The 141,388-nt window shown below is 45.4% G+C and overlaps 2 protein-coding genes across 6 annotated transcripts; one reads left to right on the top strand and one right to left on the bottom strand.

Moving 5' to 3' along the window:
- Positions 1-28,244: 28,244 nt before the first annotated feature.
- Positions 28,245-86,674, top strand: SLC37A2 (solute carrier family 37 member 2). Of its 4 annotated transcripts, XR_004693978.2 has the most exons (20): positions 28,247-28,609; positions 44,676-44,757; positions 46,551-46,638; positions 48,285-48,363; positions 50,385-50,520; positions 58,838-58,914; positions 60,458-60,624; positions 63,449-63,486; positions 64,369-64,536; positions 65,446-65,536; positions 66,578-66,640; positions 69,205-69,290; positions 70,678-70,726; positions 71,871-71,944; positions 73,558-73,636; positions 75,839-75,936; positions 77,908-77,972; positions 80,530-80,583; positions 83,432-83,478; positions 85,513-86,674. XR_004693978.2 is itself a non-coding variant. In XM_035139149.2 (19 exons), the coding sequence occupies exons 1-18, from the start codon at positions 28,551-28,553 to the stop codon at positions 83,451-83,453; spliced, it is 1,521 nt and encodes a 506-aa protein (XP_034995040.1). In that variant the 5' UTR covers positions 28,245-28,550; the 3' UTR covers positions 83,454-83,478; positions 85,513-86,674. The 4 variants fall into 4 exon arrangements, 3 of the variants coding, with proteins under 3 accessions (XP_034995040.1, XP_034995041.1, XP_060124600.1); XM_035139149.2 differs by lacking the exon at positions 80,530-80,583 and having other exon boundaries at positions 28,245-28,609; XM_035139150.2 differs by lacking the exons at positions 80,530-80,583; positions 83,432-83,478 and having other exon boundaries at positions 28,245-28,609.
- A 29,616-nt stretch (positions 86,675-116,290) lies between these two features.
- On the bottom strand, positions 116,291-134,382 carry TMEM218 (transmembrane protein 218). Of its 2 annotated transcripts, XM_060283104.1 has the most exons (5): positions 134,307-134,370; positions 133,799-133,871; positions 132,292-132,402; positions 129,920-130,022; positions 116,291-118,212 (listed from the first exon to the last, which is right to left on the bottom strand). In XM_060283104.1, the coding sequence occupies exons 3-5, from the start codon at positions 132,399-132,401 to the stop codon at positions 118,075-118,077; spliced, it is 351 nt and encodes a 116-aa protein (XP_060139087.1). In that variant the 5' UTR covers position 132,402; positions 133,799-133,871; positions 134,307-134,370; the 3' UTR covers positions 116,291-118,074. The 2 variants fall into 2 exon arrangements, with proteins under 2 accessions (XP_060139087.1, XP_034996090.1); XM_035140199.2 differs by lacking the exon at positions 133,799-133,871 and having other exon boundaries at positions 134,307-134,382.
- Between the last annotated feature and the right edge of the window lie 7,006 nt (positions 134,383-141,388).

The raw sequence follows: 141,388 nt of genomic DNA on the forward strand, positions 1-141,388 counted from the left end.
GCAAAAAATATTGTTATGAGATGCCAGGTTGTTTTAATTCATTGCCTTCCCAGCTGTAAAGATTAGTATTTATAACAAGGAGCATTCTTTACCTTGCAGGATGATAGTACTCTGGTGTTGACCCAAAAATATTTCCATTCCCCCCCCCTTGGTGTCTACTATCGGCTGTCCCTTTCAGTCCCTTCTCTGCTGTGACACAACAACCACAAATGCAGTGATATGTGAGGAGTAGAGTGTGATTGTTGTTTGGGGGGGGTTGTAATTTTTCCATAATATGTGAATGACTAAGAATAGGGGTTTTTTCAGGTGCCATACAACCTGCTAGTCTACCCCCAGAATTAGAGTGTATGTGTTTGGTACCCCCTTGCAGTATGTCCAGTTTGAATTCCAGACTTGTTCTATTCAGTGTGGTAGTTAAGTGCCTCCCATAACTACTCTGAACACATCTACAATAGGTGTGTGGTGGTTGTCTTCGGGGGGGGACTTATTTGTTGTCAGCTGGTTGCAGAAAGACAGCCATTAGATTAGGTCATCGATTATGCTTTACAGAAGTAATGTATTTTAGAAAGATGGGTTTGTTTGTTTGTTTATATTGTCACTTGTATTTTATATTGTTATACTTTATAGTGTCATCTTGATCACAAAATCAAACTGCAGTGCCATTTTTCTAAACTTAAACTATGCCCATGATGTGGGTGAAGCCTAGACATGCAAGTAATAGCAGTAAATCTGTTTGGTTCAAACTATTACAATTCTCTTGCATCGTTACTTAGCCCTTTCCTTTTGGTATCTATGATCTGAGTTATCTTGGATAAGAAAGAAAATGGGTGAAAGATGGAACCTTCCATTTACTACATCTTTTTAATATTCTCATCAGTAATATGAAATAGATTGTGGTGTCTGAGACGGACCCAACCTGGCTGAGAGTTGCCGTGGCTGATGTGTTGGGGTCAGAAAAGAATATGAGTGTACAATCCTATGATTATGATTAAATGGTCGGAGCCTGGCCAACTTCGTCAACAGAGTGGGGGAAAGGAGATTTTGTAGTCCTGCAGATATTGGGACACATCAGCCCCAGCCAGCATCACCAAACTGCCAGGGATCTGGGCAATACAGTGGTCCCTCGACTTACGAAATTTCGAGTTACGAATGAAAAAAAATGGCCGCACGCTTACATTTTTTTCGACATCCGAAAGGAAAACCGTTGCGGTTTAGATGGGGTTTTCTCAACTTACGAATTTTTCCGTTTCCAATGCATTCCTATGGGAAACTGTTTTTTTCGACTTACAAACTTTTCGACCTACGAATGTGCATTCGGAACAGATTAAATTCGTAAGTTGAGGGACCACTGTATACTTCAACAGCATTTGGAAGACCACAGGTTCCCCGTTCCTGTTTTGCCTACGGCACTTCAGGATCTAGCTGAATCCAAAGTCTGGATTCAGATATGGCCATCCTTAACCTTGGCCCATGGTAAATACTTAGATTCTGGTCGAGTATTTCTTGATAGCTACGCTAAAGTGATAGGTATAGGAAAATCAAAGTTACCCTGAGGACACGGGGACCATGTCGGTTAAACCAGGTGAAGACTATCGGATAGATGTACTAAAAAGACGACATGGCACATAGGATGTACCTGCATAGCGCAATGAGCCCTCTAATAACCTGCACTGCCAGCAAATATGGGTTCATAAATGTTTAGGATTGAGGTATATGGAAAGTTCATGCTACAGGGTGTGGGATTTATTGCCCGAGCGTGGGTTTTTCCAAGAAATTAGCCTCTCCCCTGTCTCAACTTACCTGAGATAACTTTGCTGGGTGGGGCCTGTGTTTTTCTCCATCTGTGTAGATGTTCACGTGATTTGCACGTAGTTGACACTAGTAAAAGTTAGACCTTAAACTGCTGGTGAGAATTCTCCAATTCTGCAGCAAATCCAACAAAAAGGCCCATTTCTTCTACATTTGTTTTCTTTTTGGTGCGGAGGCGATGGTTTTGCACCCTACAGCTCTCGTTGGATCGTCCTCTGTGTCTGTTGCAACCAACCACAATAAAAGTGGTTCAGAGAAATGGCAAAAAGTGCTGGTGGGACCAATTTAGGTTTACGTTTTTGAAGTATTTGTAGATGGCGGCAGCTGCGACCAGCAGGGCATTTGCACAACTTATCCTAGTGATTTGACTTGCGGTGAATCTTGAAGGGCACAGATTTGACTATAATTGTGCATAATTCTAGTTACATCTAGATTGGAGTTCTGTTGCTTACTTTACTCCTGAAAAGTGTTCAGAAACCTCTGCCCTGTGAGCTCTGACCAAAGACAGAGGGCAGGGGTTTGGCACATGTTGTTTATATCTGTTTTTGTCCATTTCCAGGCCCAACTTAACCCCATTTTAAAGCTTTTCATCCAGTAGGAAGAGCTTGTCAAAACAATTCAATGTAGGTCCAACTCAATTTTCCCTTCCAGGAGTGCCAACTTGAATAAAATATTGTGGGGGCCCAAGTATGCCCCGCCCTGCATAATCGATCACATGATGTAGTACACACCATTTGAACAGGAATGCCCACCAGCTTTGTGGGGGGTGGCCCCCTCAAACATTTTTTGGGGGGGGCTGGAGCCCCCACAGCCCCATGGAGTTGGCTCCTATGTCCCCTTCCCCTTGTTACATTAAAATGTGTTTTCAAGTTAGCAAGCTGGTATATATTTTAAATATATATATATGCAGGAAACAGACAAAAGTATATATGGTAAACAGCTGCAGGAGGACATGAGCTGGGAACAAATAGAGTAGACTATTAAAACATTGGGGAGTGAATCATTCCAAGCCACAACTAGGGGACAGAAACTACAGTCGTACCTTGGATCCCGAACGCCCTGGAACTCGGACGTTTTGGCTCCCGAACGCCACAAACCCTGATTGTTCTTTGGGAACCCAAACATCCGATGGGGCTTCCGCAGCTTCTGATTGGCTGCAGGAGCTGTGATTTGGTTTTTGAACGTTTTGGAAGTCGAACAGACAGATTCCGTTCGACCTCCAAGGTCCAACTGTATTGCTATGAAACTCACATTACATTGGAAGCTGTTGAATTTGTCACAAAAAACCAAAGAAGTGTTCAGCTACTATAGAGCTTGGGGAAGCAAAGCATCTGCTTTGCATTCCGAAGGTCCCAGATTCAATCCTCAGCATCTCCAGGTCGGACTGGTAATACTTCTGAATGAAATCCAGGAGAGACAATACCAATCATTGCAGACAATACCGAACTGTCTGAACCCAGGCAGCTTCCTGTGATCTTAAAACTTCAGGGACCGTCTCTCAGACACATAAGTTTTGACATTCAAGCATATAGTACCACTGTTGTTTAATTTCCCTCTGCTACATCTGTAGGTCTGGGTTCTTATTTTGAAACAGTGAATTAAAAAGTTAAAGGACTGGGCTGAGACCTGAGGCCAAAAAAAAAGAAAAAAGGGGATAACTGCTAAAGCAAACATGAGTTTTGCGGTGGCTTTATGACTAACAGATTTATTGCGACAAACATTTACAAACTAGCACCCGCTTTCTCTGATTAAGCGATGGTTTTGATTTAGTTATGGGGAGAAATGGGGGGGGAGTGGAGCAATAAATTAATCCTATATAATAAAGTACAAGTGTCTCCGCGTCCAGTCCCTGTGTCCGTGGGATTGCGCTACTGCGCATGTGCCCCATGGCTCCGTTGGAACGCAGAGACACTTGGACGCCGTAGCCGCAGCTGCTGCAGCCGCCGCAACAGCTACGCCACCCGACGACGATGAGGAGGAGCCCGATGCCGGAGCCCAATGCCGCCATCTTGGTCCGTCGTCGCCTCCTCACAACCCTCCCTGGCCCGTGAGAGGAGCAGCGGGGCCGCGGCCTTCCCTCCCTCTCTGCACTCGGCCGTGGGGCACGATGGGAGAGCGAGTTTGTTTACTTGCGTTTCTGGTGCGCCCCTCGGCCGAGCGCAGAGAGGGAGGGAAGGCCGCGGCCCCACCGCTCCTCTCACATATGTTCTAGCACCTGTTTATTTAACGGGCTCAATGACACTAGTTAATTAATAAATTAATACTTTTAAATCGTATTTTATGCACAAGGCAGAAAGATGAAGGCCTTGCATGGAGAAGCAGAGATCACCAAGGATAAGTGGTCATCTGGCAGGCTCTGGGGGAAAGCGAAGTCTTTCCAGTATCCTCTCTCAAATGCTGCTTCTAATAGTTTTAGCAAGCACCAAGGGGCAGCCGGGAAGCTGTGTCAGCAGGATCTAACAAGTTTTTTTTTTTTAATGCCTTCCTGTAACTGGGTTGAACTTGATGCATTTGGCCACCCTAAGTTTCCACTGTAGGAAAGAAAGGTGAAGTGGAAATGGGATTACGGAGATAAATATGATAGCTACCACAAATTATTGGCCTCGTCATAATTCTAGTTGAACACTCATCTTTTAATCTCCCTGTCGTTGGTACAAAACAGTAACCTCCTTTCCCCATATATGCCCACTAGACCTCAGTCTGCAGAGCTGGCAGAATTACAGGTGCCGACATAATACTCATTCCACACTTGTAGAAATCGTTCTTTCAGTGTGGCAGCAACACTTTGGAACTCCCTGCCTATTGAGACCAGGCAGTTGCCTGCTTAAACCATTTTTGTTTAAGTTACATATGTTTCATTTCTTTTTAGCTACTGTTGATTTTAATCATCGTTTGAACATGTTTAAATGCCCGTCTTTAACTGTTTATATCAATTATGTTAACCTTTTTATAAGTCTGAAAACACCTAATGGGTTTTTGCACAACCAAGCAGTATATAAATATTAAATAAAAAGAATCCCACTTTTCTCAATGGTGGTTTTCTCCTTGCTTAAAAATGGGAGAAGGGGGGAAAGCTCGCTCTTTCGTTAACTAGCTATGCTCAGAGGGACTTTCCAAGGCACCATTATTAAGAGTCCAGAGGGGTGGTATAGATTCTTTGACACTAATCAAGATGCAATATTTTCTCGTAGCACTTTCTTAAGTTTGATTTTCTGTCGCTCTGCTCCCGTGTGTTCTGCCCGACGCTAACCAACAAATCATTTATCTCTTTAATAGGGCTGTGGGTGCCATTTATTAGCCGATAACTCTTGAGCGATTTGCGTCAGCAAGAGCAACAAATGGCTAATAAAGTGCGTAAGACGTGCAGAGAGGAAACGTCTTTTAAAAAATGAGGGGGCTTTGCTACCTGGGCAAGTCACTCTCCCCCACAATCACAAGATAACAAAGAAATGAACTTTAGTTCCCAGCTGGAGCACTGGAGCAGGTTTTAAAGAGAGGTACTGACAAGGTCACCCGTGTTACAATTCCCAGAGTTTTTCTGCATAGAACTAGGGGTGTTTGAGAGAGGCTCGGGGTTTATCAACAGTTCCTCTTGTCCTGCTTCTTTCCCCCAGGAAAAGCCACTCCGCAGAGCTCAGTCGGAGCAAACACCCATTGGGTTTTCTGCAGACTGTCGTTTGTTCCGATTCAGCCATGAGCAGTGGGTTTTCCCCGGAGAAGTGGCGGGATGAAAGAAAACCTCTCAGACCCATGCCTAGAAATCATGGGGCAAATGGAAGAAATTGCATGTCAAACACAAGTGTGGATGAGCCCTTTTGTCAGTATTGTCTACACCAGGGGTAGTCAACCTTTTTATACCTACCGCCCACTAATGCATCTATCTTGATGGTAAAATTTCCTTACCGCCCACCAGCGCTCGATGGAAGGAAGATTCAGCTTGTGCCGTAGAACCCCCTACCGCCCACCTAGAATCCTGAAATGCCCACTAGTGGGTGTTAGGGACCAGGTTGACAACCCCTGGTCTACACTGACTGGCCCTCTAGGATTTCAGACATGGATCTCTCCCATCCCTGCCTGGAGATGCCGGGGATTGAACCTGGGGCATTCTGCATGCAAAACAGATGCTCTGCCACTGAGCTATGGCCCTCCCCCCCCCCCTTTCTGAGCCCCAGGTCTATTCTGTTGGACCCCAGATCTCCAGCATTCTCCCTCCCCTTTTAATTTTCTTTTAAACCATGATTATTATCACTATGGCATTCTGGAAAGCTCAGTGCTAGATGGATCCCAGCCACCAACCATCTTTAATGTGCTCAGGGAGCTAACGTTGTAATATCTACATATAAATTAGTGTATGCAAGTCTTTTTAAGTGCTTACCGTAGAAGCACCTCTGCTGAAAATGAATTTCAAACATAATAAAAGTATTGCTGCTAAGCAGAGGTTGAATGGCCGTCTGTCATGGATGATTTAGCTGAGATTCCTGCATTGCAGGGGGTTGGACTAGATGGCCCTTGGAGTCCCTTTCCAACTCCATGATTCTGTGATTCTATGTTTCATCTTAACGGGCCCTTTTGGGGAAGATCTTGCTCACATTTAGCCACTCCGTCAAAACTCATTGTGATAATTGTTGATTGTTTTAATGGTGGGTTGCTTTTGTTCTTGTGGTTCTTGCCACTTTGAGCAGCTTCTCCTCAGGGGGGGGGGAGGAGAAGGATATGAGTTTTTTTAAAATAAATAAACAAATAACTTTTGTTTATTTGTGTTTGTTTTATACCAGTCATCCGAGCAGCCACCAGGAGGCATCGCTTAACAAGAGTAAAATGGCAAAGAGAAGGGTTGCTTCGCTTTAAGCTGCCACTGTTCTTTGAATCTCACCAGAAGAAAACTAAATGTTTTTCTTTCTTTTTTTAATTTCACAACTTCCAGGAGAAATGAAGCCACTAGTCTTATCTATGGAGTTCCAAGTTACGTTTTAGCAAATCTTTGACTTCTCTAGTTCACCATTTCTTCATGCGAGGAATATGAACTGGGTGTGGCCTGGATTTGGTTGCATTGTTTTGCTGGGCTTGGAAGAACCTGTTACCGTCCAGGTGTTTCTGTACCATATTCCCCGTCATCCAGACCCTGATCACTAGTGACCATGCTGGCTGGGCTGATGAGGAAGGAGTTGGGAAATCAAGAACATAGGGACCACATTCACAACACAACTTGCCTGTTTGCTCAGCTGGTCAGATCATGGCGCTAATAATGCCAAGATCGCGAGTTTGATCCCTGTATGAGTGCATATTCCTGCATTGCAGGGCGTGAGACTAGAGGGGTCAGCAAACTTTTTCAGCAGGGGGCCAGTCCACTGTCCCTCAGATCTTGTGGGGGGTCGGACTATATTTGGAGGGGGGGGGATGAAAGAATTTCTATGCCCCACAAATAACCCAGAGAGGCATTTTAAATAAAAGAACATATTCTGCTCGTGTAAAAACACGCTGATTCCCAGACTGTCCGCGGGCCGGATTTAGACGGTGATTGGGCCGGATCTGGCCCCCAGGCCTTAGTTTGCCTACCCATGGACTAGACGCTCCTCGCAGTCCCTTCCAACTCTATGATTTTATGATTCTATCAAGGGCACCATTGGGGGGGAGGGAGCAGGGGTACAGGGCCTTCCAAAATTTTCAAGGAGGGGGCAGGGCCTGCTTTAAATTCCATGGTAGCTGTGCCCCCGGGGAGGGGGTGCACAACGTGCACAACTGACATCAGCATGCTGTAGGGCGTGCGCAATCACGGGGGGCAAATCAGTGCGCTTGCATTCTATCATTTAAAGTGCTATGATACTACTTGAAACTGTCATGACTTCCCCCAAAGATCTCTGGGAGCTGTAGTTTCTTTAGGATGCTGAGAGATGTTGGAGACCCCCCAATTCCTCTTGCAGAGCTACAATTCCCAGAATTCCCTGGGAAGAGGGATTGATGCATTCTGGGCATTGTAGCTCTGTGGGGGGAGGGGGCTCCTAACAACTCTTGACACCCATAACAAATTGTGGCCACAAGCATTCTTTGGGGGATGCCATGACTGTTGGAAGCGCTGTGATACCAATTTAATGTGTGGTGTTACTGGGGGCCACAGATAGTTATTTTATTTTTTATGGTTATTTTTAATAAGGATGGGGAGGATATTAATGAACCGCCTTTCACAGAAGTGTCAAGGTGATTGTCAGTCATACAATAGAAACAAATGTATGTTTCCGAGCAATGGAAACAAACACCCATGAAAAGTTTATTGGAACAAGAGTATCTTCAATTGTTTCTGGAAAGTACAAATAGTGGATGTCACCACTATATGATGTCATGAGGGTAGAATCATAGAATCATAGAGTTGGAAGAGACCACAAGGGCCATCCAGTCCAACCCCCTGCCAAGCAGGAAACACCATCAAAGCATTCCTGACAGATCGAACTGTCAAACTTACTCTTCAACAACCATACTGGGTAGCCAATATGGTTGCCAGGCAATCATTGCCCAACACATATTGTTGGACTTCAACGTCCATCATCTCAGGCCATTGGCCATGCTGGTTCAGGCTAATGGGTGGTGGAGCTGCGCAGCAAAAATAAAAATAAGAATGCCTTAATCCAGGACCAGAGGTGCCTGTAAAAATCCACTGCCTCCCTGAGCTCAGCAGCAGTGGCAGGGGAAACAGGAATAGTCCAGGATCAAATCAGAAACCAGAGTGTCTTTTGTCATTCTGGGACTCTCCTTGGAAAATCAGGAGACTTGGAGGGTATGCTTTATTCTGCTTGTAGTGGCTGCCAAATTTCTTTTACCACATTGCGCCAGCGTTGATGCAGCATGTGGAGTATTCTGGGGCAGCGAGGCGGGTATTGGCTACCGGGACTAGCTTTCCAATTCAGCTCCTGCTGCTGGAGGAAAGCAAGGTAATTGCACAATGTTCTTCTATTAATTTATAAGGCACTTAACAACGGGGGTTCAGAATACCTCAGGAACCACCTGATCCCTCAAGTCCCTGCTCGATCGCTGAGATATTTGAGAGAGTCGCTGTTATTGGCCTCCAATGGCTGGGGTGTATGGTTTCTATTCACAAGGAGTCATGTATTGCTGGCTCAAATTTCATACCCTCCAACATTCCACATGGGAAAAGAACATTCATTTGTGGCATTCCCCTCCAGCAGAGGTCAAACAGGCCTTGTGCACCACCATAATGCAGCCACCAGGAGGCATCGCTTAACAAGAGCCACATGGGAAAAAGAGCGTTGCAAAAAAACCAAAACACCTCTCCTCTAGTACCAGAAGCTCCTGTGAAGATCCATCCTACGAATGCAATTCGCAGTCCACGGAACTCACCAAACTTGACACTCCAGCATGCCCACTTAAGAGCATAAGGTCTCTGCCTCTCAGCATCTGCCCACCTGACTTCCAAAGAGGCATCATGCCAAACCCTACTTTCCAGATCTGGCCAGTGACCGCATTATTTGAGCCAGTCTAAAACATGGGAAGAAACGAAACCGAATCATGAGTCGCTGGGAAAGAATGAAGGATGGACAGACAGCTGCTGGGTAATGGCTGAAGAGAACTGACTAGGGATTGCCTGCCTAACAGCAGACAAAGGATACCCAGATGGAACAGACTGAAAAATTAAGGTTTGGCTCTAGCGTCCCAAAGAAGCTGTATTGTATTGACTACCAAAATCAATACATACCAGGGGGATGTGGAGCAAAATATTGCATCCCCCCATGACCCACTCTCAACCCAGTCACTTTTTTTTCCTTTTCCTTTTCCTTTCCTTTCCTTTTATTTATACAGTTTTATTATTAAGGATTTTTTCATTTGCAAAGGTATGTGCAATGTCTCTTGTATTTTTCCAGCGCCGTCTTAAGCGCCCCTGTCGCCATGGTGCGCCGGATCTCTCCGGCGCCCTTCCGCCCCGTTTCCCAACGCGGTGGGCGGGTGGGCGCGGCGCTGCTGAGCGGCGGGTGGGCGGGCAGACACAGCGCGATCTCTCCGGCGCCCTCCCGCCCCGTTTCCCAGCGCGGTGGGCAGGTGGGTGCCGCGCACAGCTGCGCAGCGGACCGGCGGACCAGCCGGCCAGCGGGCGGGCGCAGCTCGCGGCGCCCTCCTGGTGGGCCGGCGCCATGGTGCCCTGCGCCACCGGGGGTCTATGATGAGCCGGCCCTGTATTTTTCCATGTATCACAACTTTTGGCTCCCGTGAGAGCTAGTAAATTCTGAGTTACAGAAAGCATGGGGTTGTTAAGATAATACACAAGTACTCTTACTTTACAGAGTAAACATTGTTGCAATGGGATGTTTCTATAATACAACAGCTCTTTAAATTTTCAAGGCCTTTGTCCCTGAGGAGCCCCTGAGGGCAGCTATTTACCCATCCATTGCCTCTGTTTTCCTTCTTATATATTTCTTCCTTTTAGGGAAATATCATTGCTGCAAATCCTGCTGAAATCCTGCTACATGCTTCTGTGCATCAATGCATGAGGTGGCCAAAGTATTGGAGCCTCAGCTTCAGGATCTGTCCTTCCAGTGAGCACTCAGAAACTTCAAATACTGCACTGCAGCCTAAAAATAAGGCACTTTCCATTCATAAAGATAAAGGGACCCCTGACCGTTAGGTCCAGTCACGGACGACTCTGGGGTTGCGTGCTCATCTTGCTCTATAGGCCAAGGGAGCTGGCTTACAGCTTCCGGGTCATGTGGCCAGCATGACTAAGCCGCTTCTGGCGAACCAGAGCAGCGCACGGAAACACCGTTTACCTTCCCGCCGGAGCGGTCCCTATTTATCTACTAGCATTTTGACGTACTTTTGAAGTGCTAGGTGGGCAGGAGCTGGGACCGAACAATGGGAGCTCACCCCATCACGGGATTTCAAACCGCCAACCTTCTGATCGTCAAGCCCTAGGATCTGTGGTTTAGACCACAGCACCACCCATGTTCCTTTTCTATTCATAGATATATATATATAAGCCATTTCAACTGCACACCTATGACAGGAATATTGTGCCTAGTTTTGGAACAGTCTTCTCCAGATGTTGTGCTCTCCAGATGTTGTTGGACCACAGCACCTATGACTGGGACTAATAGGTGTTGTAGTCAAAAGCATCTGGAGGGCACCAGGTTGGGGGAAGCTGTCCCCACAGACAAATCATGGGTGGGGTTTGCTTGAATGTCTCCAGAAATTATGAAAGGGCAAAATCAACCATCTTCTGAAATACACGGACTAGAGCAGAATATTTCTTTATAATGTACATAGTGAGAGCTAAGCCAATATTCTCAACTTTCAGAACAGGTCTTTTAAAGGAGCTGTTGGACAGTTCCTAGGAGACAGAAAACATTTCTAAGACTTTCTCTAAATGAAGCTTTTGTAGGCAAAGTCTGAAGTTTGGGAGTTTGAATGTTGTCCCTTTCTAAACAATGCAATGTAGCTGAAATACTTGGAGCAATAAGGCTGCAATCTGGGGAGTAACGTCCACTGGATTTATTTTTAAGTTGACCTGCTTAAAAATACTAGACTGGTTTGAATTTTCTGTTGTCCGTTTGGACAATCAGTCCAGCAGTTGTTAAATCACCAACTAAAACTAGAATTGTTTCAGCAACAGAATTTGGCAGTTTCCCAGATGTCTTTTAGTTTCCAGTTGGTGACTGTAGATACACATGTTTTTGCCCCTTCTAATTGAGACATGGGGTGGAAAATTACTTTTACAATCTAACAAGCTGTAAATTCTGCAGAACATTTACAGCACTCTGCTTCCAAATCGTGCTGGCTTATGATTCTTTAAGACAGATGTACCCAGATCTCATATGAATGGAGACTCTGCCTTTTTCGTATGCAGGTCCTTGCACAATGATCTCCAAGTAGTTAAGGCCCACGTCTGATTCCCAGTCTGGAAAATGGGACCTACTTTCACATGTTCACTTTTTATTTATAGCACTGATAAGGGACACTGTTAATCATAAAATGGCAATTCACAAAGCAATGTGCATTGTGTCGCCTTAGAATTACTACTGTGTAAAAACTAGTGGTTTTTATGATTGTTCTTAACTGAGAAGCTATTGACCACAGTGGACACTTCTGCATTCTAGTCCCCAGCATAGTTCTATTCTGGGAGAGGTTTAGGGCGGACTAGAAAGCAAATAGAGTGTCCCTATTCCGTAGAGACATAGCAAGGTGGAGCTTACAGTTGGCCAGAAATAGATTTCTTACTGGACAAGGGTTACTTTGCAGCAATCGTGCAAACTGATAAAATGAAGGGCCCCTTTTGGACTGTTTTCCTGGAAAGGAAAATGAATAAACTTGAGGTGCCTGGGCTTGAAGATTGGGAAAATGCCACCTAGCCAATTGAGGAACAGTTGGATATTACCATGGAATATAGCTGGATACCATTTTGGAATAAACACTTTTAGTATTTTGAATAACTCTTACATACATGATTCACAGATGGAGAATTTGAAGCCTTTCTTTTTTCTCTTCTCTCTTTTTTATTATTATCTATATTTCTTGTGTTTTCTCTTTCCATTTACTTTACTTTTGCCTATGTTTTGCTTTGCTTTTTGAGATCCTGTATTCTGGCTTAAGGAGGGTGCATACAGGAAGAGGATAAGTGGAAGGTGAAAGACATATCTCCCAGGATGGGAGGCTGGGAGAAGAAAGGGAAGCTCCCAAATGAGAGCTGGAAGGGTCCACATCCTTTTGTGGAAGATAAGGGTTAAGATCTACCTCTGGTAGAGGACTTTGCATCCCCCCCTTTCCCTTCTCCCCCTTTATGTTATTTCCTTTTTTCATTTTCATTTAGCTTAATTTGTTTTCATTGTATTCTGTGCTGAAAAGTTTCAATAAAAATAAATTTAGAAACTGACAAAATGAGTATCTCATCAGAACGCACCCTAATCCAGACACACGTGTAGTGCTCCTTTGGTCTGGTCAGCAGAAGCTAGAATCAAACATAGTGGCAGCAGTTTTGCTGCAACCCACATGGCGTGGCCTTGCAACCCATTGCTGGGCCTTGCAACCCACCCACTGGTTGAAGACCTACGTTCTAGAGAAGTGCATAAAAAAGTAGCTATGCTGGGACAGAGTTGCAGCATAGGACCTTTCTGTTGGGGTGCTTTGGCAGCAATGCACATAGGCGTGCTATTGGTACAGGAAAATTGGCATGCCAAGCGTCACCCTGGCAAATGCTCCTGCAGTCCAATAAAGACAACTTTATGTTCTATGTTTATTTTCTTGTTTAAAGAAACAACATGGCCATAAAATTTTATTGTTGCTTAACGATGTGTCTGAATGTTCTCAGTGGCTTGAGATATGAGAATTAAATTGTTTTCTGTATAAACCTAACCGGAATTACGATTGCCAGAAGAAATATCAACAACCTCAGATATGCTGATGACACAACCTTGATGGCAGAAAGTGAGGAGGAATTAAAGAACCTTTTAATGAGGGTGAAAGAGGAGAGCGCAAAATATGGTCTGAAGCTCAACAACTAATATCGTGGCCACTGGTCCCACCACCTCCTGGCAAATAGAAGGGGAAGAAATGGCGGCAGCGAGAGATTTTACTTTCTTGGGTTCCATGATCTCTGCAGGTGGTGACAGCAGTCATGAAATTAAAAGACGCCTGCTTCTTGGGAGAAAAGCAATGACAAACCTAGACAGCATCTTAAAAAGCAGAGACATCACTTTGCCGACAAAGGTCCATATAGTTAAAGCTGTGGTTTTCCCAGTAGTGATGTATGGAAGTGAGAGCTGGACCATAAAGAAGGCTGATCGCTGAAGAATTGATGCTTTTGAATTGTGGTGCTGGAGGAGACTCTTGAGAGTCCCATGGACTGCAAGAAGATCAAACCTCTCCATTCTGAAGGAAATCAGCCCTGAGAGCTCACTGGAAGGACAGATCGTGAAGCTGAGGCTCCAATACTTTGGCCACCTCATGAGAAGAGAAGACTCCCTGGAAAAGACCCTGACGTTGGGAAAGATGGAGGGCACAAGGAGAAGGGGACGTCAGAGGACAAGATGGTTGGACAGTGTTCTCGAAGCTACCAACATGAGTTTGACCAAACTGCGGGAGGCAGTGCAAGACAGGAGTGCCTGGCGTGCTCTGGTCCATGGGGTCACGAAGAGTCGGACACGACTAAATGACTAAAGAACATAAACCTAACTGCACTGACTGAAGCTGGCACCTCTCTGGAACACCATGAAATTACATACATATACTGTATTTCTATTGCTGATTTCACTTACATTTTGATAAATGTTAGGTCAACTTGGTTTATTTTGTTTTATTGATTCATAAAAAATATTTCATGTTGTTTCGTGTAAATGGCTTGGGGGTGTTTTATTATTAACTGGTACGTATATAAATCCTACTGTATAGGTTAAGTCCAGTCAAAGACGACTCTGGGGTTGCGGCACTCATCTCGCTTTCAGGCCGAGGGAGATGGCGTTTGTCCACAGACAGCTTTCCGGGTCATGTGGCCAGCATGACTAAACCACTACTGGCACAACGGAAACCAGAGTGCATGGAAATGCCATTTACCTTCCTGCCACAGCAGTACCGATTTATCTACTTGCACTGGTGTGCTTTGGAACTGCTAGGTTGGCAGGAGCTGGGACAGAGCAACGGGAGCAGGGATTTGAACTGTCGACCTTCTGATCGGCAAGCCCCAAGAGGTTCAGTGGTTTAGACCACAGCACCACCCGTGTCCCTATAAAATAAAGTTTTTAATTGTTACAATAATTCCAGGTTGGGGTGGGGGAGAAAAAAAAACACCATATCCTTAAGCAAGTTTCAGAAAGTATAGCCTCTGTATGATCCAATCACCCACGGGCTTCTAGAGATATTTGCTAAGACAGTAAGGACCATTGGCTATGCTGGGATTACTCCCCATCATCCCTGACCATTAGCTGGTGGGAGTTGGGGCCCTACAGATGTCACTGGGCTCCCAAGTTCTTCATCCCTCCTCTGTTGAGGGTACGTTTGGGGTCCTGTAGTGCACATCTACTTCCAGAGGCAGGGTTCCCTGCTGTGCTTGCAGCACCTCCTGCCATGTTCCCTGTCTTTCTATAACAAATGTCGTTTCTCTCCATGCCTTTGTGGGTTTCAATCCACCCTGATGCCATCTTTCATCCTCCATTAATTTCCCTGAAAAAAGATCTCGGTTTCACAAAGCCCATGTTGTTCCCATGCAAGCACATTACGGGAAAAGGAAACATGTTGGTTGGCATCCAGCTAAGTCACGCTCGGAGTAAATCTATTGAAATCAAGTTACTTAAATTCACTGACCGGAGTAAACAGATATTGCCAGTCTTATTTGGTGTGCTTATCGTTCATTCCTATTGCAATGAAGCTGTCCTGGCTTCCTTGTTGTTGAACATGGAATGTTGGAAGTCTGCACCTCTATCAATGAAATTATAGCTCCTATCTTATCAAATAGACTTTTTTCCCCCTTCTATTGGTGCCTTAAAGTGCAGTTGTAAGCATGATACTGAACTCTACAGCTATGGAACCAACCTTTAGCGTACTGAATCACACCCTGCTTGCTGTTCTATTTGATTATTATTATTCTAAGGTTTTGCTCTGTAACCACCACTTCCGGAATTCCAGCGTAACTTGAAGAATTTCGCAAGGTCGTTCAGGAATTGGGAACACGAGCTGTCTCCTACAGCTTTTACTTACATCATTTTTTATTTCCCCCCATTCCCAATACATGTCCGAAGGTGCATTTGTGTTCATTAGTAAAACGATGTCCAAAAAGCAATCTTGATTGCACACGTGATTGCAAAAAATATTTTTGTATTTCTATTTTGAGCGGAGAGGTGGGTTTAATTGGGTGGCAGTGGTTTTGTTTTATGTTGTTTTGCTGGCTACCTGCTTTGGAAAAGTGGAGGTGCAGATAATTTTTTAAAAAATAAATGAGTAAAAAGAAGAAATAAATTGCCATTGTTTTCAGACAGCACTGGAATGATGTGCATTTGTGTTCATTGAGTTTTTAAAAATCACACAGAAAGAATCTTGATGCAGTCAACAAGTTTATTTTTTGGTGCAATATTATCAACTAACACAAATGCAAATTAATGTACCACAACAAATAATCAAAAAAATGATTTTCAGTTATGTACATTTCAATAGTTTTACGATCATTCTAACATTTCACAACACAACTTCCTTCCTCCTCTTTCTGTGGTTCCTTAAATTTATTTTTACGTTTCCTGCATATTCTAAATTAACTTAACTTATTATTTTATTCATCTTCTTTAAATATATACACTTGTGAAACTTCAGGTTATTACAATAATCCTGCCAGTGTCCTTATCTGTTTACAGTTTGTTTGTTAATATTCAATAAACCATTTCAATTTTTTAGACACAACAAATATTTCTGATTCCATCATAAAATTGTTATATGAGATCAATATTTTTGTTTTTGAAGTGTGTAGTTTATGTGCACAGCAGTAACAGAAAAGGTATGAGTAAATGGAAGCAACTAAATGGATTGCAAACTCCACTGTGTTCTGTACAGAAACTGAACAATAGGAGCTTTCTAAGAAAAAGAGGGAAACAACCTCAGCAACAAATCCAAGAAATGGGGAGTAAATACCAATGTAAATGCCAATATGAATCGGAGCTTTCCTTCCAATGATCCACCCCACCCCACTGTACTTACTTACTTACTTTAAAAAAAAATCACTATTCCCCCAATTTCTAATTGCCAATGCAATCTGTTTGCAGCCTGTGTGTGTTTTCTACAAGAGGCTCTCAAAAAGGCTATCCAGGAGCGAGGAAGCCTCTTACGAGTACACCATGATAGGAAGAATTGGTGCAGAATGACTAAAATGCAGGCAGCCTTATATATTTATAATGTTATTTTATTCCATTCCATTACTGAGGCAACAAAACTATTTTTTTCTTTGTGCTTGTCCACACCCCAGTGCTTTTAAATGCATCAACCAATACTCTGGAAGATGGGAACACTTTTTCTTCTTATTGAACGTTTGGGCATAATATGTTCTGCACAGATTTCCTTACATCTTCACAAATATAAGGGCTGGTGATTCTCGTTCTCTTTCCTGGAAACTCAGGGAAGGGACCTCAAACATCCTTGAGGGGCCTCCTGTGCTAAGAAAGCGCCCTTTTGTCAGGGCCACCCCAGAAAACTAGTTTAGATTAAGTGAGGGCCATTATTAGCAAGCCAGCATGGTGTGTAGTGGTTTGTGTTAGGACCTGACAGACCTGGATTCAAATCCTCACTCGGCTATGAAGTTCACTGTCAAGTATTCGGCCAGCTGCCACCGCTTTCAGCCTTACAGAATTGTAAGGGGTTGGGGAGAGAACAGTGTTTATCACTCTGATCTACCTACAGGGAGGGGTTAGATGAAAATAGTTATTTGATGTGCAAACGGTTCTGGCCCTCCATCTCCAGCACCTACATTTTGTTAAGTTAGATTTGTAAGCACTACTTTAAGGGCCGGGACTATCTTTATGTCCTTGTGGAGCACAGCTGAAGACAGGAAGGAGACTTCAAGCCATGCCTGGGAGGGGCCTCTGTTGGTGGAGGCGATACGGCAATGTTCCTATTGCTTAACAACCCTTTGCTCTGTAATTGAACTCTGCTCTTTGCCCCATCGTTACTTAATAGGGTTCTTTTTTTATGAGTATTCTTATCAAAAGCTTTGGGGAGTAAACTAGGGGCATGTTAAAGAAGAGCCCTGCAAGGCAAAGGCCTATCAGGTCCAGTTTCCTCTTCCCACAGGGGCCAACCAAATGCCACAAGCAGGACATGCATGAAATAGCAACTAGTATTCAGAGGGAACCTCTCCATTCTTAAGGAAATCAGCCCTGAGTGCTCACTGGAAGGACAGATCCTGAAGCTGAGGCTCCAATACTTTGGCCACCTCATGAGAAGAGAAGACTCCCTGGAAAAGACCCTGATGTTGGGAAAGATGGAGGGCACTGGGAGAAGGGGACGACAGAGGACGAGATGGTTGGACAGTGTTCTCGAAGCTACGAACATGAGTTTGACCAAACTGCGGGAGGCAGTGCAAGACAGGAGTGCCTGGCGTGCTATGGTCCATGGGGTCACAAAGAGTCGGACACGACTAAACGACTAAACAACAACAAATTCAGAGGAAGACGGTCTTGGTTGCTGGAAAATATATATATAGCTATCATTCATGATAGCCATCAATAGCCCTATGCTCTACGGATATCTCTAATCCATTTTTAAGCCATCCCTGACTTAAAAGGAAGTCATAAAAAGGCTGTGACAACAGGGCCGGGCTCTGGGGGTTAGTAGTGGACCCCCTACTTGGGTGCGGACCTCATCAGATGCCCACCCTGATGCTGGCTTTTCCTCCAGCTCTCAACTTGTTTCAGTCCACGTTTGGTTCTCACCTTGTCATCAAGCTCTTGCCTCTCCTATCTCGCCAAGAAGATGCTAAGCATATACAGTACTGTAGCCAGAGTTAGAGGCAGGGCTTTTTTTCAGCCGGAACTCAGTTCCGGCACCTCTCAGGTGGGCTCCATTGCCATTCTAAGAGAACGAGGGAGATGCTCGTGGTGAGTTCCAGCACCTCTTTCTCTAGAAAAAAATAGCTCCGGTTAGAGGTAGGAGAGCATCATGTCCTTAGATGCTCTTGAATGACCTCTTGGTAATCTATATACTGACTTAAATGTCTATGTACATTTAGTGAACTCTTAACTGTTATTTATTGATTTTTAGTGTTCTGCTGCAGTGGTGTTATATATCTTACTTTGCATTGTTATCATAAGAACTGTATTTAGCCTTTGATTTTTGTGTGAACCGCTCTGAGCGCAGATTTACTTGTGCGAAATGTGGCACATAAATAAAAGGACAGTGGCAATGTCCTAGCCTCCTTCCACGCTCCCATGGGACTCTGCCTGAAAAATTCATTTGCTAGGTTCATCTTGCCAGATTTTTTGTACAGTAATCTATATTTTCTAATTGTCTTTTTCTGTTTTAACAATAACAGGAGATAGGGTCTGCCCCAGGCCCACGCCCTTGGGCGGGTTGGGACCCAGGACACACAAAGGAATGCAATGCCACCACACCTGTGGGGCATGACCTGTTTTTGTTTTTTTGTGAAGACATGCACACTTTTTCTTTTCCCACAGTTTTTTTGTTCCACCTGTAGTTTGGAGCGATACCAGAATCAGCAGAGAAGCTTGGGTCAAAAATACACCCTGTGGTTCTACGAAACAGCTTTTAATGGTGGTTACATAACTTTAACCCTGTGCGAGAAGTTTCCTTCCAACCCAGCCCATTTGATTGAGCAACTCCAGCACTTAAATAATAATAATAATCCTACTATGTTATGGCAGTACTACTTAAGGCAGTGCTGATAAAAGGCAGCTACCAGTTCTGCTGGACACGAGCTAGTTCCTATCCCAAAGGCATTAGAGTCGCCTTCAAATGCATGTTGTTAAGCCAGCCTATGATGAAAGAGCAAGACTTGCATTAGCTAGCATGCTAGTTCAGTCTTCTCCTTTACATACATGATGTCAGGGACGGGGCAGAGGAGGAAAGGTGGAGACCACCTCCCCAGCCTGACCCTTCCAGAGAAGAAGACAGTTCAGAATTACAACAAGGGTTTGAGGGAGATCACAGCTCAGAGGAAGTAATGGGAGAGGAGAAAGAGGCAGAGCCGGAGCAGCTGGCTGACACGTTATCACTAGAAAGCATTCCAGACCCACCATCTCCCAGAACCCAGCAAGCCTTAAAAGTAGGAGAGCAAAGGGCTCAGAAGCAAAGGGCCCTCAGTCCCAGCAGTAGAAGGAATGATGAATGAGGAAGTGGAAGAGAAGGGGAGGGAGATTTACGGTAGTGTGGCAACGCCATTATTCTAAGGTGCTGCATTCCCAAGCCTCTCTCTGTAAATACTGAATACAGTCATACCTTGGTTTAAGTATGCCTCGGTTTGAGTATTTTCAGTTTAAGTACTACGCGGACCTGTCTGGAACAGATTAATCCACTTTCCATTACTTTCAATGGGAAAGTTAGCTTCAGGTTAAGTACGCTTCAGGTTAAGTACAGACTTCTGGAACCAATTGTGTTTGTAAACCGAGGTACCACTGTAAAAACAGTTGGTAAGAAGGACTTTTCCCTGTCTTATCTTTTCCTGGCAACCTGCCGTGGGGGTTGGTTCCTCAACCACCTAACACATGCCATGGCTTGGAGGGTGTCACAGAGTTGGAGGGGTCCTTGTCTGTCTGTCTGTCTGTCTGTCTGTCTGTCTGTCTGTCTGTCTCTCTCTCTCTCTCTCTCTCTCTCTCACACACACACACACACACACACACACACTGCTTGATGCAGGCAACCTGAAGCAAGAGGACTCCCAACAGTTTGTTGTCCTGCGTGTGCTTTAAAACTTCCAGTGAGGGACAGCCTGCTCCCTCTCCAGCTCATTGCTTCCATTGCAGAACTGCTTACAGATCGCTGTATATGCTTTTGCTTTATAAGTACCGTATTATTGTATCAACCTCTGACAAGCAATTGAATGATCTTTTAAAATGCAACAGACATGCACACATCAAAATGTATGGATACCTGTATTTTAAATCCACAGGAAGTGCTTGTATGTTATACCTACCACCGAAGAGGACACAGACATAATCATAGGAATCGGTGGATCTTTCAGTTTTGGTCCTCTTGGTTTTTCATTTTTCCTATTTTAAATAGAGATCTCCGCATTTCTGCAGCAGTTTCCAGGTTCTTGTTGCTTTGAAGAAATTAGTCAACATTCCAGAATGACTTTCTCCTAATAAACACATTTGTAATGCAATTTTATGTACAGTATTGTTGCAAGCAATTTCCCCCAACTGAATGCATTCTCCTACGTTATGCATTCTCCTAAGTCTTCATGGCAGACTTAGAACATCGTTTCCTAGACTCCTACCCACTCAAACCTCTCTTGTACCTACGATACATTGACGATATCTTTATTATCTGGACACATGGACAACAGACCCTGGAAACCTTCCACCAGACATTCAATGACTTTCACCCCACCATCAACCTAACAATGAACCAATCTATGCAAGAAATACATTTTTTGGACACTACTATAAAAATACAGGATGGACGTATAGACACCACCTTATACAGAAAACCAACTGACCGACAAACATATCTACATGCTTCTAGCTACCATCCCAAACATACCAAACAATCCATCGTATACAGCCAGGCCCTACGTTACAACCGTATCTGTTCCAACTCTACAGACGGAGAATCTCACCTAAGAGATCTACAGCAAACCTTTTTAGAACTAAAATATCCACCTGATGAAGTTAAACAACAGATCAACAGAGCCAGACTGATACCTAGGGAGAACCTGCTGCAAGACAGACCCAAAAAAGAAAATAACAGAACACCACTAGTCATCACATACAGCTCCCAAGTTAAAACAGTACAACGCATCATCAGAGATCTACAGCCTCTCCTGGACAATGACAGCTCCCTTTCTCAAGCTCTGGGAGGAAGACCTTTCATTGCCTACAGACAGCCACCCAATCTTAAACAACTCCTCACCCACAATAATACAACCACCAGACTTAACATGGACACTGGTACCAGAGCCTGCAATAAACCCAGATGCCAACTTTGCTGCCACATACACCCGGACAACATCATTACTGGCCCCAACAACATCCAACATACCATCTCAGGACTATTTAATTGCTCATCTTCTAACATTGTGTATGCCATCAAATGCCAACGGTGCCCTTCAGCTCTCTATATTGGACAAACAGGCCAAACCCTACGCCAAAGGATAAATGGACATAAATCTGACATCAGGAACCATAAGACTGAAAAACCAGTAGGAGAACACTTCAATCTCCCAGGACATTCTATACAAGATCTCAAAGCAGCTGTTTTATTACAGAGAAATTTCAGGAACAGACTGGAAAGGGAAGTTGCTGAATTGGAAATCATTACCAAGCTTAAAACCATGGAAACACCTGGGATGAATAGAGATATCGGATTCTTATCTCATTATGCATGATCAAGCTTTCTTTAGCACCTCAGCCCAGGACTAATTGCAGCCATCAGCAGCCATTAACACCCATCTACAGGTTTACCACTCCCAACAGCCCATCTCCCATTCCCACCCACCCCCACCACCCTCTGTATATATATAGGGTCTGACACTTCTGTTTCTAGTGTATCTGAAGAAGTGTGCATGCACACGAAAGCTCATACCAAAATATAAACTTAGTTGGTCTTTAAGGTGCTACTGAAGGAATTTTTTTATTTTCCTACGTTAGCTTTGCTAGTACATGCACGGCCCAAAACAGGATTTGTACCCCTACAAAGAGAAAACCGTACCCCCAATTTCTGTTTTAAAAAATCCATAAAATCAGCATATATGTGTACAAATATATAAATAATTACCATAATTTAAATATAAATTCAATACATCTCCCCATAGCAGGGAAGACAGCATGTGAGATGTGTGCATGCTCTGTCTGCTGAGCAACTACTGCTAACAACTGATGAGCCACTTGCAAGGTTCCTGCTTTCCCTTTTTGTGGGACCCAGGTGGCGCTGTGGTTAAATCACAGAGCCTAGGGCTTGCTGATCAGAAGGTCGGCGGTTCGAATCCCTGTGACGGGGTGAGCTCCCGTTGCTCGGTCCCAGCTCCTGCCAACCTAGCAGTTCGAAAGCACGTCAAAATGCAAGTAGATAAATAGGAACCGCTACAGCGGGAAGGTAAACGGTGTTTCCATGTGCTGCTCTGGTTTGCCAGCAGCGGCTTTGTCATGCTGGCCACATGACCTGGAAGCTATACGCCGGCTCCCTCGGCCAATAATGCGAGATGAGCGCGCAACCCCAGAGTCGGTCACGACTGGACCTAATGGTCAGGGGTCCCATTACCATTACCATTATTAAACCAGGCTTGGTCCTCTAGACAGCCCACAAACACAGGACACCTTCCAGTCTGGGACAGACTTCTGCAAAGCAGGACGTGTGTGTGTGTAAGGATCAGGTGTGTTTAAGGTAAACTAGTGACCATTCACAGCCACAGTACTGTACTTGAGTTCCTAACTTTGCTGTGCTGCATTACCTTGCACAGCAATCCCAGTCGCAACCAGTTTTCTTTCCCACAGTGCAAAGGTGGGGAACCTCTGTACTTCCATACACCTGAGACCAACCAAAGAAGAGCTGATTTCAGCATCTGATAAAGCAGGGATGTGTCGGGCAGGGGGGGAGAAAGCACCGTTTTGCATATAATCTGCATGTGCTAATTTACATATATGGTGACAAACTGAGAAATGCTATAATTTAAATTGACATTCATCTCAACATAGGGGTGAAGGCCATGAGTAGGTTGCCTCTGTGCCTCCCCTATCTACTATCCGCCGGTGAGCAACTTCAGGGCCCCTGCTGATCCTTTCAATGGTTCTGTATCTTTAAACGAGACTTAGATCAGGCAGCCATTCAACAACAACAACAACAACAACAAAAACAACATCAACAACAATTTATTATTTATACCTGCCCATCTGGCTGGGTTTCCCCAGCCACTCTGGGCAGTTCCCAACAGAATATTAAAAACTTGATGTTCATTAAAAACTTCCCTAAACAGGGCTGCCTCCAGATGTCCTCTAAAAATCAGATAGTTGCTTATTTCCTTGACATCTGATGGGAAGGCGTTCCACAGGGCGGGTGCCACTACCGAGAAGGCCCTCTGCCTGGTTTCCTGTAGTTTCACTTCTCACAGTGAGGGAACTGCCAGAAGGCCCTCGGCGCTGGACCTCAGTGTCCAGGCAGAACAATGGGGAATGGAGACGCTCCTTCAGGTATACTGGGCCGAGGCTATTTAGGGCTTTAAAGGTCAGCACCAGCACTTTGAATTGTGCTCAGAAACGTACTGGGAGCCAATGTACTGGTCTTTCAGGACCAGTGTTATATGGTTTCGGCGGCCACTCCCAGTCACCAGTCTAGCTGCCGCATTCTGAATTAGTAGTTTCCGGGTCACCTTCAAAGGTAGCCCCACGTAGAGTGCATTGCAGTAGTCCAAGCGGGACCATTCTCCAACACTCTTCAAACAATGCTATCTATAAAGTCGGGTGCCAGCAGACATGCCAGATCTCTTCCACTGTCTTCACCAGCCATACTAATTATCAAAATGGGGTACTACCATTCGAAACACGGATATTTGTTTGGTGATCTCTGGGCAGCAGCACAGACTTCTTGCAGCTGCAGGTCCTCCGAGGTGGCCACGGAGCAAGTGTCAACAACTGTCCTTTATTCCCACCTTCCTACAGAACAGGACAAATATTTGCAGGTAGCTTATCGAGAACAGAATAGAGAGCACCCGTTTTATCTTTGGATAATGGTATCAAGATTCAAATGGAATGTCTATTGGTATAACAGAGAACAAGTCAGGACACTGGAAGAAGCATGTGAATTAAGGATATAAATACTGGAAAAGAAACAGAATACCTAAGCAATTATTTTCAAAAAAGGGTTCAAGATGGGTGGCGGCAGCATGACCATCTCCCAAAGCTGCACGTGACATTCATTTTCGGGGACATGAAGTTGGATGAACTATAATGGATCTCTGAATCTAGAACAAAGATTTCTTAAATTCATGTCTGTCATTATGGGGGTAGGTGGGAAGTAAAGCCAGCAAATAATTACAATATTCTGATATGACAGCATTGCGAATCAGGGATTATTTGCTTGAGTGTTATGCATTGCTTATTATTATTATAATGAGTAAAATAAGTTCTTACTTGACATATGCACAATGCATTATATTTGCAAATATATTTTACTGCTGATTTTATAGTGGTCTTCATATATACATGCATGCATATATACACTATTTCTGCGACTACCGTATAATTTGTTTTATCACTCTGAAATTCTGGGTTTGAGGACTGCCTAGTCCATGAAATCAGGAGGCATTTCTATGCAAGGCTGAAAAGTAGGGAAGGGTCAAAGCTCAGTAGTAGAGGCTCTGCTTTGCATGCAGAAAGTCTCAGGCTCAGTTCCTGGCATCTTCTTATTTGGCGATCACTCATAACCGATTAAGATGGTCTTCCATGAACATGGATATAACAGCGAGTCGAGGTAATTCTGGATCCACAAGTCCTTCCATAGCAGGGACATAGGCTTCTAGGCGGGAGTTGATCAGTGTGGATTTGCCAAGTGTGCCTTCCTCTTAGCACATTTCTCCCTTGTGTTCAGAGTTCGAATGTCTTCAAAGTCCATGACACCTTTGTAAAAGCTGTTCTCTAATTGGAGTGCTCACAGGCCAGTGTTTCACAGCTGTCTGCGTTTATACTGCACTTCTTTTAGATTTGCCTTGGGAGTCTTTAAGCCTCTTTTGTCGACCACCAGCATTACACTTTCCATTTTTAAGTTTGGAATAGAGTAGTTGCTTTGGAAGACGATCATCAGGCATCCGCACAACATGACCAGTCCAACAAAGTTAATGTTGAAGAATCATTGCTTCGACACTGGTGATCTTTGCTTCTTCCACTACACTGGCATTAGTTCGCCTGTCCTCCCAAGTGATGTGCTAAATTTTTCGGAGACACCGTTGATGGAATCTTTTGAGGAGCTGGAGATGGCGTTTATAAGTGGTCCAAGTTTCACAAGCATATAGTAAGGTTGGTAGTACAACAGCTTTGTAAACAAGCATTTTGGATTCCCTGCGAATGTCCTGGTCCCCAAACACTTCAATCGGAAGAAAGCTGAACTCAGGCAGAGCTCAAGCGATGCTGAATTTTGGCATCGGATGCCGAATTCCTGGCATATCCAGGTAGGAATGGAAAACTAAATTGGCCAATGGGTCTGACTTGGCATAAGGCTGTTTCCTGTTGTTAGGAATGCAAAATACATATATCCCAGAGGGTTGGCTGTATGGTATTTAGTCATTTGCAGCAAAAACAAGAAAGAGTCTTGTGTTACCTTAAAATGCATTACGGCAGGCATCCCCAAACTTCGGCCCTCCAGATGTTTTGGACTACAATTCCCATCTTCCCCGACCACTGGTCCTGTTAGCTAGGGATCATGGGAGTTGTAGGCCGAAACATCTGGAGGGCCGCAGTTTGGGGATGCCTGCATTACGGCATAATTTTTTATAGACTAATGCTCAGTTCATCTTGCAGGGAATGTGATCCTCATTTGTCAAGTGAATGGTAAAGGTAAAGGTACCCCTGACCATTAGGTCCAGTCGTGACCGACTCTGGGGTTGCAGCGCTCATCTCGTATTATTGGCCGAGGGAGCCAGCGTACAGCTTCCAGGTCATGTGGCCAGCATGACAACGCCGCTTCTGGCTAACCAGAGCAGCACACAGAAACTGTGTTTACCTTCCCACTGTAGCGGTACCTATTGATCTGCTTGCACTTTGACGTGCTTTCAAATGGTGTAAAGAGGCAAATAGGAGATTAGAATTAAATGGGAATGGAATGCAATTGTGTTGTTGTTGCTGCTGCTGTTACTACTTCCTTATCTTATACCTGAAGGTCTCAAGATGACTTACTTAATGAACAAGTCAGTATTAACCCCGCATGTCAACAGCTAACTAAAAACGATCACATTCAAAACTCAAATGTAAACCCCAAACTTCAACCTAAGTTCGCATGAGAAGTGTGAGTGCTATATACAGTAATATAGCAGACTGAACCAAAAGCAGCCACAATAGGAGAGAGAAAAGAAGATGAGTAGCATTCAGATGCAGAGAAAAGTCTTGGTCTGGTGTGGAAAAGACATCAGCATTGGCACCAGGCCTTTGGGGGCAGCCATGGAGACGGTTGCTCTGCACTTGTGGGAATTTTTACCTGCTATCCTTCTGTTTGTGTTTCTGGGTGAAATAATGAGGATGTGCTCACACTAGAACACAGCTTTTTCCTAGCAGTTCTCATAATCATGTCTTCAAGGACTGCCTCTCTCCATAGGAACCCACCTGAGATCATCATCTTTGTGTGCCTCTAGTCTCTCCACAAGAGGTCCAGAGGGTGGCAACACGAGAACGGGCCTTTTCTGTGGTGGCTCACTGTTTGTGGAATGCTCTCCCCAGGGAGGTTCACCTAAAGCCTTCATTATACACATTGAGGTGCCAGGCCTTTGGCCGATTGACATCCGATGCTCTCTTAAATGTGTTGTGGGGGTTTGGGGGGGTATTGGTTTGGTTTTTTGTTCTTATTTTTTATTATGTATTTGGTGGCTTTTAATAATGTAATCATATGTTGTAAGATTTACGGGTATAGGGCAGTATACAAATTTAATAAATAAACAAAACAAAGCAAAACAAAAACGTGTCAGAATTGTTTCTGTTTGTGTGCACACCAGGGGCTGCTGACAGGCCAAGGATGTCTTTAACTTGTGCAAAGCTGTTCACACATTGGCTAGAGATGGGTTGCCATGTGTCCTCTTTTTCCAGGACATGCCCTCTTTTTCGTGGGTATGTAAAATGAGAGTCGCCATAGCGATCCATAGTTAAAAGTAGAAGTCGGCAAATGTGTCCTATTTTTTTGCTGTTCAAAATATGGCAAACCTCCTATGGGTGTGGAGATGCTTTGAAAACCAATGCACCAAACAGTAGCATTATTATCTCAATACCTTAAGGGCTGCCTCTCCCCATACAAAACCACCCAGCCCCTGTGCTTGTCATCTGAGGCCCTTCTCTATGTCCCCATTCCTCGAGAGGTTCCAAGGTTGACAATGTGAGAACAGGCCTTTTCGGTGGTGGCTTCCCATCTGTGCAATGCTCTCCCCAGAGAGGCTCGGTAAGAGCCGTTCCCCAGTGGAACGGACTCCCTTGGGAAGTGGCGGATTCTCCTTCATTGGAGGTTGGGTGACCTGCAAAGGTGGATCTAGGGGAGGTTGGGTGACCTGCAAAGGTGGATCTAGGGGAGCGTAACCAATTCTGTCACCCTGGGTAGAGATCTTCTGGGGTGCTGCAGCAAACACCACAACTATTTAGTCCAATAGAACATAGGGGGGGGGCACGGTACCGGTTGCTTGCATCGCCCAGGGCGCCACTGAAATTCGAGATGCTAAGGTCCGACACTGCCATGAATTCGTTAGCTGCGTTGCCTACATTGTAGGGGGCTCGACATGATGACCCTTGGGGGTACCTTCCAACTCTACAATTCTATGATCCTATGAACAAATCCCTAAGCAACCAAAAGGAGAAAAAGCGTGTTGCGCTGCAGACAAAATTAGATTGCTCAGCAAATGAAGCAAGGAATAAAAGTTGCCAGGGTCTATTTCGGGCGCTGAGGACAGCACCAAAAACTGCTTCTGCTTTTCCGAGGCAAGGCGGCTGGTGGTGCTCAAAGCATCCGAGCAGCGTGAAAACCTAACAGCCATTCCCGGGGGCGCAGTTGCCGCCTCCCCGCGTTGGCTCTGCGCTCGGGCGCGCAGCATGTGATTCCGGGCCTGCCGGAGCCAGGGGAGGGGCTGCCGGAGCGGCCTCTTTCTTCTCCCGCTTAGCCCTGCCCGCGCCGGGGCGGGGAGGCTGCCTGAATCACGGGCATCATGTGCCCGACGCCCGGGCTCCAGCGGGGCATTTAAATGCCAGCGGGCGCCGGGCCCGGAGCAGCGCAAGCCTCCGCCACCATCTCCGCCGCCGGCCCGAAGCAGACGCCCGGCCCGATCCGTCTCGCTTGGAGAGAGACGGTTGCGCGCTCCTCGCACGGGTCCTGCTTCGCATCCGTCCCCGCGCTGTGCGCCCTCGCCGAGGCCGCTCGCCATGAGAGCCATCCCCGCGCCCGGGATCCGCTTCCTGCGCTCCTTCTCCAGGGACAGCTGGTAAGAAAGGGCGATCCGGGCCTCGCCTCGCCTCGCCAGGCCGGCTGCTGCTTGGGGCTCCCTCGGGGCCGGCGGCGCGCCTGGGTTGGGCTTGGAGAGGTGCCCTGTCGGCGCCGGCGAGGGCGCATTCCCTGGTCCTCTCTCGCCTCCCTCGATTGGCTCAGCGACGTGGGGTGGAGAGAGAGAGAGAAGGCTTTATTTTGCAGCTGGGGTGACACCCCCCCCCCTTTGGATGGGTTTGGGGATCTGGCTTTAAGCTTGGGATCGAGCCGGCCTGGAGAGGGGGAAAGAGTGTTTGGTGCATCCTCCTCCTGATTCAGGGGTTTGGTTTAGCTTTCTTTCTTTTCTTTTTCCTTTTGTGTGTGGTGGTGGTGGTAGTAGTTTATCTCTAACTGGTGGGAAAAAGAGCACGCTGACTCAGAGAAACAAAGCCCAGCTGTGTGTAGAGAAATGCCGCAGAGAGGCTTCTGGCTGGCTGCAGCTCAGCGGCACGCAGCACGTGCCCTGCATGCAGAAAGGCTCCAGGGTTCAGCGCCAGCATCTCCAGGTAGGGTTGGAAAAGACAGGCGGTGCAGACAATAGCGAGCGAGATGGGGCCTGGCTGGGTTCAGTTGCAGACACACAAGGCCCTTTGAAGCCTCTCTTTCCTTAAAAGAATTATGCTGGCGATATGGTTCACCTATCTGTTTTTAATTGTATTTTGTTCGTTCCGGAATTTGAACAGCTCTGCATTAAGTAAGTGGAGAAAGAGAAAGAGAGAGCAGTGTAAGAAAATAGAAGATAATGTTAAGAACATTATGTTAAGAACATGAAGCTGGCAGGAATTAAAAGCTGCAGGAATAAAATGTACTACCGGTATATAGTAATAACTTGGGGCAGCTTGAGGGGAAAGAAGCGTTTTCAACCAACAGCAAAAACATAATGTTGGGGCTTGCATTATTTCTAGAAAGAGAATTTTGGAGGACTGGTGCCACAGTCCTGAAAGAAAGGTTGCAGTGCACTTGGTGGCACATTTATTTGTTCTGTAAAGTGGGTGAGTTACAGCCACTGGCTCACCTGCCTCACAAGGTTGTTGGAGAGAAAGATGCTGCCTTGAGCTCCCTGGGGAGAGGTAGGAAACCTGTGCCCCCCCCCAGATGTTGTTGGACTATAACTCCCATCATCTTACCACTGGCTATGCAGGCTAGACATGATGGGGCTTGTAGTCTAGCAAGTCCCAGGTTCCCCAACATGTTAGACTGGCTTTTGTAGGAAAGATCTGCTACCAAGATACTAAAATCTGGAACACTTCTGCTTGAGGGTTTTCCATTCCTCTGCAACATTTTTCCAGATACTGTGGAATTTTTCTAAAGTAGATGCAAAACATAACATTGGAACCAGCCCAGAGTTGTGACAGAGTTAATTTTGGAAACATTGAGATCCACAATCCTAAATTATTCTTCTCTCAACTTGCATCTGCCTTAAAACTGAGCGGTATGCTGTTGTTACTCTATCCATTTACATTTCAAAACTATTGTTTTGCAGATTGGTCCGTGTTGTATCAGCTTCTTGCTGGTTTCAGAAGTACTTTCTCAAAGCCTCTCCTTGCTAGTTTATACCAGGGATTGCATTTTCACTTTTTTGTAATTTATTTTCTGTATTTATAGATGGCCTTTTGAGGCTGCCCCTCTCATGGTAGCTTCCAGGATGTTAAAAACAATCTAAGTAATAAAAACATAACAATAAAAAAACACAACAACAAGCCTAAACATCCTCAAAGAAATATTATAAAAAACAAGTATCAGTAGACTCAAATAATACAAGTGTAAAAGCAAACAGAAAAATTCGTAACAGAAAAACACCAACATAAAAATGAATTTAAAGCAGTTTGGTTTTTGGGTTTTTCCAAATCTTAAGCAGGGAGTTTCATGTGCATGGGACAATCACGAAAAAGGCCCTGTCTTCTGTGGCAGCCATTATAATGTTTCTTGGTGTCAAACCAACAAACAGGGCCTCAGAAGCTAAGCCTAAGACTCGGGCAGGTTTATACAAATAGTCCTTCAAGTATTTTAAGGCAGGATTGGGGAACCTGTGGTTGTACTGATGTTGTTGGACCACAACTCACTTTCAGCACCAACCATTGGTAATGCAGAGTGGGGCTAATGGAAGTTAAGAGTCCAACCACATCTGGAGAGCCACAGGTTCTCTGTTCCTGGTTTAGAGCTTTGAACCATCACCATTTTAAGTTGGGCCCAGAACTGAAGGAGCTGATGCAAAGTAAACTTTGCCTGCTGTGCTTGAGTCAGCTACATTTTATCTCGCTCATGCAGGTGTTGAAAGGAAAATAAGTTCAGGCTGATTGTAGGGAAGAGGCTCTTGTATTTACCTGGCTTCACTTAATCTTAAGAGGATATCACATCACCTGCAAAAGACTATTTAAATCTCAGTTTAATTACTCCAAGCCACAGGGGTTGTACTGCCTCCCTTGGCAAGCAGTTGCAGACATTTCCTTGCACAACTTACACTTCGATCTTTTGAGGTCCAATTGCTACACTGTGTGACCCACATGATTCAGTTTTCAGTCGTGTGTTTGCAACACTGAATAGTTCCACCCCCACATGTTTCTGTATGCCATTGTTCAGTAATCAGGTCATCTCACTGCAGAGATGTTTTACAACATGAATAGAATAAGCTTCCAATGAATATACACAAGCCGAACACTTTGGGACCAGCCAAGGCATTTTGCATCCTTTTGGGGTTGTTTTTTATTTTGTAAGTACATAACTTCTAATTTCCACGTGGAGAGCCATTTCTTGATGCTTGCAGGGTCAAAGCAGTAACTTGCATTTGTGAACAAATCTCTACGGGTGAAACACACCCGACTCCATCCATTCCATATCAGACACTGTTTTTCTGAGGGGTTTTTTTACACACTAATTTGCAGTTCGAAAGCATGTCAAAGTGCAAGTAGATAAATTGGTACTGCTCCGGCGGGAAGGTTTCCGTGCGCTGCTCTGGTTTGCCAGAAGCGGCTTAGTCATGTTGGCCACATGACCCGGAAGCTGTACGCCGGCTCCCTCGGCCAGTAAAGCGAGATGAGCGCCGCAACCCCAGAGTTGTCCGCGACTGGACCTAACGGTCAGGGATCCCTTTACCTTTTTAATCTGCAAGAGAGCAAGTTGTGCTTGTGTTGCTTTCAAATGCTAGCTCCCAGTTGGGGTGGCCCTGTGCCTTGCCTTACAGAGGATAGTCCTTTATCTGAAGGGCTGTTAGAGGGAAGCCCTCTATTTGAAGCGTCATCAGGTCCTCGCCTGGTTTAAAGATAAAGCATCCCAAGGAGGACGGGCCCTTTAAATTGCCCATCCACAATCGGCAGCTGGACACCAGACTGAGCGGGCCTATAGATCACCTGATCCCAGCCTCGATTCAGATTATTCCTCTCTAAATTTGCATCTATATGTATACATTTGCATGTGCAGATTTTATGGAAACCGGTGCCGCCTTTCCCCTCTAGTTCATCAATGTCGAAGCAGCCGCCCGTGCACAGAACTATACTTGTGGTTGATTCCAGCAGTCTTCATGTTCGTCAAGAATATAAGAAGAGCTTGTTGGATCAGGCCAGTGGCCCATCTAATCTGGCATCCTTTCCTCACAGTGGCCAACCAGGGGCCTGTAGAAAATCCTCAAGCAGATTCAAGGACAAGAGCCCTCTCCCATCTTGTGACTCCCAACAACCAGCATTCAGAAGCATTCCTGCCTCTGACTGTGGAGGCAGAGCAGAGCCATCCTGGCTAGTGAGGGGACGCAGGTGGCGCTGTGGTCTAAACCACTGAGCCTCTTGTTTGGCTTCTTGATCGGAAGGTTGGCGGTTCAAATCCCCCTCGACGGAGTGAGCTCCTGTTGCTCTTCCCCCACCAACACTAAATGATTCTTTTTATATATATAAAAAAGGCATTGGTAGAAACAATCAAGTTAAGAGGGAGTATCAGTCAAAGACTCTCTTAAGTGAATCGTTCTTTGCTGTCTTTGCAAAAGTAAAGCTATTCCAAATCTTGGGTGCTTCACCCGCCATGGTTCTGGCGGCAGAGAAATCTTTCGCAGGGCCTCCGATAGGCGAGTGAAATTGCCGAAGAAGCTTATATGAAGGAAGGCAACTCTTGAGAAGAAAAGGAAAAAATGCAACCCAAGCAAAAATTCTAGAGGGAAGTAAGAAAAACAAAATCTTGAAGAAGACAACTAAAACAAAACTTTGCAAGCTAGGCCAGAGGTATACTAAAGTAAAAAAATGTGAGGAGGCCTCCTGCATCAGACCAAAAGCCCATTTTATTCACAATTTTGTTTTCTATAGTGGCCAACCAGACATTTATGCAAAGCCTAGGGGCAGGACACGAGAGCAATAGCTCTGCCCTACTAGTGCCCCCCAGAAACTGAGGGCAGTAGCCAAGAAAAGGAGTTTGGCTAGTGCAAGGACATTTGTCACTGCAGCAAGACTTCTCTTCCCCTGCACTCCTTAAATCTGTTCTGGGGTTACCCCCTCCCCCTCTAGAGCAGATTTGGAGAGGGTGTGTGCAGAGAGGAAGGAGAGAGGAAGTTCCATTCTCCATCATGCCGTGGGAATCCTGCTAAGGGAAGTACTTGGAAGGGGCTGTGGTCTAAACCTCTGAGTCTCTTGGGCTTGCTGATCAGAAGGTCGATGGTCCCGTTGCTCTTTCCCAGCTCCTGCCAACTTAGCAGTTCAAAAGCACGCCAGTGCGAGTAGATAAATAGGTACCACTGTGATGGGAAGGTAAATGGCATTTCTGTGCATTCTGGTTTTCGTCACAGTGTCCTGTTGCGCCAGAAGTGGTTTAGTCATGTTGGCCACGTGACCTGGAAAGCTGTCTGTGGACAAATGCCGGCTCCCTTGGCCTGAGAAGCGGGATGAGCACCGCAACCCCATAGTCACCCTTGACTGGACTTACTGTAACTGTCCAGGGGTCCTTTACCATTTACCTTTTGGTTGGATTCTACTCTGGTTGTTCAGAACCATGGTTCACCCCCCCAGTCCTGGAAAGAGCACATTGCCGTCATGCCCAGTAGCCACTCTTTGCTTTATTCTGATGTCTAAAGGCAGACGGGCAGAGAACTGACAAGTGCAGAATTCCACAAAGTCCAAACGCATTATTAACACATACACACAAACACACACATTCCTCCCCCCAGGTAGCTTTACAAATGAAGATCATCTTGCAGATGTTTTCTGCCATGACCTCTTCCTTACCAAGCAGTGTTTCCCAAGACTTTGTGTCCTTCTGGCATTCTTTGCCTGTACACATGACCGAACAGCTGCGATTCTTTTGCGGCAGCCGGCCGTTCTCTTCCTTGCCTGCCAGTCCTTCATTTCGGAATCCTTTAAAGTGATTTGTAAGGACATCCTCTGCATGATCAGTTGGTTCATTTTAAAGCGGTGGTGATGGGATCCAGATGCAGGGACCGAGCACAGCCTTCAGGGCAGAGCCTTCATTGCATCCCCAATGTGTTGGCCTGGCTGGAATGTGTCCTTAACATCCCATATTGCCTGTTGCTCTGCACAGAGGACAGGGAGGGGTGTGTGTGTGTGTGTGTGTGTGTGTGTGTGTGTGTGTGTGTAAACGACCCTACTGCACAAAGGTGAAAAATACATGTATCTGTCTGCCCACATTTGCCTCCAGCTCCTTCCGCCAGAGGCATGTTGTCCTTGGACTGAAATAAGCTTTCCCATCTCTGCTTTAAAGCAGCTGGACAAAGGCTCAGATAGGCAATGGCTGCTCAGAGTTGGGTTCAGCACCAGAGGATTTATCCAATTGTATATGAGAAATAAACAACTTATTTTAATGCTGAGGAATGAAATGGACCAGTAGCTTTGGTGACTGACTAGCCTGGCTCTATTTCTCTTCAGTCTATCATGTATAGCCAGCTTTGCTTTTCCCAGTCCAGACCTTCTCAATTATCCTGGGCTGTGGCTCCTTGGAGAGCTGACCTGCCCTGAATCTTCCCATTAACCTACTGCCCTAATTAGAGGGAGGGAAGCCTTGAGTGTGATGCAGTTAGCTTGGTTCCTTAAGGGCCCACACATCTGCCTAATTATGAGCCTAATTATGCCACTACCTATAAGGAAGCAGGCACAAAAGAGGACAGGACTCCTTCCTTTTAGCAGCTGGGTACAAGAGGTTTCATTTTGTACAGGGGATGTTTTGTGGCTTGGAAGGTGCAACCTGTCGTCTGGGGATGACTTCAAAAAGCACCTGCTGACAGCAGACCTGTTCACTCAAGGTCCTAAGAACATTGTGCCTAAACTAGACATGATGCTGGGGTACCGGTCCATAATTAGATCTCCAGTGGTTTCTCTTCTCTTTAAAAGCAACCTCCAGGACTTTGAAGAGGCGGCATTGGATTTGGGGATTTGCTGCTAGAGGAGGGGAGATTAACTCTCCCTGTGATAGTCCTCACTTTGATTTCCTCCTCCTCTGAAGGTCATATTAGCTGTGGAGGACAAAAAAGGCAGCTATCCAGATTGTACCAAGGTTGCTGTTTTACAAACAAACATACCCCATACTGTGGCTCACAGCAGCTCAGGGAAAGTGTTTCTGTTAGGAAAACTTACTTATTTTGTTTGTTTAAACCAGGGGTGGTGTAGTGGTTAAGAGCGGTGGACTCGTAATCTGGTGAACCGGGTTCGCATCCCCGCTCCTCCACATGCAGCTGCTTGGTGACCTTGGGCTAGTCACACTTCTCTGAAGTATCTCAGCCCCACTCACCTCACAGAGTGTTTGTTGTGGGGGAGGAAGGGAAAGGAGAATGTTAGCCACTTTGAGACTTCTTCGGGTAGTGATAAAGCGAGATATCAAATCCAAACTCCTCCTCCTCCTCCTCCTCCTCCTCCTCCTCCTCCTCCTCCTCCTCCTCCTCCTCCTCCCTCTGTGGCCCTCCAAGCTGCAGCTCCCATCATCCCTGACCACTCACCACCTTGTTGGCTAGGGCTGATGCAAGTCCCCTGACATCTGGAGGTCCGCAGGCAACTTAGATAGGTTCCCATTTAAATGTGAACTGAATCAGATTTCTCTTCCACCCCTACCTGTAACTCAGTGTCTGATGAAGCTGTTTCCATAGATGGTGCCTCACTTAATCACAGGCACAGAGCTTCCAAAGACATAGTCACAGCTGGATAAGTTGACAATATTTCCATGTTCTTACTGAAGCTGGGCTCTTGATGAGCTGCAATTAAGAAGGGTTTTTTTTGGGGGGGGGGAGAAAGATGTTATGCCTCATTATGTTTTTTGCAAATGATGCTGGAGGAGAGGAGGAATATTTTGTGAGTGCAGAAGTGAGCTGAGGGTCCTCAAAAGTTTGTGGACTTCAGCTTTTTCCACGTCACTCCCCTTTGACTATCAGCATCTGTGACACTCCTTGTTTAAACATCCACAGACTAATTGCCCAGCTTTAATCCCCAGCGATTTGTTAGCCTCTGAATGTGTGCGGGGAGTCCCTTTCCAAGGAAGGCTCAGACACCGTAACAGGGAACCTGTGTTTCTCCAGATGTTGAGCATCTCCCACTCCCATCACCCCCAGCCGGCATTGGCAAAGGATGATGGCAGCTGGAGTCCAGCAACACCTGGAGGACCACAACTTCCCCATCACTGCTCCAAACTCTCCCTGTGTGTCTGTCTCCTCCTACTTATTACTCACATCTGGTTCCCTGTAAGGTCAGCAGTCCAACATGCAGTTACGAGAAAAACAAATACGATGGAAGTCTTTCTTGTTGGGTGGTGATGGGTGAAAGTACAGGTAGGGTGACTGACAAGGATGTGCAAGAATGTTCCTTAGAGTGGATCACACTGTACCTTTTTTCTCCCATGCTTTCAACTGTTGGATTAAGCATGCTTTCTTTCTTCTACTTATCTTGCTTATTCTGACGCTCCCTTGTTGATCTGTATGTAGATGCTTGATAAGCATGGGGAAGTGTCAAGCCCTGTTTGGCCTCTAGCGTGGAAGGAAGGAGCACATTGCTCAGTGGCAGAGGGCATGGTTTGCAATGTGCAAGGTCCCTTGTTCAGCCAGCGGCATCTCCAAGGAGGGAAGAGGAAGACCTAAACACCAAGAGAACTGGGCAGGGTAATGTGCTGAGCTACATGAGCCAGTGGGCAGAAGCATCTTCCTAGGAAAGCAAGGGGTGTGTAGTAATTGCTATTCTTATAATAAATTCTAAGTAGACCACACCAATCCAGTGCAGCCTTGCACGGGCTGTTCCAATGCTGAGTTAACATTGGGGATGGAGGGGTGGGAGGTTGCTGCTGAGCCCCAGCTGCGTTTCCTGTCCAGCTGTCACTGTAACAGCTTAGAAGTGTGCTGCGAACCTAACTGTAGTTAAGCATGATGTTGTAGCATCACATTGACTGTGAAACAGTCCTCACCTCGCCAGTATGCAGTCCTCTTGGGGGTGATGCCAAACAGAGGAGGTTGCTCCCTTGGGGTTTATACTTGCGTCGTTATTTTGCATATTTCTTGTATGATTGCTGTCCAGAAGAGTTGGATTTGGGGACATTGCCACCACATGTGGAGGTGCATTTTGCTGAGGTTCTTGGGCGTATTAGCTCTAGTGATACCCAGACGCCCTGGCTAACACACCACCAACTACATGCCCTCCATTGGGGTTTATGAGGGCAGTTAGCTTTGGATGGGCTAGCAGGCTGCTAGGTGAGAAATTGGGGGTGGGGTGGGAGGTGTTGATGTGAGTAAATGCAGCTTCCCAATGAGAGACTGAATGCTACAAAGCGGCCTCTGTGTTGTGAGAGCAAGAATGTCGTTGTGGGTGTTTGCTGATTGCGCTGCTTTATGTAATTTTGGCTGGTCACGTCTATTTTACTTTTTCTACTGTCCTTTTGTGGTGGGGAGGTGGTCCTTACCTGGCCTCCTGGCAGGTGAGTTGCTGCTGCTTACTGGGAGCAGTGCAAATGCACTAGCAGGAAGCCCAGGTGGGATCCTCTAATGTTTCTAGAGACCAGGCAGGTCTCACAGCCAAATCACCTATTCCCCCTCCTGGTTAGCAGCCAGGAGGTCAGGTAAGCAGCTCCAACCCCACCTTGACACTTCTTTTTTTGGGGGGGGTATTTATATAAACAAACCATATTAAAAATTTATACTTTAATTTAATTTATATACCGCCCTATACCCGCAGGTTTCAGGAAAGTTAACAGGATGAAATCAGAATATAAAACCAGAGCGTAACAATATTCCCCCTTGCTTCTCTTTTTCTGTCTCTTTCAGCTCCTTTCTGCCTCTGTTCAGTTTTGGTTACTTTTAAAGCAGAAGTGAAACTGGCTGTGAAAAGAAGGGGGGAATAGAAGTACTGTACTGTAGTTTCATTACTTCCTGAGGAGGATGAAGTAGCAGCAGCAGCAGCGTGACATGCAGGGAGTCTAGCTTTGTCAACAATTGCCACACAGTCTATTCCGTCTAGGATAGACAGAACAGGAACAAGGAGAGGAGAACTTGGGCAGTGACAGATCCTCCCACCTCAGCAGTGGCTAAATGGATGTCGTCAACATAAGTGATCTCTATGATCCGCTGATATAAAAAGCAAAACATAGAGATGGGAAAATAAAAGAAAAATCCTTGGAGCGGGGATGTCTATTTGCCTATTACTAAGTGAAAATGCTGAGTAGTGAACAGAAACCACCAAATTGGTTTCTCCCCCCCCCTTTAAATAAATTTTTATTGAACCCAATTTAACAAAGCACATTATCAATCAATATATCCAATTACATTTCCCCCCTTTTTATGCCCTCCCCTCCTTCCCTCTCCCACCCTCCAGAGACTTCCCTCAGCTCCCCCCTCTGATTTGTTTACACATGTTATTCTCTGCATGTTGTAAAATTGTACATATCATTGCTCTATCTGCCCTATGTTCTACTAATAAATTGTGGGTGTTTATTCAAAACCTGCCAAGGAATCCAAATCCTTTTGTTGTCTTTTTAAATAGTTCATGAAATGCTCCCATTCTTCCTTAAAGTCACAGTTGTCCTTCTCTCGTAATGTATATGTTAACTTTGCCAGTTCCGCATAGCTCATCAGTTTTTCTTGCCATTGTTCTTTCGTTGGGACTTCCTCGGAAACCACCAAATATGTTTCTTCGAACTCCTTTGGCAACGTGCTGTTACACCAGAGGTGGGAAGCTGTAGCCCTTCCGAGGTAGACTCCAATTCCCATCAGTTCCAGCCAGTATGGACAATGGTTAAGGATCAGAGGAGTTGCAGGGATGGTTCCCCATCCCTGTGCTATTTATTGATTCATTTACTACTATTATATTACCTTTATCTTCCAAAGATCTCAAGGTGGTGTACCTTGGTTCGCCTCCTCCCCACAAACAACCCTGCGAGGTAGGTTAGGCTAAGAAATGGCGACTGACTTCAAGGTCACCCAGTGAGCTCCATGGCTGAGTGGGGATTCGAACCTTGCTCTCCCAGGCCCTAGTCCAACACCCTAACCGTTTACGGCACACTGGTCCTTGTGAACTGAGCAGATCATGAAGGTGCTGGTTTCTTTTGACTTCATGAGAACATAAGAAGACTCCCACAGGATCATATCTAGCCTGCCTTTTTGTTCTTGCAGTGGCCGGCCAGATATCTATGGGCAGGAAGGGCACAAGAAAGACAGGAGGGCAACTGGTATTCAGAGACACACGGCTTTTGATGCAGGAGCTATTATATAGACCAGGAGGTGTTGGGAACCTTACATTCCATGAATGTAGCCAACCCGCTGCCCAATGTGTTTGCATTATTAAGTTTGTTATGAATAAAAAATCATTTTAAGTTACAGCTTAATAATTATTTCACTATTAATATACTTCTTAATTGTATTTCATTATTAATATACTTCTTAATTGTATTTCAGTTCAACAATTATATTGTTAAAATACATACAGTCATACCTTATGTTATGTCCGCTGCAGGTTACATCTTTTCAGGTTGCGTCCCGCGCTGAACCCGGAAGTCCCAGAACGGGTTACTTCCGGGTTCGGTGCATGTGCAGAAGCATCAAATTGCGTCACGCGCATGTGCAGATTTGACGCTTCAGGATGCGGCCTTTTCATGTTGCAAACGGGCCTCCGGATCGGATCCCGTTTGCAACCAGAGGTACCACTGTACAGTATTTTGTTATATGCAAATGGCTTTAGATACCTATTAGGTCCATAAATTACATAAATCAGGTCCATATAGCTTATATTCAACAACAAAAAACAGCGACAATTTGTTGTTGACAAAGGACAGCTGGACATATAAAGGGGCCCATTACCTTCGGTAGCTTAAGGCCTCATCAAACCTAAATCCGACCCTGGTCATCACTATGTGAAGAAGCCCTTCCTTTTGTCTGACCTGAATCTCCAAACATTCAGCTTCATTGAATGAATGAAAGCTCCTGTCCTTCCTTCCACTTTGAAGGTATTTGTTACAGAATCTGGCAAAGGACATACCACCTTTGTGATAATTGTTGCTCCCGATCCTGTGTACATGTTATCCCCCCCCCAGTAGTTCTTTGCATAGCTTACCCTAGCAGGCTGTAGTGGTCAGCAACCTTTATCAGCCATGGGCCACTGTCCCTCAAACCATGTGGTGGGCCGGACTATTTTTTTTGGGGGGGGGGGGAGATGAACGAATTCCTATGCTCCACAAATAACCCAGAGATGCATTTTAAATAAAAGCACACATTCTACTCATGTAAAAACACCAGCCAGGTCCCACAAATAACCCAGAGATGCATTTTAAATAAAAGCACACATTCTACTCATGTAAAAACACCAGCCAAGCCCCACAAATAACCCAGAGATGCATTTTAAATAAAAGCACACATTCTACTCATGTAAAAACACCAGCCAGGCCCCACAAATAACCCAGAGATGCATTTTAAATAAAAGCACACATTCTACTCATGTAAAAACACACTGATTCCCAGACCATCCGTGGGACAGATTGAGGTGGTGATTCTGCCGCATCCGGCCCACGGGCCTTAGGTTGCCTACCCCTGCTCTAGGTTATCTTGTGGTGCTGAGATCCCTCTTTCCTTGAAAGGCAGAATGAGTGAGTCTGTGGCTTCTATTGCTCACCGCAGGCTGAGCAGAGCTGTCCTCACATGGTTGAGGTTCCACCACTGATCCCATGTGATTATGAAAACATGCTTTTTCCCATCACTACTCACTCACTTTTGGAGAATGGAAATATGCCGATGTTCTTTCCATTAACAAAAGAGGAAACAACAGCAAGTAGCAGGCTGGCTGATGATGTCTAATATTTTCTTACACCTGAGGCTCAAATCCTTCACTTCTCATCTCATCGCTTTAGTAGTTTATTTAGGCTGCACTTAGCTAGGAATAAATCCAGTTGAACTCAGCTACGGTACATAGGAAGCTGCCATACGGAGTCAGACCATGAGCCCATCAGTATTGCCTATACTGACTGGCAGCAGCCCTCCAGAGTTCCAGGCAGTGGCTTCTCCCATTCCTACTTGGAAATGCTGGGGAATAAAAACGGGACCTTTTGCATGCACAGCGTATACTTTACGTATACAGTTGTATCTGATGAAGTGTGCATGCACACGAAAGCTCATACCAAAATAAAAACTTAGTTGGTCTTCAAGGTGCTGCTGAAGGAATTTTTTTATTTTGTTTCGACTCAGACCAACACGGCTACCTACCTGCAGCGTATACTTTATCACTGAGCTTTGATACCTTTCCTGAAAGGAAGATTCTAGTCCTCAAGGTTTTATATAAAGATCTGTTTAAATGGGAACATAGGCAGCGCTTTCTGATACTGAATTGCACCATTGGTTCAGCTAGCTCAGAATAGTCTACACTGATTGGCAGCAGATATCCAGAGTTTTAGGCAGCTAAATCAAATTTCACACACACACACACACACACACACACACACACACACTAGATTGGGGGGGCATGGCCTGCCACACCCCTTTGCCATGCAAATATAGGTGATGTGTTGCCATGGAAACTCAATACAGTAGTGAGATTTGGGGGAATATTCTGAATAGGAAGAACCATCAGCAAAGTAGGCAAATACTTTGGCTAAGGAAGATATAATCCAAACAGAGAAAAGGCAGAGAGAGCCAAGGTTTTGGACTAATAGCATATTGGGGTGCTGGCTGCCTCTTTCTAGAGATTTGCTTTGGAAGCAGTGCCTTTTGGGAGTGTCTCAGTTGTGCCTCTACCTACGTTCAGCCTATATACTGTATGCAACTATTACAAAACACCATTAAGCCTCTGGTGACCTCCTTCCGAAGGGAACTAAAGCTCAGTAACTTCTGCACCCCTGCAACTTCTCAGCGCTTGGAGAAGCAGGGCAGCAATGGCAAGTGATATGTTTGTGTGTGACCATACACAAGTGCCGTATATTCCGGCGTATAAGACGACTGGGCGTATAAGACGACCCCCAACTTTTCCAGTTAAAGTATAGAGTTTGGGATATACTCGCCATATAAGAAATACGACCCGGCGTATGAGATGACCCATGACTTTTGAGAAGATTTTCCTGAGTTATACGCAGGAATATACAGTACACATATCGCAGCTGGTGTGTAAAGGGAATCTGCTTCCCTTGGTATTATCCATCCTCAGGGTGATAGGGATTACTGGGACGGTTCCTGAGCAGTTTTGTTAAGTGCTGCATGAAATGCTTGGAAGCAGCGGTCAAGGAAGTGTTTTGATGCAAAACATTGTCCTGCCCTCTTGCAGGAAAGCAGGGAGGTTCTGCTGGCATAGCTGATACTGGGCAGTCCCCGATTCCTACATCCTAAAAGCAGAGGGGAATTTCCCCATGCAAATGGCATATGTCGGCCCCAAAGAAAAACACATCTGACCCCTGCAGAACAATGTTAGCAAATCTGCAATGGAACCTCCTGGATCTCAGAAGTCTACCTGTAAGGATGACATGACTTGATCACTGGGGGTGGGGGTGGGGAGAGCCTGCAGATAAGGGGGGAACGCCAAGGAAGATGGAGCAAGCTGCCGTCTAAAAAAATGAACGAGACCTTTGGAATATTTGCTGGGCTCGTTTTCAAGCAGGAATGTTTTGAGTCAAAGTATTTTTTTATTTTTGTAAAAGGCTGGAATAAGTTCCTACATGTCCAGGTGCTGTGGCTACATCACTGGGGTGATGGCCAGAACCAATTGCATGGATTCAATACAGTTTACTTGGAAATGTCGTAGGAAACTGCTTTGTTCCAAGCCAGCCTCTTTATCCATTTAGTCCTAGTGCTGGGATAGAATCACAGAATTGTAGAGTTGGAAGGGACCCCGAGGGCCATCTAGTCCAACCCCCTGCAATGCAGGAATCTTTTACCCAGTGCGGGGCTTGAACCTACGACCCTGAGATTAAGAGTCTCATGTTCTACTGACTGAGCCACTCTGAACATATCTAATACAGGACCGGTACTCTGACACTGAGCTACAGCGCCATTCCTTAAACCCTTCCTTATACTGAATCAGAACCATTGCTTTACCAACTCCAGCATTGTCTCCTCTGGGGATGGGGAACTTTTGGTCCACTGGCTTCATTAGACACACCAGTGCTCCCCAATTGGTCCCCACCCCCAGGCCATTTTGGCCAAGCCACAAACTCCTGCCCTGGTGTCAGCCAGAGGTGAAGGTGCAAGTACAAACTGGCCTTGTCTTTTCACAACAGAAGAGCGAACTGCAACCAGCAATGATAAAAAGGATGCAATGATTTATGCAGCCAGCTCTCTGAGGAAGACATAAAGAGGATGAGTCAGGTGACCTTGGTGGCTCTTGCTCAATTTATTTCAGCCTCTGTTTCACCTCTTGAAGGTGAAGAAGATCAGAGGCTGGAGGGACTTTGCGGCATGCTGTTCCATGGTAACGGATGATGTAAATTCTCTGCCCACTTGCTGGCTGGCTTTCACAAACTATGCTTTCCTCTGCATTTACTCAGAAGTAAATTTTGTTGAGTTCGACTATTCCTATGCAAGTGCGTAGGGTTGCAACCCAAGTGGATGATAAACATGCATGTAGTGTATATATCAAAAGGAAAAAAAAAACATTCCCCTGATTTTTATAAAATGCATTTAGTTTAATTTTAAAGGATTAATACTAGTTGCCTGTTTTTGGAAATCTGATTCAACTGTTTGGGAAGAAGGAAGCTTACATTTTAACCTGGAAACCCTTCATATTTTAAAGTTGTCTTCTGGGGAGAAATTGAGCTATTTTTTCCCCCTCTGTAGCGCTGGAATTCTATTTCTAACGATATAATAAAATTGTAAGGATGCTGTCACGCTGCAGTTTGGCAAGTTGTAAAAGGGTGGGGAAGGGGATTTGCTGAGGTGTAAAGGGAAGGTGGTGGCTGGGGTTGGCAAGCAAAGCGACCAGGAAAGGTGGCCCCTATTTTTGCAGTAGTAGTAGATCATGTGATCTTTTCCGTGTGATCATGTGATCTTTTTCACGTATCCCTTGGCTTATGCCATTGAGTCAAGAACCTGCCCTATTGTACTTAGTAATGCACCTTGCAGTGATGGTTGTAACAACAGAACAACAGGCTTTTTAGGGTTGTAGCACCTGCCCTTTCGAACGCCTTCCCCAGAGTTAGGCACCGACTCTGCTGTCTTTTCAGTACCTGCTTGAAGAGCTGCCTCTTTCACACAGCCTTTCATCAAGTCTGGACTGGTACCATATTGTTTTAAATATGTTCTTCTTATTATTATTATCACATGCCATTTGCTGCCCTGGGCTCCTTTGGGAAGAAGGGCAGGATATAAATTTAATAATGATGAAATAAGCAGTAAGCTTTTCTTTTGATACATGGTGCCCTTGGATGTAGAGTTAAAGCATACCAATTTCTGTAGCTTAAACTACATTAGGGAGTAAAATGACCTCCCAGCTTTGGTTTTCTTCCACCCAGAGGATGTGGTAGACATTTATTTTTCTGCAAACTGCTCAAGCAAGCTGGTGAGACTTCAGCCGTCAGCCTTCAGAGATAACAGTTAAAGCTTATCACTGTTTTCCATCTTTCTCACTGTTTGCTCTATCTTTCATATGTGTGTTCTTTTCTAGGTACCGGGGATTAATTCTTGTGTTGACGTTCCTGTGCTACACCACTTTCCATCTCTCACGGAAGCCCATTAGTATAGTAAAGGTATGTAGCATCGGTCCCCAGGGGTGAGGGGCTATCTTTGGACGCAAAAGGGTGGACATGCAATCCTATACAAGTGTCCCTGGGAAGAAGTCCCATTGAATGCAGTGAGATCCACTTCCACCCAGGTAAACATTCACTGGCTTCAGCTGAAAGCAGGCATATTTGAACTTGCCCCTTCCTCCACTTCCCTCCTGTTCCTCTGGTGTATCCCTTTTCTAGATTGCAAGCCCCTAGGGGCAGGGACCTGTTTTCTTGTGCCCTTTAAATTTGCATCCATACTGATGGTGCTATATGAAACCACCATGCCTGAGAATGTGATGTCCCTTTTTTATATACTGTATTAGTTTTATTAGTTTCCCAAATTTTAACAAATCGATCCAAATTAGAAGAGTCGGACACGACTAAACGACTAAACAACAACAACAACACATTTAATAATAATAATAATAATAAGGTTTCCCGCTCCTGTTACAAACATATGTCCATTGCTTCCTGATGTTGTCACTTCATTCTTCTTCTTTAATCGCCTTCTCATCCGTCTATTAATTTTAATCCATTTTCATAGCTGGCCTTTCTTGTTTCCTTGCAATCAGCACCTTTGTCGTTTGCCAAACGTATAAAAATCCATTTTCATGTGTGTATCCCTTCCGGCACTCTGTTCCCAGACCTGGTGTGTAGAGATACTTTATTGGGTGTGTGGCCTGTGCCCAAGGGTGCCAAGTTGAATAAAATAATCACAGGATGCGCACATGCTATTTGAATGGCAATGCCCCTCAAATATTTTATTGGGGGTCCAACGGGACTACAGCCCCTAGGAGTTGGCTCCCATCTCCTGTCTTGAGAGGGGTTTCATTCTCTTTGAAGGAACAGGTTCAGAGTCTCAACGTACTCCTGGATTCCAGCTTGCCACTAGAGTCTGGAGTGACTTTTGTAGGAGGAGTGCTTAAGCCCAGTGTAGGCTGCTTAGCTAGGGCCATTCCTGGCCTCAATTGTCCATGCTCGGGTGACCTCCCATCTGACTACTGCAGAAGACATTCTGGAGGCTACAGCTAGTGCAGTGTGGTTCTATGGTGATTTTTCCGTTGTTCCATTTCCCGCTGATTGTTTCTATGTATGCCTCTTAGAAATGTGAATAACTAGGTGGTATAGAAATGTCTTACGTAAGTACATAAAACATGACTGCTGGCTGGGGCCATGTGTTGCTAATCCCAAAACCTCTGCCCTGGCTGTCGGTGAGCTACCGGACCAAACTCAATGCATTGGTGCTGATCTTTAAAGCCCTTAATGGCCTGGGACCAAGGACCTAAGAGTGTGCCACGTCCACTATTCTCAACCCCTATGTTTGGCAAGTGAAACCTTGTTGGCAGTGCCACCACCGGAGGCTGCCCAGTTGGCGTTGACCCATGACAGGGCCTTTTTTAGTGGCGGCTCCCCATTTCTAGAATGTCCCCCTTAGTGAGGTGCATCTGTCTCCCTCATTACTGACTTTCAGGAGATATTTTAAAACATCCCTATTTACCCAGACACTTGGTGGCTGAAGCATGCCGCTCCTGGCAGCCCCGAAATCTCCTGTGGAGAGAATGCTTTGAAAATGTGTTTGTTCTTGTTTTAAATTCATAGAATCATAGAGCTGGGACCACGAGGATCACCAGGTCCAGCCCCCCTGCAATGCAGGAATATTTTGCCCAATGTTTTTCTCACCCTCGGCTCTTTGGGGAGGATGTAAATTTAATGAATGGATAAAGGATCTCTGACTCATGCGCCTGTTCTCTCTCTGTGTGTTTTCCCCCCAGAGTGAACTGCATTATAACTGCTCTTCGCGGGGACCCAATCCGCACAATGAATCAAACAGCACTACGTGGTGTGACTGGAAGCCTTTTGGTAAGGCTGCATTTGTTTTCTGCTGTATCTTTCCCCAGAAGAGCAAACGCACTCTTGGCCTTCATAAAGTGATGGAGGACAGGGCAAAATAGTGTAGCTTGCAGCGCTGTAAAGTAGGGAAGGACCATAGGTCCATGGCAGAGCAATTGCTCTGCAGGCAAAGGGTCCCGGTTTCAATTCCTGGCACCTCCAGGTAGGGCTGGCAAAGCTTCGGGAGTCACTGTTTGGTCAGTGTAGTACAGACAGTATTCAGCTTGATGGACCGATGGTCTGAGCTTGGTAGAAAACAACTTTCTGTGTTGGTGGATATGGAAAAGCTATTTGTGACTTCTGCGATTTGGACATGTGGCTTTCAGAGTTGTCGTCTGGAAAACAGCAGGAATGTTGTGGTCTGTATCCAGAGTCCCTTTCCTGGAAACCTCAGGTGACTAGGCAGCCTTTATGGCCACCTTAGGCTCTCTGATCCCAACTGATTTGTATGCAGTAACCGAAACGGGATGCCTCGTGGGCCAACAGGCATTATTCTGATGTGATTAGCAACCTTGGCATATCTTATCTGCATTTGTTTCCAATGTCGTTGTGGAGCCTCATTAGCAGATTGGTTGCTGGTTGGTTCCCACTGCGCAGTCAGGCTTTACATAGATATATATATTTCTACAGTGCAATCTCAGGGTAAACTGTACCTTTACAGAGCTGCTTAGGCAAAAAGACACAGGTCCCCATCTGCAAGGAGCTTACAGTTTGGAATAGGAAATGGGTGAAACAGCAGTGGGAGGGAGAGTTGGGGAACTGCCTTCAGCTGTCTTTCACCATGTGCCCACTTGACCCAGTACTGTCTAATATTATTAGTTCTTGAATTTATATACTGCCCTATACCCAGCTGACAGCGGCTCTCCAGGCTTTCAGGCCAAGGTCTTTCGCAGCACTGGGAGATTTTCTGGATGCAAGGCATCTGGATTTTCTGGATGCAAGGCATGTGCTCTTAAGTGCAGGCAAATGCTGTCAAGCATGCGTCCAGGTTGCAGCTGAGAATGGGGAATTAAAAAGCCAAATGAACAGCCACATGGACAAGGTGCATTTTGAAGGAGGGGAGTAAGGGGCTGCCATCTGTGTGCTTGGAAGAGAAGTTCCATTTATAGGATGCAGCAAGGAGAATGGGCTGCGAGGGAGGCTCGTCCGTACAACAGCCCTGCGAGGGAGGCTCCCTGTGTTCCCATTATGTAGCCGCAACCTTGATGCATGCATGGCTGCGTTGGCCTGCACTTAAGAGCACGCACTTTGCATCCAGAAAAGAAATGGAGAGATGGAAATGGAGAGTTGACATTTTAAAAAAGCCTGTGCTATAGCCCTGCTGGGACTGTACCGCTTCAGAGTGCAGCTAAGAGAACAGTGCACAGGAGTTGACCTGGAAACCTGTGAAGGTAGGAAATTCATAAGACCGAAACAGACAAATCGTGTGATATTCTGCTCCAAAACTTTGTGTGGCTGATCAGCAGTCAGGAACTGCTCTTCCCTGCCCACTGCAAAAAAGGGGGGAGTGGGGGGGGCAGCTGCCTTAATACAGGAACCTGTGTGAGCTTGATATTCCTTTTGCCAAGTGGTGTATGGCTGCCACTGAACTTAACCCATACTGCTGCTTCTTCCAGATCAGGACAACTACAAAGAACTCTTTGGAGCCTTGGACAATGCGTTCCTGGTTGCCTACGCTATAGGAATGTACATCAGGTATGTACTCAGAATGCAGGAAGGAAAGAAACGGACACATTTACTTGTTTATTTCATTTATATACCACCTTGATCTCCCAAGGAGTCTCCTTCTCCCCATTTCATCCTCACAACAACCCTTTGAGGTAGGTTAGGCCAAGAAATGGTGACGGGCCCAAGGTTGCCCAGTGAGATTCATGGCTGAGTGGGGATTAGAACCCTGATCTCCCAACACTCTAACGGCCATTACTCCGCCCAGGGTCTCTAGTGTGCACTGAGTTTGTATAGATCTACGGTTAAAGTCACAAGCATGCCTGCTTGAAAGGGTCTGTTGGTTCCATTAATGCTGCAATCCTGTGCACATTTAGTAGGGAGTAATTCCCACTGAACACAGTGGGATTCAGGCCCCATCTGCACTGTGCCTTTAAGGCAGTATCATGCCGCTATAAAGAACCATGGATTCCCCCAAAGAATCCTGGGAACTGTAGTTTGTTAAGGGCAATGGGAATTGTTAGGAGACATGTGTCCTACCCCCAGGGGAGGGGAATAGGAGTCAGATCTAGCAATGCAATCCTTGTGATCTTAATTTCACCAGCTCCTTCAGTGGCATTTGCAATTTAGATTTGGTCTTGGTTTACCTACACCACAGGTGGGGTACCTTTTTCCTTAGCCACATTCTAGTGGTGGGCAGTGCCAAAGACAAAAGCGTGCTGAGCAATGAATGTTGACCTTTGCTACAGTAGGTTAGTTTTTACAAACATGCAGAGTTCTCTCTCCTCTATCCTGGCAAGCTGGAAGCATGGTCAGAGTTCAAGGACATAGTCCAGCCAGGCAAAAAAATAACCACTCAAGGAGAACGGAAAGCAGGGCTAGTGGTTTGGGAGGGGACGTGGCCTGATGAGATCCCCAAGGGCCAAGCAGAGAGGCCTGAAGGGCCGGATATGGCCCCAGCCTGTTTCTCATTCACAGGTCCTGCCTGTGATCAACCACCGGCTTATGAACTTCAGTATCCCGGCTGTTGTTAAAAGATCTCCAACGACCCAAGAGGTGCTCTTAGGACAAATCCATAATGTTTGATTACTTTGGCATGGCAGGTGCCAGCCACACCTGCCAGCAATCAGCTCACCTCTTAAACCACGCAGGAAACCGATCAGAGATACAGAATTCCCATAAACATGGTCGTAACTGCAGGCAGATAAGAAATCTGCTAATGGAGGGCTCGAGACGTCAACAGGACTCTTGTCCACATGATGGATCCTGTTTGCTCTCTTGTCTCCTAAGTAGTTATTAAACTGTTCCACGGGGTTATTTCCAGGGCTGTGTATATGCCATTTTTATCATCATGGGTCAGCTTAATTGACCAGGCCAGGGCATTGCAAAATTTGTGTCCTTCCTCAAAGACAAAGGGCGTCGCAACCGCAATGCAGCCACAATGGCTTCGCTTCTGGTGCTGCTCTGTCGGTGTGGGAAATGCGACATGGGAAATAACTGTGTTGTTGACGATGGTTTCCCAGATTCTAGGAAGAAGAAACACCAGCTTCTGTTACTCCTGCAGTTACTCCTTTAATTTAAGTGGCCCTAAGCTGTTTCCGGGGACGCGGGTGGCGCTGTGGGTTGAACCACAGAGCCTAGGGCTTGCCGATCAGAAAGCCGGCAGTTCGAATCCCCATGACGGGGTGTGCACCCGTTGTTCGGTCCCAGCTCCTGCCAACCTAGCAGTTCGAAAGCATGTCAAAGTGCAAGTAGATAAATAGGTACCGCTCCAGCAGGAAGGTAATCGGCGTTTCCGTGCGCTGCTCTGGTTCGCCAGAAGCGGCTTAGTCATGCTGGCCACATGACCTGGAAACTGTCTGCGGACAAACGCCTGCTCCCTCGGCCAGTAAAGCGAGATGAGCGCCGCAACCCCAGAGTCATCCACGACTGGACCTAACGGTCAGGAGTCCCTTTACCTTTACCCTTTAAGCCGTTTCTACGTTCATTTCTGGTTTGGCTTGAGAAGTAGCTGTTGTGTTTCATGCGCTCTTCCTTCCTGTCTCCCACAGTGGGGTCTTCGGTGAGCGCCTTCCATTGCGCTACTATCTGTCTGGAGGAATGCTGCTGAGCGGGTTGTTCACTGCATTATTTGGACTGGGCTACTACTGGAACATCCATGAACTGTGGTATTTTGTTCTTGTACAGGTACGGAGAGTCATCACATTTGCCAACTAAGTTCTCTAGAGCCGTTTCCTCTTCCTGCTATGGGGGTCTCTGAGCAGGTCTTGTATCATCTGTCGTGCTCTGGGTCCCAAGGAGCTAGGGGTCCAAGGCCCAGGAGGTACGAGCCTCTCCCCAAAGTCCTCACCACCAACGCAGATTTGCAGGAGCAACAGAGTCCAAACAAACCTAGGCCAAGCCCAGAAAATCAGTCTAGGGCCAAATGCAGGGTTAAGGTCTGGAGGGCCGCAGGTTCTAAGTTGCATACATAAACCAATCAGAGTGCTGTGGCCTACGATTGCTGTTGAGGGCCACTAAGGCAAGGAGACACCCCTCAAGAAGGCACTTGGCCATAGCTCCATCAAACCAAGAGTCAACCTGATGTCTAATGAAAAGGCTGAGAGGGGAGGTGATCGCATTCTCTAAACACCTGAAGGGCTGTCCCACGAATGTTCTCCACTTCTCAGAGGGAAGGACTAGGTCTCATGGGCTGGAGTTACAGGTGAATCATAGAATCGTAGAGTTGAAAGGGACTCCAAGGGTCATTCATTCCAACCCCCTGCAATGTAGGAATCTTAGCTAAAGCATCCATGACAGGCAACCATCCAACCTCTGCTTTAAAAACCCCTATGAAGGAGAGTCCACAACCTCCCGAGGGAGCCCATTCCACTTTTGAACAGCTGTTCTTCTTCCTGATGTTTAGTCGGAATCTCCTTTCTTGTAATTTGAAGCCATTGGTTTGAGTCCTGCCCTCCAGAGCAGGATGACTATGAGAAGCTTCGTGGTAGCAAGAGCGGTTCAGCAATGTTGCCAATCACTTGATGGTCTCTCACCGGAGGCAGAAGCTGGACCGTCATCAGTTGAAGATGCTCTTGCTCCAGATTTCTTGCATTTATCAGTTACCAGTTGTTGGGAATCTCAAGTGCGGAGAACACGGTTGCACTCCAGTCTCCTGCCTGCAGGCTTCCCATAGACACCTGTCTGGTCGTTGTGAGAACAGGCTGCTGGACTAAGATGACCCTTTTGGCCTGGTCAAGCAGCAGGCCTGCCCTTATTTGCTTCTGTCAAGGGTTCTTCAGACCAGCTGTTTTTGGACTACAACTCCCATCAGCCCTAGCTCGCAGGACCAGTGGTCAGGGATGATGGGAATTGTAGTCCAAAACAGCTGGAGACCTAAGTTTGGGAAACCCTAGGCTAGATGGCCGACTGTGATTCTGTGGGCCTTTGCAGTTCACACAGATAGAGAGTGAGGAGATTTCTCTTGGAGAAATCATCTTTCGGATAATGAGAGGGACATATCCGGAGGGCCAACATAGCTTTCTCTTGAAGCAGGTGGTAGGCAGATGGACCTGGCTGGAGGGCTGACTGATTGCCCATCTCCCAAGGTGGAACAACTTACAGCGTGAGGATCCATCTTGGTTCTGGGTTCCACATGAAGGGGAAGAGAAGCCAGACTTAATCCTTCCTGGGCCACTTCAGAACTGACTTTGAAACCAATTGCAAAAAAGAGAGGATTTATTCTATGGATTTGGAAGCATCGCTAGCTTGATTTAATATAAAGTGGCTTATTGCACACCCTCATCTGGGAAAGGGCCGTAGCTCAAGCACAGAGCATCTGCTTTGCATCAGAAGGTCCCAGGTTCAGTCCCCTGGAAAAGACCCCTGCCTGCAACCCTGGAGAGCAGCTGCCAGCCAGTGCAGGTGACACTGAGCTAAATGAACCAGTGGTTTGATTTCCTGTAAGGTGGCTTCTAGGGCTCCTCTCGTTAAGCTTCTAAGTTAGATCGTGATTATCTTTTGCCTAGGTCAGCTTCCTCTTTTCCTCCTCCACTTGTCAAAAATAAATGGCGATCTCTCTCCACCATAACCATGTGCACTGATGGAGCTGTATAAAGAATGTAATCATCAAGTACCTGTAGCCTTTATGCAGGACCTAGTTGGCAGGTTTCCCCACTCTGATCTTCCTTGCTCGATGAACTTTTGAGTGAGTGGTTTGACCCTCCTCTGCTCCACTTGCTTCCTCATGGGAAAACGGTTTCTGATGCTCAGCTCCGTGGATCTCATAGTCACATGCACTGCAGTCTGGGCAAACAGAAACCCGATATATTTAGCCATCGGAATAACTTTGAGAAAGATGCAGTATATTTTCCCTGGCCAGCTGAGCCTGTCAGTCTGAATGACACACACTGCAGTCAAATGAGAGGTTATTGTGGATGTGGTGCTTCTGTTTTTGTCTGAACTTCTTAGCCCCGTGCTTATGCATATTTCAAAATCGATGATTCAGTAAGTTTCCACCCAACCAGTATTACCAGTACTTTTGTGATGGTCCTCGCTGACACTTTTCCCAGTATCTGAGTACTGGCACTATATTACCTTAAAAGCGCTACTCCTAAGTACCGTGGCATTTCTGAGAGTTACTTTGCTTTCTGTTGTTGTTGTTGTTGTTGTTGTTGTTGTTGTTGTTGTTGTTGTTGTTGTTAAGAAATTTATACCCTGCCCATCCGGCTGGGTTTCCCCAGCCACTCTGGGCGGCTCCCAACAGAATATTTAAAACACCAAACATTAAAAGCCTCCCTAAATAGGGCTGCCTTCAGATGTCTTTTAAAAGTCAGGTAGTTGTTTATTTCTTTGACATCTGATGGGAGGGCATTCCACAGGGCGGGCACCACCACTGAGAAGGCCCTCTGCCTGGTTCCCTGTAACCTCACTTCTCGAAGGGAGGGAACCGCCAGAAGGCCCTCAGAGCTGGACCTCAATGTCTGGGCTGAATGATGGCGGTGGAGACGCTCCTTCAGGTATATTGGACCGAGGCCATTTAGAGCTTTAAACATCAGCACCAACACTTTGAATTGTTAATTTAAGAAAGCCTTGGCTCAGTGGCAGAACACATCGGTTGAATGCAGAATGTTCCACATTAGGAAGGAACAAGAGGAAGCTGCCTTGTACTAAGTCAGATCATTGGTCCGTCTGGCTTGGCATTGGTTACTTGCAGTAACTCTCCAGGATTTGAGACACAAAGTTCTCTCAGCCCTGTCTGGAGATGCTGGGAATTGAACCTCGGATATTTTACATACAATGCAAAATTGTATGTAAAATACACTGTAGTTTTTGTGCTCAGGGTGCCCTAAAGTCTTTATGCTGACCTTACCAGTGGGGCTGTTCACCAGTTAAGAACACTGTAGCTGATTAAATCAAATGTATTTGTTTACAGACAGCTCCCCATTTGCACGGGGGTGGTGTTTCTGGGGTATTGCGCCCTTGCATGAAATCAGGTCGGATTGGAAACCCATTGTAAAAGCATGCAAATGCTCCACCCTTTTAGTGACATTTCAATGACATCTTTATGACATTTCCAGGTCACTTCCGGGTTCGGCGCTGTGCGCACGTATCTGCTGCACCTAAAATGGGAGTTGCCTGTATTTTTTAAACGCTTAGATCGGAGATGGGGAGCTTTTGGGCCGCCAGATGTTGTTGGATTCCAACACCCAGACAGCGTGTCTGAAGGTCAGAGGTGATGGGAGTTGTAGTCCAACACTCTCTGGAGTCTCATAGGTTCTCCCCCTTTGGTTTCAACCACCTGTCAATGTACATTTCCCGGAGCAGTGTACTTACAATGAAAAACAACCCACTTGCAATGGGGGGGGGGAGTGGAAATTAAAAATAAGAAACGAGCTGGGATCTGACAAACAGCTGAGATGAAACAGTTTGTACTGAAGGCACAACAGCAAAGAAAGAAGGAAATACCTTAACAAGTTGCTTCAAAAAGAAAACAGGAAGAGATCCTTTAATTTTCGTTGCTTCTGCTCATTGATCAGACAGTTGTTTGGAAATTATGTGGCAAATTTTCTTGAGAAAATACATATAGTGAATTGTCATGGGATGGCTATGCCAAATAAAGCAGATAATAATAATATTATCTATAATAAAATATTATAGTATTATAGTATACAATATTATCTATAATAAAATATTGTCTATAATAAAAGCAGGTAATAATAATAATAATAATAATAATAATAATAATAATAATAATAATATCCTATGGGCCTTTGATGGGGGAGAATTTCAGAGCTTTGGGGTATAACAGAGCATTTTTCCTTGTGGACGTCACTCCAATTGCCATGTGAGATAGAATTTTAAGACCGACCATCCCTGGAATATCTTAAATGTCAGGAGACTTAACATCTGTAGTGTGTGAGTGCCTTTCAGGTGGTTGATTGCATACCAAGCATTTTCTTCAAGTTGTTGACCAAAGCATGATATAACGTAGAATTTAACCAACCAATCCACATTGTGGTAATCATTTGTATAAAGGTAAAGGTAAAGGGACCCCTGGCCATTAGGTCCAGTTGTGACCGACTTTGGGGCTGCGCGCTCATCTCGCATTATTGGCCGAGGGAGCTGGTGTATAGCTTCCAGGTCATGTGGCCAGCATGACAAAGCCGCTTCTGGCAAACCAGAGCAGCACATGGAAACGCCATTTACCTTCCCGCTGTAGCGGTTCCTATTTATCTACTTGCATTTTGACGTGCTTTCGAACTGCTAGGTTGGCAGGAGCTGGGACCAAGCAACGGGAGCTCACCCCGTCACAGGGATTCGAACCGCCGACCTTCTGAATTTAACCAACCGATCCACATTGTGGTAATCATTTGTATATAAGACCCCAAATAGTAGCTTCAAACAGTAGCTTCAAAAATTAAGCTCGCGACTGTCCCCTTCCGTTTTGACCTCTGTCACTAAACTTTGTCCCCACAGCTCAATTAACTAAAGCTGTTGGTTTGACTTGAGCGATTCATTGATTAATTAACTGATGGGAAAATCCAATACAGGGATTAGTGAGCAATTTCTTGGGGTGATACCTGCGTCCTTATATAACTCTGGTGAATCATTCCATAATGAGCTCATTTACACTGTTCCATGGGTGTGGTCCTTTCTTTGCTGGCTATTAACATAAAAAGCACAGCTGAAACCTTATCAGGAAATCAGGCCCATAGCCTGATGTTATTCCTTAAACATTCCAAAGATGGGTTATGCTTCCAAGGATATCACATGTTTATCTGCTCTCAAATATTTGATTGCCATTTTTTTAAAAAACTTAATTTATACTTAATTTATGGCTGTGCCATTGATACCAGGGCCAACCAATCAATGCTGAGCAGCCTTGAGAAGGTTTTGCCATGAAGACTCGGGCCAACCCTTCAGCTCTGAGCTCTGGTGGTTTTGTGGCAGGTCACAGGGGCTGGCCGATCAACATCGTGCACCTGAAAACCAGGATGGGTATCCCCTAAGCTTGAGCCAAGGGAAGAAAGATCCACTCCTTGGCACCTCCACGTAGTGCTCGGAGAGGACCTTTCCTGGAACCCTAGAGAGCGGGTTGGGCAAGGCGTCCCATTGTTCTTCCTTCCCAATTGAAACTGGCTCTGGGACGAGTCATGATAATCTTCTCCTCCCACTCCTTCATGGATTGAACTTCACAACTGGTTTGGGTGGTAGCCCAGCCAGGTCTTGCTCACAGGGAAGTCTAGAATGAAGAGAGGCAAGATGCATCCCAGAAACACCCCCAAATTTGAGTTGACTCAGACAATCAGGATCCCTGGCTTGCTTACTTGGGAATGAGCAGTGAGGAAGACTTTGTTCCTACAGCTCTTTTGGGGATGTGTACCATCAGTTGTCAGGGGACTGAGGTTAGCTATCCTGATGGGCTAAACTAGATGAGGCACTATGACACAATAATTGTGTGCATGGCTTTTTTAAAATACATCACAGGTGGAAGAGGGGGGCAAGTTGGAATTGGACCATGACTTAAGGGTACAGTGGTACCTTGGTTCTCAAACTTAATCCGTTCCGGAAGCCAATTCCAAAACCAAAGTGTTCCAAAACCAAGGCGCGTTTTCCCATACAGTAGTAATGCAAAACAGATTACAGTGGTGCCTCGCTTAATGAATGCCCTGCTTAACGAAATTTCCGCTTAACGAAAGGTTTTTTCTAGTGGAGGTTGCCTTGCTTGACGAATTCGTTTTACGAAAAATTCGTCTAGTGAATCGCAGTTTCCTATAGGAATGCATTGAAATTCAATTAATGAGTTCCTACGGGCAAAAAAAAAATTCAAAAAAAAATTCAATGCATTCCTATGGGATTCGCTAGACGAATTTTTCGTTATAAGAAAAGACCCGTGGAACGATGTAAATTCGTCTAGCGAATCCCATAGGAATGCATTGAAGTTTTTTTTGAATTTTTTTTGAATTTTTTTAATTATTTGAATTATTTATTATTTATTATTGTATAAATGGAATGTATGTTTTTTCTTTCTATCTTTGTATGAATTTTAATGTGAATCAATAAAGCTTGTTTTTTTTAAAGTAAATTCGTCTAGCGAGGCACCACTGTAATCCTTTCCAGACTTTTGAAAACAACCCCTAAAACAGAAATTTAACATGAATTTTACTATCTAACGAGGCCATTGAGCCATAAAATGAAAGCATTAAACAATGTACTGTACTATAAAATAAATAAGACAGTATTATAGATGATAAAAATTTAAAAAATAATAATTCTTACCTGCACTGATGATAGTCATTGTTTGGATGGGGGGGGGGGCTTTTATCCATTTCCGCAGTCAATCAATCACCAAGTGAATAGGGTTCCACACAGTCACAAAAACAGATTAACCGAATAAGCCGCAAAAACAAAAACGCAAAATAAATAGCAAAAACAAAAGCGCCAAACTTAATCTGTTCTGGAAGTCCGTTTGACTTCTGGAATGTTTGAAAACCAAGGCGCAGCTTCTGATTGGTGCAGGGCCCTGGAAACAATAGCCGACAACCGCATTGGACGTTCGGCTTCCGAAAAACGTTCGAAAACCAGAACACTTACTTCCGGGTTTTTGGTGTATGGGAACCAAGGCGTTTGAGAACCAAGTTACCACTGTATCAGGATAAAGGCATTAATGCTTTGCCCTCAATGTTCTTCTGATCTGGATCGGGGGTCCTCGTTTTCCCTGTGTTTTTGGTGTGTGTTTTTTGCATTGAGAAACAAGCTCCAGTTTGCTCCAATGGGAAAACATTTTTACCAATGCAAATGGCAGATACAGGTTCCCCGATCTGCCTTAAGAACATCCCGGGACAAACCTCACCTCCATCTCACATGCCAGAGCCCAAATCCCGATCTGGCTAATTACTTGAATGGCGTCGTATCTAGTTTGACCTTTAGGTGGAGACCTTTAGGGGTCTTCACTGTGCAAAACAGGATGGCAGACCTCAAAGCTCAATGGGGGATTGGTTACTCCTGCCTCTCGCCCTTGCTTGCCTCACAGAGTTGTTAGGAAGGAGGGGGAAAGAAAGGTATTGTGGCCACCTATCTAAGCTCTGAGCTCCCTGAACTACGAGGAGTATGTGTATGTGAGCTCCTGCAGCCAGTTGGAAGCCACGGAAGCCCATGTTGGATGTTTGGCTTCCAAAAGAATGTTTGAAAACTAGAACAGTCACTTCTGGGTTTCGATAGTTCGGTAGCCGAAACGTTTGAGAACTAGGTTGTTCGAAAACCAAGGTACGACTGTACAGAATTAAATTGAACATAAATTAGCAGGCAGTTTCAAAAGTCAAGTAATTGACATAATGTAGTTGTGTGTGTGTGTGTTGAAATTGCCAGTGCCGTATTTAGTATCACCTTCATCATTATATTTTTGCCTTGATAAAGGAATAAGGAAAAAAATAATTCTGTCTTACTCAAATTTTAAATCAGAGCTCTGTTTCACTCAATAAAGTCTAGGGATTTATTGCATCTTGAAATTTGCCAATATAGTAAGAAATAATAATAAAAAACATTCCATTTCTCTATGAATTTTTAGTGGGTGGTTGCCAACTAAGTTGAACTTAGAGTTGGACCGATTGAAATTAATGAACCTCAGTTAGATGTGTCTGGTCCGAGTAGGACAGCCATGGATTCCCTCAAAGAATCCTGGGAACTGTAATTTTTAAAGGGTGCTGAGAGTTCTTAGGCCCCTTACAGTCTGCAAAGAGGCTTTCTTCTTCCCAGGGTACTCTGGGAATTGCAACTCTGTGAGGGGAACAGGAGAACTCTCCTAACATTTCCCAGAATTTTTTGGGGAGGAAGCCATTACTATTTAAAGTGGTATGATACTGCTTTATATGCATAGTGCAGTTGGGGCCTAGCATTAGATACAACCCATTGGTTACAACCCATTATTCTTCTTATAATGATAAGGCTTTGTGCATAATGCTAACTTTGGCTTAACTAGCTGTGTGTTTTTCCCCCTCTCCTGCTTCTTCCACCCACCCACTAGGTCCTCAATGGCTTGGCACAAACGACGGGATGGCCCTCGGTAGTGACGTGTGTTGGCAACTGGTTTGGAAAGGGGAAGTGAGTCTCGTTTCCTAATATCTGCCCAGCTGTGTCTTGTGGGTGGTTGTTTTGCTTTCAAGTGCCAATAGCTTAATCCTCATCCCAGGAGGAAGTACCAGATTTATTCCCTCGCGAAAATGGAAAATATCACCCTGCGCTGAAAAATGAGGCCGTGACCTGATTGTGGCACCATCATGGGGCTTAAAAAAAAAAATCGCATATGCATTCCTGCCTTTTCGTGAATGGCATTGTGTTAAATGTTTGATGGAGTGTGTTTTTCAAAATAGCTTTTTGATGTACTCCACCCAGAGTTATGGGGCAGCATGAAAGTACAGTTAATAAACCAGTACTGCATAGCTGCCAAGTACCCCGTTTTCTCCGTGAAAACCCCGATTTTACTTACCTTTTCCCGGTGGCCCCCCGTATCACTTCGTCTCCCGTTTTTCTCCGTTATTTTCTCCTGCCGGCGGCCATTTTTTTTTCTTTCTGATTTGCCCTTCTATGGGCACAAAAAATGGCCGCCGCCGGCTTCAAAAGTCGCATCTATGCATGTCTGGAAGTGCATAGACGCGACTTCCGGTGTCGGCGGCGGCCATTTTTGGTGCCCATAGATGGGCGGAGCGACACCGGAAGTTGCATCGCCGCACTTCCTGACATGCGTACAAGCGACTTTTGAAGCCGACGGCGGCCATTTTTGGTGCCCATAGAAGGGCAAAGCAACACCGGAAGTTACGTCGACGCAACTTCCGGTGTCACACGGCTGCCGGTCCCGGATTCTGCAGTCCGGGACTTGGAAGGTAAGGTACTGTAATACAAAAGTAGCTTGGAGTATCTTCACAACAACCTTGTGAGGTAGGCTAGGCTGAGCAATCACAACTTGCATGAAGCCAACCAGTGAGCTTCATGGCTGGGCAGAGATTTGAACCGGGATTGCCTGAATTCCAAGTTTGGCAACCCTCTGCTCGTTAAAAGATTCTGGTATCAGGCCTGAGCCGTGGAAGGCAGGCAGGGGTGAGCCCAGGACCTGACAACTGGGAGCCATGGGTCACCCCAGTAGTCAGGACCAAAGGGCAAACGAGCAGGAGGCAGGGTTGAGGGAGGAGCAACCATGAATCATGGTTTGCAATCAGTGGTCAAACCAGAATGAGAAACCATGGTTGAAAGAGGGTTTGCAGACCATGATTTGTGAATTCAGACATCATACCAAACCATAGTTTAAATTTTGGTAAGCATGGTTTGGACACCATTTCTGAATTGAGCCTGAGGGTTTACAACTGGCAATAACAGTCAGAACGAGAAAGCATGGTTTAATGGGGGTTTGCAAGCCATGCTTTGTGCTAGCTATGGTTGGGAATGATGTCTCAATGGACAAACCATAGCTAAAGGCGCTGTTTCTCCAAAGATTGTTGTGCCATGGAATTAGGAGTGAATTTCTGATAGGATAGGAGGGGAACTGGTTTGCCAGCTGCATGCTCCAGAAACTCAAGCTATGGTTTTGGTTCTAAACTATGATCGGTGCAGACTTTGGACTTGCTGAACCATGTCTTTTATCTCTTACCAGACGGGGCTTAATCATGGGCATCTGGAATTCGCACACATCTGTGGGAAACATTTTAGGATCCTTGATTGCTGGTGCCTGGGTTTCAAACGCCTGGGGCCTGTCGTTCATCGTGCCTGGGATCATCATTGCCAGCATGGGCGTCATCTGCTTCCTGTTCCTCATTGAATGTGAGTATAGACTGAGCCAAAATGTCTCCCTGCACACAAACACACTTGGCAAAGTTGGAGGCACTTGGGTACAGGGACACAAACACGAATGAAGTCTGATGCAGAATTGGCAGCAGCAGCAGCAAAAACACTCACTTAAACCCAAGAGAGTTCAGGAAGTGTTGCCCTCTCTCTGATTTGACTTCGTGGCGACGACATTATGTGATTATATGTTGTTGTTGTAAAGCCAACTCAGAGTGAGGGCAAATGCTTTCTGACCTTACCAGACCCATAGAAGAGGAGGTGGAGACAGTAGAAAAACACAAGGAGGAGCCAGCTTTGTGAAATCTTTTAGTCTCCCCACCGCCATCCCGAGCCCTCCGTTTTGATGCAGGAAAAGTTCTGAAAATAATTTTTGGCTCAGCCCTATATGTACACCTGCCAACTCTTGCTTTGAGAGTGTTTGGGTGAAAACCCAAGGAAGTGATTTCTGCTTTTATAAAATCCATGATATTTACTTCTGACTAAACTCCTTTAGGACCAGGGTGTTAGCCAAAGAGGGGATGCAGTTTATAAGCAATGCGTGCCTAATAGGAGCATATCTAGATAACATAGTTGTGGTAAGAAACAGCAGTTCACCAAAGTGAGAGGGCATGGAGGGGGGGGGGAGAGAAGCAAAGAGAGGACCTGAATGCAAATGTCAGAATTGTCTCAAATAGCCTTGTAAAAGCCAAAACAATCAAACGGAATATGCATGTGGCTTATTGGACCATGCAGTGTTTAAAAGGCACAATAGAAACCTAGAGCGGAATCACTGAGGCGGCAATGAACTAGTCTGTGTCAAATTCGGGAGCATTGCTTTTGACCTACATAGGACTTGAGTGGAAGTGGGTGGTGCTGTGGTGTAAACCACTGAGCCTTGGGCTTGCTGATCAGAAGGTCGGCAGTTCAAATCCCTGCGACAGGGTGAGCTCCTATTGCTCTGTCCCAGCTCCTGCCAACCTAGCAGTTTGAAAGCACGTCAAAGTGCAAGTAGATAAATAGGTACTGCTACAGCGGGAAGGTAAATGGCATTTCTGTGCACTGCTCTGGTTCGCCAGAAGCAGCTTAGTCATGCTGGCCACATGACCTGGAAGCTGTACGCCGGCTCCCTCGGCCAATAATGCGAGATGAGCGCCGCAACCCCAGAGTCGGTCACGACTTGACTTAATGGTCAGGGGTCCCTTTACCTTTACCCTCTCAAGACCCCATGGTTATCACCTTTAACGCTGGCCCATTTCAATTTATGAACTCTGGATAATTCACTCTTTGCAATCTGACCAATAATGCATGGATCCAGTGCAAGGAACAGGGAATGCTTGCTTCTCTGTAGGTAGCTGGTTGTGGTGAAGTTTGCCAAAAGTCTGCACAATTTATTTAAATGTTTTAATCTGGAGACATTTTGTGCATTGGTGGTGGTGATGGGGAGATTGTTTCTGTCTAGGTGGGAATATGGGGCGGTCCTCAATTTTAAAAATATAAACTCTGCAACAATTTAAGAGGAGAATGAAGTGGTGCCACTGAGCCCTTCGGCTTGCTGATCAGAAGGTCGGCGGTTTGAATCCCTGCGACGGGGTGAGCTCCCGTTGTTCGGTCCCTGCTCCTGCCAACCTAGCAGTTCGAAAGCATGTCAAAGTGCCAAGTAGATCAATAGGTACCGCTCCGGCAGGAAGGTAAACGGTGTTTCCGTGTGCTGCTCTGGTTTCGCCAGAAGTGGCTTAGTCATGCTGGCCAGATGACCCAGAAAAACTGTCTGTGGACAAACGTTGGCTCCCTCAGCCAGTAAAGCGAGATGAGTGCTGCAACGCCAGAGTCGTTTGCGACTGGACTTAACTGTCAGGGGTCCTTTACCTTTACCTAGGACCCAGGTGGCGCTGTGGTTAAACCACTGAGCCTAGGGCTTGCTGATCAGAAGGTTGGCGGTTCGAATCCCTGTGACGGGGTGAGCTCCCGTTGCTCAGTCCCAGCTCCTGCCAACCTAGCAGTTCGAAAGCACGTCAAAATGCAAGTAGGTAAATAGGAACCGCTACAGCGGGAAGGTAAACGGCGTTTCCATGTGCTGCTCTGGTTCGCCAGAAGTGGCTTTGTCATGCTGGCCACATGACCTGGAAGCTATACGCCGGCTCCCTCGGCCAATAATGCGAGATGAGCGCGCAACCCCAGAGTCGGTCACGACTGGACCTAATGGTCAGGGGTCCCTTTACCTTTACCTTTACCTTTAGGACTTGAGAAGGAAAACCCCTGACCACCCCTGAATTTCATTTCACGAGTGGTAGACGAGCAGATGTTGCCACCTAGTGGTAGAAAGCACTTATAACTGCTTTCTTCTCTGCCCTGGCACGGTTGTATTTTTCTTAGGGTGACCTTGTGCAAAAGAGGCTTTCTGTGCCTTCAGAGCGCAGAATGCAGCTGCACTGCATCTCCCATAATCTCTTCCCATTGGCCATTCTTCTTGGGGCTGATGGGAGTTGGGAGTCCAACAACATCTGGAGGGCCACAGGTTCCCCATCCTTGCTGGGAGTCCATCAAAATAGCCACAGTGAGATATATTCATGATACTGGATGCCAGTTGCAGGGAACCACAAATGGGGAAAGTGCTGCTGTGTCCAGTTTTCAGGCTTCTCATTGGTCGCTGTGAGAAGAGGATGCTAGATTAGATGGACCACAGGTCTTATCCAGCCAGGCACTAATGACCTGATTTCCAAACTGGAATATATTTGATAAAACACGCACCCACCGGTTGCTGCTTTCATCTTGCTCTGAATTAAAGGTGTGCTTTTATAATACAGTCTCCTCTCCACTTCAGATCCCGAAGATGTCGACTGCAGCCCTCCTCTCCATCACGTAAGTTTTGCACATCCCCCCCCCCCATGTTTCAATCCTATGCACATTTACCGGGGAGCAACCCCATTAAATTTAATGAGACTTAGACTTTCTCCCACTAACAGCGAACAACTGTTTCTTCTTCCTTTCAGTATGGAGCATAATGTGCTACTGGAGAAGGGAGGGAGGGAGAAGGAGGGCGAGAGAGTCAAACTCCTTTCTTCATGACTTATTTACAGTGGACTACAGGTGGCGCTGTGGGTTAAACCACTGAGCCTTGGGCTTGCTGATCAGAAGGTTGGCGGTTCGAATCCCCGCGATGGGGTGAGCTCCCGTTGCTCGATCCCAGCTCCAGCCAACCTAGCAGTTTGAAAGCACGAAGTGCAAGTAGATAAGTAGGTACCGCTCCAGCGGAAGGGTAAACAGCATTTCCATGCGCTGCTCTGGTTCGCCAGAAGTGGCTTAGTCATGCTGGCCACATGAGCCGGAAGCTGTGTGTTGGCTCCCTTGGCCAGTAAAGCCAGATGAGCGCCGCAACCCTAGAGTAGTCTGCAACTGGACCTAACGGTCAGGGGTCCCTTTACCTTTAGCATTTAAACATTTTGATGCAGGTCCCACTTGTGTCAGCCACACAAGTGGCCTGACTTGGAAGGAAGTTCCATATCTCAGGGGCAGAACATCTGCTATGTACACAGATTCAATCCTTGGCATCTCTGGGGTAGTAGGGGCTGAGAGAGACCCCCATCTGAAGCCTCAGAGAGTGGCTGCCAGCCACTCCAGAGGAAACAAAGCTGGATAGACCAGTGGTCTGACTCAATAAAGAGCAGCTGCTTCTTTATTGATGCATCATATCTGCATCCAAATTCCTGAGGTGTTCCTTTGTTTGCTTGGTGTCTCTCTCAGGCTGCCGGTTTGGAAGAGAAAGGTCTCGAGGCGGGCCACTCCATCAGCGACGGGAGCCTAAATGTCTCCAGCAACAGCCGAGAAAACATTGTGGACATGTCGGAAGGTAGCAAAGAATCGGCGGACGACCGGGAAGCCATTAGTTTCATTGATGCCCTCCGGATACCTGTGAGTACGGCCCCACAGGGGAGGGAGGGTGGGATGGCTGCGTCGCAAGAGGCTAGTTGCAGCGGTAGATCTCCCTTTGTTTCAGTTGACTACATTTATATCCCGGGGTGGGGAGAGAAGACTGGAAAGACGTGAAATTGAAATGGACAGGTGTGCTGTTGTGTGGATCAGACTGGCAGCTACACACCTGGCAGCTACTGTTTAGTAAGATGATGATAAATAGTAATTATTATTTATACCCCACCCATCTGGCTGGGTTATCCCAGTCACTCTGGGCGGCTCCCAACAGAATATTAAAAACACAATAAAACACCAAACATTAATAAACTTCCCTAAACAGGGCTGCCTTCAGATGTCTTCTAAAAGTGAGATAGTCATTTATTTCCTTGACTTCTGCTGGGCGGGCGTTCCACAGGGCAGGTGCCACTACCGAGAAGGCCCTCTGCCTGGTTCCCTGTAGCTTCACTTCTTGCAGTGAGGGAACCGCCAGAAGACCCTCGGAGCTGGACCTCAGTGTCCAGGCTGAACAATGGGGTGGAGACGCTCCTTCAGGCATACTGGGCTGAGCCCGGCAAAAGGAGAACAGGAGATCAGATCGTGAATTGACCTGTGCATGGGGGTCCATAGGCATTTATCCAGGGGAGGGTAAAGGCAAGCCCTGAATGGAGCCTGGTTTCTCACAAATATATATTTAAAACAAAACAGGAAGATGAATGACTGCACATTCCCCCTTGTATCTCAGGTTCTGTGGAAATCGGTGGCTTGTGATTCGGGTGAGGGGGCAACGTCCCCACATTCCCACCCCCACAGACACCCGTAACCCTGTGTCCTGTCTGTTTGGGGCTTTTGTCTTTGCAAAAACTGCCTTTTGTTAGCTGCTAATGGTTTTTCCCCCTCTTTCCTCTGCAGGGCGTGGTGGAGTTCTCCTTTTGCCTCCTGTTTGCAAAACTAGTCAGTTACACGTTCCTTTACTGGCTTCCCCTCTACATTGTGAATGTGGGTGAGTTGCAAGGAGCTTGTTATGGAGACTCCCAATTTGTGATCTGAGAACCTACTTAAGGAAGTTTTGCTGGTGGGATTTTCCAATGACTCGTGAGTCTCCCAAAGGCTGGCTTTAGGTCTATGTCCTTCATCACACCTAAAGATGGGCCCGTTTTTAAAATAATAATAATAATATTTTTTTATATAAAGAATCCAGGGGGGCCTCATTTTATTTTGTTTTACTTTATTGATTGAGTGATAAAAAATCATTTTATGCTCCCGTTTCAGCCCTAACAAGCGCTTCTAAGAAAAGAAAATAGGACAGAATTAAAACAAAAGGAATTGAACAGCAGAGTTAAAACAAAAGACTAGAAGAGCAGAGCTAAAAGGCTTCCTTCTCAAAGTACTGAGCCAGACTGTTGGCCCTATTTAGCTCAATACAGTGGTGCCTCGCTAGACGAAATTAATTCGTTCCACGGGTCTTTTCTTATAGCGAATAATTCGTCTAGCGAATCCCATAGGAATGCACTGAATTTTTTTCGATTTTTTTTTCCCCCATAGGAACACATTAATTGAATTTCAATGCATTCCTATGGGAAACTGCGATTCGCTAGACGAATTTTTCGTAAAACGCATTTGTCTAGCGAGGCAAGCTCCACTCGAAAAATCCGTTCGTTAAGCGGAAATTTCGTTAAGCAGGGCATTCGTTAAGCGAGGCACCACTGTAATGGCTACACTGACTTGGAAGTGTCTCTCTAAGAGTTTCAGGTGTAGGAGATGCCAGGGACTTTTTTGCATTCAAAACGTATCCTCTTCCATTGAGCTACATCTCCTGCCAACAAGCAGAGAGCTGCTTCCAGCCAAGTCAGGCCATTGATCTTATCTAACCCAGTTCTATTGACTCTGCCTGGCAGAAGCTGTGCAGGGCCAAATACAGAGGGTCTTCCGCAACTGAGATCTCTTCAACTGGAGGTGTTGGTGATGGTGGAAGGGAAATTTAATTCCATCACATTTTGATCCTCTGCTCACCCAGCCATTTCTCCTGCCCTTCTTTTTGCAGCTCACTTCACTGCGAAAAAGGCGGGGGATATGTCCACTCTCTTTGACGTCGGCGGCATAATTGGTTTGTTGCATCGATTTTCTTTTTCTTTTTTTTAAAAAAATAATTTTAGTAGTGTAATTATATTTGTGTACATAGATACCAAAACAAAACAAAACAAGATGAAGTCCGATGATCCAAAGCCAAAGGAAAATGAATATCCAGAACTTGTAACCGACAAAGCAAATTTAACAAGCTTCACCAAAGTCAGATACGGCAACTGAAAATCATTGGGTTTCAAGCACGACAAATGGGTTTACATTATCCTGGAGCTCATTGCTGCAGTAAATTATAAAAAAAGACTCATTTTTTTCTGCAAATTTATGTTACCTGGCTGTCCATCTTACCTGGTTCTCACCATATCTAGGAGCTTAACCATATATATGATGTCCCTTAGTCTGGTCGTCTGTTCTCGCATGGAAAGGGTCCTCGTTTTCTTCCAGTTTTGACAAATGAGCATACCAACAGCAGTTAGCAAATATTGTACTAATTCTCTATCTATTAATACAATATCCTTAACATTTCTAAATGACAGAATTAGAGGAGCCATGGGTAAAGTATAGCCGATTGTTACTTCAACTTTAGGGCACATTCAAAATACGTTGCATTGATAGTGCATTCGGTAGAGCATGAGACTCTTAATATCAAGGTTGTAGGTTCGAATCCCATGTCGGGCAAAAATATTTCTGCATTGCAGGGGATTGGACTAGATGACCCTTGTGGTCCCTTCCAGCCCTACAATTCTAAGACTCTATTTTCACCTGTGCTTTCTTTGTTATCCTGGGGATAGGGCCAAAAAACAACACTGTGTATACAGCAGAGGTGGGGTGAGGGGTTTATGAGTGGGCAAATTATAGCAAGGGTGGGCAAATGACTGACTTGGGGGAGGGAAGTTCTGCTTTTTTATTGGCACAAGAACCCCAAGATTCACTGCCTGGTGCAAAAGACTTGAGCTTGGAATGAAAGGATTCTGAACCCAAGAGTTTTCTCCCAGAAGACGTTGTGATGGCCACCAACTTGGATGCCTTTAGAAGAATCATGGATTTGTAGAGTTGGAAGGGACCGTGAGGGTCATCTAGTTCAACCCCCTGCAATGCAGGAATCTTTTGCCCAATGTGGGACTCGAACCCACAACTCTGAGATTAAGAGTCTCGTGCTGTAGTGACTGAGCTACCCTGAGAATTAGGCAGAATCCATGAAGGACAAGCCTATCGGTCACTGCTCTCCCACCCCTTCTGCGCATTGTGTGTTTCCGCTCCCCCATGAAAAGAGCAGAAAAGAACTGTATGCCGGTCTACTGCCCCAAATGTTGTCACTTTACCCCCCCACAATTTTCTGGGTTAAAGGGGCTGCAAATGTATTTCCTTCCTGCAAGCAATTTAAGATGGGAATGAGCACCAAGCTCCACGAGATTTTTGGACATGGCCTTCTCGCCATGGGAAAGCTCAAATATAGTGTGGAAATGAACAGTCAGTTCCATTAATTCCAGTGGGGATTTATTTAGCTTAACTCTGGAAAAGTGATTTGACGTTCACCGCATGTTATTCTTTGAAGGAGAACTGCTTGAAAATGATGGACAGGTGGTATTTAACTCAGAGTAGGCTCGCTAAGATGTATAAGACTGAATCAGATAAGAGCTGGAGATGCAAAGCGGTTGAGGGAATGTTCTTTTACATATGGCAGACTTCTAAAAGCGTAAAAGAGTATTGGGAAATGATACATAATGAATTGGGAGAAATGTTCAAAAGTACTCTCCGCCTCCAAACCAGAGTCCTTTCTGTTGGAGATAATTCAGACGGAATTTCCCAGGTGTCAAAAAAGGTTATTTATGTATGCCCCTAATGCGGCCCGTGTTGTTAGCCGAAAAATAGAAAACGAGCGAGGTCCCAGCCAAAGAAGAGTGGCAACTTAAGTTGACGGAATATGCGCAGCTTGCAGACTTAACATATAGAACGGGGTGGCCAACTCCCAAGAGACTGTGATCTACTCACAGAGTTAAAAACTGGCAGTGATCTACCCTCTTTTTTTGGGGTTCGGGTCAAAGTTGTTGAGTTTTTTCAGGGAGAAGGTAAAATGTTGAGCTTTTTTAGGGGAGCCACAGTTGTTCAGCTTCTTTGGGGGGGAGCCAATTATCTACCAGTGATCTACCGCAGATGTCCAGTGATCTACTGGTAGATCACAATCTACCTGTTGGACATGCCTGATATAGAATAAGAGAACAAGAAGAACATATGTTGAGAGAAGATTGGAAAACGTTTATTGAAAATATGGAAAATAACTCTGTACAGCTGAAAATGCTGGCAGCATTAAGATAAATTCAACAGTGTAAATAAATTTTGATGGAATGGTATAGTTTTTGTAAAATATGCAGGGATTTATGATATGCAAAATGAACCATGGAAAGAGAAGAAGGGAAGTCACTGATATTTTAAGGATGTAAAAATGAGTCCTTTAAATTGTAAAACAGAAAATCTAATATTTATTTTTGCTTGCCAAAGACCATTGAGTGAGTTCATGGCTCTCAGACCTGACATTCTCTACCCTTTCCCAACATCCGAAAGTGAACTGTGACTTTGTTTGTTCTGCAGGAGGCATCATGGCAGGTCTCATATCTGACTACACAGGTGGCAGGGCCACGACATGCTGTACGATGCTCATTTTGGCTGCTCCCATGGTGAGTTTCCCTATTGCACTTCCAGGTTCAGAGGCAGCAAGGTGTGTCCAGGCACTTTTAGACAGTCACTATTTTGGGGTCACATACCTGCAGCTTCAGGTTGTGGAATCATAGGTGGCTGGGAGGTCTTGCGCAACAAACCCACTTCCCCAAATGATTGAAACTTTTTTCAAGAGGTGATGGAGAAATGCACTGAAAAGGATGGGATACCACTTGCTTTGACACGACATCCTCTAACATCCCCGCAAACGAATGCTCATTGAAGAGCCAAGTCATCTGAGTTCCCTGGTAGCAAATTGAGATGAATGTTCAATAAGCAAGTCATCTCTGTGAGCCCTTTGCTTACTTTAGCCACCATTTTTCTACACCGCCCTGTGCTGGCTAGGGCTAATGGGAGTTGTAGTCCAAAACATCTGAAGGGCACCAGGTTGGCAAAGGCTGAGCTGGAAAGTTAGAGAGGACAGGGCCAAATCCCAATGGGCCATAGTTTGATAGCCTCTCGCCTTTCCTATGCATGTCTCCCTATGCATGTCTTGACCATGCCCACACGTAATAATGATAATTTATTATTATTGAGTTTGACCAAGCTGCGGGAGGCAGTGGAAGACAGAAGTGCCTAGCGTGCTCTGGTCCATGGGGTCACAAAGAGTCGAACACGACTAAACAACAACAACAAATACCCCACTCATTTGTCTTGGTTTCCCTAGCCACTCTGGACGGCTCCTAACAAGAGTAATAATAATAATAATAACAATAAAGCAACAAAACATCAAAGATTAAAAACTTCCCTAAATAGGGCTGCCTTCAGATGTCTTCTAAAAGTCAGATAGTTGTTTACTTCTGATGGGAGGGCGTTCCACAGGGCGGGTGCCACTACCGAGAAGGCCCTCAGCCTGGTTCCCTGTAGCTTCACTTCTCGCAGTGAGGGAACTGCCAGAAGCTGGACCTCAGTGTCCAGGCTGAATGATGGGGGTGGAGACGCTCCTTCAGGTATATAGGGCCGAGGCCGTTTAGGGTTTTAAAGGTCAGCACCTACACTTTGAATTATGCTCGGAAACGTACCAAGAGCAAATGTAGGTCTTTTTAGACCGGTGTTATGTGGTCTGGGCGGCCACTTCCAGTCACCAGTCTAGCTGCCACATTCTGGATTAGTTGTAGTTTCTGGGTCACCTTCAAAGGTAGCCCCACATAGAGTACACCATACATTTAAAGCACCCCTTAAACACTCATGGCTTCCCCAAAAGATTCTGGGAGCTTTCGTTAAGTCGGCTCAGAGCTGTTAGAAGACCCCTATTCCCCTCACAGAGCTGAAATTCCTAGAGTTTCCTGGGACTGCTTGTTGAACCGCTCTGGAAATGCTCATTCACTGCCTTCCTTTCTCTTCTAGCTCTTTGTCTACAACCATGTTGGCCAGACTGGACTAGCAACGTCAATAGGTAAAGTTGCACTAATTTCTGGAGATTTTCACCACTGGCGTACACTGGCCTTCACCAAGAAACCTCTGAGCTAGTTCTCACATTACTACCAGACTCTGACGGTCCCTTTGTTGCTGTTCTTTATTCAGTTTTGTGCAAGGAAATAAATGTTCTCTGAATATATCGCCAGGCAATCTGGAGCTGGCAGCACAATAGTGATTTGAGTGTCACCTTCCACTCTGCAAGGGAAGGCGTTCCAGCTAGCAAATTGCCTCACAGACTTGGAGAAGACATTTAATCCCACTCAAGCACCCATCTGCTGCATGAGTGGGCCTAATCCTGCTAGCCCTGCCCAGCCGCAATTGCTGCCCATGCCCACTGCCAACACAAGAGCCTGCCTTCTGTGGGAATGTTGAGGAAAGTAGGAGAGAATATATTGATGAGATATTATCCCTCCTCACGCTAGTAGCAGAGCACATTCCCATACACATTGCTAGAGGCAAGTTGGTGGATTCGTTAGAATCATTTAAGTTGAGCAATCCGGATTTAATCCATTTAAATTGAGCAATCCGGATTGAGCAAGTTGGCTTGTCCAGATTGGATTATTCCTGGTAAACTTCCCTTTATTTCCCTCTTAAAATAATAATAACATGGCAGTCTTCAGAAGATCGTATAAGAGCAGCAAAAGAGCCAAATAGCCAAAGAGGAAGATGGCTGCGTGGCTGGCCCTTTCATAGGGTCTGCCAGGGTCATGCCCATCTACCTGGTCACATACGGGGAGGATGGTCCAGACCTGGTGTGACAGGAAGTCCTCCTGGCTGGAGCAACATCCCCCTGTGTGTCCACTCTAGGCAACAGCAAATGTTGTATTTCGCTGCTTCAGTGATGATACATCCCACACCTACTGAGTCCGAACATTTGCCCATCTAGCTCAGTACTGTCCACACTGACTGGCAGCAGCTCTCCCCCTGGAGATGCTGGGTATTGAACCTGGGACCTTGCGTCTGCAGAGCAGATGCTCCCCCCAGTGAGCCACAGCCATTGTTTCCGATGCGCTTTTACCATTGACTAAAAATTGCTTTGGGGTTGTTCGTAGCAAAGTGATTCGTAAATGGAAGCGAATAAATCAAGACAGCTGGTGTTTGTTCTTTCTTTCTCTCTGCAGTGATGTTAATTTTCTGCGGCGCCCTCGTCAACGGGCCTTACGCTCTCATCACAACTGCGGTGTCTGCGGACTTGGTAAGAATTGCCCCCAGAAGTTCTTGTTGTTCACTGGGAAACATAAACATTCACTCCAGGGGCCTTTTGAGCTAACAACCCAGGTTGGCTCCCATACAATTCAGCGGCCCCACATTTGGACATTAGTCAGGATCCGTGCTTAAACCGAGAAGCTTCTCATTTCCTGTTTCATCCGGACTGGGAAACTAGGGTTACCAGCTTCTGAATCAGCCAGGAAATTAAATTATAGCTCACACATACCTTGCTGAGCTATAATCCAGATCTGATTGTCCAAAGTGGTTCATTGTCTTCTCTGAGGCTCGTCCTTTGCAACCATTTCTTATCCATCAATTAAGGGCATTCCTGTGACTTGAGCCTTTCTGGCCTTGAGCTCATTTCTAGAACAGGATTCAACACACAGAAGCACAGCACAGCAGTTTTCTTCTTTGGGCAATAGAATAGGAAATTCTTTCCATGGAGTGTAAACATGACACCTTGGCTGAGAGAGGAGGAGGAGGAGAGCTCTTGGCTCCCAGCACACAGCCTTCAAAACTTGGAAGAGATCTGAACTAATCTGGCACAGATCAGTTACACATTCTCCAGGTAGTCTGGTAAAAAAAAAATTTTTTTATTGGCTGTAAAATTGTCCCTTCGGCAAATCCCTCCTTTCATGGCAGCTGTTAGTGTACAAGAAAGGGGGGGGGGAGATGTAGTCAGGATGGCTTTAGAACAAATAATAATACTGGCTCAGAGCACTCTTGTTGCAGGGAGTGTTGCCTTGTCTAGAGGAAGCATTTTCAATGCAATCCCCTCCAAAAAAAGTTCATTGCCATTATATATACAGTGGTACCTCTACTTACGAATAACTCTACTTATGAATGTTTCTACTTACAAATGGAGCTCCGTCCGCCATCTTGGATGCGGTTTAGATAGGATTTTTTCTACTTACGAATTTTTAGATAGGGTTGCTTCGACTTACGGATTTTTTCTCCCAATGCATTCCTATAAGATTCGACTTACAATTTTTTCGACTTACAAATGTGCGTTTGGAACGCATTAAATTCGTAAGTAGAGGTACTACTGTATTCAACATGTTTCCTTCAATGTATACAATTTTAAAATGATTTGAATTGGTTTTAAAAATACTTTTAAACGCCTTACAATTTAACAAAACTAACTTGTTTTGGAACAATCAATTAAAACCTAGATCTCTGGCCTGGCTCACACATATCATGGTAAAGCAAACCATGATTTAATGCAAGTGTACACTGTTTAGGGAAGTTTTTAATGTTTTATTGCATTATTTTTATTATTTTTATTATGTTGGGAGCCACCCAGATGGGCGGGGTATAAATAAATTTATTATTATTATTATTATTATTATTATTATTATTATTATTATTATGTGGCTCCAGTCATTTTACTGCTGTGCTGAACTAAGCTATGGTTTGGCTTACCACGTCATCTAAACCTCCTAATAGCTAACTAAAATCTGCTTTCCTGACATTTCCGCCCTCTAACTGGTTCCAGTCCTGCCCTCCAGAGCAACAGGAACCTTGTAATGTTCATTTGTGACATTTTCCTTTAACCTTGTAATCTTTCTTTGCTTTTCCCCTCTTTCTTCTCCACCCCAGGGCACTCATGAATGTCTCCAAGGAAACTCAAAGGCCCTTGCCACCGTTACAGCCATCATTGATGGAACGGGATCTGTCGGTCAGTACCTAAGAAGCTTAGGCCAAGTGTGGAACCTTTGGCCCTCCAGGTGTTGTTGAACTACAACTCCCATCAGCCCCAGCCAGCACGGCCAATGGCCAGGGATGATGGGAGTTGCAGTCCAGCAACACCTGGAGGGCCATAGTTTCTCCACACCGGGCCTAGGAGTTAATTTGAGCCTAATCCAGGGTTTTGTTGTACCACAAAGGATACCATTATCCAGGGAGATGTGGTGATAACTGGCTACTAGTCCCACACCTTGGGCCCACTTCTGTCTCAAACCCAGCCAATATCAGCTCTGAATCTGCCCTGTGAACGGATGGGGCTAATTGCCGCATTGCTCACCCATATGACACAAATTTGCATGCAAGTGCACACAAGTACCTAACTCTGTACCTCAGCGGCAGAGCACATGTTTCTTGAGCAGAATGTCCCCAGTTCAATCTGTGGCATCTCAAGGTATTGTTAGGAAACAGTCTTGCATGAAATCCTGGAGAGCTGATTCCAGAAGGCTGCGTCTACCTCAAAAAGGTTTTTGTGGTTCCTCAAGGCTTCCCCAAATACATATATTTTTATTATTGTTTTTATTTATTTATTTATTTATTCATTTTATTAATTAATTGCTCCTCTGATGGCAAAATACTTTATTTTCACTTCTTTAAAAAAAAGTAAATACTGATTGCTTCCTTTTCTTTTCAATTTGATCATATTTTTTATTAGTTTTCAATTACAATTCAATAATAGCTTCATTATAACAATGCCAAATTATAACACCATTACTAATACCAATCATTCAGATACCAAATTACATAATTTAGGTGGCCCCCCTACATGCTAGAGTTGTTTTACTTTATTTATGTGTTCCAAAATCTTTAATAACTTCAATTACACTCTGGTCAAAATAACAATCCCTTATACAACAACTTCCATTCGTATTGACACATTAAATGATTTATAAAATTGCAAGTGAGGCAATCAGACTATATCCTTGTTCTTCCTGTGTGTGACAATTATTCTGTCCGTGATGTTTCTTCCTCTCCTTGTAAAATGTTACACCTATCTTTTCCCGGTTCTTGCTGTTCTCCATCATGCCTTGGGCAGAGCTATACTGATTGCTTCCATAGGTCACCCACTGAGATACTATAATGCCAAAAGACCTTTTGTGGCTCCCCAAATCTGTGATTTTTAAAGTAGTATCATCATCATCAAGAAAATACCTTTTTAAGCCGACTGCTCCCATAGTTACCCCACTGTGATTCTGAATGCCAAAGGATTTTGGTTACCCTCTCAAACAACCCCCCACCCCAAGTAAACTTTTTTCTTTTTTTAAAGATGCCCACACTAACTTTGACAATGCAGCCTCCCTCACTTTGACATGTCCCCACCCCGAGAGTTGGGAAAGTTTAGCCCCCCCCCCTCTGGCTCTTGTAGACCCCGCTGAGGTGGATGGGACAATGGCTGGTTCAGTAGAAGTCCGTTTCCTGTGTTCCTATATGTATGAGACAAATCCATATGGCTCTTTAACATCCCTGGTCACACCCATGGTTCCCTGCTTCTGTGGGAAATCAACATGTAAATCAGGGGGTCAGCAAACTTTTTCAACAGGGGGCTGGTCCACTGTCCCTCAGACCGTGTGTGGGGCCGGACTATATTTTTGGGGGGGGGAATATGAACGAATTCCTATGCCACACAAATAACCCAGAGATGCATTTTAAATAAAAGGACACATTCTACTCACTGATTCCCGGACCGCCCGTGGGCCAGATTTAGAAGGTGATTAGGCCGGATCCGGCCATCAGGTCTTAGTTTGCCTACCCATGCTGTAAATGGTCAATCTGTCAACAGCAGTCAGCCATGTTAGCTATGAACAGAACCCCAACATTCAGAGATCACCAAATGTTTTTACCACCGTGCGCTTCTTGTGAGCTCAGGGTATAATGGCTGCCCCCCCCCCTTATAGTTCTGGCTAGAAGAACCTTCGCTGTGATCCAGCACAGCAGGTCTTTTTTTGTTACCCAGGGGTACATGTTGGTCATCTCTAACTTCCTGAGCCTTCCTCCACCACCACCAAGTGGGATTTGCAGACATAGGTTTTCTGCGCCATCTGCGCTAGAAGGAGCCTGCCTTCCATATTGCCATGAGCTGGACTACGCTCTTGGCTCCTTGCTGATCCTTTGCATCATTCTTTTTTCATTTTTGCAGGTGCTGCTCTTGGACCCCTGCTGGCAGGTGTGATCTCTAGCACCGGCTGGGACAATGTCTTCTACATGCTGATGGCCGCCGATCTCCTGGCTTGCCTAGTGAGTTTCCTTTTGCAGAGCATTCCACATCAATTCCTCTTTTAACCCAACCATTCTGTGAGACGCCCATGCCGCCTTATTGCCCCTGTCTGTACAGACTTTTGATATGGTGAACTAAGGGATCAGGAACTGGTGGCCCTCCAGATGATGATTGACTATGGATTATATCCAGTGCCAATCCTACTCAAGACTTGTCCTGTGCCACAACTAACTTGTGTGTGTTTAGTCGTGCCCGACTCTTCATGACCCCATGGACCAGAGCATGCCAGGCACTCCTGTCTTCCACTGCCTCCCGCAGTTTGGTCAAACTCATGTTCGTAGCTTCGAGAACACTGTCCAACCATCTCGTCCTCTGTCGTCCCCTTCTCCTCGTGCCCTCAATCTTTCCCAACATCAGGGTCTTTTCCAGGGAGTCTTCTCTTCTCATGAGGTGGCCAAAGTTTTGGAGCCTCAGCTTCAGGACCTGTCCTTCCAATGAGCACTCAGGGCTGATTTCCTTCAGAATGGATAGGTTTGATCTTCTTGCAGTCCATGGGACTCTCAAGAGTCTCCTCCAGCACCATAACTAACAACTAACTTAGGCCCATTAATTTCAAGGGGGTCTCATCTGAGTAGGACTTTTTGGGGACCTGTAACTCCTCTCATCCCTGATGGTTGGCCATGCAAGCTGGTGTTGATGAGAATGGAGATGAACAAAGTCCGGAGGTCTCCTTCCCTGCTGTTATCTAAGGGGTAAATCCTACCAAATTAAACCTCAGTTGGGTAAACGCTTGAGAAAAGCTGATATTGCTACACCAATCCTGACCTAAGTTGGGAACCACCTGCAGCTCAGTGGTAGAGCAGACAGTTTGCTTGCAGGAAGTCCCAGGTTGCATCCCCCACCATCTCCAGTCAAAAGGATCTCAGGACAGCGACCTGAGAAAGAACCACAAATGAGATTCTGGAAAACTGCTGTCTGTCAAGAGTTGACAGTACTGGTCAAGGTAGACCAGGCATAGGCAACCTTTGGCTCCCAGATGTTTTGGAACTACAACTCCCATGATCCCTGACCACTGGCCCTGTTAGCTAGGGATCATGGGAGTCGTAGTTCCAAAACATCTGGGAGCCAAAGGTTGCCTATGCCTGAGGTAGACCAATGGAGAAATAGCAGCTTTATATGAAAACCTATCATGGGGTCTTTCCTTTCCAACTGCATTTGTCTGTGTATAATTTTGAAGAAGGGTCATAGCTCAGTGGTAGAGCTTTGCAGAAGGTACCAGGCTCAATCCTGGAGGGCTTGGAAAGACACCCATCTGAAACTCTGTGGAGAGCTGCTGTCAGTCTGTGTAGACCAAGCACCCCCAAAAGTGGCCCTCCATATGTTTTGGGACTACAACCAGGGCCGTCTTAAGCACCTTTGGCGCCCTGGCGCTGTGGTGCGATGGATCCCCCCGCCGCCCCGTTTTCCAGCGCGGCGGGCGGGCAGGCTCAGCGTGCAGCGCGGTCGCTGAGGGCGCTGCTGCGCGGTGGGCGGACGGGCTTGCTGTGCGGCGAAGCGGTCATCGGGCAGGCAGGCACAGCTGCATGGCGCCCCCCCCTGGCGGGCCGGCGCCGTGGCGCCCTGTGCCACCCAGCCTGGCCATACAGCCGGCCCTGACTACAACTCCCATCAACCCTAGCTAACAGGACCAGTGGTCAGGGATGGTGGGAATTGTAGTCCCCAAACATCTGGAGGGCCGAGTTTGGGGGTGCCTGGTGTTTACACCGGGGACCATTGAGCTGACTCAGTATAAGACAATGGGTATGGACAGCATCTGTGGCTCGGTGGGGCAAGCAGGAGCAGTCTATGGGTCTGAATAGGTATAAGGCAGCTTCTGGTGCCTTAAGCCCAGAGGCATCATTGCAGCGTCATGGACAAACGCTGCATGGGCTGTCTGCATGCACCAAACAGCCACTGCCATCATTAATTCTGAGTATATCTTCCCCTTCCAGTTCCTTTCACGTGTGGTGTTCAAAGAAATACGAGGGTGGTGCGGCTCCTACAGAAGAAAACGAGGGTAGGTGTTTGCAGAGACTGGATATTTTGGAATGTATGACTCCAGGGACCTGTGGTTCACTGGTGCTTAAAAAATTTCCACCCCCAGATTCCCTTGAATTTTAAGTTTTACCAGCCTGTCAGTGAAGCCCTGTTGAATTCCCCTGCTTGGGCCAGTGGAGTGTGCACAAAGCAAAACAAGATGGCGGCGTTCTGTTCTGAAATGTGCTACGCTGGAATTGCATGACGTGCTGTCAGATTTACCTATATATGTGGAGTAAACACTACAGAGCATGCTTGGAAAATCCAGGATAGCGATGCTCCATTCTTGATGGGGCTTTTATCATACATGGTTGTCATGCGCCAGCAGCTCGTGGGGCAGTCATGCACAGACTGAAAGCATTCTCAAAATTCTCCTTCACAAAATTAGCGTTTGACAATCTTACACGTTTTATTTCAGGAATAGCTAACCCCTCGTTTATGGCCTTGATCTGGCCTCACACAAAACTAATTCCGGTGGCAGCAAAAAGAAAATAAATATCAGGTAGATACAGAGCTGTGGTTGTGGATCCAGCACTGTAACAGATCTGTAACAGCACTGCAGATCATCCCGTTATGAGATTATTTCCCATCTTCAGTTGATCTGTATGTGTCCGATACATGGGAAAGTCCTGCTATGCTCAATGGGGTTTATTCCCAGGTAAGCATGCAAAGGATTATAGCTTGAAACACACTGATTTCTCAGAACTTTTTCCAGCTAGTCACCCCCAACAAATGTTCCACAACCCAGCTTTTGGAACTAAATATTGGAATTAAACAGTAGAGTTTCTGCTAGGGAAGACTACATGTGAAGCCCTGAGGATGCATGCAGGAACCAGGAATCCTTGGGATTGCAGGTGTTCTGACCATACTCGGACCATGGTACCTCCACTTTAAAAGCCAAGAAATGAAAAAGGGTTTTGCCTGCACATGCAAACAACCCCCGTTGCTCTTCCCTTTGCAAGAGCAAACAAAAGATAAAAAGGTAAAGGACCCCTGACAGTTAAGTCCAGTCACGAACGACTCTTGGGTTGTGGCGCCCATCTCTCTTTACTGGCCAAGGGAGCCGACGTTTGTCCGCAGACAGTTTTTCCGGGTCATGTCGCCAGCATGGCTGTAGTGATGCTGGTTGCTTTCTCATGAGTAAGACGCTCCAAACTCTGTGCCTGGTTTTTTACAGAGTTTTATTATATACATATGTTCAAGACAGAGCATCAAAATCCATGACTGTCCTAGTCCGATTCAGAATCCGGAAGCACCCCCCGCCGGGACTTTCGCCAACAGAACGCCCTTGGCACCTTGAATCTCCTCCTCTGCTCCCTCCTCTTCCCCCCCTTCACTGTTGGGGTGATGGGGTGATGGAGTGCCCTCTCCACCAGAGCTGCTCAGCTGCGGAGCCGGTGCTGTCTCCTCTGGAGCCTCCCCCTCTTGAGCGCTGTGGTCCGACCCCTCCAGCCTTCCCTCTGGAAACCTAGCACTCTCAGCATCCCCAAGGGTCTGCATCGCTGTCTGAGCCCCTGTACCACCCTCCGAAGGATGCTGCGAGACGCTAGCATCCTGGGCTCCGTCTCCATCAGAGAGCCCTTGTCCCGACTTCCTGGACTCTCTGCTGACCCCTGGTGGTCCCCTCACAGTGACTAAGCTGCTTCTGGCGAAACCAGAGCAATGCACAGAAATGCCGTTTATCTTCCCGCTGTAGTGGTACCTATTTATCTGCTTGCAATTTGATGTGCTTTCGAACTGCTAGGTTGGCAGGAGCTGGGACCGAGCAACGGGAGCTCACCCCATCGTGGGGATTTGAACTGCCGATCTTACGATCGGCAAGCCCAAGAGGCTCAGTGGTTTAGACTACAGCTCCACCCGCGTCCCTGATAAAGCCGTCCATTTCACTGTAGTTTTCTGGATCATCCAAACCAAGCTGTGGTTAGCTGCTTTGAAAGAAAAACCCAGGGTGTTAAACCATGATTTGAGGTTCGCTTAATATCCTGGCTTGTTTGGAAGGCATTCGCCATAGTTCCCCAGTTCAGACGAGATGGGAAACTTTGTGTAACGAAAGACGGTGGTTTGTTTTCTGCTATCACTTTGCCTGGCCAAAAGGCTGGTTTAATATCTTGACTTATCGTGCCAAGATACAAGCATGAAAGTCATATCTAAAGTCATCGACCTCCGGTCATACCTAAAGGGAGAGTTATGAACCAGGGTCCCAAAGAACCAGGAGCAGTTCTGCCACACACTTGACCTCCCTGCAGTGATGTTACTGGAGCAGCAGGAAATGTGGCATTGTTTGGGCACATGGGCAGAGCCAATCCAGCACTCCCACTGATGCCCCTTTCTCTCCTGGGAAGCACCAGTGATGTCACTGCCCGGAGACCATAGTGCGTGACATTGCCCCTTCTCACTGACTGCACCTGCAAAGAGTCAAGTGGAGCTCTGGTCATGATAGAATGAACCCCCTATTTCTCTACTACCACCCCCCCCAACATGCCCGCCAATCCTTAACCAATACTAACAGCAACCTTCTCCCCCATGTGCCTTCCTAGCTCTTGTGTGGCATTAACAGACCCAGTAATGTTGGATACGAAATAGTTTGCAGTGTGAGTATGCCCATTGGTTCTCTCTTCCCATCTAGTGGAGCAGGGTCTGTGTGCAAATTTCAGGGTATGATTTTTCTCTTGATTTCCCTCTTTCCCCCTCGGGACATCTGTGAGGCAAAAACGCAGTAGCAAAACACGCAGTTCCTGCGACCTATCCTTGAGATTGAAGTTCGCCTGAATAGAGCAAAGGTGTGATTCGTCTAGGACTGCGAGTTCACCAGCGTTATAACTTGGGTTGAACACGGTCATCTCAAGTGGATCAAGAGGGTTTCAAACACGTAGATCAGGATAGGAAACGAAGATGAACAAGTTGCATGGCCTACAACCATCCCAACGAGGCTGTGGTGGAGATCCTGGCCAGATCAAAGAAAGTACTTTTTCACACAGCACATAGTTAAATTGGAAAGTTCACTACCACAACGATGGTGGCCATCAACGTGGGTGGCTTTCAAGGGAGATTAGATGAACTCATGGATCTGAAGGCAGCCCTAGTTGTGGTGGCCATAGGCTGCCTTCATCATTGGAGACTGCATGCATCTGAATACAGTCAAACCTCGGATCCTGAATGCCTCCGTTTTGGAATGCTTTGGCTCCCAAACGCTGAAAACCCAGAAGTAAATGCTCTGGTTTTCAAACGTTTTTTGGAAGCCGATTGTCCAACGTGGCTTCCGCTTGAGGGCAGGAAGCTCCTGCAGCCAAGCGGAAGCTGCGCTTTAGTTGTCGAACATTTTGGAAGCTGAACGGGCTTCCAGAACGGATGACGTTCAACAACCGAGGTTTGACTGTACCAGTTGCTGTGGAACCTAACAGTAGCAGAATGCCACCTCCCTCATGCCCTGCTTGTAGCTTTCCCAGAAATATCTGGTTGGCCACTGTAGGAAACAGGATGCTAAGCTAGATAGAATTTTGCTATGATCCAGCATGGATCGGCTTAGTTGCTTATGGCCTAGAAGGGGACAGTGTTCTAACAGAGCCCCAAACAGCACTGAAATAACATGGAGATATCAGCCATGATGGCTATGCTTTGCCATCATGCTCAGAGGAAGTGTGCTTCCGAATACCATTTTCTGGAAAACTTCTGGAGAGTGTTGTTGCACTCGGGTCCTGCTTAATGGGTTTTCCATAGGCATATGCTCAGCCACTATGAGAAGACCCAGCAGGGCTCTCCTTATGTTTTCATGTTTATATTGTTGGTGAGATGAGCATTTCCCCCCAATAATTTGGCCATTTCCATATGTGCTATTTTTTTAAACGAATATTCAAATTTAAGACTGCAGAGCCCTAGCCAATATCGAACTGAAACTTTTGGTGCCTGTTTCTGTAAGCCATTGTCATGCCATCGGACCCACAGATGCCCCCTCTTGACTTCTCGACTAATGTCCCTGAATGCTATAATCAAAATGAATTTCAAGTTGGGAAAAAAAATCATATCTTGTCTATCATGTCCAGGAAATCATCTGCGCAGCCACGTAATTGCCTTGGTCTTCACAATTTGTCAATATTCCTATAACCAGTTGTACCTTGTTAACAAATCACCGAGAGTTTTGATTTGGGGGTGTGCATGATTGAGAAAGAAGAATGGCCATATTTTAAAGCAGTGGTTCTCAAAGATGGGCTCCCCAAAATGAGGCACAGATAGCCGTCGTGGGAGACATAGGCCACATTCACAGCGTACATTTAAAACACTGTGAAACCACTTTAAATGAATTGTGTGAGCTGTAGTTAGTCAAGGGTGTTGAGTGGGGTTAGGAGACCCCGGGCACAATTCAAAGTGTTGGTGCTGACCTTTAAAGCCCTAAACAGCCTTGGCCCAGTATACCTGAAGGAGCATCTCTACCCCCATAGTTCAGCCCGGACACTGAGGTCTAGCACCGAGGGCCTTCCGGCGATTCCTTCACTGCGAGAAGTGAGGTTACAGGGAACCAGGCAGAGGGCCTTCTTGGTAGTGGCGCCCGCCCTGTGGAATGCCCTCCTGTCAGATGTCAAGGAAATAAGCAACTATCTGACTTTTAGAAGACATCTGAAGGCAGGCTGTTTAGAGAAGTTTTTAATGTTTGATGGTTTATCGTGTTTTTAATATTTTGCTGGAAGCCACCCAAAGTTCCTTGTGAAGGGGGATGGATTATTAAAGAGCTCCGGGAATTATTGTTCTGGCAGGGGAAGAAGGATCTCCAACAGCCCCCTTAAGAAACCTCAGTTCTCAGGGTTCTCTGGAAAAAGCCAGCGCTGTTGAAAAGTGGTATGATACTGCTTACAATATATGGTGTGAATGTGGCCAGACGTATCCTGAGCCACATCTCTTCGTTTTGGTAAGGATAAAATATGAAAATCAATTTTAAAACAAACAAACAAGCATACCTTATGAGCAAAAGAAAATAATAAATAAAAAGAGCACCATTAGGCAACCATTAAAAAGAAAGCAATCCCCATATTATAGGAAACTGCTTGGTAAAAACTGGGAAGATTTAAGCCAGTGCCTAAAGACAGAGCAATAAGCACCAGCTCAAAGCATCTGGGGAGAGTGCTCCGTAATTAGGGGTGCCACTACAGCAAAGGCCCACTTTCTGGCTTAAATCAGGAGCCACCACAACAAAGGCCCTGTTTCTGGTGGCCATGCAACTAACAGAGGCAGGGGCACCCAGATCAGGACTTCAGTTGGTAAGCTCATGCAGTACATGGCTGGAGAGATCCCCAGGAGAGATGCTAAATGTCCCTTGGAACATCTAGCTAGGCCACGATGACCACTGTTTTAAAGTATCAAGCCATGTTGTGTAATGAAACATACTCTTCCTCTCCCACCTCCTCTCCCAAGAACCCTGGTACCACTATATATCGATTGTGTTCACAGGTCAGACATCACTCTTGAGTAGGCATGTTCTGGGGCCATAAGTCATGGTAAGTCCACGTCTCACGCCCCTGGTGTTACTTGGTAGGTCGTCTCCTGCTTTCTGGTGTCTTTGGGACCTTGTGGTCAAAGGTTTCATCATTCCTCCCTTGGCCTTGTGCCACCTCTGTTGGAATAAGTGAGGCTGTTGAACTCTGGTGGTGGAGCTGGTGTTCACGGGAACTTAGAAGGAGCCCCATGCAATCCACTGAGTTTCCACTTCCTTCTTGTGAGTCTGCATTTCACCTCTGAAGACCCTCTGTGCCCAACGTCTTGACTGATTTTCCTCCTGCTTCCTCTTGAATTCTAAACCTGAAATGCAGGAATGGACTTAGAGCAGTGGGTGCAGTTGGGGACGTCAGGAATGGGCAGCCTGGTGGGGCAACACTCCTCCTTTGACCTCCAGTCAGTTGCAGCACTTATGTTTACCAGGGTTTTTTTTCGGGGGGGATCAAGGCAGCAGCAACGTCATCGCAGTGCAAATGCACCGCTGAATGTTATCTGCCGATGCATTTGCACCTAGCTGCCATTCTCACCCCTCCAGCAGCAATACGACTGTCTGGAGGCTAGGTGAGCAGCCATCTGCCGCTGGGTGACATCCAGCTTTGGTCAGAAAGAACAGCAATAGGTTCATATTGCAAGATGAACTTGGCGGATGGGCATTTAAATCCAGTTTTCATCCAAAGGGTGCTTCCAGAGTGCAAATTGCAAATTCAGATCTCGCACCCGGGACATTGGCAATAGGTGTTTCTTTTATTATTATTATTATTTTTAAAACATAGCATGGGAAATGTAAATCCTGATTAAGTGGTGGGGAAATACAGACTGGCATATGGCATCAAATGGCATCAATGCACAATAGATGGCTGTCCAGAAGCACCTTAAGGGTAACTTTCTGTCTAGGTCAGTGGCTCCCAATTAGGGGTCCAGGAACCCCTGGGGGTCCATGGAATGCACCCAGGGGGTCCATGGAATGCACCCAGGGGGTCTGCAGTGTCATCCCTTGCCTCCCCCCCAAACTAATCTTTTGTCATTTTTGCATGGTAATATCACAGCTTTTATGGTCTGTTTTAGTATACCTAAAATCCTTTGCTTATTAGGTGCTACCTCGCATTTTGTTCAAAAAAATTGCTTTGCAGAGGTAACTGCCATAGAGTATAGAGTAATCAAACCTTTAAAAAGTAGGGGGTCTGTGGTTTGGCTTTTGAAAATGGGGGGGGGGGTTCCTCAGTAATTAGCTAATTGAGAACCACTGGTCTAGGTCATCATAGTAGCATTATTATTATTTATTATTATTATTGCTGCTACTACTACTAGGAGCTGCAACAAATTGCTGCAGTGTGAGGAACACCTTTTCTTCTGCCAGCCATGCCCTTTCACCACTAGCCTCCAGATTTGTATTACACATACGTATGTGATCTATAATGATAATTTTATAAATTATTTATCAAAAAGCATTTCTAATCCGCCCTTCACCCAAAGGCACCAGGGTGGAAATATATGCAGCCTACAACAAAAATGAAACAATAAGATTAAAACAAAATACAGTGGTACCTTGCAAGTCTGTTCAACTTCCAAAACGTTCGGAAACAAAGGCGTAGCTTCCAATTGGCTGCAGGAAGCTCCTGCAGCCAATCGGGAGCCATGTCAGACGTTCAAGTTCCAAAGGAGGTTCGCAAACTGGAACACTCACTTCCAGGTTTGGGAGCCAAAATGTTCAACTTGCAAGGCGTTCGGGATCCAAGGTACAACTGTAAAGGAAAAACCACAGACTCCAGTTGCCAAATACCGCTAAATCCAGCAGCTGCAAAAGAAATCCAAATGTCCAATATATCTCGCCCAAAGACTATGCCCAAGCCACAGAGGATGCAACAGGAACTGCCTTAGCTTGGAAGCCCTCTGAAAAATCTGTCTCTATTGCTCTTCCTTTAATTCAGGAGTATATATTGCTACTGCCGGCCCTTGAAAAGGCATCTCCCCCACCACCACCTGCAAAGGGGTGTCCACCAGGATGACATTTCTAATGGCTCTCTTTGCTCTTGCAGCTTTAAAGAATTTTGACGGAGACCCCCGCGACCGGAGGAAACTATCGAGGCAACAGGGAGAGCCTTGCCGGAGTCGGTTGGTTTTGTTCACAGCGGGAGGAATAAATGAAGCTGCTGAAACGGGATGTGCTCCAGAAACAAAGAGAACTCTCTTACCAAACACCAGTCAAGCTGATCACCAGCTTCATACTTTTTTTAAAAAAGAAAAGAATAAGAAGAATAACTGATGGAAGGGAACAGGGGAACATGATGCCGTGGAACCAAAGGAGAAGAAAAGCTGGCATGTTTGAGATCCGTGCCCATATCCAAAGCATCTGTTTTGTATCAATTGCCCTTTTGTTACTGCGATTTTTTTATTATTAAAAATGGCACGGGACCCGCCGGTGGTACTTTTCTGTCTCCTGGAACATAAGGAGAACCTGCTGGGTCAGGCCGATGGCCCATCTAGTCCATCATCCTGTTCTCCCAGTGGCCAACCAGAGGCCTCTGAGAAGCCTGCAATCTGGACCTGAACTCAACAGCTCTCTTCCAACAGTGGAGATGTGGCTAGTAGGCTCCGATAGCTTCATCCTCTGTGAATTTGTCTGGTCCTCTTTTAAAGCCATCTTGCATGGTGGCCATCACTGCCTCATTCAGAAAGTTTTGGTCCTGGGTCTTCCGACGTTCAGCGTCATTGGACGTCCCCAAGTTCTAGTCTCGCGAGAGAAGCAGAAAACCTTTTCTCTGACTGCTTCCTCTACATCTTATACACCTCTTGCCATGTCGCCTTTTTCCTCTCAACTAGGAAGCCCCATATCTTGTAACCTTTCCCCACATGGGAGTTGCTGTATCACCCTGTTTGTGGCCCAGTGGGAGCAGCTATACCCTCCTAACTGTTGTCATTGGGAGTGAGAGTCCACCTTACATGTAGTTCTGTAACCCTTCAAAGTGGCTACAAAGCAACCCGCAAGGGCAGTTTTCTGGGTGCTGCACAATACTCCTACTAGAAATCGACCGCAATGCACGCTTACCAGGCAGAAAGTGCTGCTGAAAACTCTGGGTTATGAGTTAACATCTATGCCAAGTACAGTGGTACCTCGACTTACGAATTTAATGCGTTCCAAACGCACATTTGTAAGTTGAAAAAAATTGTAAGTTGAATCCCATAGGAATGCATTGGGAGAAAAAAATTGTACGTCGAAGCAACCTTATCTAAAAATTCGTAAGTCGGAAAAATCCTATCTAAACCACATCCAAGATGGCGGACGGAGCTCCGTTCGTAAGTAGAAACATTCGTAAATAGAGTTATTCGTAAGTCAAGGTACCACTGTACCAGCCTTTTCAGACTCAGGACCCACTTTTAACCCACCGATCACTTGGAGCCCTATTTCTTAAATCTTACATTTGCAGACTGGTAGTGATCCTGTTGCAGCCCACCTTAGATCAGGCCATAACCCACTAGCAGGTCCCGACATACGAGCCAAAGAGCAGTGATCTATACAACTTCAATCTCGTAAGGCTGCGATCTTGTGCATGCTGACTTGGAAATGAGTTGAGCACAATGATTGACATCCCAGTGAGTGTATTTATTATACTATAAGGCTTCAGATTATATTTTAAAGCAGGGGCGAGGAAACTTTCTCAGCATTCCCTTCTAGGCAACCACCTTGGGGGGGAGGGGTTCCACATGTGAGTGTAGGCGGAGCCAGAGACAAAAATGGGTGGGGCAGCAAATGTAAATATTGCCTTTAGAAAGTTAGTTCACACAAAAACACACACATATTCAGACCAAATGAGGCATTGTCGGGAGTTCAAAGACAAAGTCCAGCCCGGCTAGATGTGAGGCAGGGTGCAAAGCAGAGCTGGCAGGGAGCATGGCCAGAGTGATGTGGAAGTTCACAATTGGCCCCTGGGTCAGAGATCTACCACCACAAGTGATGTGGACAATACTCCAGCTGACGTACCATTGGTCCAACTTGGGGTAAGGCAGCTTCCTGTTGAAGGAGAGAGTTTATCCGTTAAGTGCTAGTTTAGGCATCGACACATCTTAGGCCATTTGCATCATCCGAAGGAGACTTTTTGTGTCCTGGTGAATTAGCCTTGTGTGCCAGGCCTTCAGCCGGAAGGTGCATTCAAACCCACGGAGTCCCGTGAGGGGACAACGCCAGTTTTTCCGGGTCTGGGAGGCTAATGAAAAGACATGAAAGCTCTACGGTCACCTGCTTGCAATTACAGCCCTAGCGATGGGGCTGTCCGTAGCGAAGGTCTAATTCAGGCATGCGGGAGCGAAAAGCCACCCACCTTCAAAGAATCGGCACACATACCTCCTGCAGGCCTGTGCATTGCATCTCTCTTCTTCACAGCTCGCAAAACACGGAGCAGGGCAGCTGCTCTCGAGGCATGCAGCCGGCCCAACACGTATATTTCACGTTGTGCCCTGCTCACGCTCTCAGTCACCTGGGTGCAAGTTTGTGTGGCGTGGCTTGGGCAAGAGGTGGACTCAGGTTCGGAGTCTTGAGAGGGGTGCTTGAGGCTGTCCTTGGGGGCGTTCTGCTGTCACATCCAGTGAAGCTGAATTTTGGAAGATTCCGGACAAAGTACTTCTTCACACGGCACATCGTTAAACTGAATTCACACCCCCTGAGAGGCAGTGAGGGCCACCAGCTCGGACAGCTTCTAAAGAGAACCAGACAGATTCACAGAGGGGAAGGCTATGAATGGCGGCTACTAGCCGCAATGGCTATTTTCTGCTTGCGAGGTCGGAGGCACTATGTTTCGGTGCTGCTGCGCTCACGTCCTGCATGTGGGCTTCTCCTAGGAATCTGGTTTGTGACACTGAAAACAAGACAACCGACTTAGATGGGTCACCAGCCTGATTCAGCAGGCTATTCTTACGGGCCCATCCCAGTGGGTTTTGAGGGGGAAGACTTCAGTCCCTTAGCCATGAATTTATTATAAAAGGTATTTATATAAACCACCCATTCATAAAATATCAAGGTGGCATGTGCAGTGATAGTCAAACACTTAGGGAAAAAACCCAGTTTAAAAGCAATGCATGACAGCCATTAAAATGGCTGCCTACTCAACAACTAGATCAGCCTCCCGGCATGAAAGAATCATCTAGGGATAACTGGGAGTGAAAAGCAAGAATGTCTGTTAAATCTCTGCTGGGATAATGTTCCACAGCATGGAGTGGTGCACCCACAAAGCGAAGGGTACGGTTTATACCTACCGTGTTTCTCCTAAAATAAGCCATACCCCGAAAATAAGCCATACCCTGAAAATAAGCCATAGTGATAGGCAGTTTAACCTTGTAGGTTAAACTGTACCATACTTAATGAAAAAAATAAGACACCCCCTGAAAATAAGCCGCCGTGTTTGTTTTTTTTAAAGGAAAAATAAATATAAGACGGTGTCTTATTTTTGGAGAAACACGGTATCAAAGTAACAGAAAACACATTAAAACACCAGTTAAAACAACAGCCAATGATCGCAATACTATGAAGGGGAAGCTGTGTATTGTTCAATCATACAGCAAAGATCTGGGCAAAAGGGTGTCTAGGGGTGGGAGTGTGTTTCAGTTCACATTTAAAAACAACCTAATTCCCATTTTCTGAAGAAGTAAACAAACTGAAACACAGCCGTCCTTTGAAATTTACTCTTGTCTGAATTTTGCAGTTCAGTTCTCCAGGCAAGAAAACGGATGTGGAAAAGTGGAGAAACAAAAGGAAACTGAGAAACAAAAGTTGATCGATTTGTCCACCCCTCGTCTTAAGCTATTACACAGAAGCGAAAGCACAGAAGTGCCTTGTGCAGAAGTGGTGGTTGTGGTTGTGGTGTATTTCATAGCCTGGGAGCTATACCAGATAAGGCCCTGATGCTTTATTTGTTTGTTTATTAAATTTCTTTAGCACCCTTCGTCCGAGGATCATAAAGCAGTTTACAATATAAAAACACACAAATATACACCATAGTAACAAGCAATCACCCGCCCCCCAGTTTAAAAGGCCCTAGATTATTCAGTTAGCCAAAAACCTGCATACCATAATTCTGCAGACCTCAATGGGTAGTGGCAATATCAGCAAGGCATCTCTAGCTGGCTTCAACACCAGAGCTTGCCTGCAAGGAAGAAGGTTTCCCACCGGTATTTTGGACCCAAGTTTTCTAGGCCTCTACTGTATATGCCAATGTAATCCTGAATGAGACTTTGAAGCAAATTAGCAACCAGTGCAAAAACTGTAGAACTGGAGTGCGCTGAATCCTAACCTGATCTCAATCCCACTCACTTTTCTGTTGGGTAATTGTGCTGAAGTGCAAACTGTACTCTGTAAAATTACCCATAGCTGAGAGCCTTAATGCGGCTGGGTCGGGTGGGGGTGGGGGAGTGCCAATGGGGACATGCACAGGAAGCGAGTTCTAATCATGCTCAGGGAAGGAAGAGATAAGCAAATTCATGCACAAGTACAGCGCCATTTCATGCCTTTCTGTTGTGAAGTAAGCCCCACTGAATTCACCGGAACATACTCCCAGATAAAGAGCCAATTCATTATTCATTTAGCTGGCTGAAACCTCAAGCAATTAAAACCAGCTAGGATTTATTTCATTAGGGTTGCCCTGGCATAGATCGAGTGAGTCAGGCTATATAGTCCCAACGGCACCATCTAGCAGCGAAACCTTCATCATTATGAAGCACATGCGTTCAGGCAGAAAGCCCCAAGAAAGCTTTGCTGATGAGTGAAAAATGGGATTTGGGGGGGGGGGTCAAACTTTGTGGAACAATGCAATTGAAGCAATGGGGCAGGAGGCCAGAGCTGGACTGCCTGCGCTTTCTCCTGGGAAAACCCGTGGTTTAGCGCTGAATGGGGATGGACAGCAATGGTGTTTTCCGTTTGCTCTAATTTAGCACTAAAGAATGTTTTCTGGGGGGAAGCAAAGGCATAACTGCTCAGACTCAAGTCTAGAAAGCACAGGGCAAGCAGAAAACCACTCGGACCCATGCTTTCTAGACACAGGACAAATGGAAGTGTGGAGGAGCCCTCTGTTGGCTATGTACCCCTGTTTCCAGGAGGTAAAAGCGTTCACCGGGACTTGCCCAAAGCGTTTTGCTGCTTGTGGAAAAGGACAAAATGGCACTTGCCCCCATTCTCCACACGGAAGGCGATGGAACTGACATTCTCCTTCGACACTGAACCCTTCTGACAGAACCCTGCACTGAACCTGAGGGCAGCAAGCTACCATAGGAGGTCCAAGGCAGAGTTTGTGGCACACAGGCTTCCAGCACCACTGCCTGTCCCCGCAGCATCTGCCACATTAATAGTAGTAGTAGTAATTTATATACCACCCATACCTGCTAAGTTCCGGCCTGAGAAATAAGAGACTGGGCCGGAAGTAGCAGACCAGAAGTAGCGCTGTCGCCATTTTGGAACTGGGTGGAGCATGCTCAGAAGCGACTTTTGATGCTGCTCTGCCCTGTTCCAAAATGGCCGCCGCACCAGAAGTCACGCTGCAGCCATTTTGGAACTGGGCGAAGCAGCATCAAAAGTCGCTTCTGAGCATGCTCCGCCCAGTTCCAAAATGGCCACCGCACCAGACTAAACCGGGAACAAACAAACAAAATCCGTTTCTTCGGCTAGGAACATCTGGAAAAACGGGTTTCCCGGGGAATACGGGAGACTTGGCAGCTATGATACCGCCATATACCTGGAGGTGTCAGGGCGGTTCACAAAAAAGATCACAATATATAAAATAAAGACAAAAACAATACCCCCCCCCAAAGAGCCACATTTTAAAAGGGTATAGGATGTCAGTCAGGTCAATCAAAGGTTAAAAAGGAACATTTTTGCCTGGCACCTAAAGGAAGGCGCCAAGTGAACTTCCCTGGAGAGAGCATTCTACAAATGGGGAGCCACTGCAGAGAAGGCCCGTTCTCGTGTTGCCCCCTCCAGACCTCTCGAGGAGGAGGCACATGAAGGAGGGTCTCAGAAGATGATCTCAGGGTCAGGGTAGGTTCATATGGAAAGAGGCATGATGTGGCAACCTGGCTGGCCCAGCCATCCAGCTCCCAGCTTTCTTTCCTGCTGTGCCCTGGATTTCTAACCCCTGGGTGAATGGCACATGACAGGGGTCAAGAATTTCCTTGACACACTATCCTCATTTTGCAACGACGTTTTGTGGCCCCCCAGAGCACCATCCTACTGCTGCAGCGAAAGTGCCTTGCACTTGCCACAGAATGGTTTCCAACAAGAGACTCTGCTGGGTACTTAAAGAACTCGGGGCACAGGCCCAGGACCCAAATTTGCATCAAATTTGCCTATGCTGATTACCAAGCATAGGTGCCTCTGGGAAATTAAGACAGTAGGTGAGCTTGATAGGCATTGCCATTCAAATGGTATGCATGTACCACATACAGTCGTACCTTGGATCCCGAACACCTTGCGAGTCGAATGCTTTGGCTTCCGAATGCCGCAAACCCCGAAGTGAGTGTTCCGGTTTGCGAACGTTCTTTGGAACCCGAACGTCCAACACAGCTTCCGCGACTGCAGGGGCTTCCTGCAGCCAATCGGAAGCCACACCTTGGTTTGCGAACGTTTTGGAAAATCGAACGGACTTCCAGAACGGATTCTGTTTGACTTCTGAGGTACCACTGTATTGTGGTCGATTATGCAGGGCGGAGATTACCTCCCTCCCCACCCAAATATTTTATTCTAGTTGGCACTCTTGTCTGGGACCCACTGTAAAACAAAACTGGGACTCCATTGCCCCTTGCTAACAACATCCCTATTTCCACCACTAAGTCGCATGAATAGGATATATAAATACGATGCCCCATTTGCAGTACTGTTAAGAGAACTTCACTGAAGAACCTTTACTGGATCCAGCCTCTGGGCCACCTGGCTGTTGGAAGAGCCTTTCGTTCCATCCAAATAGCAGAGTAGCCTGAGACATTTGGCTCCCAGCAAGCCAAGAGTCACCACGACTGTTCATTAAGAGGTACATTGTAACCAGATGTGTAATAACCAACCTGTTCTCCAGATGTGAGATGCAGTTTTGTGCGCGAGTCCTTTTTTTTTATTAAAAAAGGCAATATATGCTGGAAATAAATTAATCTTTTAAAGGGTCCTTTTTGCCGAAGACAGCCCGATCTTTTCTCCGCCGGGGAAAATATGTGCCAAGGTGGCAGTCAGACTAATTACCCAACAGATCTTTCCACTGGTATTATTAAACACACTGGTGCCAAGTGCAGTGTTTATTTACAGTATAAACCTGAAGTCTAATTGACTTCACCTCCTTGGAACTTAACACACTGAGCAACATCTGTGCCTGATGTTATTTTATTAAGTGCTGATTCCTCCAGTAAAGGCGGGGAGGGCGAGAAAATTGCATGAAAAGCAATCCGTAAGGGCAGTTTTCTGGGTGCAGCACCATGCTCTCATGAGGAATCAACAGCAATCCTATGCACGCTTGCTGGGATGTAAGCCCTGTTGAAAACGGTGGGTCTTGCTTCAGAATTAACTTCTGCAAGGCTGCCGTTTTCAAAACAAATACATCTGTTACACAGATGCAATAGTTACAACATATAGAGCGCAACAGGCTGAATGGTAATGTTTGTACCAAATTTATTTACATATGAATCAAGTCCAGGGTGTACACCATATACAATCCTTAAGCAAGGTATATTTAATTAAATACAATTCATTCATTCATTGGATTAATTGATTAATTAAACCTACTTTATTAAATCCAATGCAGATATATTTCTTCCTTTCTTAATACAGTCCTCGAATGCGGTTAAGGAAAGGTCCCCGGAATGTCACAGACAGTACTGCTGATGAGGTTGGCTAGCATAGGTAGCAGACACAATTTTCTGCATGCTAATTTGCAGAATTAAAAAGCAGAGACATCACCTTGCCGACAAATGTCTGTATAGTTAAAGCTATGGTTTTCCCAGTAGTGATGTATGGAAGTGAGAGCTGGACCATAAAGAAGGCTGATCGCCGAAGAATTGATGCTTTTGAATTATGGTGCTGGAGGAGACTCTTGAGAGTCCCATGGACTGCAAGAAGATCAAACCTATCCATTCTTAAGAAAATCAGTCCTGAGTGCTCCCTGGAAGGACAGATCGTGAAGCTGAGGCTCCAATACTTTGGCCACCTCATGAGAAGAGAAGAATCCTTGGAAAAGACCCTGATGTTGGGAAAGATTGAGGGCACTAGGAGAAGGGGACGACAGAGGACAAGATGGTTGGACAGTGTTCTCGAAGCTACAAACTTGAGTTTGACCAAACTGCGGGAGGCGGTGCAAGACAGGAGTGCCTGGCGTGCTATGGTCCATGGGGTCACGAAGAGTCGGACACGACTAAACGACTAAACAACAACAACAACAATTTGGAAATAAATCGAACACAATGTGACTTACATCCCACTGAACATTTGTAAGATCATACCATAAAGCTTCAGATTGTATTGCAAGGAAGGAATAAGGAGTCTTTTTTAGCCCGGGGGGGGGGGGGCTGTCACATTCCCTTCTGGGAGATCTTTGGGTGAGGGCACCTGCCAGTGTGGGTGGAGCCGGAGGCTGAAGTGAGCAGAGCAACATACCCCCCTCCCCCAAGTGTCCCGAATTTCCAGAGATGGTCCTGGAATTACAGGCGCCATCCTGGTTTCTGATTTGATCCTGAAATGTCCCGGTTTTCCATTTTCCTTCCCTTCCACATCTTGGAAAACAATTAAAAGTGTGTGTGTGTGTGTGCGCGCGCAGGTGCAAAAATGGAATCCTGCTTTTCCTGAAAATAAAATACCTGCACCAAATGAAGGAAATGATGAAGCTGGCATACAAAGCCCTTCCTATAATTTCAAAGGAAAATGTAACCAATCCACTTACAATTCTTTAATCGCAATGCTTCCGAATCCTACCTTTTTTTAAAAAAAGAAACACATGGAGTGTTTATCCCTTTACTGTACATAGTGCCTTCCATGGTAAGCCTTTGTGTGTCTACCCAGAAGTAAGTCCCACTTTATTCAATGGAGATTACTCCCAGGTAGTGCATTTTTTTCTATAAAAAATAATGTTTAGGGGTCCTCTCATTTTCCTACTCATATTGAAATACTGCCCTTCAATGAGGCCAAATGAGGCTTCACAAAATGTTCAGGGGTATGCATACCCCTGCGTCCCCCCCAGAAAAAAAAGCACAGCTCCCAGGAAAAAGGTAACGACTGTGCAGCCTTACACTGCAACCCTAAGCATTTTTATACAGAAGTAAGTCCCACTTACTTAGGGACCCAGGTGGCGCTGTGGGTTAAACCACTGAGCCTAGGGCTTGCTGATCAGAAGGTCAGCGGTTCGAATCCCTGTGACGGGGTGAGCTCCCATTGCTCAGTCCCAGCTCCTGCCAACCTAACAGTTCGAAAGCACGTCAAAATACAAGTAGATAAATAGGAACCGCTACAGCGGGAAGGTAAACGGCGTTTCCATGTGCTGCTCTGTCATGCTGGCCACATGACCTGGAAGCTGTACGCCGGCTCCCTCGGCCAATAATGCGAGATGAGCGCGCAACCCCAGAGTCAGTCACGACTGGATCTAATGGTCAGGGGTCCCTTTACCTTTACCTTTAAGTCCCACTGAGTTCAATAGGATTTACTATCTGGTTTGTTCCTGATATTCTCACAGTTTCCATCATCATTCATCATCATCATCATCATCATCATTTTTTCACCTTTTTCCCTGACAGGGACTCAAGGCAGCTTACAGCAACAATTCTATTTCATTCCATTTATCTATTGAAGTTTTGCTCATGGTCCCTTTCCTCACACATTTTCCTTTACAACAATCCTGTGAGGCAGATCAAACACGGGAGAAGCTTCCTGATGTGGAATGGAATGTCCCTATTTTCATCGGAGAAATGTTGGAGGGTACGGAGCGAGACATGCAAATGTTACCTTTGTAAAATAGGCTGGTTTTTACACACACACACACAAACATGATCTTCTAACCAACCAAGCAAGAAGATTGAGGGCTGTGGCCTGGGGAGAATTCTGAGGGCCAGACAGAAAGGCCTCATTCAGCCCCCAGGTCTAAGATTCCCCACTCCTGCTGCAAGCGGATGGTGTTGTTGCACTCCGGTCCTGTTGTGGGTTTTCCACAGGCATCTGGTGGGCCACTGTGGGGAAAGGATTCTGAACAAGTTGAGCCTTTGAAACAATCTCCTTCAGTGGTACCTCGGGTTGTGGACCCAATCCACTCCGGGGTGCTGTTCGCACCCCAAAAAGTCCGCAACCCGAGCAGAGCTTTTGTGCATGTGCAAAAGCATGATAGATTGCTTCTGCGCATGCACGAAGTGTGCAGACCGCTTCTGCACATGTGCGTGCAGCGGAACCCAGAAGTAAACACTTCCGTGTCCGCTGCGTTCACAACACAAAAAAACACAACCCACAGCGGACGTGTGCTGCTCTGATTCGCCAGAAGCGGCTTTGTCATGCTGGCCACATGACCCAGAAGCTGTACGCTGGCTCCCTCGGCCAATAGCGCGAGATGAGCACCACAACCCCAGAGTCGGTCACAACTGGACCTAATGGTCAGGGGTCCATTTACCTTTACCTTACCCATTGACATTCATTGGGGATATGCAATAGGCATTATGAGAGTTAAAGAACAGCTCCACCATGCAACTGACCATTGGCCATGTGGCACGGATGGAAGTTGGGGGTCCAACAACATCTGGTCGGTCCTTCCCTAATTTATAGGGTATGTGAGTGGGGGGGGTGCACTGTATTGGTACCTAAGGAATGTAGCTTAAATACTGTATAAGGAAGGTGGGGGGGAACCAAGGATAGAGACCCTGCAACTTTGATAGCCACAAAGAAGACTGCTGATGGGAGTTGTAATCCACCAACATCTGGAGAGCCACAGAACCCCCATCCCTGTTTTTGTGTGTGTGTTTACTGGTAACTTAAGGGAAGTAGCTCAAACATAAAGGTGCAAAAAGAAAGGCCTGACCCCTTTAATAGCTATTTAGAAGAGGGAATTTCAGCAGCCCTGACCTCTTCTTCTTCATCTGGTCACCTTACTCAAAATACTTTGCAACGCAGCTGAAATGAAGGCGTCTTGAACATGCCCCAAAAGGAGGAATACAAAAAGTCATTTCATCCTGCTTGATTTATGATGTTTGTGTGTTTAAAGGAGAAGGCAAGGGGGTATTTATTTATTTTTTTATGCACAGGGCAAGATAAATACATGCTGTTTGAGGACTTGGTTGGTGTGCGTGCTTTGAATTGCAAAACCAGTGTTGTCTCTGGAGAAGGATCACTTGCCGGCTTTAGGAATCTCAAGCATGAAAGAAGATGTGCCAAGGGGGAAGGGCTGATCCATTTTCTTCTGAGCACACATTTGACATCTCTTGCACTTTGTTGATGGAGCCACTCATAACAGAAGCTTGTTTTAAAAGGAAGGTTCTGAAATCGTGGCATGAGACAAACCAACGTTCAGTACCCAAGTCGCCAAAAGAGGTATCCAAGGCCACATTCACACCATCAGGGGCGTCTTGCCCATTGAGGCAAGTGGCGTGGGGCACCAGGGCGCCAAGTTTGTGCCGAGTTCTGGAGGGTGCCTGGGAAGAGGTGGAGGCTGGACTCAGCGCCTCCCGGCATTAGTTCACTGCCCTCGTCCGCCGTGCTGAAGCAGCATGGCGCCCGGAGCCTCCGCCTGCCATGGCCACCGCAGCACGGGCGCCAGGGAAGAGGCAGAGGCGGAGGCAGGGTGCAGAGCCCTCGCCCGCCACCCTGAAGCAGTGCTGCGCCCGGAGTCTCCACCTCTTCCCTGCCAGAGGAGCCGCCCTCCAGCCGCTGCCCACCTCCTCCAGCCCCGCAAAGCTGCTGGCAGCATTGTAAAAAGGTCATCAGCTCTGGGAAATGGGGGGCGGGTGCCGGAGGGATCTTTGAACCATGGTGCTGGATAGGCTTAAGACGGCCCTGTACGCCATAAGCTTAAAGCACTACAATACCACTTTAAACAGTGATAGCTTGATGCAGGGCCTTCTGGGGCCTGTAGTTTGTAAAGTGTGCTGAGAGTTGTTCAGTTCAGAGCCTGCTATTCCCCTTATGGAGCTACAGTTCCCAGAATTCCTTGTAAAGAGGAATTGACTGTTAAACCACTGGGGGGGGATACGGGTCTCCTAACAACCCTCAGCACCTTTAACAAACTACAGCTCCCAAAATTCTTTGGGAGAAGCCATGCCTGTTTAAATGTGCTTTGATTCAGCCATTTGCATGTACACCAAACATTTCTTCCCACTTGATGACTCTCAGCTGAATGTGTGATCAGTCAAGAGTCAACTGTATTGTGTCTGAAGCAATATTAATTTACCGCTCTTCAAATCTGAGTTATTAGTTTGTAATGTGAAAAGAACTGGAAAGGGCCAGCTATTCATCTAGATCCGAGCTTTCCAAACTTTTAATGTGGGTGATGCACTTTTTTAGACGTGCATCCTTTCATGACACAGTAATTCAGTTTTACTAGCAAACTGGAGGTTAAACTAACCCCTTTCCAGACCCGGGAAGAGCCCAAGGAGCGTTCATGGGACACATCTACACACTGCAGCCGACACACTTAACGTGTCGCGACACACAGTTTGGAAAGCTCTGTCCTAGATGTTTGGGTTTTTTTTAAGTATTTCTAAATCAGCTCACTAGGTGGTGCTAATACTATGTGAAACATCTTGTGATGTTCAAAGATGGTCACATGTATAACAGTGTTTTCAAATACAGTGGTACCTCTACTTACGAATTTAATGCATTCCGAACGCACATTTGTAAGTCAAAAAAAATTGTAAGTCGAATCCCATAGGAATGCATTGGGAGAAAAAATTCGTAAGTAGAAGCAACCCTATCTAAAAATTCATAAGTAGAAAAAATCCTATCTAAACCACATCCAAGATTGCGGATGGAGCTCCATTCTTAAGTAGAAACATTCGTAAGTAGAGTTATTCGTAAGTAGAGGTACCACTGTATCTGTTTTTCTTGAATCTGGAGAGTCAAAGACATTGGGTGACCCTCTCCAAGTCTTGCTAAGGAAAAAAAAGTGGGGGGGCACCTTATTTCTCTTTCCAGTTACTCTATACCAGGCATCCCCAAACTGCGGCCCTCCAGATGTTTTGGCCTACAACTCCCATGAGCCCTAGCTAAGAAGACCAATGGTCAGGGATGATGGGAATTGTAGTCCAAAACATCTGCAGGGCCGAAGTTTGGGGATGCCTGCTCTATACCCTGAACCATGTTCTAAAGCTTTATTATGTGCCCTCTTGCTTTCCCCCCTAAACTAAAAGAACCAGAACACTTTAGCTTTTCCTTACGCCAAAGGTGTACCAACCTCCAGTTCCCTTCTCTCTGAGATCCTTTTACAACACAAGCCTGTATGCAGGAAGCAGGCCCCGCAAGGTCCAGTGGGTCTTGTTCATGCACAATAGTGCAATGGGATAAACCTAATTATGTTTACTCAAAAGTAAATCCAGTTGAGATCCATGTGGCCTACTCCCTAGTAAGCGGGTTTAGGATTTGCAGGGTTACAAGGCCTTGAACTCAATTAGGACTTAATTATGAGTGAATGTGCACAGGATTTTGCTCTTACAGAGCTACCTTGAAAACTATGGACTCAGCAACATTGGCAAAGAAAAAACACTTTATATGCGTTGTTTATGCATTCTAACATTGTGAAACCAGATGGCACTGTGGAGTTCCCATTTTGCTTACCTGATTTCCCTTACAAAGTTTGCAATGCATTTAACTGAAACATTTCTTTGATGTGTCTAGATCAGGGGTCAGCAAACTTTTTCAGCGGGGGGCCAGTCCACTGTCCTTCAGACCTTGTGGGGCGCTGGACTATATTTTGAAGAAGAAAAAATGAACGAATTCCTATGCCCCACAAATAACCCAGAGATGCACTTTAAATAAAAGGACACATTCTACTCATGTAAAAACATGCTGATTCTGCGGGCCGGATTTAGAAGGCAATTGGGCCAAATCTGGCCCTCGGGCCTTAGTTTGCCTATCCATGGTCTAGATCCAGCCCATGTACCATATTTATGTGAATCTAATGCACCATTGCATCTAAACTTAATTGTAGGGACCCAGGTGGCGCTGTGGGTTAAACCACAGAGTCTAGGGCTTGCTGATCAGAAGGTCGGCGGTTCGAATCCCTGCAACGGGGTGAGCTCCTGTTGCTCGGTCCCAGTTCCTGCCCACCTAGCAGTTCAAAAGCACAAAGTGCAAGTAGATAAATAGGAACCGCTCTGGTGGGAAGGTAAACGGCGTTTTCGTGCGCTGCTCTGGTTCGCCAGAAGCAGCTTAGTCATGCTGGCCACATGACCCGGAAGCTGTCTGCGGACAAAGGCCGGCTCCCTCGGCCTATAGAGCGAGATGAGCGCCGCAACCCCAGAGTCGGACACGACTGGACCTGATGGTCAGGGGCCCCTTTACCCCTTTAATGCGCCATTGCATCTAAAGCACACCTCAACTTTCAAAACCTTGAAAGTTGTATGTATGTATGTATGTATGTATGTATGTATGTATGTATGTATAATGGGACGTGGGTGGCGCTGTGGGTTAAACCACAGAGCCTAGGGCTTGCCAATCAGAAGGTCAGCGGTTTGAATCCCTGTGACGGGGTGAGCTCCCGTTGCTTGGTCCCAGCTCCTGCCAACCTAGCAGTTCGAAAGCACGTCAAAATTTTAAATTTTTAAATTTTTTAAATTTTAAAAATCCGCCCGGATGGTGATTTTACCTCAGAAAAAGAGGACATGTCCAGGAAAATCTGGACGTATGGCAACCCTAAATTGTTCCATGGCTTCCTCATGCAGGGGGGGGGAGGATGAGGAAGAGGAAGAAGAGGAAGAGTAACAAGTGGAGCTGGGATTTTGGCAAGAAAGTGTATTTTCCCTGACAACCTGTTAGTCTCAACCCTACCCTCTGCTGACTGCAGGCATGCAAGCTTGCTGAAACCCACCATTGTATTTCCATTGAAATTATAGTTAACTATTTCTCAATGTGCATCTACGCATATAAATTAGCATATGCACATTTTATGCAAATCTTTCTCTCTCTCTTTTGTCTTCCACCCTCCCCCCCCCTTTTCTTTTCTTTTTGGATGATGCATTCCATGTCTTCTGGTCATGCATTAAATGGCCCATTCTCAGCTCTGGTGTGCCTCTGCGTGGTCCTCGGCTCCGGTGCCCTGTCTTGGCTCTCGGTTCACTTCTGACAGCTGCCTGCGGGGCAGCACAAGTTAAAACGGATGGCTGGGTGGTGTGTCCTGCATGTGCGTGTTCACCTAGGCGCATCAGCATGGCCTCCTTCAGCAGATGAGAGAGGGACTCTGCCAGACCTCCCACATTCCCACCTCCCACCCGTCAACCCGTTGCTTTTTGCCAACCCCTATGTCTCTGTAGCTGTGTCTCTTAATTGAATCTGTACTTTTAATTCAGTACCTATAAATGTTAATGGAGTTCTTTAGGGCTCCCTCGCTGGAGATCTCATTGTGCCTGGTAACCAGGGCAATCACATTTTATTGGTTTGGCCCTTCTGGAAGTACCCATGAAATTTCCAGCGAACAAGTGGAGCTCTGAGGATTGGCATTAGTGATCGGGGGCGCTGTCTGAATGAAAGTTGTCGGAGGTTCAGCTCTGTTACAAATGCCTGTGTAACTTGAGCTAAGTGGGAACAATTTAATTCAGAGCGTGAACACACCCATGCAGGGCAAGATCGTTTTTGGAAGCAGAACTCCGCTTTGCGATCCCCACAGGGTCATCTCAATGGACACATAGGACTCTGCCTTATACCAAGTCAGATCATGCATTGTCTCTGAATTGTCTACACCAGTCTTCTTCTTCTTGGCGATCACTCACAGCCGAGTAAGATTGTCTTCCATAAACACGGTTTTAACAATGAGTCCGTAAGTGGCTGTGGAGGCCAATTCTGGATCCACACGTCCTTCCACAGTGGGGACATTGGTTTCTGGGCAGGAGTTGACCACAGTGTGGATTTGCCAAGTGTGCCTTCCTCTTAGCACGTTTCTCACTTGCGTTCTGAGTTGGAGTGTCTTTAAAGCCCATGACACCTGGGCCGCAAAGGGCTTTAAAGGTCAAAAACAGCACCTTAAACCTGACCCTGTACTCCACCGGGAGCCAGTGCAGCTGGAAAAGCACTGGGTGAATGTGGTCCTGCGGTGAGGACCCTGTAAGGAGCCTCGCCACGGCATTCTGCACCCGCTGGACAACTTCAAGGGCAGCCCCACGTAGAGTGAGTTATAGTAATCAAGCCTGGAGGTGACTGTCGCATGGATCACTGTGGCCAGATCAGGGCAGGAAAGGTAAGGGACCAACTGCTTGATATGGAAAAGTAGTGGGGCTAAATGGTCCCAGTCTATGCCGAGGTTCAGGGAGGAGAGTTTCCAAGGCACTTTTATATCTTACCAAAAGAAACATATTCAGAGATGGTGAACTTTGGACATAATGGAGATGCAAAAATTTGGATTATTATAAAAGATGCAGGAGGAAAGGACTAGCAACAGGACCCACAAAGGGGAGGAGGGAAGTCCAGGAGATTCTTTGGAATCTTGTTTCTATATTGTATGTTCATATATTATTGTAAAATTTTAATTTGGAAAACCCAAATAAATAAATTTACACAAAAAAGAAACGTATTCAGAGACGACATGCATCGAAACCAGCGCTCCTTTAAAAGGTGGATCACCTTAACACTCCGCCAGGCAGCCCTGTTTAGGGAAGCTTTTAATCTTTAAGAAATTAGTGTATTTTAATATTTCTGTTGGAAGCTGCCCAGAGTGGCTGGGGAAACCCAGCCAGATGGGCGGGGTATAAATAATAAATTATTATTATATTATTATAAGAAAGCTGTAACGGACTGGGCTGGCTTGCGATAGAACCCCAGGGTGGAAAGGGTTAATCCCAAACTCATTGTTGAGTGACACATTCCATTCCTGAGGGGCGGGACTGCCATGAGTTTAAAAGGAATGGGGAGCAGTTATTTCAGTTGATAGAGTGGTTAGAGTGGATAAAGTTGAGAGGGGTTTTTGGGGAGAGGGAGCGTGTGGATAGTAGTAGGAGATATTAGAGTGTTTTTGGAGAAGTTTACTAGTATTAGAACTATATTATTCAGTCCATCTTATCTGTAACTAAGAACATGATCCAAGAGCTTATATGCATGAAACCATTGCCATTTTACATGTCCTCTAGATTAATAAAGCTTTCTTAAATGTTACTTTAAAAACGGACGTGCCTAGTTATTCCAGTGAAGTATCCTAACTCAAGAGGGTGGTGATGGTAGTGAGGAGGTTAGACTAAACCTGAGGAGCAGGAAAATAGTTTAAAACCTCAAGGTCAAGCCCAGGGAAGACAAGTGCCAGGAAGAAGGTGCCACAAAGTAGCAACACAGGCTGCTGGGGTGAACCTTAGGTAAAAGGGAATCCTGACTGTGAGCACAAGGTATAGAAAGGGAGGCACATCACATTGGTGGGATCCACACATATTAGGTGGGATCATTGAAAGTTTTTAGTGACAACGCCGGGATTGTCGCATTTAATTGGTGGCAACGTCCTGGGTTTGTCGCGAAAGCCACCTTATTAGCAGGTGTCCGAACACGAGAAATGCAGTTCCAAGTAAAATCTGGGATTGAGACACAACTAACTCGTCACAATATAAAGGTCTCCCACATTTCTACTACAACTAGTTGCATGCAGTGTTAACCTCTCTTGACATACCTATTTATCAACCTGTTTATCTATCAAATCATAATATGTGTATATTCTCTGTACATGGACATAGAGGAAAAAATGTTAGCCTGGGGGCTTGATATGGTTCACTTTTCTGGCCATTAAGTTCTTGGTGCCCATCTTTTGGATAAGTGGGGAAGGATATTTTCCTTGTTAATTGATTGTTGTGACTGCGTACTTTCAGTATTAATTATGGTGATGCTTGTTCTTTTCTCATTTGCTGTACTTTAATATAAATTGCTTTGTGACTCATCTGTTGTAAAAAAGTGTCAAATTATTTAATTAAAGAGCAGTAATCAGTGTGATCTTCCTCGCATCACAGTGCTGAATTTAACACTTGCAATGGCAGAAACAGAATGTTGGGTTGTATCTGATGCTAGTTCTACTGAAGAGTAGATCCATTCAAGATAATGGGTGCCTACTTAGGCTCATTAATTTCAGTAGGACTACACTGAGTAAAACTTTGTTGGATTCAAGCCCCCGTCTCCACCGAGCCTTAAACAGCTAGAATGAGACTTGCTGGTGAAATTCTAGTCCAGCAAATTGGTATCCTCCCTTGGACATATCACATCTATTGGGCATCTGTGAAGCCGCCAGAACTCTCAAGGCACCCTTCTGAAGGTCCGTAGGCTGTTAAATCATTTTAGTGAGTTGCTTTGATTTACAGGGTTTCCTGGCGAGTCTTTACACTCCAAAGCAACTGAAATGGGCACGTTCATTCCCAGAGGAGCTGGATAGTTCTCTCTGTGTGTTTGTTTTTCCCTAGCAAGAATGTAGTCATCTGCAAAAGGCATCAAGGCCTCTTCTGCCTGCTGTCCTCTCTGGCCGCTTTATGTCAGCTTCTGTACAATCTATTACATTGTTAGCTGCCTCCCGATAGCCATTTGCACCTCAGCTTTCTGGTCGGCTGGGTTCTTCCTCTGAGCTGTTTGTTCTGCTCATCTTACTTCAGAAGTGCTTCCTTTGGCTCCCCCCAAAGTGGATTTTCAGCTACCTGCATCCCTCCTGCTCAAGGCTGTGGTGGGCAAGGAAGGAACTCCCACATCGGCTGCTTCTGTTGCAGAGACTTGCTGGGGGGGGGGAGGTTGTACCATGATCTCACAGAGATGACTTGGAATAGATCCCTGGAGGCAGCTAAATCTTAACCGTAACAACCAGCAGCAAATCTGAAGGGATGAAGGATGCCACAGTTTAAGCTGGAATTACAATGACTCCACTAAGGCCCAATTCTGGTGGTGATTTTTAAAATTGAATACGGTTAGTTACATCCCCCTTTTTACATGCATAGCTGATGGCTGGTTGCAGGCTCGTGTGAGCTTCTCACTATTATACAATTCAGTCTGTCTCAGATTGAATTGTACATTCCTGGTAAGTTCCCTTGAAAGAATAAAGACGCCACAATCTTATTCAAAGTCAATAAAAGTTTACTTACATCAGTTCACAGTTGGATTCCTGAAGGCAGGCTTAGTTACAAATATGTACATGTGGATCTACCCCATATGGGGGAATAATCCCAGTGCTTCTGTTAGCTGAGAGCTAGCAGAGCAGTCCTAGCTAAAAGCTGGTCAAACGAAGAAGGAAGTCAAAAAGAGGGAAGGGTGCTGCGTGACTCATCCTTTTGTTACCTGGACAGGTAGGTCGTGCCCACCTTCTATCACATGCAAAGGGAAGGATGCGCCAGGCCAGAAGGAACAGGAAGTTTCAACTGGCTGGACCAAACATTCCCTCGCATGTCTTCTCTAGCATTACAAGGAATGTTGTACTTGACTGCCTCTCATGGATCACACCCCACACTTAGGTGGCAAAGTTGTTGCAAGGTGACACATCCTCTTTCTTCTGGGTGTGTCTTTCTTCTGGATGAGGTAGAATAGACCGAGAGGTCACGACTGGCCCCAAAGGACACATGGACATGTTAGCTGGGAATGACTCCCTTCCAAATCTTGAAGGGCTGCAGCACCTGCAAGTCAGTGTAGACATTCCTGAGCTAGGAGAGCCAATGCTCTGAGTTGGCATAAGGCGCTTTCCTCGGTTCCTATCATTCTACCCATTTTAAAGATGGGGGGAAAAAGAGTGGCCAGCCTGAGGCAACCAAGGAATCCAAAACCAGGGTACGTCTGTGGCCACTGGATCCAACGCCACTGGATGCTGCAAACATGTGAACCGCCCTGAGATCTTCTGCTCAATTATTATTTTATTAATTATTATTAATTGAATTTATATACCGTCCTATATCCGGAGGTCTCAGGTCTGAAGGGTGGTGTATAAATTTAATTAATAAACAAACTCCCCCCCATCAATAGAATCCTGAGAGCTGCAGTTTATCTACCACAGAGCTACAATTCCCAGCGCCCTGAGCAAGCTACAGTTCCCAGGATCCTGGGGGGGGGGGAACCACATGCTTTAAAGGGATGGTGCAGATTTCCCCTTGCCAGGAAGAACATTCGTTTCTCCTTTGAAAGTCTCCCCACCCTCGATATCCTTTCTGTTATTTTGCTTTATTGCTTCCAATTTTAACTCCGTTGCTTCATTTAAAAAAAATTAAAGAAAAACTTTCAAATCCTTCCACCCTTTTAAAAAAAGACATGAAAAAGAAAAGTTCCTTCCCCCTCCAAATCTGGTTCCCAGCAGCGGGGTTTAAAAGTACCCTCAAATATCACGAGAGTTGTGATAGAAATCGTAAGCGTTGCCCGCGCAGGCAGAGACGGAGGCCCCTCCAGGCTTCCTCCTCGCTGGAGTTCTGTATCCTTCTTCAAAGCAAGAGGAGGAAGAGAACCCTCCACACTGCTGTCATTTGCATAAAACCAATTTCTTAAAATCTTTAATTAAAATCTTTGCAGATTAGGTTTCCCAGGTAAATGGGAAGCGCGTCGTTCTCTGCTGCCTGCCAGCTGCTTAGGTCCTTCAGAGTCTAGCTGTTTATATCTTCCTGTCTTCTGACCTTTCCCTTCTCAGGCCTTTCCTGACCAGTTGGCATTTCTCTCTCTCTCTCTCTTGTGTGTGAGTGTGTGCTTTCTTTGTGCTCTTATCAGCTCCTGCATCCATAGCTTATCTGATGGAATTTCCTGGATGAACAGGAACCTCGAGGGCAACAGCACAGCTCTGAAACACCAACTGTGCACGACCCCCAGCAAATCCTTTCCGGTCCCAATTTCTGAAACGTACACCATAGTCCCTCTTTTGACATTTATTTATTTAAAATACATTTTAACCACCAACTAACAACAAAATATCCCTTCCAGGAGCTTCACAAAATGTTCACAAGAATCACGTAAAAGCCAAAACACTATTTTTTTTAAAAAAATAAAACGAAAGTCTAACAAGAGCCCTTTTAACTAAAACAAACTAGCCCCCAACAAAACTGACCAATTATCAGAAGCTGGGGAGAAGGGAGATATTTTAATTTAGCAGTTAAAGCACAAGAAGGGTGGTGCCTAAGGGTGGCCAGGTCGGTCGATTTCAGTTTCTCCTAGTTCAAATCGTAAGCTTGGTTCTCTACATTTTCACATTGGTTTGCAATTTAAAAATAAAATTGCACAAATTTCACCACGATTTTGGTGTGATTTTCTCCTTCTCTGCACATTTTTGTATGTAGTTTTTCTTAATATACACATTTCTGAAAAGCAAATTCACACACACACACACACACACACACACACACACACACACATTTCTATGCACACTTTAGTAGATGCATTTTTATATGCACTACTTTGTTGGTGAACTGCATCGCAAAAAATGGAAAAATTCAAATTTTGAAAGAGACCTTCAGTCTGCCTTTAAATGAGAAGTGAATCAAATCCCCTCTCTCATCGCTGCTTCCGCCTCATGTCAAGTTGAATATCACTCAAGGCACCAGAGGACCAAAATCCTACAAGCCTGTCTTCTCATCCCTTGCTACAATAATAAAGTGAATAATCAATAATCTGCGGACCTTTCATGACACCCAAAATCAGCTAAGTAAGAAGACCTGCCTAACGGTAGGGCCAGCCCTGCTTTCCTGTACAGAGTTTAACAGGAGGAACCTGTTGCAGATTGACAACCAAGGGCAGTTGCAGTTCCATGGGCGCAAAGTGTCAAACATGGGGAAAACTGGCAAAATCATAGAATTATAGATTTGGAAGGGACCCTGAAGATCACTTAGTCCAACCCCCTGCAAAGTTGGAATATGCAGCTGTCCCGTACAGGGATCAAACCTGCAACCTTGGTGTTATCACCAACTGAGCTATCCAGGCACAAATGGTATGGTGATGAACAGCGAAATCTAGCTTGCTCACTCAGACCATCTCCCCACATCTTTATGTGGAGACAAACCCTTTTGCAAACAGGCATCTTTGGATCACCTCTGCTGATTGTTAACACCTACGAACTGGGAAATTAAGGGGCAATTCACACCCATGCTCTGTAGTGCCGAGGGGCAATTCATATGCCCTGCCATGTTCTGTGGTGGTGATAACAAAGGAACTTATTTGATGTGGGAGTTCAGGTTCGGCATGCATGATGAGATGAGGAATCTCCACCTCCAGCTGCATTTTAGCTGTTGTTCTTTTTCCTTTCCTGGCAGGTTGCCATGTCAACATTTGTCAGAGAAATAGCCTCTGCTTTATGCCCAAAAGAGAGAGCATACTGCTGGACCAAGAGACACTGAGCAGAACATCGATCCCTGATTTGTTCTAGGGACGGGAACTTGAACACTACTAATATCCCCATCCAGTGAAATACTGGAACAATAAGAGCAGGAAACAGATGCTTGCTCTGTGATATTTGCGAGTGCAGAAAGTGCAAGCTCAGCTCTTGCCGGACTCTGGTCCGATTGATCTCAATAACTGCTCAGGAGAAAAGGAGGGCAGTGCGAGGAGTCCTGCGTGCCAGAATGAAGGAGTGTTATTGCCCAGCTGTTGTTCCCCTACATCTTATAAGAAGGAGCCACAAAGCTGCTTTTAAGGTTAGGTCAGCATCTTCAGTTTTCCTGCCTCTGCATTGATTGGATGGCTCTGCATTCACATTCTCCTGTGGAATCATGGTTGGTGCTGTAAGCGGGCATGGCTCCTTGCAGAGGCCGCGGCAAGAAGTTCCTGCCTATATGGTTTAGCCCCCCCAGTGCAGCCGTCTTTAATGGAAGGCAAGGTTCCCGAGCAGATTAACACCTTGTAGGGCATTACGGAGTCCGTGGCAGACTTTCGCACTAATGACTGCAGCCGCTTTGTGCTGGGTGATGCTAATCCTCAGCTGGCTGGCCTGCTACTTTTTCAGCCAGGGTTTCCTGTACATGTTAATCCCTCCCTTTGCTCATGAAGCAAGAGGTTTAGGCTGAAAAGAGAAGGGCCCATTCTTTGATGCAAATCGGGGCATGGCGATGGCTGCCAGTGAAAAGTCTGGCTCTGCAGGTGCGTCTGTTCCAGCGGTGGAAAGGAAAGCAGCAGAATTGGTTCTCTGGTTCTCTTAAGGATGAGAAAAGGCAAATGTATTTTGTAGGGTTGCTGCCTCCCCATCCCGATGTGACTCCTGTGCCTTTGGCAGCTGCAGCACAGACAGGAATGCAACAGGCAAAGCTTTTTGAAGCACGGGGATAAGACGTTAAACTCTGGCTCTCTGCCTGTCACACAGCTGGTAAATGCATAGGAGTCCCACTTGAAAAGGTGGCAACCTGATTTTGAAATCCTCAGGGTTGGGCCACCCATAGCCACAGATTGGAAACCAGTGAACACTGTTATTACCAAGGCAAAATTCTAGCCTGATCTAGAAGCTGCCACAATTCTTCCAGCTCAGAGAAGTCTAATGTCTGGCCAGGCGCAATTCAACAATTGTAGTCTCTGCATTTAATTGCCTTACATCGCAATGTAGTAAGCTAGTCCTACTGTGTTTAGAGGCCCTCCTCATTCTGCTAAATAGGATCCTGGACGTTTGTCCTAAAGACATGTCCCGAGCATGGACAGCTCAGTTGGTTAGAGAGTGGTGCTGATAATGCCAAGGTTGCAGGTTCAATCCCTGTATGGGACAGCTGCATATTCCTGCATTGCAGAGGGCTGGACTAGATGATCCTCAGGGTCCCTTCCAACTCTACAATTCTGTGATGCCAGAACTCGCAGGAAAAGGAGGCAAAGATGGTGGCAAGAGTGCCGCACTGCAAGCAGCTCAAAGTGAGCAACTTGCTCAACAAACGTTGGGAACAGAATGAGGTTATTTCAAACCACCGAGGGATACCTCAGTCGGTAGAACACGAGGCTCTTAATCTCAGGGCTGTGAAATATGGGTTGCCATATTTCAAAAAGTAAAACCCAAATTATTGAGCTTTCTTAGAGAAACCTGACGTAAGGCAAGCCTATTCAAGCCCCACCTTGGGCAAAAGATTCCTGCATTACAGGAGGATGGACTCGATGATCTTTGCGGTCCCTTCCAACTCTATGATTCTATGACAGTAAGGTAAAGGGACCCCTGACAATTAAGTCCAGTCACGAACAACTCTGGGGTTGTGCCGCTCATCTTGCTTTACTAGCCGAGGGAGCTGGCGTTTGTCCGCTTCCGCAGAGTTTTTCTGGGTCATGTGGCCAACATGACTAAACCGCTTCTGGTGAAACCAGAGCAGCGCACGGAAACACTGTTTACCTTCCCGCTGGAGCGGTACATATTTATTTACTTGCACTGCGTGCTTTTGAACTGCTAGGTTGGCATGAGCTGGGACTGGACAACGGGAGCTCACCCCGTCACGGGGATTCGAACCACCGACCTTTCAATTGGCAAGCCCAAGCGGCACACTGGTTTAACCCACAGCGCCACCCGCGTCCTATGATTCAATTGAACCTAGGGCAGAGATGGGGAATTTGTGGCCTTTAGTTTTGTTTGACTCAAATTCCTGCAAGCCCCAGGCAGTATGGCCAAGGGTCAGGGATGATGGGAGTTGTAGTCCAATGCCACCCCAGACTCCGTAAATAAGGACAAAGGACATAGGAAGAGCTTGGCTGGATTGAACCAATATCTCATCTAGCATCTTAGAGTACCAGGTGCCATTGGGAAGCCCAAAAACAGGACATGGGAGGCCATTGCCTTCTCTCATTGTTGCTCCCCAGTGGCACACTGCTTCTAAACCTGCATGAAACCATCATAACTAGTACCTTGAATTGATCTATTCTTAATGAATCTATCTAATCTCTTAATGTCTTGGAGCTGTTTTTAACCAAAATTGGAACACCTTACTTTAACTGTAAGGTGTGTATGCAGCCAAGGTTGTTTCTTTCTTCTGATAAACAGATGAACTTAAGTCAGAACAATCCGTACTATGTTTGGTTTTAATGAAACGTTCTCTCCGCTCCAGTAAAGGCAAGTGAATGAAGAAAACAATGGCTGAGAGCGAAAGCAAGGCAATTTTACTCTTCAAAAATATGAATGGATTTTTATTTGGAATATCATAAGGTGAACTGCAACCTTCAAATCAAACCTAGGTGGAATCTACACACATATACAAACCATTCTGAAGATGCTTTTTAAAAAAGCGTTTTTAAAAATACACTGTATTTTCCATAAGGCTTGCCATCACATTGTATATAACACTTAAAACATACTTTAAACATTTTATTTGCAGCTGCATAGAGGAGTCCCTAATCTGTACGCCATGATACCAGTTACTCTGGCTCCAGTGCACTCCACTGCTGGTGTTTGAAGCCATTCACAGAGTGTTAGCCATGATCCCTGGGTGTCCTGCAGTTTCCTGAAAAGTGCTGCTTTTTGATGTGCTGCCCCTTAAGCCAGCTTCCATCCCATTTGAAAATATAAGCCATGGTCATGCAGACCGTGCGCATTTGTGGCAGCCATTGTGCATGCTCAGAGAACAGCTTTACTGGAGTTCCGCATGTGTGTTGCAAAAGCGAGGAAACAAATCAAGTAATGCACATGGGGTGAAGAGAGATGCATCTCTGCCCTGTCCCCAGTGTGTATAGCAACGTAAAAATGCAACTCGAAATGCAGTGTAGGGGACAACCTCATTGCACTTTAAGCCACTAATGCATACATAGCTCTTTTGCTTTGGTGACGTTTGCTCTGTCTACTCTGGAGATGCTTGGTCGGTATCTGCCAACCTCTTCACCAAGAATTTAGTTCATTCCTTTATTGTTGGAATAGAACTACTGGAAAAGTTCCACACTACATATGAGGCTGGTTGATGAAAAAGCACAATGGGAACAGAAAGTGGACATTGTGGTACAAAGGAAGAACTAGATGTAAGAACGAGGAACTGCAGAACGTAGCCCTGTCTATGGTTGCCTCTAGGCTGTCAGGGATTTGAGTGCATACCTAAAATTAGACTTAAGCTATTAAAATGGATTCCCCTAAGGCAGGCACCCCCAGACTCGGCCCTCCAGATATTTTGGAACTACAGCTCCCATCATCCCTAGCTAACAGGACCAGTGGTCAGGGATGGTGGGAGTTGTAGTCCCAAAACATCTGGAGGGCCGAGTTTGGGGATGCCTGTCCTAAGGCAACAAATCCACTTTTAAAAAAAAACCTCATACTTTCTGCAGTTAGGAAAGTGATGGGGAAATGCACTGAAAAGTGTGGGATGAACAAATTGGTTAAAGGGAAGACATGTAAACGCTGCGCAAGCAAATTGGGACAAATGCTCACTGTCATATAATAGCCCTGCACATAAATCAGAACAGCTGCTCAATAAAGAACACAACATGGCATAACCTCCATATAAGCTTTATGTCAGCAAATCAGGAAGACTGCTGAGAAAACCGGTGACCTGGAGGAGCCCTGTATACATCATTCCGCATTTCCCTTTGGATTTGTCACTAGATGGAGCCAGAGTAGGGAAAAACAGAGGACTGGGGCTCTGTTCTACAGTTCTGTTTTCCTTCCCTGCAGGCCTCCCAGCTGCCTGGCTTTCTTCCGCTGCCACCCTCATAAAAAAACCACGGCGTGAACCTTTGGCTTCTTTATGAAAAGCCTGGCAAAATAGCCCACTTCAGGAAACCACACTATTTTCTTTTAACCCAGATATATGAGGTTGGGAAATGGCAGCCACCGAGTTGAAGCCAGCCCATTGAGGAATCCCATTGGATTTAGGCAAGCTTCAGAACGTAAGTAGGGCCTTGTTGGATCATGCCAAGAGCCCCTTGAGTCTGGCACTCTGCTCTTACAGTGGCCAAAAAGATGCCCACCAGCAGAACCTGAGTGCCTCCCAAAAAAACCAGAGTCCTTTCTGTTGGGGATAATTCAGACTGAGATTCCCAGGTGTCAAAGAAAAGTTTATTTATGTATGCCACTACTGCAGCCCGTGTTTTGTTAGTCCAAAAATGGAAAACGAGCAAGGTCCCAACCAAAGAAGAGTGGCAACTTAAGTTGATGGAATATGTGCAGCTTGCAGACTTAATATCTAGAATAAGAGGAACATATGTTTAGAGAAGATTGGAAAACGTTTATTGAATATATGGGAAATAACTGTGTACAGCTAAAAATGCTGGCAGCATTAAGATAAATTCAACAGTGTAAATAAGTTATGATGGAAGTAATAATGGAATACTGAATGGTATGGTTTTTGTAAAATATGCAGGGATTTATGATATGCAAAATGAACCATGGAAAGAGAAGAAGGGAAGTCATCGATATTTTAAGGATGTACAAATGAGTTGTTAAAATGGTAAAACAGAAAATTTAATAAAAATTATATACAAAAAGAGAGAATTGTATAGGGAATAGGGATTCCTTAACAATTCTCAGCACCCTTAACAAACCAAAGTTCCCAAGATTCTTCGGGGGAAACCATGGCTGTTAAAGTGGTGTAATACTGCTTTAAATGTAAGGTGCAGGTGTGGCCTGAGTGTCGTTGGACTACAACTCCCATCAGCCCCAAGTGGCCTGGCCAGTGGTCAGCGATGATAGGAGCTGGAGTACAACAACATCTGAAGACCCACAGGTTCCTCATCCCTGAGCTGTGTGGTAAGGTAAAGGTAAAGGGACCCCTGACCATTAGGTCCAGTCGTGACCGACTCTGGGGTTGCGCGCTCATCTCGCATTATTGGCCGAGGGAGCCAGCGTATAGCTTCCAGGTCATGTGGCCAGCATGACAAAGCCGCTTCTGGCAAACCAGAGCAGCACATGGAAACGCCGTTTACCTTCCCGCTATAGCGGTTCCTATTTATCTACTTGCATTTTGATGTGCTTTCGAACTGCTAGGTTGACAGGAGCAGGGACCAAGCAACGGGAGCTCACCCCGTCACAGGGATTCGAACCGCCGACCTTCTGATCAGCAAGCCCTAGGCTCAGTGGTTTAACCCACAGCGCCACCTGGGTCCCTGAGCTGTGTGGTATGAAGCACTAATTCCCATGTATGCCTGAGAACACTGTGTACTTTACATTGGTCAATGAGGCTGGTCCCTCTGTAAGAAAATAAAGACAAACAGATCAGACATTTCAGAGAGAAACATGCTCAAGCACTGGAGCATTTCAGTCTCCCTGGACACTCCATCTCTGACCTTAGGGTTGTGAGACTTAAAACAGACCTACTTGACAAATTACAGCAGGAGGCTGCAGAATTAACACATTTAATTAAGTCTCCCAGGGCCTGGACAAGAACTATATGCGATTTTCTCAAATGGGAAGGAAGCGAGGAGGGCTGACTCTTGGGCTTGGCTGCCATGCAAATAGGCTGCAACTTTTATTAAACTTAGGAAGAGCTGGGCACTTAAAAAAGCAGGAGGGCCTGAGGAACGGTAGACCCTTTTCCCTTCTGACATCCTGTGGGCAGAACAGAAGGGATACAGTTTCCTCTCGGGAAGTAGCCCTGTCTGGCAGCAGTTAGGTTGGCCTGGCACTCTTTTGTTTCCCACAATGCCCTCCATGTGCCGCTCTGGGGCATTGTGGGAAATTTTAAATGGTGGCTTGCTTGCGCAGTTGCAGCACATGGGAGGGGGGCTGAATCAATATTCTAAAGCAGGTTAGGTTAGGAGATAGTGGCTGCCCAAAAGTCAACTGGTGAGTTTCCTGACTTGAGTACAGATGTGAGCCTGGATCTCACCTAGCCTAGTCCAATGCTCCACCAGTTACAAATGTTGTGCCCTCTGGATGTTGTCGGACTGTAACTCCCATCATTCCTGACCCCTGGCCACATTGGTGGGGTGCTGATGGGCACTGGAGTCCAACATCTAGAGGGCAGCTCCCCCTGAAATAACCACACAATATGGGCCAACCTATTGCCTATGAGGATGCGGGTGGCGCTGTGGTCTAAACCACTGAGCCTAGGGTTTGCCGATCAGAAGGTTGGTGGTTCAAATCCCCGTGACGGGGTGAACTCCTGTTGCTCAGTCCCAGCTCCTGCCAACCTAGCACTTCAAAAGCACGTCAAAGTGCAAGTAGAGAAATAGGCACCGTTCCAGCGGGAAGGTAAATGACGTTTCCATGCGCTGCTCTAGTTTCGCCAGAAGCGGTTTAGTCATGCTGGCCACATGACCCAGAAGCTGTACGCTGGCTCCCTTGGCCAGCAAAGCGAGATGAGCGCCGCAACCCCAGAGTCGTCCGCGACTGGACCTAACAGTCAGGGGTCCCTTTACCTTTTTTATTGCCTATTAATTTACCTACCCCGTTTTGAATCGATCTAAGCTAGTAGTTTTCAATGACACCCTGCGATAGTAAATTCTGTATGTTACTTGATCGCCTGCCGAATTAGGCATGTTTAAATATATTGGGTGGTACCCAGGGTTAGTCATATTCAGAGTTGTCCACTGAAATCAATGGGCATTGCTCACTTTGGTTACTTTGGTTCATTGATTTCAATGGGCGAACTCTGAGCAGAGCTTAGTTGGATACAAACTATGGATTTAAATTAACTTAAATTGCACTTGCCTTGGTACTGAATTAATACTAATGTACTTTTATTTAAATGGGTTATTTGCTGCTTTTTTCCCCATTTATGAGCCAAGCTCATACTTTTCAGCTTCTTCTCTGCAGAAATGAAATCACAGCCTTATTACTTTATCATCGTGAGGATTGTGATTTTTGCCTATAAGATTCCCCTGCTTCCTGCAAAAGATGAAATGGCAACTGCAAAAGAGAACTGGCAACTTTGTATTTTGCAATTTCTTGCCACCTCCCCAGCTTTTTACGGGTTTCCAAATGGGCTGTTGCCAATTAATATGTGATATGGAAACACTGGCAATCTATTTCAGGAAGCTCTCCCTGCTATTTGCTGGGTTTTAAAGTATTCCTTAGCTGGCCAATTACTTTCCTACTTATTTCTCTTGTTAAAAATGAGGTTCAGCTATTTTAGAATTATTCTAAGGTGTATTAAAAAAAAAGAACCCACTCCTGGGGCAAGCACCTTTAATGAAGTTAGAAAATGTATCTACACTCTTGTTAGAAAGAGCCCTTTGCCATCTCACATAGCTCTTTCGTTAGGAGAAAAAAGGGGGCTGTTCTCCCATTTCAAGTTTAATTTTTTAGGCCAAATGAAATTATTCTGCAGCTAGTGCCAGAAAAAAATGGGAGATCTTAGTCCAAGGAAAATTTGAATGGCCTGAGGAGGGTGGTGGAGCAAGAACTAAGACGGTAAGTTGAAGCAATGAGACTGTTTAATATCCAGAAGTTATGGAATTATAGAACCACTAGCCTTAAGTGTGTGTGTGTGTGTGTGTGTGTGTGTGTGTGTGTGTGTGTAAAGGGTAAGGACCCTACTATGGTCCGCCAGTTCCAAATCTGGGTTACGTGCATTCCACAACACACTTCTGCAATTGCACAAGGCAAATATAAAATATGATACTGGATGCAGAATTAAGGTCCTGGAAGCCTGGTTTCCATTTTGTTTCTTTCCCATCAACTGCTGGCTGAATTTTTATCTGAACTGGAGATGCCAGAGTTTGAACATAGGACCACCTGCCATCTTACCGATTAATTTCATTGACAAAGCTTAATTGTTAATATCTTCAAACCAGTTAACACATAGAATAAACTAATAAAACTATTGATACAAACTGGTATTTTTGTTTCAAAAATGATTTAAAACATTCCAAAAAAAATTGATAAACTAAAAACAGATTAAAACACATGTCAGTATTCTACATGTCTGGGCAGGCTTGCCTGAACAAAAATGTTTTAAGAGTACAGTGACGGTACCTGCCTGATGTCAATAGGCAGGGAGTTCCAAAGTGTACAGGCTGGCACACTAAAAGATCAATTTCTTACAAATACAACCGGAATATTATGTGGTACCTCTAACAAAGCGAGTTCTACAGATCGAAGTTGTTGTGTGGGTATATGTTAATATAGTCAGAACCAACCATCTATTTGGCAAAGGAGATCTTTGCAAATTGCATGGCATGCAAGGATATTTAGATCAGAGAGCCACTATTCAAGAACAGAAAGAATTGATACAGAAAATATGATTTAGCACTCTAAGCAGTCCTGGGCATGGATACTAATTGTAATCGCCATCATGTGTAGGATTTTTTTAAAGAAGCAAGTAATAAAGAATAATATAATTATGTGACCCATGAAATCAATTTGAAACTTCAGACTTTGTGTGAGCATAAACAAGATCTCCAACTCATCCATTCAGACATTACATTTTCCCCTTTCTGTGTGTGCAGGCAGATGTGAAATGACTCCCAGCTCAGTTTTTTTTTAATGCACCATGAGGTTCAGCCCCAAGAGAGGCATTAAATCAGATATGGGTTTCCTTTGTACTTTTTTTAAAGGGGTGGACAACAATAATTTGGTGACTAAGAAAAATGATCTGTTTCCCTTTTGTCCTCCTGGAACAACTCAGCCCAGCCACTTCTCAGAGGGACTCATTAGCATGTCTCACCTGTGTCAGGAAGGAGGGGGAGACAATAAATAAGCCCTTGGGGATCCATTAAATTAAATCCACTAAATACAGAAGTTACCACAAAGAAATACACAGGCATAGTTTCTTTGAATACAGCATAGAGGGAAACAGAAACTGGTTAAAAGTCAAATTAGAATTTAATGTGAAAAAATGTCTATTTAATAAACTGTCCTAGCTACAGAGCAGCTACTAATACTATAGTTGACATGGAATCAATACAGCCAACCTATACTGCTTTGCAAACACACCTTATAAACATATTTTGCAAGGGGGGTGAACTGAAGGGGGGGGGGGGCGACCACAACATGAAGAGCAGGCTTAGAACTTGCAGTACATTTAAATGTATTTACAAAATTTGCAATCTCTCTTCTCCCAAAAAGCTCAGGATGTCATACAACATGATATTAATAACAAAATTATACATACATAAAGGTAAAGGGACCCCTGACCATTAGGTCCAGTCGGACTGACTCTGGGGTTTCGGTGCTCATCTCGCATTATTGGCCAAGGGAGCCGGCATACAGCTTCCAGGTCATGTGGCCAGCATGACTAAGCCACTTCTGGCGAACCAGAGCAGCACATGGAAATGCCGTTTATCGACTTGCAATTTGACGTGTTTTCGAACTGCTAGGTTGGCAGGAGCAGGGACCGAGCAATGGGAGCTCACCCCATCGCAGGGATTCAAACCGCTGACCTTCTGATTGGCAAGCCCTAGGCCCTGTGCCCTAGGCTATGGTCCATGGGGTCACCAAGAGTCGGACACGACTAAACGACTAAACAACAACAGGCTCTGTGGTTTAACCCACAGCGCCACCCACGTCCCATTATACATACATACATACATACATACATACATACATACATACATACATACATACATATATTTAAAAATTAACAGAACGTTTTGATCACAGCAATTTAAGTTTGCTTTCCTTTTGTTACAGGAAAATATTTCTCCCTAAGGCCAAAGTGGAACCAGCGATTGGCAGCCTGTCTTCTTAGGAGGTGGTTCTCAAGGGCTTGGCATACACTGGTTGCAGTACATAGTGAACCAAAACCATGAAAAGGCACCCAAGGAAAACCACACAGAGAAGGGACAGCAGGACAAAGCGGCCGATGAAGAAGGTGTCGACAATCTGAGAAGACAAAAACGCACAAGTGACAGCTGAGCATATCAATGACAGCAAAATTCCTTGTTTTTCTTCCCCTTTGACTAATAATAATAATAATTTATTTATACCCCGCCCATCTGGCTAGGTTTCCCACTCTGAGCGGCTCCCAACAGAATATTAAAAATAGAATCAAACATTAAAAACTTCCCTTCAGATGTCTTCTAAAAGTCAGATAGTTGTTTATTTCCAGCTCTATAATTCTAAGATAATATGGCTGGCTGGAGATCAGATAAAGGCCAGACAGGCTGAAGTTGTTGGTGTATGAAGGCAGTGAAGGGTTGCATTAAAGGCACACAAGGCCCAATTTGAAAAATGCTGCATAGATGTGCAATTAGATGGTTCCATTTCATTATCATCATCAACAACATCATTTATTTATACCCCACCCATCTGGCCCCAGCCACTCTGGACAGCTCCCAACAGAATATTAAAAACATGATAAAACATCAAGCATTAAAAACTTCCCTAAACAGGGCCACCTTCAGATTTCTTCTAAAAGTCATATAGTTGTTTATTTCCTTGATGGGAGCGCGTTCCACAGGGCAGGCGCCAATATCAAGAAGGCCCTCTTAAATAAATAAAAGGGGGGGCTCACAGATCAATAAAAGCAAGACAAATCTCCTGCGCTCAGGGTTACCATCTAAAAAGACATGACACAAAAGGAAAGTGTATTTGTAGCAGGGAAAGCAAACTCAGGAAATAATTATTTGTTACAAAGCTCTTACACTGAGCAGCTGGAATGGAAAACAGTTCAACGAGAGGAGCCAAGCATTGATGGTCTCTCAGCAGTGCCAATGAAGTGTCCTTGCACACTTCTCTTTCCCTGCCTGCCACGCAGCTACTGCCAGATGGAATGGCTGCTGCATCGCATCTCTTGCTCCCTCTGCCTGGGTGAGCAAACATCACGGAAAGACTTGAACATCAACCTTCTTGTGCGCCAGGCTCACTGGCAGAGGCTCTCCACTAGGGGGCCTTATTGTGGGAGGCGAGGCAGGAAACTAAGGAAAGTGTTAGGATCTCTTACTTGCGAGTAGGACCCTGGCAGGGACACATGCCCGACTAGCATGTTCTCTCCCTCCTGGTTGATCGTTCGGGAGCTTCTTCAGCCCGAACATCACAGCGACTGATGCCAACTGACATCAGCACACTTACGGATCCGCAGAGTTTGCGCAGTTGCATAACAGAACTCAGCAACTCAGCATTTTGGCTAATCTACTTTTATTTACATATAAACCACACACGGAGCACTGCAACATGGCTCCCTCTCTCTCTGGCATCAGACAGCAAAGAGAATGAACAAAGGACAATGGTCCCACTTCAGGAAACACAGTAACACAAACATCCTGTTTCCGCCACGTTCGACTCTGTGGAATGAAAACATACACCACCATGTGATAGACAACAATCCCATGAATGCAAACACAGGGAATGAATCTCTAACAGAAAGGGCTTCTTCATTGGTGATGGAGTGTTTGTGCTCATGGAACTCTCTCCCTAGGAAGGCTTGCTTGGCTCCTAATCTGGTATCTTTTCAGGGCCATACAAAGACCCACATTTTAAAGTCCTACACTAGTGGCCAAAATTCTGGAAACCTTTTGGAAAAAGTGTTTTTCTGAGGGTTGATGACTAGCTCTCGAACACTCATGCTCATTGGTGACATTCAAATGAAGGAAAGCTACTGCATATCAACCTAAGCAAGTTGTGCTTCCTTTTTCTGATAATTTGGCTATAACTTTTGATAGAATACAGATAATTGAACAAACTTTGTTGCATTACATTCTTCATTAAATTATATTTCCAGTGATAAATAATTTTATGGTATTACTCCAAAACAAAGTGGTGTTATGAGCCATCAAACCTCGGAAACACACTTTTCCCAAAAGGTTTCCACAATTTTGGCTACTATTGTATGTATATTTTAAGTACTCCTCTGTTGTTGGCTGTTTTATAGTCGATTTGCATTTTCCTGTCTTGCATTGATTTCATTGTTGATTGTATTTCATTACGAGCTATCTTGAGAGTCATATGTTAAAACTGCCACAACCAAAAGCCAAATATTGCAATGTCTCGCCAACTTCAAGGAGGAGACGATAGGTGAAAATCAATGTCTTGGGATAAAAAAAATCAAGAAAGAGTTAAAGAGAGACTGTAGCAACAAAAAGAATCAACAGCATATACTGTAGCTTTGGCCTCCGGTCAGAGGACTTATCCCACCAAATTCAACAAACTGTATTTCGTATCGAATATATTCTCACGCAAGAGTGACTTCAATTCTTGTTTACAGTAAAAAAACAAAAAAGCTGCTGGAATTAATAAATGCACAAATTAAAAATGTGTGTTTTCCTTCCATGTTCATTAAGGCTTGAATTATTTGCAAGAAGCCATGGGTTCGGCTGGCTTGTGCTCTGCCTGCCCCACGGTTGCCCCCATACCCTTGCCATGAAAACTGAACTCCAATAAGTTAAAGCGGACAGTTTGCCCTACAAATATAAGTAGAGATGCATGCTAGGACAAGAGAGGAGGAGTGAGGTTAAAGCTGCCATATAAGAACCCATGAGCCTGGAAAAAAATATAATAAAAAGAAGAGTTTGGTAGTGAGGCAACCCACCCCACCAGTAAGAGACGGGTTCCCACACCCTCTTCCCAGCTCCTGGGACTGCCCTACACTCTGCTTACAGCAAAGGTGAGTTTCATGAAACAGCATTAACACAAGTTTGACCTCGGCTCTGCTACAGAACAAGTCTCCTGTGGGTGACATGTTTGCTCGCTCAACAAGCTGCACTTTTTAATTAGCCAATTAGCAGGCTTTGGGTGCCGAAAGCTCAGGGCATGTATTATTGATACCATATTGTGCTGGGCTGCTGCCGAGGTGAGTCCTAGAGATCCTCGGAATGGACTCTTTTTGCGGTACAGGGGCGTCTCTCAAAGAAAGACTGCACTGCTAAGTCCAGTATCCACAGTTTCTCCTGATCTTGCTGTGATTCTATAGAGGAAAAGAACAATATGGAGGGTAGAACATGGTAGCTGAAATAGGGCCGGGACCGAAATTTCAGAGATACAGGGACAGATTTGGTTTAACACCAGGCTTAACCTAGTAATGGGTTGCAAAACAGAAGGAAAACTATATTGGCCTGAATACAAGCCTCACTTTTTTTTTCCAAATTCCGACCGCAAAAAGTTAAAGTGCAGCTTAAATTCGCAACCTTACAAAAATGGGCTTTTACGATATCGCTGCTGAAACAGACGTACAGTAAAATGGAAAGGGTGTGAGTGCCTGCGGAATTTTAAGGGAGCGGCTTATATTTGGGTTTTGTCTTTTTTCTCTCCCCCCCCCCCCCGAATTTTAAAAGCAGGGCTTATATTTGGGCCAATACGGTACTACTTTGCAAGACTCTACCCTAAGAGCAGACGATTGGCCCTTGCTGACGCTTGCTAGGTATAAATATTTCCATGAAACAGGGCATTAGCTGAATGCCTGAATAGGGCATTAGCTGGCCTGCTTCTTAGGCCATGCAGCCTTCTTCACTGAATCCACTGCTCTTTCTTCATTGCTTCTCCTTGCCTTTTTGCACTACCTCCATCACCAAGGCCAGAACATACTCGTGATATCACTTGTTGCCAGCTCCATATGTACAGCAGACTCCTGTTCATCTCCAACATAGACTTGTTACCTGCTGAACTCTACTGCTGTAGCCCCCTTGGCTCCTGGAATGGACAGATCTCAAACCTATGCCACCTTTCCCAGCTCTTAAGAAGGTAGGAGGTCTCATCTTGAACCAGTCTCCAACAGGCACTTCTTGGTGCCTTACTTAGCTCCTATACTACCAGCAGTCTGGTCCTTCAGGATACAAGGCAGATCTGCCTCTGTGGATCAAGGGTGCCCTTTAGGCTGTTTTAGCCTGAATACAGTCACCTGATTCCAAATTATATAAACATCACACCCATGTCAGTTCCTCAGTCTGAGCATCTTGTAGCCACACAAAAACTCAGTGCAGTTCTGCCATTATTAGTTTTTACTGCGAGAAGCGAAGTTACAGGGAACCAGGCAGAGGGCCTTCTCGGTAGTGGCACCCTCCCTGTGGAACGCCCTCCCTTCAGATGTCAAGGAGATAAAGAATTACACAACTTTTAGAAGACATCTGAAGGCAGCCCTGTATTGGGAGGTTTTTAACCTTTGATGTTTTTATTATGTTTTTAGATATGCTGTAAGCCACCCAGAGTGACTGGGGAAACCCAGCCAGATGGGCAGGGTATAAATAATAAAATTATTATTATTATTATTATTATTAATCAGTGTTAAGCAAAAGTGCATGTACAGGACTGCAAACCAGCATAGGTAGTGGCTTGCTGGTTCAGACCAGGAGACGGGTCAGCATTCTTGGCAAGAATTCCAAGTGACCAAGTGGGCACAATGTGGCCAACCAGGCATTGCCCAGTGGTCCAAAAAGTGGGCACTGGTCTACCTTCTGCCTACCCTTGAGCGAGAAAATAGCAATTCTACTAACCCTAGTTGCTCTCTGGAATGGAGTAGGGTGGAGGGAAAACTTTGCTGTGTGCATACGAGGAAGCTGTGCAACACCCACTGTGCTTCTTTTCTTTTGCAAATATCACACGGCATGCATCCAAGAGCATACCAGGGGGTGGGGGTGGGGGCACAATCAAGGCAAAGTCTGGATTTCTCATACTTAGTACCCAGTGTAAATCTCCTTGCAGCTAAGGAGATGGGAGAAGTTGTATTTTGTCCTTGTTACCTAGAAGCACAGACACTACCTAACAGGTGTCCATGACACTCTTGAAGACAGGAGTGCCTGGCGTGCTCTGGTCCACGGGGTCACGAAGAGTCAGACACGAATAAACTACTAAACGACAACAACAACATGACACTCTTGCTGTGGCAGAGTGGCACATTACATGCTCTGCATGCAGAAAAGCCCCAAGTTGAATCTCTGGCATCTCCAGGTAGGACCATCTGGAACCCTGGGGAGCCACTGCCAGTCCATGTTGACAGTAACTAGCTTGAAGGACCAGTAGTCTGACTCGGTACAAGGCAAATTCCTATTTTCCCATGCAATCACATTCTGGGCACCACTCCAGATCGCAGTGACCCAGTTGGCAAGGGAAAATGCAATTCCACCCCCCAACAGATGCTCTGGGGTCCGAGAAATGACGCCTTAATTCCTTGCAGCAAGGACGCATGCGCTATAAACGGAAATTGCAGACAATAAAGTTCTTCTTCTTCAGAAGAAAGAAAGATACAGCTGTCCTAAGTAAGTCTAGGTGATTTCCCCTGCTGTTGGAGTGTGGCGGCAGCAGCGCCTTGCAGAGGAATGCAGTCAGGAAGGAGCCTTGCACCAGAGAGCTCAAAACATTCCCAGTGTCTCCAGGAGATGAAGACAGGAGAAGGACTGTGTAATGAATGTGGAGTTTAAATAATTAGGACCAGGAAACCTTTGGGAAGAGGGAGAATTTCCTCCGAAGCTGATCCATGAGGGAGCCAAACTGCTGGTAATGGAAATTCAGATGGGGTGGGGGGAGGTTGTTAATCTTGCAGCAGGGGAAAGCCTTGAGAAGGAACATTTGATTATCGGTGAAATCTGCTGGAGGCAGCAGCTGTGCTAGTGAAAGTGGGGGTTTGGGGGGAAAGAGGGTAGGATTACAGTTGCCTCTGGAGAAAGGGCACCTGGAGGTGGGATAAGCACTCTAATAGCAGCCAAGTGTCAGCACCAAGATAATTAAAAAAGAGCTTCCAGGATCAAAGATGATGTGATCATCACAATTAAAATCTGCATCTTCATTGCCAGCCATTTATACAGCGGTCTTCTTAACAGCCTGTCAGTCTGTTAAATCAAAAGATTTAACTCTGAAGCAACAAAAAACTCCACGTGAATAACTTTTCTCTTTCTCTTTTTAAATTTAGGGCAATGTAGAGAAATGGGTTGAGGGTTCAAGGCTTCTGAAAAAGAGGACACGGAGAACAATCCAGTAACTCTTTGGATCAAATAGTTTGGCCTTCTGCTTGTAGCATGTAACAGCACAGATTTATGCGTCTCACTGCAGCATTTATCGCTCCACCTTCCAGGCTACAAATCCTTGCAAAGTGACGTACAAAGTAACAAAGATTTATACCCTGCTTTTCCCTTTCAATAGAGGTGCTTGAAGGGCTTTCCAAAAATGCAAACACAGGCACAAATTTAACAACAACCCATCATTAAAACACAATTGCCAGGCTGAAATTAACATCAAAGACCTAGCAGACAAAGAGCCCAAACTAACCATGAATACATTAAAATTAAGCAACAACAGAAATCAAAAGCGCGGGGGAAGAAATAGAAGGGAAAAACAACCTCTTAGGCAGGGTATCACCCTGAGAAAGCTCCACTGGATGCTGGAGACTGTTGGAGGCAAACAGGTAGGACGCAGTAATATCAGAGCACAATAATCAGGCAACGAGGCAGGTAGAAGAGGGAGGAATAACAGGGAATGTGGCATTGGTGACCATGGGGTCACAGTGGAAAGCTTGCTGAATATATACAAGCTTTCAACCTATGCAGGTTCCTTAGTCAGAACATAAAGGTAAAGGGACCCCTAACCATTAGGTCCAAACGTGACCGACTCTGAGGTTGCGCACTCATCTCGCGTTATTGGCCGAGGGAGCCGGCGTACAGCTTCCAGGTCATGTGGCCAGCATGACAAAGCTGCTTCTGGCGAACCAGAACAGCACATGGAAACGCCGTTTACCTTCCCGCTGTAGTGGTCCCTATTTATCTACTTCCACTTTGATGTGCTTTCGAACTGCAATGGTTGGCAGGAGCTAGGACCGAGCAACAGGAGCTCACCCCGTCACAGGGATTCAAACCGCCAACCTTCTGATCAGCAAACCCTAGGCTCAGTGGTTTAACCCACAGCGCTACCTGGGTCCCAGTCAGAACATAGGTACGGTATTAAGCCAATTTCAGTTAAGAGCAAAGGCAACCATTAATGGAAGCTTGCATAAGATTTGGTAGGTAGAGAAGAAGTAGCACTAATTCACACAGGCCCCTAGCTATGTTGATGCAGGATGCCTTTGAATACCAGCTGCTGGGAACTACAAGTTGGGAGGGTACTGTTGTGTTCATGTCTTCCTTGTGGGCTACCCAAAGGCACCTGGCTGGGTGCTGGGCTAGGTGGGTCTTTGGCCTGGCCCAACAGGGCTCTTTGTATCTTATGGCAAGGCTTTTAAGAGAGGATGAAACAAATCTACATAGGACACATCAACTGATTTAGCCACTATGACTAAATGAAACACCTGTGTTGAGAGGCCATGTGCCACTGCCTACCATTTGGGGTGGGGGGAAAGAGTAGGGAGGGCTATTGTCTTTATGCTCTGCTTGTGGGCTTTCCAGAGCCACTGTGGGGAACAGGACACTAGATTACATGGACCTTTGCTCTAATCTTAGGACTTTTCACTACAATGAGATGTGGTGGAGCAGGAGTTAAAACAGTTATGCGAAGAGCTGTCAGGAAAACAAGGTGAACACATAGAGAGAAAGCTGGACCGTGTATAAATGATCAAACCTTTGTTTAATAGGCTGGGATATGCATGAGCTCCTTGCAGCAGCATGCAGTCCCTTCCGACAAGCAGGGAAACACACCAGGAAGCCACAGTTAACCATAGTTTCCTGTTATATGCAAACAACGAAAATATGGTCAATGGCTTTCAAAGAAGCCAAGCTACAGAGCCATGGTTTAAAGCTGGCTTCTGTACAAACTGGGATTTGTAAACCAGGGTATAGTTTAACTGTGGCTTCTTGGCTTGTTTCCTGCCACGTGCAAAGGGAGGAGTGACGGGGCTGAATATTCAGCCCAGGAACTCTCAGACAGATCCCTTCCATTTCTCTCCCATGTGTGCACATACTTGACTTCCTAATTTAGGAACTAAAAACAGCTTTCTCCCCCCCCCTATTGTTGACTTCCACTAGGAGTTGGAAGGCCTTGCTGATCTGCTGCAAGTTACTCAGAGATCTACCAGTTGATCCCGATCCACCTTCTTCCAACTACTGCTGGATATCAGAAAAATGAAAAATGAGCAGAAAGAGGTACCAGATAGCTCCCACAATATTTTAACAAGCAGTCGCAACCAGAGTTTCCTGCTAATATGCAGTAAACCTGGTTACAGGCAAGTATGCCCATGTGATGATGAACGCCAAGCCAGGCATCTTCTATGCACCTTCTAGTGAAGCAACCTATTTCTCTCGCAAATGACCCAGAGTGGAAACAAATTCACTTTGCAAACAGACCTCAGTGTAAAAGCATTTCCCCTCAGGCTGCTACAAGGCACCTAGTAGGGTGACTTGGGTAAATAATGCAAACATTCCATTCAAGGGTCATCTTCCTAGCTCAAACACTTAAAAAAAAAACTCCAACATCTGAAGACAAAATGAGCTTCAGTCAGATCCCATTCGCCCCCAACAAAGGTTCAATCGAGGACTGTCCAGACAAAAAACTCACTCTCTACTTTGGAATTAAGAGTCCTCTGACATCAAGCGGATTGCAGAAACCTAAGATGCTGCCTTACACCAGATCAGACTATTTGCCCTCCTCTGACTGGTACTCTCCAGGATCTTAGGCAGGGTCTGTCTCATTACCTGCTCATCATCTGCACTGTTTTTACCTAGAGATGCATAGGTCTGGCCCATGAAACCTTCCCCACCAACTGCTCTCTTCTTTTTGTGCTGCACGGCAAGGAAGGTGCTCCTTTTTTCCATGGGCAGATGGCAGCATTCCTATGCTGCATGAAGAGAAAGAGATCACTCTCTTTCCTTGCAAGCAGACTGCTTTGCTTCTGTGCTACACACTGAGAAATGGAGCCCATTTCTCAATGCATAGCAAAGAAGTGCTCTCCTGGCTCTTTCTCCCACATTCCAGCACCTAGGTCTTGCTTTTTGTGGTTCTGCATGCACTAAAGGTGTGGGATTGTACAAACTCTTGGCTCTTGCCCTGTCCAGTTATGGAAAGAGTAATTGACAGCTTCCCATTGGGGTAATGCAGTTCCTGGCTTGACTAAGGATCCAAACCCCATTTTTGCACATGCTTTACTACTAAGCTACCATTCCTTCCCTACACTGGAGATATCAGCAGTTGAACCTGGGACCTTGCATGCAAAGGACATGCCCTGCACCTATAGCCCTTCCCACTATCTTGAGATCTTACTCTTTCAAATGGGTAAAAAGAAGCAGAGTGTAGATGGACAAAAGAAAATGTAAGTAAACAACAGTGGCAATGTGGAGGCAAAATGTCCTGATGAGTATTGTAAATTAAGCTATTGATTAATCTCAGCCAACAAACCACAATGCTTTTTATACAGATTGATTTTTCCTTATGTGTATCGCTGTATCACACATAACACCATTGTCTTTTAGAGGTACATTAGGAAGAGCACCCACACTTCAATATTTTCTATGAAACATTAGTCGAATGCATTTTGATTGCCCTTCATTTATCTCCATTACACCTAATGGTAATTATAGCTCTTATATTGGTACTGCAACCTCTCTCAATCTCCAGCTAATGGGAGATTGCAATGGGAAACAATCTTTCTTGTTTGGGAGATGCAAACCCTGAAGAGGCCGGGTTCACATTTCTCTGGCATGTAGGGCCTTAACATAGTGAACTTCTGAAGCAAGGGCACTCTTGCGCCCATCTCTGCATCCAAGGCCATGACCGTGTGATCCATATGCACCTGACGTACCTTCCTTGTGCCAGCATGTGCCAAATAAAAATGTCTGCAGGGGCACACACAAATTCCCATGTATGGTCATAGATGTGCAGTCTGCTACATCTGCAAATAAGCCCGCCTGCATGAATCAACAACATCTGAAATGGTTTTGTTCTTTTCCCTTCCTACCTACCTAATGCCATCAATCAAATGAAGAGATTAAGGGCCTCTCCAGAAGTCCTCTTCATTGTGCATTCACGATGATTTGTATTAATGTATCGGTATGGTTATATGTCATTTTGTTTCCAATACAGTATTTTCCTGGCCTGGGTAGTCAGGTAACGCTGAGGCGATACAAAGGCCTGCAGAAAGGCCTGTACAGTGGTACCTCGCAAGACTAAATTAATTTGTTCCGCGAGTCACTTTGTATAGGGAAATTTCATCTTTCAAAGCACGGCTTACCATTTACCCGGTTTACCCGGTCTACTCATTTAATCAATGCGTTCCTATTCGTCTTGCGAAGTGCGGCCATAGGAAACTTCGTCTTGCGAGATGCCTCGCGCAACGCAAAACGCTTTCGTCTTGCGAGTTTTTCGTTGCACAAGGCATTCATCTTGCGGGGTACCACTGTATTTGAAAGCGGGGTACTCAAACTGCAACCTTCTTTGTCTTGAAGAGGAAGGGCCCATTTCAGCTAATAAGAATCCTCAAGTTACACACACACCCAACCACTTTTCAAATGAAAGGGGTTTTGTTTGTTTGTTGGCTTTGGGAATGGGAAGGGTCCAAGGGACAGCGAATAAGCTGCTAAATCAGGCTGTTTGAGAGATGTAATTAAACACTAACCACCACCCCACCACCCTCAAGACTTTCTTTTGTTTTTAATGGTTGACAAGAAAACTGTTTTCACAGGCCCCATCTGTATTATCTTCTATTTCAGTATTTCACTTTTTTTTTACGGTGGGTTTATTGTTTGTCGGGTGGAGTTGGTTTTTACTAGACACTGCAAGCTGCTCTGGGAAGAAAGTTCCTCAAAAAGCAGGGCTATAAATTTATGAGTGAGTGAATGAATGAATCCTGCTGACTGCTCAGTCTGGGCAATTAGCTACGGTACTAGGACATCCCACCTGGTTCTCTTCACTTCCAAACTTACTGGCTCCCACCTGACCTCTAAGCTTGCCTTCAGTCCACTGACGTCCAAGGTACCTAAAGACACATCATCTGTGTCTCGGATCCCTTTTCTGAAGGATGATTCAGAGTGTGATGATAAGGGAGAGCCTTTTCAGTTGTGGCTCCTCATCTGTGGAATGCTCTCACCACTGAGTTCCATCTAGCACCTTCCCTTACACCCCATAGCTGTCAAGTTTTCCCTTTTCTCACGAGGAAGCCTATTCAGCATAAGGGAATTTCCCTTAAAAAAGGGAGAACTTGACAGCTATGTTACATCCTTTCAGTACTAGCGAAAGGCTTCCCCTTCCCCGCCTTCCTATGGCTCGTGGGGTGGTGGGACTGTTTTTGATTGTTGAATGAAAACATTTAATGTTTTATATGATCTCTCCCCCCCCCCCCGCTATGGTATAATGCATTTATGTTTATGTTTTTAAATGTAAGCTGACTGGAGACCTTCTAGGTAGCATGAGATTAATAAGTCAAATAACTAAATAGGTGCCTGCTCTCAGCCTGAACACCTGACTCCCAACTACCAATCGCAGCCTTAGTCATCTAGCAGCCCTTTCGTGGCAGCATGCTGACTTCTCTTCTCCCTTTCCCAGCAATAATGCATTTGACCTGGCAGCATTTGCTTTCCCTTGGAAAATGGGCAATTAGCCAATCACCTGTACTGATTCACTGGGACTATACTTAATGATAGAACTTGGCCCTCTTGAAATCTGTGTTGGCTTGTAAACAGCACACATTTGAAACAGTTAGTATGAAATGCTACAGATTTGTGGAGGGGGAGCTTCCCAATAATTTTACCTTAATTTCTGTAGCCGGTGCAGGCAACTCGCTGGCACGAGGGAAAAGCAACAGAACCAAGGTGATGATCACAGCACCTAAGAAAACCACAATGACAGAGAACCTGGGGAAAGAGAGTGGGGAGAAACCACAGGAATCACTGCTAATCCTAGCCACACTTTCTTAGAAGATTTAAATAAACCAATATAAAGTTGCTCAATGTCACTACCCGGGCACACACTCCTTTAAATGCCCCAATGGGGCAGGGCAGAAAGCAACCAGGATAGCTCCCACCCTTTACCTTCCCGGTCAAAGCATCACTCATTCCCTTGTCTGCTACCAGCAAGCAAGAACCCAGGAATCTAGATGGAGAAAGTGGTGGGAACAGGTAGAAGGGAGCTATGGCTGCCTTCTCTACCACTGATCCAGGAAATTTAACAGACTATGCCAGGCATCCAGGTGTGAAGACCTGCACAGGGTTTGGCTTCCAGTATGCTAGCATCTTCTGTTGTTTCCAAGCACCTCAGTTCCTCCCAGAGCAGCCCCAAATGGACGAATCTGAATGCCAAAGAGTGGCATTCAATGCACTTATTTCATTAGTGCAGGGATTTATGTTTGCACAACAGAACTCCACCCCCCTTCCCTCTTCAAATCTGTCTAGAGGATTGAGGGAACCCCAATAACAGATTTTGGGTTGGGACAAGCGGGAAGTCCCATTCTGCACAAGCGTAAATATTTGCTAATGGATTGAGTAACTTAGTGCTACATTGGATACAGCCCAAAGTGTTTAATGACTGTAACTTTAGGGTGCAATTTTCAAGAATCAATTCAATGACGCCAGTGAAAAGTGCACTATGAATTTACCAGGACTGGATTCTACCTTACTACACTACAGGAAGGAGCCTCAGAAGGATATGGCCATGGCCAGTTCTGGAAAAAAAAGTGTATTCTGCAACCCACATCCATTTGATGCCAGCTTCCTTTCCTTTCTTTTTAATAGACAGAAAAAGGCTGGGCAATAACTGCCAATATACACCATGTGTTGAGAAGCTAAAAGATCCACTTATTAGATTAAGTAGAGGATACGTGGCTGCCAATATTCCTTTGACATTCTTTATTATTTATAGACTTTGCCAAATAAGAACAAGAACAAAAAAATGACAATAATGTCCACTGCAAAGATAAAATCATAAAATGTGGTCTACATTTTTAAGGGGGTTGGGCAGAAACGTAAGGTGACAATCATATGGGTCCTGTGAGGGGGGCCATAGGATACAAGACGGCTCCCTCCCTGATGTTGGTTGGGTCTTCCCAGCTGCTGAAGACATAGATACCCTAGCCATACCAAAATTTGGGTACCTAGTCAATAGCTGGAGATGAATTAGACAAGCAAAGGCTCCCTAATTTATCAAATCATAAGTAAGAAAAGAAAGCAAAGTACACAAGCGAAATGATCAGGTAGCCCTTCCTCATTAAAAGTGCTATGAATATTTGATTTTACAAATGAGACATTATGCAGTAAAAAGGAAGATATTAAATATCCCAAGTCTTCCTTGAGAATAATTGGATAGAACATGGAGAAGTCTTTCATTTTGTTTTGGTGGTGGCAGGGGATTTAATGAGTCTATTATACTTTTCAAATAATTTCACAATCCACATTTTGAATACTTAGGGTTTTGTTTTTTAACGGCTGCTCTCCAATTAAATAAATCTTGGCTGGTTAATTATACAAGTTTCAGCGGATTAATTGATTAAATAAAACTTGCAACTTCAGAAAAACAATAGTTCTGAAAGAAAAAAGGATGCTCCTATTTTACATGATATCATAAGCAGGCATCACCCTAGAAAAGGCATTCACTCCTATGAGAGAAAGATAAGGAAAGTTTCTTCTAAGCTGGTACTTGCTATCTGCAGTTTCCATTAGCACCTGCATTTTTAAAAGATTAGCTGTGACGAATTGGTGCACCTTTTCAGTTGATCAATTTTTATTTTTAAAAACATCGCCTAAACATTGATGCCCCCTTTTTTAAAAAAACAACAACCCATTAACTTGCAATATTCTCCTCCCCTCTAAACATAGTTGCTTCACTGCAAAAAAAACACATGCAGAAAAATAGCAATTCATAATACAGTAGATCAGTAGTATGCTGGTTAGCACCTCTGAGATCTTTTCTGTCCCCTCCAAAAACCAATCAAGGGTCTATTGTGACAATGCACTAAAAATCACCACACCTTGAGCTCCCTGGAGTGATAGGTGGGAAAGTAACATGTAATTAATTAAATGATGGAACCCAACCTTCTTCTGAGGAGGAATGACCGAAATATTTGCCTGAAATCCATGTGGTTAGCAGTTTCCTCTCCAATTACTTTCCCAGCAGGAGATGGCACCTTACCTAGCGAGTCCAGAAGCTCTGGATAACAACACGCAGAGCAGCAAGGTCAGTACCCAGAGCAGCGCTAAGATAAATACTCCTGGCCCAACTCCAAGAACTGTGCCAGGCATCCTGCAAAGAAAGAAGCACTGCTAAACTTTTTGTTAGCATAGCACCACCTTTCCCATTTATCCCTGGGGGTTTGGTGTCTGTGGAAGCTGTGCATTTCAACACCTCTTAAGATATTGCAGCCCAATACTGCTTGATGGCTCTTGAGATCAGGGGGTAAATTTTCATACCATTGGGTGGCTTTTTGAATCAAGATGACAGAAAAACTGTACTGATTCTTTGGTTTCTTAGAATTCTTGAACATCACTGAGTACAAGGCTGCTAATTTACAATATTTAGAAGCCACCTTTTAGGGGGAAATAACATTGTAAGGCAGTTCCCAAAAGAGATTTGAACTAGAGTTATGAATCAAAATTTAAAAATTACAAAAATGATCTTAAGAACCGTCAGTGTCCCCTGAAAAAAAAAGGATGGTGTATCATTACAATTACATGCAACAAGATAATACTATCGATGCATCAATGCAGTGTGTCCAAGAACTGTACACTTTGAATTTCTTTGAATTGTACAATTTTTGAATATATTGTATGTAAAATTCTATTTTAAAAATAATATTAACCATAAATAACCATAAAAACTGTATCACCCAGCATAATGTAATTTTAAACCAGTTAAGTAAAGCCATGAACATGTCATTCAGATACCAGTAAGGCCATTCAATTACTGGTAAAAAGATCAAGAGGATCACAGGGCTTGTTTAGGGGGGGAAAGCAAACTGAAAGAAATATGGTAAGTCTTTACTGCCCATCTGGAAGCTTGTAAAAAAACGTCTAGCAGAAGGGACAAAATTTTAAAAGGAGGAACATATGGCAACCCTAGACATGGGTTTAAAAAATGATCAAAAATAATGGATATTGAACCAGAAATGTAGGTCACTGGCCAGAGTCAAACAAGATTGCTGCCCCATAAATTGTGAAACTCCCTTAAGAAAACTCATGGATGAAAACATTGCATTGTCTTTATGCCCAACTTGTGGTTGGCCACTCTATGAAACAGGATCTCCGGGATCAGCAGCGGCGTGGCACCGGAAGTCACTTCTACGGATGTCCAAACATGCGTAGAAGCAAATTCCGGTGCTGGCGCTGCCCGATTTCCGGTGCCCAGACATGGGCAGAGTGGCACCGGAAGTCGCTTCTACGCGTGTCTGGGCACCATAAATCGCTTTTGCACATGTCCAGACATGCACAGACAGCCGGGAGCTGGGACATGGCCGCCGGCAGGAGCTGCATTCCAAATCCGGGGGATTTACGGGTTATGAATCCATTTGGGATAACAGCGGGAAACGGTAACAAAATACGGGGGTTTCCCATGAAAAACAGGAGACTTGGCAGCTATGGACGGAGGTCTGATCTTAGGTTCTCACTTCCCAACTTGAGAAATAGCAATATTACAGACTTACTTCACAGTAAGTGAACACTGCTTTTTCCTCCCTTTGGTGGGGCCTCTTGCGCCTTTCAAAGCAGCATCACAAGCTAGGGGTAGAAATGCAACAGATTAAGCTTTCTCCCTTTTGCTGTGTTGTTTCCATCCCACCTGATCACTAGAAGAACTCGGTAACCAAGAGGATGAACTTTCCCTTTTCCTTTTGCAACACACCTGAGCCTGATTCCGTCTTGATCCAAATACTATTCTGAGGGCTTCTGGGGAAGTGGAAGTGCAGGGTAAAAGATAAATAAAGTACCCCACCAAGGATCTCCAAGCTCAGGGCAGAACACAATAGTTTGCATACCCTCGTTTGAGTTATATTTTTATTTATTCCATTCATTTACCGCCCTTTATCAAAAGATCCCAGGTCATGTACAACATTAAGAACAAGCTTTACAAAGCATAATTTGCAGCTGTAACAGACCCAGGGGTATCCCACTCACAGAGCGGAGCCCAAAGCGACGCCTGCTCCCTTTTCATACCTGCGGGCAAGTCCCGGAGAGGCCCGCACAGGCGGCGAAGGCCCCTCCGCGAAAGTTTTCAATCCTCGCCCCAACCAGCGGCGAAGCACCTCAACCAATCCCACCGAAGATTCTAGTCAAGCCCGCCCGGCAGGAGCCAGTGACCACTTTCGTTTCATCTCTCTTTCCAGACCGGATTGGAGGTTACCATGGGCAACCCGAAGCCTTCTGCCAGAGGGCGCCGCGGCTTTTCGGGAACGCGCCGGCTGATTGGCTCAGGGGACATGGGGAAGTGCGCTATGCACCAATCGGCTTCTCGCTTTCTTCCCGCCGTCCTCCCCCATCGGAACGAGACCCGTCGCTCTAGCCGGGAGTCGCGCAGAATCCGTCCAAGAAACAATGCAATGCATGTTAGTTGTATTTAAATAGATGCCGTTTTTTAAAAACAAACAAACAAACTGTCAAATTAGCTAGCGCTGGGGATGAGCTAAAAATAAGGATAACGAGAAGCCCTAGAGCAAGAAAGTGGCAAAGCAACTGCAGGAACAAAAAGCAATCACAACTTCCTGCTCTCCCCCCCCTCCAAAAGTTATTCCGAATTTTTGACCCATTTTTGCTGTTTAAACACGATGAGAGTTTAACTCTGCTTTTTCCCATGGTGCCCAAGATCACTTGACAATAAAATGTGTCACACTGAAATAGGGGGTTATCATTCTTTTATTATTATTATTATTATTATTATTATTATTATTATTATTCTAATGTTCCTATTGTACCAAAGCCCAATACAGTACTAAGGCCATAGCGCAGATCCACAAATATGAAAAGTGAAAAGCATTGAAAGTCCTCAATTCTGCCCCCAACTTTGATTTCCTAAAAGAAAGCCCAACAACTTTGGGTGCCCCCCTCCCACCCAATACTGTACTGTATATTGATTCATTTTTGGGCAAAGATGGTGGGTTGTGCAGAGATGAAATAGTGGTATATGCACATGTGTCTCTGCATTTTCTACCTCTCTGCTAAAAAAAACTTTATATAGAGGAAAACATATTCCTATGCTTGTCATGCTTGTGGTATTTTGAACATTAAGAGGAGACCCAAAATAGAAACACTTGTAATATCAACTTGCGACTAATTTACCATCTGTCCTCCCCCCTCCCCCCCCCTTTCCCAGATTTGCTAAGGGACTGCAGTATCTGGATTTCTGTTTTGTTTAAAAGTCCAGCAGCGTCAGTAAGAAACGAAGATGCTGTGTGAGCTCAGTCGTGCTTTTGCCTCATGTTGACATATCCTCCAGCAGTCAGCTTTAAAAGGGCATTAGACACATGCATTCATGATGCAGGGCTGGAGGGTGGGGATGCCAGAGGGCCATTGGGTGGGGGGGGGGAGGGCACAGATTTAGACAGTTGCTGATTTGTTGGCATTTAATAAGTTTCTCAGCTTATTTATAGGCACAGGACAGAGACCCAAATGTGACATGATCTCTCAGCTTTGTGCTGCAAGTTTAAGCAAATAAAGAGGATGTGATTTGGTAAAAGACATAGCTTTTTGTTTTGTTAGCTGATACAGATTAGTTGTTTGGTTTATTTGAAATCATTTTTATAGGGTTTTACAAATACAAAACTATAAGAGTCCAAATATGTATCCATATACAGAAATCTCGTGACTTCTCCCCACCCCATCCATGGGGTCCCTTTTTGAACATTTACAGCTGCATATTCTTCCATACTCTTAACTTTTATATCAATCCATATTTTCCATTGTATTTGTTACACTACAAGTGAAATCAAAATACAGATAAAGATTTGGTCATAATAAAGGGTTTTCAAAATGAACTGGAAAAAGAAGTTAGGGCAAATTACAGCTGACTGACCTTTCTGAAACACTACTAACTTGGAGGAGAACATGCAGATGGGAAAGGTCATAGCAACCCAGAGACAGAGGGCAGGGAATGTGAATAACACAATCCTTGCTTCTCTTTCCATAAATCAGCATTTGCAGTCCAGATCCAGGTGTGCCACAGACAGGAATGCAGATTCCATCCTGTAGTAAGAAGAATGTGTGTGGGGGGGGGGATGATACAATCAGGCTTAGGAACCCTGCCTTAGGATGCCCTCCCCTTAACCCAAATGTGTTTGTTTGTTTGTTTGTTTTTTAAAAAAACACCTTTGAAAATATTTGACCTTTACCCAAATGGCAATAAAAAAGGGCACAGAAGAGAAAAGCATCTTAGAAATTTGTGAGGGCGTCTCAGCCATGAACCGTAAATAACCACTAACTCAAGGTAAGTATGCCTTTCCTGACCAATCATTGAGGAGTGGAAATATTCTGTGGAGAAGCTCACCCCAAAATGGACCTTCCCTAATGTATAGCCTGTATTTCTTTGATCAACATTACTTACATCACTGTGGATCACAGACTGAGTGACCCTGCCCTGGATTTTCACCCACCCCCAAAAATGGTCCAGGTAGTAGATGAGAGGAAAGACTTCAGGAGAGTGCACCAGTCAGTTTAGCTATTGTGGGGATCTATTTATTTAAAAATGTAGGCATTGCGTACGCAGAGGTCACAGCCTTTCTCCATAACCGCTGAACTGTAATGTAACGAATTTGGCCACAACGTTCCATGCCCATCAGTGAGGGATCTGGCATAATTTTTTTCCCAAAAAAAAACACCTTTCATACCTAAAATAATGATTAAACACACAAAAAAGTGGCACCCAAATTAGACGTCACCAGCAGAAGCTCTGAGGACTCCAGCAGCATCCAATAGAAAGGCAGATTGCCCACTGCTGCCTCGAAAGCCGCACCACCAGATGACATCACAAAATTCCACAGCAACCAACTGAAAACAGGCCTTTTGCAGCAACAAGGCCCAACATTGCCAAGTGGAGGTAGGGGCCTGCCTGGGGGTGGGGGTGGGGGACCAAATAGGGGCAGGGATAGGTAATGGGTCAGAACAGGGTGGGGGGAGACACAGGGATGAAACCTGCCTTCACAGTATCTCGCCTCGGCTTTGCAGACTAGGCTGAGTGGATTTAGGGGCCTGCCTGGGGGGTGGGGAGGGGCCGAATAGGCCGCAGCATAGAATCAACTGAATATGGGCCTGTTACAGGGCCGTGCCTTTGGGTAGAATAAATGTTATTTCACATAACACACGTGGGTAGGGGAGTCAGGGTTGGGACAGGGCAAAATTTTACAGAACACGCGCATTGGGGGAATGATTGTGTGCAAAATGAACAGGTCACAGGGATAACCTGGGGGGGGGGGTTGGACGGAGGAGAGGAGGGAAATCACAGGGGTAAGCCGGGGGGAGGGAACAGGGGGCATAATAGGTCATGGATCAGGACAGAGTTGGGGAATTCATAGGGATAAGCCGGGGGGTGAGGGGAGGAGTGGGGGAATCACAGGGATACATCATGGATCGGCACAGGGTAGGGGAAATCACACAAATAACCCACAGCAACGCGTGGCAGGGGCAGCTAGTATATTAATAAATAGCCTGACTTAGTATTAGGCTGCTTAGATTCCTGGTTGTTAGTGTGGTTTCTTTGTCCTACTCTGAAAAAATCCTCAATTTCAGGGGTGGGGCACCTGATCTGGCTGGCGAACCAGATCATAATCTCTCCTACCCCTCAAGGGGGGGGGGCAAATTTGACAGGTGGGCATGGCTGGACACCTGTCAATCGGCTCACCTCACAATGCAATCACATGATGTTGGGACTTCAAAGCACCACACAGGGTCTTGCACGATGCCCTGGAACACTGCTGACCAGCAGGCTTGAAATCATTGGATGGGTGGTGACTGGTATATATTTATGCAGACATTTGTACAGTGGTACCTCGCAAGACGAATGCCTCGCGCAACGAAAAACTCGCTAGATGAAAGCGTCTAGCGATTCTTTGTTGCCTCGCAAGATGAAGCTTTCTATGGCCGTGTCTTGCAAGACAAATTGTTTCCCGCTTTTTTTGGGGGGGGGCTGTCTGCCCTTTGTTTCCACAAGACGAAAATTTTTGTAAGACGGCATAACCCGCGGAACGAATTATTTTCGTCTTGCGAGGTACCACTGTATTAATGCATTTATTTTGTATGTTTTACCTTGCTGTGCACATCATAGTGGGTTTTAAGTATATATATATATAAAGGAATATGGAAATGGTCTAAGTTAACAAAATAATAAATATTATTACTTTTTTCACCCTGCTTTTCTATAATGGAGTCCGTGTCATTATGCATAAGGTTTCTGGGTGTTTCCATGTGATCTCCCATCCAGGTGCTGACCAAACCCACCTTAGGCCTTACCAGGGTTGCTCCATCACACCAAGGATTCTGCACCGTGCGCTGGAATTGGAGCAGGCCCCTTCCAGCTCTGTGAAATTCATTTCATCTAAAGCTGCTGCCAAACATCCATTAAGCAGGAAACAATTTATAGCCCCTACTGAGTGGATCTGCCAGAACTTCATAAGACGTGCCCTTAGGTGCCTAGTTCCCAGTAAATGCTAATATTACGACAGCTTCCAGAATAAGGCTTTACTTTGTGAAAGTGAAAGATTATTTTGACCTTTTCCAAGTTTACACAAGCAGTGAATTTCTCTGTCGGACATCCAGTTCTTCTTGCAGTTTCTTTCTTTCTCCCCCCCTCCCTTTTTTTTTGTTCTAAGACCTGTTCCAAAATGGAGCATCTCTGATTTCCTAGGCTATGCGCACATTACCATTTACTCTGGCTCCAGTGTGCTTCCGCCACTGCTGTTTAAAGCTGAGTACTGTACACATGGTGCTAGCCACAATCCACCTCTATCCATTCGTTTCTTGAGTAATACTGTTTACTGATGTGTTTCCCTTCAACTTCCACCTGGTTTTAAAACTTAAGCTACGGTTAAGCTGAGGTGTACATTTTATACATCCGCTGCACATGTGCAGATAATGTCCTCACTGAGGGTGCATTCAGCTGTGGGGAACGTGACATTAGTTTTCCTGATTATAATGCTAGCGCTTTTGTCCCATGCTCTAATGTTCCTTTCACACTGCAGTACCTGTTGAGTTATGGAACTGTGGCTACTTGACAGATATACCAACAGGTTTCACTAAATTTCACTCACACCTCTGGGTGTGACACAACAACTGGGCAACACCACTACTCCCCCCCCCCAATTTCTGCACATGTGTGCTTCCGTTACCACATGATTCTCCCGTGAAAACAGCAGGAAAGAACTACGTGCTGGAGAGATTTCTGAACATGTACCATTTTATTCTATCTTGTGGCCACAACCAAGCGATGGAATCATGAAATACCTGCAGAGCAAAGTAATTACTAAGAAGAATCAACACAGCTATGCATCTTTTCTTGAAATAACAGCAGCTGATGTTGCATCTAAACAGAAGCACTGTGGTGACAGAAAATAGAAAATGATGTTGCCATTTCTAACAAAGCAGAATAAATACAACATTAACACAACTTGTACACATTTGCGTTTTAAAATGGCATTTCACAGCTGTTGCTTGATGCTTTTGCACAGAGAAACCTTTCCATCTGATTTATCCCCAGCATTGAATTCATAATATTCAAGCCCACAGCGCAGCTCTCTTCGTCTTGAACTATGAATCAGTCAGTACAGCACCGATCAATTTTATTTATCAGTTTTAATTTTATTCTTTTCCAGTCTATACCAAAATCAGGGAGAGTACCCTTATCTGTGGATGGGTGAATCCCATGGAATGTACCTAATACCGTGCAATAAGTACTCCACTAAAAGGAGATTTGAGCCCAGCTTGAGAGCTTAACACCGTCTACTACACTACACAGACTCTAATATAAACATGAACCCATTTCCAACCCTCAAACAAATCCCAGCCAAGGAACCTTGAGAACTATCGCTCTATGAAAAGAAACCTGTGACAAATTAATCTGATTCATAGTGGTCTAAGTTTGCATTATAGATGAGACGCAAAATCACTTTCTTTGCATTTTGTAGGATGAGTGATGTGAATGCAAAATTCAAACCAGCTAGAAGTTTGGGTTTGAATCTCTTTAGCTCCCCCAATCCCAGCCCACCCTACCGGTTTTGTACTCCGCATCAGGGGCACCCATTCTTGCAGATAAGAGGCCATCAAAGGTGATTCTGGTGTCGTGTGTGAAAACACCCTTGGTTTTGTGTGTGTCCCAACTTCAACTTTATGTGCCAGCCAAGAGTACTGAGAGCTGATCCCTGGCTGGAGACACCACCTGGAAATTTTGCATGTCTTCTTTTAACAGCAGGGAAAGATTATGGCCTTGCCACCCAGCAGAGAGAGGCTGCAAGGTGCATGAGTGAGGTGTAGGAGGACAAGAGCACCATGTGTGTGCCACACAACCTGCCTTACATCCCCCAAGTTAGCCTGCAACTTCCAGGAGCACTGTCCCCTTCAAACCTGCTTCAATTGGCCACCTGGGGCAATTCTGGTCCAGTCTGCTGGATTCAATCACATAGGGCTCATCCAGATTTCTTTTTGCATCACACTTTCCAGGCACAGGTCTGTGCTTTAAAGCTCTGTGTCTGATGTGTCTGAGTGGTTATTTTTTTGTCCTGATGCTTTCCCCGGGAAAACCAGTGTTTTATCACTGAATCAGAGCAAACGGCAATCTCCGGGAAACCGGGAAACTCAGCTACATTAGGAAAGAAACAGCGTTTTGAATGCACTATAAACACCAGATGGCGCCAGAGAGCAGGGAATTTTCAAACACGATTTTCAATACGGATTTTCTTTTTCTTTCGTTATAACGATCTAACTTCTGGCTACTTATAGCGTTCCCCCCCCCCTGTGTGTAGATCCACCCTTGGTTGATGTTTGCTCTAATTTAGTGGTAAAATGTGGATTTCCCCAGGAAGAGGCGGGGAGGCACACTTGGACACAGAGGTTTAAATCCCAGACCTATGCCATCCAGACATAGCATCTGGGTGAGCCCATAGATAGGCACATTCAGGTTGTGCAATGAAACCTGATTTAGAGCTAATGTGCAAGAAATCTGCTTCCCCACAAAGATTGGGCTTTTTGCTGAAAGGAAAGTAATGGGGAAATGCACTGGAAGGTGTGGGATAATGCAATGTCATCTAATCCCACCCAGA

The sequence above is a fragment of the Zootoca vivipara genome, chromosome 15 (genome assembly GCF_963506605.1).
Source record: "Zootoca vivipara chromosome 15, rZooViv1.1, whole genome shotgun sequence".
NCBI lineage: Eukaryota > Metazoa > Chordata > Lepidosauria > Squamata > Lacertidae > Zootoca > Zootoca vivipara.

Coding starts and splice junctions, on each gene's coding strand:
- SLC37A2 (XM_060268617.1), top strand. CDS start 28,551: ATGAGAGCCATCCCCGCGCCCGGGATCCGCTTCCTGCGCTCCTTCTCC. Junction 60,625..63,448: donor CTTCCTGTTCCTCATTGAAT/GTGAGTATAGAC, acceptor TCTCCACTTCAG/ATCCCGAAGATGTCGACTGC. Junction 73,637..75,838: donor TGATGGAACGGGATCTGTCG/GTCAGTACCTAA, acceptor TCATTTTTGCAG/GTGCTGCTCTTGGACCCCTG.
- TMEM218 (XM_035140199.2), bottom strand. CDS start 132,401: ATGCCTGGCACAGTTCTTGGAGTTGGGCCAGGAGTATTTATCTTAGCG. Junction 130,023..132,291: donor AGAGCTTCTGGACTCGCTAG/GTAAGGTGCCAT, acceptor CTCTTTCCCCAG/GTTCTCTGTCATTGTGGTTT. Junction 118,213..129,919: donor CACCGGCTACAGAAATTAAG/GTAAAATTATTG, acceptor TTGTCTTCTCAG/ATTGTCGACACCTTCTTCAT.